Source organism: Argiope bruennichi, chromosome 8 (genome assembly GCF_947563725.1).
Source record: "Argiope bruennichi chromosome 8, qqArgBrue1.1, whole genome shotgun sequence".
Lineage (NCBI taxonomy): Eukaryota > Metazoa > Arthropoda > Arachnida > Araneae > Araneidae > Argiope > Argiope bruennichi.
In genome coordinates, this window is record NC_079158.1 from 47,143,806 (window position 1) to 47,287,984 (window position 144,179).

At 27.8% G+C, this 144,179-nt stretch overlaps 6 protein-coding genes across 8 annotated transcripts; 4 read left to right on the forward strand and 2 right to left on the reverse strand.

Moving 5' to 3' along the window:
* Positions 1-7,677: 7,677 nt before the first annotated feature.
* LOC129981606 (calcyphosin-like protein) lies at positions 7,678-49,437 on the forward strand. Of its 2 annotated transcripts, none has more exons than XM_056092515.1 (5): positions 7,678-7,803; positions 25,598-25,777; positions 29,157-29,334; positions 42,920-43,129; positions 49,173-49,437. In XM_056092515.1, the coding sequence occupies exons 2-5, from the start codon at positions 25,629-25,631 to the stop codon at positions 49,272-49,274; spliced, it is 639 nt and encodes a 212-aa protein (XP_055948490.1). In that variant the 5' UTR covers positions 7,678-7,803; positions 25,598-25,628; the 3' UTR covers positions 49,275-49,437. The 2 variants fall into 2 exon arrangements, with proteins under 2 accessions (XP_055948490.1, XP_055948489.1); XM_056092514.1 differs by lacking the exon at positions 7,678-7,803 and adding an exon at positions 22,664-22,752.
* A 7,697-nt stretch (positions 49,438-57,134) lies between these two features.
* On the forward strand, positions 57,135-81,555 carry LOC129981600 (DNA-binding protein RFX2-like). Of its 2 annotated transcripts, none has more exons than XM_056092507.1 (17): positions 57,135-57,262; positions 60,271-60,414; positions 61,938-62,214; positions 64,483-64,603; positions 64,692-64,797; positions 64,879-64,998; positions 65,641-65,823; positions 67,557-67,738; positions 69,806-69,919; positions 70,368-70,632; positions 70,868-70,950; positions 72,653-72,798; positions 75,169-75,266; positions 76,259-76,408; positions 77,061-77,269; positions 77,723-77,876; positions 78,510-81,555. In XM_056092507.1, the coding sequence occupies exons 1-17, from the start codon at positions 57,203-57,205 to the stop codon at positions 78,816-78,818; spliced, it is 2,721 nt and encodes a 906-aa protein (XP_055948482.1). In that variant the 5' UTR covers positions 57,135-57,202; the 3' UTR covers positions 78,819-81,555. The 2 variants fall into 2 exon arrangements, with proteins under 2 accessions (XP_055948482.1, XP_055948483.1); XM_056092508.1 differs by having other exon boundaries at positions 61,950-62,214.
* Positions 81,556-92,893: 11,338 nt separating this feature from the next.
* Positions 92,894-93,505, reverse strand: LOC129980630 (serine/arginine-rich splicing factor 7-like). The gene has a single exon (XM_056091011.1). It carries the CDS (start codon positions 93,503-93,505, stop codon positions 92,894-92,896), a length of 612 nt encoding a protein of 203 aa, XP_055946986.1.
* Positions 93,506-108,435: 14,930 nt separating this feature from the next.
* On the forward strand, positions 108,436-127,282 carry LOC129981079 (tyrosine-protein phosphatase non-receptor type 9-like). The gene is made up of 11 exons (XM_056091727.1): positions 108,436-108,657; positions 109,827-109,970; positions 111,773-111,862; positions 111,967-112,091; positions 112,240-112,345; positions 114,190-114,300; positions 114,833-115,434; positions 116,544-116,704; positions 117,462-117,691; positions 119,353-119,560; positions 122,164-127,282. Exons 1-11 carry the CDS (start codon positions 108,604-108,606, stop codon positions 122,388-122,390), a joined length of 2,058 nt encoding a protein of 685 aa, XP_055947702.1. The 5' UTR covers positions 108,436-108,603; the 3' UTR covers positions 122,391-127,282.
* A 3,860-nt stretch (positions 127,283-131,142) lies between these two features.
* Positions 131,143-134,032, reverse strand: LOC129981572 (uncharacterized). Its single transcript, XM_056092470.1, has 3 exons — positions 133,780-134,032; positions 131,556-131,727; positions 131,143-131,448 (listed from the first exon to the last, which is right to left on the reverse strand). Exons 1-3 carry the CDS (start codon positions 133,955-133,957, stop codon positions 131,169-131,171), a joined length of 630 nt encoding a protein of 209 aa, XP_055948445.1. The 5' UTR covers positions 133,958-134,032; the 3' UTR covers positions 131,143-131,168.
* A 269-nt stretch (positions 134,033-134,301) lies between these two features.
* LOC129981513 (uncharacterized) lies at positions 134,302-137,209 on the forward strand. Its single transcript, XM_056092371.1, has 2 exons — positions 134,302-134,798; positions 136,438-137,209. Exons 1-2 carry the CDS (start codon positions 134,397-134,399, stop codon positions 137,044-137,046), a joined length of 1,011 nt encoding a protein of 336 aa, XP_055948346.1. The 5' UTR covers positions 134,302-134,396; the 3' UTR covers positions 137,047-137,209.
* The last annotated feature ends 6,970 nt before the right edge of the window (positions 137,210-144,179 follow it).

Consider the following 144,179-nt stretch of genomic DNA (forward strand, 5'->3'; position numbering starts at 1 on the left):
AAAAATATTATTCTTTTAACTCTTTACGTTTTGTAGTTATCGTGTTCGTTTGTACTCTGACAGCTGGAAAGATAGACTTCCTCAAAATAAATATCGTGCAAAATTTGACAGCGATCACCTAGTGGTATTCGGTTAATAATAAACAAGTACATTTATTAAAACGTATGCGAAAAATTTTCAGGTAAATCAGTCTTGCTGGTTTATTAATCTCAATAACTTTCTCAGTCTAAATTTCTCTTGCGAGATTAATAACTTTTTATTTAAATACGATTTTTCACATTTAAATAAATCGCATTGCCCAACCTCCCTTCTCCAATCCGATAACCGAAAAGAAATATATCAATTTGTTAGGAGCAGTCAACTCAATGACATAAAGTAATAAAAGCAATCGGGTGTGTGTTTTTTCCATGTCAAAGTGTGGAGATTGCATTCCCGAGGACCGAAACCGTGACGTTAAAGTCCGTAGCCGCGTAGCATAACCACTGGACAAAAGTGATCACTCTCGTCCGGTGGCTGTTAACTGACTTATGAAGTTACCACCACAATACTCCCCTACCAGTGAGTCAGCGGAGAGACGAACGAGATTATCGCGCCAGGCGTTATGGTGAGCGTGTGTGAGTTGTTGCTGTTAAGTGGTGATGTTGACTGTTGCATCAAGTGAGTGTGATGACTTTTTGATTGTTGCGTCAAGTGAGTTTGTCGACTAGCGTTGGTTGCTTTTTTTTTGTTGCTGGAAAATGGCGCCACGACAGGTGCACGAGCATAACCACTAGACAAAAGAAATCACCCTCGTCTGGAGGCTGTTAACTGGCTTATGAAGCTACCGCCACAAAAGTACAATTCGACTGGACACTAATAGGATAGACGTTCACTATCTTACCAATGAATTAATAGTCTTGTTATTTTAGTGAGGTTAAGTGATTTTGCAATTGCGGCTAGAACAACTACATCAATTTAGACAGCTTTAAAAGGAATATCGATAAAAGGGTTATGTATAAAGGCATATATATTATTATGTGCCTTTTTTGATCACTAAACATTTTTAAAAAATTAAAAGCAGTAAAATAAATTTCAAAAAAACTACTGTTAAATGATGTTTTCTTTTTAAATTGTCCTCAAGCTCATCAAACGGCTTGCATTCTTTGAATGAAACCTATCATTTTTTTTTTAATAATGGCAAATTCAGTTCTACCTGTTATATTAATGAGAAAAATTATCGTCAGTCAGTTTCACTATCTCAAACAATCTTCTGAAGAAACAGTTGCAAATCATCCTTCGCAGAACTGCGATCCCACCAGCTGTTATTTTGAAAATTTGTGTGTGTGTGTGTTTTCCCTTTTTGAATCTTATTTCATAATTTTTTAGCATTGATAACACAATTTAAAAAGCCAAATATGGTAAAGAGGCGAAAAAGTAAAACTATGTTCCGCGTGATATTTGTCTTTGATAGGCCACTGATAATTACTGGAAGCTAGAAGAAAATCTTAATTTAACCCTGATTGCTAGTTACTATTGATACGCCACTGCAAATAAAGACAAAAAAGTTACTTTTTCTCCCCTTGAATTTTGCGTTAACTCCGCAAAAAATTTTGCTGCTTAAATTTGGCTGGCGGCCAAAAGTTCTTATACATCCAAGATTGAATTTTCTTTTAATTTTTCTTTCTTCCACTTTTTATCGTTTGTTATTTTACGATTTTCGGTCAACTTCCATATTTATTCTTTAAAATCACAGTTGATTTAATAAATATTTTTTTTAAAATTAGAATTCGCCCACTGAAAAAAATACACTAGTATTTTTTAGTTGTAATTCAGACGATCTCGATTAAAATGTGTGTGTTATTCCTAGGAATTTTTTTTAATTATGATTTTTCTTGCAGCATTGATTGTTTCTAAATCAACGTGTTGCCATTGCTACAGATGTTAAATACTCAAGGATGAGTCAAAATCATTCTGATAGGGAGGATTTGAAACATTTTTGTCACATGTAATGGAGTAGAGAACACAAGAAATATACACGAATTTTATTAATAAGAATATGTACATTTACGAAAAGCATAGCGGTGCACTCATGTGAGCACTCAAAGGAAAATAAAAAATGGTAGCGATAAGTGCATAACAAAGTTCAATGTATATTGATTCTCAATAATTTGAATACTGGAAGTTCTTTTTGATGTAAGTTTTCTTATTTGTTAGAAAGAAAATAAAGAAAGTTCGAGAATTAAAAGTGAGACAACTTTTAAACCTGTATTTTCTATTAAGAAATTTTAAGTACTACTTTACTGTATAAAAATGGCATCTTTTTCATTTTCATTCAAATTTTCAATTAAATTTTGTATATTTTTTTATTGAAAATTAAATATTTTTTTCATTTATTTTATTATTTGACCACATCTCAAAAATTCCTTATCATCTGATGGTATCGTCATGTTGCAATGAAAAGATTATCATTAAAATAGATTTCACGAAAAAAAATAATTATACGAGAAAATTTAGAAACGTGCGCGCACGCATGCACGCACACACACACAACTGTGAAGCTGACTTTCATGCTTTCATTCATAAAGCATTCAAGTGGAGCCAGTGCTTTAGTAATTACAAAGAAATATACCTGGAAGATTTCCATTGGATTTTCAGGAAAGTTGTTACTTCTTAAGAAATTTCACGCACCATGAAGATTTCTTAAGTAATTTTTGAACCAATTAAAAACACTTTACTGAAATGAAGCGTAAATGGTAAAAATTATAAAAGCCCAATTCTAAATTAAAAGAAATTTGACCCAAATGTTATCTGATCCAGTATCATAATTTTGGATCGAATAAATTTAATAGAGCAACAGAAAATTAAGAGAAAAATTTCGCATTTGGAAATTTTCTGTATCTATAAGTAAGCATAAAAATGCTACAAATTTTTACTTTTTTTAATTATGAAGATATTTTCAATATTTAGAACTTAATAAGCAATTTTTATAGTAAAGCATTTTTTAAAGAAATCCAAATCTTAACGCTAAACATCATAAGCTGATGATATTTTAGATTTGATTCATCTATCCTTATTTCACAACTTTACTCTTAGCTGTATAACAGCGATAATGCACACACAAGCCAAATGAAATATCATCAATACGAGGGTGAGAGTCAGCGACAAAAACAATGAACAAAATTGTTGTAAAATAGGCTTTAAAATTTTTTTAAATGCATTAATATTAGAGAAAAAAATATTTTGTTTATATACTTATAAAATTTGTTTAGTAATCTATTCTGAATTTGTTTTAAATTTAATAATATTAGAGAAAAATATTTTGTTTGTACTTAAATTTGTAAAGCAATCTATTCTGAATTTGTTTCAAATTTAATAATATTAGCGAAAAAATATCTTGTTTGTACTTATAAAATTGGTAAAGTAATCTATTTTGAATTTATTTCAAATTTATTAATATTAGAGAAAAAATATTTTGTTTGTATTTATAAAATTTGTAAAGTAATCTATTTTGAATTTGTTTCAAATTTATTAATATTAGAGAAAAAATATTTTGTATGTACTTACAAAATTTTGTTAAGTAATCTATTTTGAATTTGGAATGCTTTGCACTTAGGAATTTATTCTGTATTTATTATTATTCGTTATCATAAATAAGGATACTATGCCTATTATTTATGATCGAAATGTATTGGTGAAACAATAATAGGAAAAAAACACACTTCTATTTTATCTTAATGACTCTGTTGTTTCATCTTATGTATAAGTTATATCTTCTGCAAATCTTCGACTCCGTGGAACATTTGTAGAACAATTTTAGTTTCGAGAAGAATACTTGATAATATTTTAACTCTTCGAAGAATAGTATTGAGCACTATAAATAGAATCGTCAACACTTTGGCGGAGAGGATATCGGAAATCGGTGCGATAGCATTAAAAATGATGAGCTATCAAAAACAAGCATGTTTCATAAAAGAAAAAATTCCCGAATGATAATAATGCCTCCAAAATAATGTTTTCTTCAAACGAATGCAACTTTTTTTTAGTTTTTCTAACCTAGAAAAGGATATTAAAAAACAAAATCACCTTCACTTTTGCCAAAAATGGAAAGATATTTAACACTCTAACGATATTTTTTCAAAACGAAATAATTTTGGATATAATTAATTTTGTAATGAAAAAAAAATGGAAATAAGTCAAATCTAGTACGTGATTTTGTGATATTAAGTATAGTTTTGTGTTAAATTTTTGTTACAATCGCGTGGGAAGAACGAGTCTAAAACACAAAAACGATTTTCGGATTATATTAACCGGGTGCCAGTGGTTAATAGCCAAAACTCTTGTCAAGGATCTCGCAATAGATTTAGTAAAAATGCTAAATGCAAGCCAAAAGTTAATATTTAATAACTATTGTACTCCAATTCCAAGCAAGGCATTATCTAGGTTTAGTTCAGTTTAATTATATTAACGACCCGTTTTAAAACAAAACTAGGGCTATTTTGAGAATGACCTCATAATTTTGAATTGCGGTCAGAGGGCGAGGACGATGCTTGAGCTGTACCCCTCTTCTTCAAGCTTCCACACCACATCAGCGGGAAAACGTTTGTTCCAGACGGATTTAAAGCTCACCAGACGGTTTTTCGGTGGAGTCAGGTATCAAACCTGAAACCCTCCCTTTACGAAGCCGAGACTTTTCTACTAGGCCCCTGCGGCCGCAGTACCTAAAATAAGTGTTACTAAAGAATGTGCGAAAAAATTTTGGGACGATAATCCCGCTGGTTTCCCAATAAGATGTGCAGTGGATACCAAAATTAAATATTCCCAGTGGCGGATTCCCGACCATGCAATTGCCTAGAGCCATTAGGGTTCATGTCGGGCACATGCAAATCAATTAACTTTGTTATTAGTCTAGTTACCAAATAATTACTAGGGCCGCTAAATTGAGGGATCGCGTAAGCAAGATGATTTTTAAAAAATGTTATTAGTCTAATTATCAAGTTAATAATTTAAAAAATTTATATATTTTATGAAATATAACATATTAAAAGAATATGAGCTCTTCATGTAGTATAACATATCAAATTTCTTTTTATTTAATTTTCTTCATCATCATTTAACTATCATCTAAAATTATGGTACTTATAAATCATTTTTCACAAAATAATAAATTAACATAAAGTAAAAACTTGTTAAATAAAACTAAATTAAAAATGTATTGAAATGTGAATCAAAACTGGCTAGTTTATTAAAAGATCAGAATATTAAAAATCAGAATCAGAAAAGAATCTCATAATATGCACGACACCAAAGCCGAAAAAGGCCTCAATCTATTACTGATCGAATAGAAGCCGCAAACCAACCTACTACTTGGGATATATTGAGGTTTAATATGTCTTGCCCAATTTACCCTGTCATGGGTATACCAAATGCAATAAATGTAGCACTTTGTAAGAGAAAAAATACCAGGTGTGCGAGACTGATTCATCGTTATTTCGAACTGCGCAAGCTTTTAATAATTTCATTGGAATTACTTCGGCTAAGTGCTCACAGTTCTCATTTTATTTCGGTAAGTAATCAACAATGCTGCTTCTACAACTGATTTAATTTGCACGTTGTGCCTCTAGCTATGTGAGTGATTGATATCGTAAATTTCTACGACAAATACTGGTCTCTTTCTGTATATTTCATCTTCTTTTTTATTTTAAGAGTTCATGCCATTGATATGATTATTAATTCCAGAAATGGGACTCTCACTAAATTTTTTTTTCACTTTTTGCTTTTAAAAATAAACTTATATTAGAACTTATATTATTAAACTTATATTAGAATACTCATATCACGTCATTGTCAGAAAGCGTTTCTTGGCATTAATTTTATACTCGCTATTTTTTATTCACCAGGCTAATTCTCCATTAATATTGATTGTGCTTAGTTACATTAAATCTTTTATGCATAATTTGATTTTCATAATTTTCTCCAACAAAATATTTTTAAGCATGAAAGTACGACGCAATAAAACTTCATTATTTTAATAACCTTAGACCTATTCTGTTTATTGTATGCATAAATCTTCTTAATGGAATCAAGACCCATGATAACATGCCACTAAAAACTATAATCTCTGGATTATCTTTTTCAAACTACAGTTGTCTTTTGCGATAGTGCAATTTTATTTAATTATATTCTTTATGGAAAGCACTCAGATAAAATGTTGAATTTTTCTTACAAAGTTCCAACAATGTAAGCAAATTTCGCGATTCAATACTAGCCAAATTTGGCGATCAGCTGGTTCCGCTCACTCTATTTTTATTTTTTTATTTTATCTTATATGAAGAATAGAGAAAATATTGTAGCCATAAAAAAAACTCAACTTCATGATTTTGACGTCGTTTCGGATCTTCTTGAATATTTTTGATATCATGTTTGTCTGTCTGTAAACATAAGAACTAAAAACGCTTTCATTTCGAAGGATGAAATTTGATATATGGAGTTAAAATTAATTTTTTTATATCTATCATATTTTTAACGAAATCCATTCAATTTAATAAATCTGTCTCTATGGCTGTTCAAATACAAGTGAACTTGATAATTTGAAAATGAAGAAGGCTAGATAAATAAAATTTGGCACCGAGTTATAGGATTTAAAATGTAGATCCTTTTCAAACTTTAAAACCAAATCTAATATATATATATATATATATATATATATATATATATATATATATATATATATATATATATATATATATATATATATATATATATATATATATATATATATATATATATATATATATATATATATATATATATATATATATATATATATATATATATATATATATATATATATATATATATATATATATATATATATATATATATATATATATATATATATTCAAATCAAATTTTAAACAAGATTTGTAAAAATATTCTACTTGTCATACTTTTGCTTAACAATAATTCATAAATGTATTGGCTTAACTCAGTGAAATTTGGAATGTGATTTTTTGATTACAACTGCAGTTCCAAGGCAAATTTTGGTCAAAATCGGCCTCAAAAAAGGCATCCAAAATATAAAATCGTGCAATGCATTCAGTAAAAACGTACGATTCATGCCAAAGATTTATATTTCGAAACTGCCATGCACCTTACCCGAGCCTTATCCGAGGTCCACAATTTTTGCGTAGTTTAAGGAACAAGACCTTTATTGGATAGTGTGCGAGAAAGTTTCAGGAAGACCTACTGGTTTTGTCACATATATTTAAAATAATGAAACTATGTTAAATCGTCTTTCTTTTGATTCGATTAATACTCGTATGGTTTATTTTAGATTCAATCACTAATATTTGACTTTTAAATAAACATCTTCAGCCATTTAGTATTCTTTTTTATTGAATTGATTGAATCGACTTTTAATTATTCAATAAGGATTAGACATTCTAAGTTAACATTGTGCATGTTCTAAGTTTCTTAGCGACCGTAGATTAAATTTTTTATATTGAAACGTCATCGAGTAAATTAAATCAAGACGGGGTGCCAAAAAGTTGAGCAAAATCAAATCTTTAATCGATACAAATTGACGCTGGATTCATTTCACGTGAAACGTAATTGCGGAAGTAGTGTTGATATCGGTTACCATGGAAACGTACGAAAGAGCGTTGACTTAAAAAGTTAGCAGACGATTTTTGCGGCCGAATGATATGATGCGCCTCTGGCGGAAAAGTGGTTAGTTGCTTTATTCCCAACGGCATCTTTTCGGAGCGCATTTGAACCATTTGCTCTCAAAACGCAAGAATAAAACGCAAGCTTCTATTTCAACAGGTTTGTTTATTTTTATAATTATTTACAAAATAATTTCTTAGAAAAAAAATATTTTTCTTCTTTTATATAAAAATCTTATTTTTTTATCTGACATTAATTTATCAATTTTTTAAAGAAGCTAGTTAATTCTTTTGCGCATGTTAAAATTTTAATTAATTGGCGATTTTTTGCTTTTATTTAAAACAATGTTTTTGTGTATGGATAAGCTTTGAAAATTTATCACCTAGAAATAAAAAATTAACTTTTTTTTCTGAAAAAGAATTCTTAACAGGAATAACAACAGACATAATTAATCATCATATTCCAATATTTTTCAGATATTGTTCAGAAATGAAGCTCTTTCACACGAAAAGTACAAATCATTGCTTCAAAAAAATTGCAATTAGTTTTGAATGTATCGGTTTCACAACAAAAAGTTTAATGTTGACATCCTATTATTAGATTAATGTTCACATGAAAATCTCTATATAAAAATTAAAAATCTATGAAATTTCATTTTTGATAGTATGTCGTCTCTAAAAATTACTGAAATGTCATAAAAAATTGTATCTATTATTATTACTTTTAAACTTTTTTCGAATATAATTATTAACAAAATGAATTGAAAACTTAAACAGCAAATTTATCAGCGTAGATTATTATTGCTTAAATGTAAAAATAATGAATATTTGATAACAGACAATATTTGATAAAATAATAGGATAAATTAGAGTTAGCTGTTATTTCCAAAATCAGTTCCAAAACAGAAATTCTTCTGATTGAAACATTTCCTTTTATTTCAACTTTTATATTAACATGTGCTTACTTCCAATATTGTCAAATAATTAAATTCATGAAAAAAATAACATTTAAAAAATAACTTTTAACAAAGAATCTTTACTCTACAAATTTGTTGAAATTTTAAAAACTAAAACCTATTATTATACTTAAAATTCTTTTTATTCTGTTTCTACAAAAATGCATTTCAAAATGCTAATTCATTTGCAATTATGGAAGATGGGAAAATTTGTTCCTGAAGAACTTATCAGTTTGTTTTCTAGAATTTTCTGGCCTGCTCTTTAATTTCAGCCGTCGCACAAATTGTCATAATAAACTGTTAAAAGACTTATTAAATAGTAATATGCGTATGAAAGCATGTCACAAAACTTGAAATTTCAGCATCTTTTATTCACTGATCTCTTAAAAAATGGTAAGCATAAGAATATTCGATAGCATGGAAGATAACCATTACTCTTGGGTAGGAAAGAAAGTTCTTAACAAGTGAATGAACTTGGTGTGAGTTCAGATGAAGAATTTAGTACAATATACTCTTTCCATCCTAGCAATGCTGATTATTGTTATTCTCGCTTTATTATTTATTTAAAAATTAAAATCAATGTGTTATGAAATCTCCCAACTATGAATCCTAGAAACTAGTAATTATCTATTTAATATGCAGACATTTAATATATTTTACAATTTTTCTTGCCTGCTAATTTTTTTAGCTGTTAAATTTAACCATTTTCAGATATTTAGTTTTTTACTTAATATTAAAATGTTTTGAACCAAATGCAAATTTAGAAATAGGTATTTTGGCATAAATTTTATTTTACATTCATTTCTTATTTTACAGTCTTATTAACCAACAAAAGGGTGGTTTTAAGTAAATATATTCCATATTAATAGTTTAATAGTCAGGAAATCCAATAATCCGGGCGAATAAGTTGATATCCAAAAGCGTCCAGTTTTTTGATGAAATGGAAAATTTATTCGAGTTAATGTAAATTCGAATAATTTGCTGTTATTATCACATCATATTAGTGATTTTGTAGTAATAATTGTTGCTGTATTTATTGATGAAAAGAGAAGACAAATAACAGTGAAATCAGATTTAAAAATGAAGACATGAAAGTTTTTGCTCCTTTTTTTTTAAAAAAAAAAGTCCATTTAAAATAAAAATATTTTTTTCAGTTTTATTAATTTATTATTTTTATTATAATTGGATTTATCAAGAATTATTAAAATCTTGTTATAATTATGTACAATAATAATTGGGATGCAAATAATAATTTGAAACCTTCATGGAGTGAAAATGGCAGTTGAGCTAGTAACAGGATTTCGAATCTTTCAGACAATAGTGAGTTACCTCTAGATTGAATTAACTGTAGCTTTTCAATAATCAAGCACTGCATATATATTTTACTGATATCATCACGATGCATATAATAGTATTATGAATGATATTTTGTAATATTTGTTGTATATAGTACACTTCTTTTTTATAATTTGATAAATGTGTACAAGCAAAAATATGTTTCGTTCGTTATTAAGATGCTTTTCCCCCTTGAATTTCTATTAGTAAGGTATTTTCGTTCAGTCGATAATCTGATATCTATCGGATTACAGAGAATATGTATTATTTTTAGAATATTTTTGTTCAGAATTTTACAAATGCAACAAAATTAATTGAAAATTAGTTTTGAATCTGAGATTTTGTAAAATAATATGTTTCTCTTAAGGAATAATGAACCACTTTTCTACAATAAAACAAAATATGTATTTTTGCCACATTATAACGTTAAGCTGTGCGAGATTTAACGTTACTGAGTTTTATGTAATTTTAATTGCTGTCTATGTTTTTGGCAGTTAGTTTCAATGGCGAATTTTAAAAAAATAGCCAGTAATACCCGCCATTGTTTAAAACTGCTTTTTTTTTTATCTCAAACAACGAGTTTATACTCTTTTTGCTTTCTTTTTTAATTTTTGATTATGAATTATACGTAGGAAGACAATAATTACTTAAGCAATAATAATAAATGTTGACATTTTATTTTAGTTTTAAAACAATATTATTTTATCAATATCTGTCTTATTTTACAAGTAGGTCTAAAGTAAACATGAATCACTTACTCTAAAGACATGTTCTAAAGTTCTTCCATAAATAAAAGTATTTCAGATTTTTCGTCAACTTTATTGTTATTTATGTTGAACGAAAATATTTCATACCATCAGCTAGCCTTCGATGTAGCTTTAAATATGGCTAACTTTGATTAATTATCTTCCAAATTTCTTTTAGTAATCATCATTTCCCTCTTTATTAATTCATCTGTAATAGCAAAAGTGTCAGTCTTTTATTAATGAATTATGCTAGATATGAGTCGGGTGATTAAACCTCAAGGTCATTCTGTCTTGGTGTGTCTATGACACTATCTGAGCAGGAGGGTGAAAATAATTGCGATACCTTTGAGAATTAGAAGATATAAAGAATAAAGAAGGGGAATAAAAAGATTAGTTTTCGATCATTCAATATTTCAGTTTGAAACAGTAATTGTGCATTTTATTTTGAGTAAATTTTTTATTTATTCGATAAATGCGATACGATACTAGTTATTAAAACTTTGATGTTACATCCAGATAAAAACTATTTGTGGTATCTGAATAATTTTAGGTCCTTATTCTGAAACAAAACCAAGTTTAAAAACTATTAGTTAATATTCTAATTATCTTTTATATAGTTAGTTGATAATCATAATTAAAAAAACAGAGAAGTAGCAGAAGTTAATTTGAATAGAATATTTATTTGAAATCAATCCTAGGAATAAGAATGAAATACTCTATTACATTATTAATGTGCATTTGTGAAACATTTACTTCTTATTTTTTTCTATGCATTTTTACCTAAGTAAATGGTTCTCGTGCTTTGCACTTTTTCACTGTTTATTCTATTATTCATCTAGTCCCTCAATGAATAATAGAATAAACATGAATAATTTAAAAGCGTCATGATACCGTAATTTTATATGAAATCAATCTATGCATTTCTTTTGAATACATTTTTCTTTTTAAATTGTCTGCACAGTAAACCCAGGTCAAAAACTGCTTTGTCTCGAAATGAAAACAGACTATTTTTTATAATTGAAATTAATAAATTAATTGAATTGCCGCAAATTACATTAGCATTGTAAGCTCTTTTGAATTAAAAAGTCTGTTTAAGGAACAATAGGATTCTTTTTTAAAATCAGATTAATTAAAATACTAGAGGAGAAAAAAAATCTTCAGACAGCTTTAAAGTATTAAAATATAAAGTCATTTGTCCTCTTATTATTTAAACAAATCCTTTTAATATTTTTATTGCATTAAAAAATTTCTTGCGTAAAAATAAACATTTGTAAATGTAATAAAAACTGAAAAATTAAATATTAGAACATTTCTCAATGTTAATGTTTATTTTGTGGTAAAATCTCAATACTTTGATTTTAAGCGGAATGTTTTTCTCATCTAAATAAAAAATAAATATGAATAAATATAAAATATTTTCCGTAAAAATAAATACGAATAAATATAATAAAAACTGAAAAAATAAAATATTAAAAAATTTTCTCAATATATATCTTTTACATAGTAATAAAATCAATGTACTGAGAAATAAATAAAATTAATTTTAAAGCGAAATGTTTTTTCCATGTAAATTTTTAAAAAATATTTAAATCTTAAAAGGTTAACAAATACAATAAAGAATAAAATGAAGTAACAAAATCAAGCTGCATAGATTAATGCTGCAGATGAAATTACGATAAACCAAAGTTTATACCTTACATGTCTTTGGAGTTACTTGTACAGCAATATTATTAAAATATTTAGAAATTTAATCCGAAGAGAAATGCCACTTGAAACGGTATAAATTTATTTTAGGATAAGATTAAATAAGAATTTTGCCAAAATTTCAAGAAATTATGTAGAAGTCGTTATTAGATAAATTCCAAAAATACGAATGATGTCAATGCTTTTATTGATTTGTTTAGACTCAAACATTGTTTTTATGTTAAATAACTATTTTTTCAAATAATATGACTAAATAAAGTTTTTTAAAATGCTTGAAGGTGTTGTTTGCAGAACAACCATAATATAAAAGGCCTTTTGTTTTAATATTATATTCATAATACATTATTAATGCTTTCAAATAAAACGTAGAAAATTATTTTATAAAAAATTTATTATTGCTTAAAATATAATAAGTAAATGAATTGCATAAAATTGTGAAAGAATCATATAAACGCGAATTATTTTACTTCTATTATGATCTTCTAATATACATTAAGTGAGAACTCAGAAGCTAAGCAATTAAATTCTATACAATGGCTCCCCATTTTTCAGAAGCCTTTTTAGAATATGACCACAGCATTATTTCTATGCATTCTGAAAAAAATTATTCTGGTAAGCATGGGTTTACACGTAATGAGTGTTTTGGGAATAAATGAATTCCACCCTTTACAAATTTTGGCATTCTCCCAATTTTTCTTTGTTGGACATAACCCGCTAGAGTACGGCAATGACTTAGTAATAGTGCAACGCTCTTTTAGAGAAACACTCGATGAATTTCAATAATGGAGATTTGAAATAAGCATTGGAATAGGATCTTAGGAATCTCTATTATCTAGTAACAGTAATTCAAAACAAAACTATTATTCGAACCCCTTTACACATAAAAACTTACGTTTTTACGATAAATAAGTAAATAAGGCGATTTCCGAGTGGAGATCTACCATGACTCAATTCATTTTCTTTCAAAAAATTATTTGGCAGGAATTTGGCGTATTGATTTCAATTTCTCCAAAAGATTTTAATATTTTATTGACATTTTTAATTCATATTATATGATGGTGTTGGAGAATTTTCTTCATGTAAACGTCCCGCGTCTAATGCAACTCAAAATACTCATAATCAATATTACAACTTATGTTTGATGAAATTGATAAGTTTCAATACAAAAATAGAATTTTAATTCTTAAATTCTTTTAATAACTTTCCGTTGCAATTAAAAATCTCGACTACTTGTAAAAATGAATGTGTCTGTGTGTGTATAAGTGTAGACGCTCTACAGGAAAGACTGTTTGACCTAAAAGTATTCTTTGGAGAGTAGAAATGTGCACATCGCAGCGAGTTTTTAAAAATTTTAATTATTTACAAATTTAGTAAAGTTATTAAAAAATTATTTAAAAATTTAGCAATTTTTCTTTGGTAACTTTAGAAATGTTACTACATAAAATTATTTTTACATCATCTTAAAATTCAAAAACAATATTTTTTCAATGAATCCACTTTTTTGTTATATAGTTTTTCTATTTTTAATAAGTTCTTAAAATATATTTTAAACGCATTTCGCAATAATACATTCCATTGTTGAAGTGAATATCGAGTCGTTTTCGCTGTTCCTAGAAATATTTCGTTTAAGATTTTTCTCCCATTGTTGGTGTTGAAGGTATGAAGATATAACTTATTTTTACATGATTAATAGGTTCCTTTTTCAAAACATGTGTTTAAATATGCCTTATTGAAATTTTGTTAATATTATAATAATGAAATTTTTTAAAAACTCGTCCATTTATAAATAATTTCAGGAAGAAATTTATTGTATTAGTTGAAGTTTAAAACTTTTGTTTCAAATTAAAGTTCAGATTTTAGATGAGTTAATAGAAAGTTAGAGAGATGCAGAGAACAATAAATATGTGTGAGATTTTTATTATAATATGTTTTAAATGCCTATCAAAATTCCAAATTCTAAATAATTTACTGAAGAAGCCATTAAGAGCGAGTTGCATAAAATATTTAATTGAAAATTTTAGCAACTATTAATCCTGACGAATCAGCTAATAACCAAAAACAGCTAGTATAATAAAAAAGATCAATATTTAATTCTTTAAATTATTTGTCAGCTTAGTTACTTTACCATTAGAAATTCAATAGAAAAAGAAGATAGCTAAAGAGGAAGAAATGTTTCATTATTGTTAAACGTGATAGAGCGCGGTTTTTTTTGTTTTTTTTTTGTAGAACTTCTTAAGCGAAATTGATCGCATTTGTGTTTAGGAAATCAAAAACATTAAGAAAATATAACCTGAGCACATTGTTGTAGTTTCGATAAATTACTTTCAATCAAAGAAATGGATTTTAAAATCTTAACTGAAGCACTTTTAATTCTATCAAAATAGGTCTTTTTAATTTTCGATCCGTCCCACTCAAATTATTATGATATATGTTCAGTTTTTGCAAAATTTATAATTTTTCAAGAATACTCCTGCAAATGCTGTTTCCTTTCGAGAATTCTCTCCTACATGTGAAGAAAGCCAATGAATGGTCATTACACTAATGTAGGCGTATTCTTATCAGGTAATGACTTTGTTATCACATGAAGGTACTGAATTATGTATTGTAGCTTCTAATATGACACATATATTTCCATGCCGAAAATATATTGATAAAACTAGAAATAAATAAAAAAAAAATCAATCTGAAGTTACTTAACTACATTTTTACACAAAATAGAAATAAATTAGAGACATTTCTTAACTACGTTTACTTCCTAGTATTCAGAAATTATCACAATTTTGAAATGAAATCTGAATTAGAGGTATTATTACTTTGTGTGTTGAAAATTTGCATTTATGATGTAACAAGGCTTAAGAATGAAGATTTTATTTTAAAATAGATTGGTTTTATTTCTTATGAAAATTGCGCATCAGTTCATTTAATTAAAACAATTGTTATTATTTAAGTTTTAAACTATCTTATCATATACAGTTTGACAGTGATGTTGCGGCAGTTCTTGAAGTTTGCATTAAAAATTAAAACTATTCACCTTGATAATTGGAAAATATAGAATCAGAAAAAGTAGTTTTTCGTCAACCCATTTATTTCAAATTTATACAAACTACATTAGAAAGATAAAAGATATGTTAGAAAAATAAAGATTTATTACGAAATTGAATAAACGGACCAACGTATTTTTCTTTTGTCTGTTTTTACATAGAGCTGATATATATCTCAGCTTTATGGTTTTTATAAGCAAAAGTGATTTATTCCGCTTGGAAATTTAATATCCTCTTTCTTGCTCTAAAAAAAGGAAAAGAAATTCTGTTAGACTGCATTTCTACCTTTTCAAACATGAAGTATAGGAGAAATATTGCAATTGTCAAAAAATTCAAACTCGAGATTTTAAAGAATCTTTATATTTCAAACGTTCCTGAGTCCGCTGAATAGATTTTTGGAATTACATCCGTTTGTATGGCTATGAGCATAATAACTTATAAATGCTTTGAATTAGAATGAATGAAATTGAGTCTATGATCTTTGCTTCAAATTCGTAAATTTCTGACAAAGGGAATTTACTAACAGAAAATCCGGCTGGCTGGCTATCCTAGTATAAGAGAACTCAATAACAATAAAACGTATAAATCTAGATAAATGAAAATCTGCATATGGATTTCCTATCTTAAGTGCAGATCTGAATGATATTTTCAATTAAATCCGTCGAGACATTGGCCGTCTTTCTCTACTTTTTGCATGCATATAAACCCGATAACGAATGCAGCAGTTTAGACAGGGGAAATTTGGTATGTGATCTTAATATTGCTGAAACAAAATTCTGTGTCAAATTTGAGTTTCAATCGGTAAAAAAAGGAAGTTCAAAATATGTACAAAGTAGTACAAAATGCTGATGACTGAGGTTTTGAAAATGAAAATCTGAGCCCTCGAATAGTTCACGCCTTTATACAAACTGTACGATTTTTTAGACGGAAGGGGGGAAGATGAAGAGAAAAAAACTTTTGTTAGGTAGCATGCGATAAAATTTCAAGGAGACCATTTGTTTTGGGTACATCCTAAAAGCCGATGATTTCATTCCATAATTTATGGACCATTGAAATATGATAATTGTTTTAAAATGTAATTTTTTTAATATGAAAAAAATATACAACAATTTTTACAAAATTTAATGGCAAATTTAATTTTTACCATACCGTTGGAATTTTGCATATTTGATTTTATTATTTTAATAATAATATGGCTGAAAAAAATTAGCTTCTACGGACGCCTATCAGTTATACACTTGAACTGCCTTAACAGGAGAAAATATTTTTCAAGTAAATCTCCTTTAGAAAATTATTCGCCATATTTATGTTGAAATTTTCCAAAGCTCTATTCCTCAATTATAATTTTTAGATAATCATTTGAATATTTAATTTTTGACTTATTAAATAAATATAATAACGATTTTAATGATTATTAAATTATATAGTTATATTATTTAAGAGTAAAATTGACATAATGCTAATTTTCTCAAATTACTAATTTTTATTTAATTTTTTACTGTGATATCTTTGCGACAATTACAAAATTTTCAAAATATTTTTTTAGAATATTTATTATTTATATTTGGGATAAATTGAGAGGACAATCAAGAAGTTTTTTATTAAGTGCTGTCTTAAATATCGCTTGGAATCTTTAGATATCTCCAAAAGAAAACCACAGGAGTGTTCTCCTCTCAACATTTCGTAACTTACATAATGTGTCAAATTTTGTGTTTAGCTTCGAAATATATCGATGAGAATCGGTATGTTTCGTAACAACTTCCAGTAACTTGCTTAGTCAAGAATCTATATATAGTATAAAATGAAGTCTCCTGAAAGCGTCTATATGTTTGAAAGAGACAAATGCGAGAAATACTTAACTGATATTGGAAATATTTGTACCATTTTATATGGCATTTATTGAGGAAGGTTTTAGTATATTGGAGCCATATCAAAATAAAAAAAAGAAGTTTTATAATTGCGATTTTAATTATTTTCCTACAACGATTCGCGCATACATAAAACAGTAGTATCTGTGTTTTACACTTATCCACGCATGTGGAAAACCTCTAACTGTGTATGCGCAAATAGCATGTGCTGTGGTATGCGTATGTGACACATTTCTTTGTTTACGTCTGATTTTAAATAGCATTATGCCAGAAAAAAAAAAAAAAGGAAATCTAACTTTAAGTTTAAAACTAATTTTTCCTCTTGGATGTTGTTACGCCACGGGCAACGCTATGCGGGTACTGCTAGCTCAAAATAAATTTACGATTTCTTTTATCTAATTTGTTGCGTATTCGATTTATCTTGTTCAAATATACATTAATAGATGCGTCGACATAACAGTCAACATGTTGGCAGATTTGTTCTAAAATTTGATACGCTTCTAATAGTCTGATAAACACTAGTGTACACTAAATTTCTGGAATACACTATAATTCTAGTATAGACTAAATTTTATCCTTCTAACTTATAGTATTTTGTGAGTTATCACGCTCAAATGGACAAAGCCGGATGGAGGATTGATACAAACTGGTGGAATTTGATACAAACCTAAAATTTCATTCCTTATTCTGTATTTGAGTTTTCATTTTTCCTGACGGACAGACAGGCAAAAATGTCAAAAAACAGTTTGTGTTTTTTTCAATCATCGTGGAAAATGGAAATTCATTAACCATCACACCATCACCTGTATTTAAAAAACGTTTGACACTGTAATCAGTTTCTTTAAAGAAAAACATTTACAGTTAAAAATAAAATATATACCTTGACACTGAGTTTTAGATTTGAGCTTTTCTGAAAGAAATGCCACTGAGATCTAGCATTATGTTAATTATTAATTTACGATTTTGTATTTCTGTCAAACTTGGTAGCATAATGTTTAATTTAGTTAATATCATTAACAAAAACTTTTGAATATCAAAAGAATGTTACAATCATACCCTGCTAGAAGAAACTAGAATGGCAATTAAGATTTTCTTCTGAATAAGCTTAAAGAAGTTATATTCCAAGAAATAAACGATCGATGTAAGTTCATCTGCTTATAGTAGCTCTCTTTTGAATCATCTAGTGCGGTCTTCCCGAATATTTATCAGATATTCTAATAAAGGTATAATCTCCTCCTCTCCCGTGCATAAAATTGTGAACTTTGAGCAAAGTGGTAAATACCACGAATGCTCAGATTTTTTTTAGAATTCGGCACACGAGAATTTTGTGCTCAGTAACGAAAACTGAATATACATTTTGGTGATCCTTTTATTTGACCTAAATGTGACACATAACTACAAGATCACATTAAAAATTTCATTTATTTAAAGCACTACTCTTTTGAATACCGTTTACATGCATAAGAAAGTACAGAAAATAGACTTAGTTCATAATTTGACACCAACCTACAGTTTAAATGCTATATCTGTATGTCAAATTTTCGTCATCTAGATCTTTCCATTTTCTATTTATCATGTTCACCAGTTCTTGGACTGTCAGTTTGCCAAAAGTCCTGCGAATGGATTTAGTATAAAATTTGATTGTAATATACAAATTTAGCCTAACATTCCACAAACCAAATTTCATCCGTCTAGCTCAAAGTATTTTTGAGTCATCGTATAAACAAATATAAGGACACAATTTCTAAGATTCGTTTTTTGAATTAAGGGATGTTTAGACATGAAGATTTGACAAAATCTCGACTTCAAATTCTTTGACGACTACAATATTTTATATATACTTCTTATAAAAGAAAGTAAAAAAAAAAAAGTGCCAAATTAAAATACAGTATTTCCACTTGAACCAGTACAGGTTTCCAATATTTAAACCCTCAATTAAAACCTAAAAAGTGGAGTTTCGATGTTGTATGTGAAGTAGGCATCATTTTCAAATAGAAAGTTGTCAAAATTTAAAGTGCAGCACAGAATGGCAAGCTATTTTGATTAATCAAAATTGTTCGTATAATTCCATAGACAAATGGAGGCAGTCATTTAAAATTGAAATTGTATGAACTGACTGATATTGAAGGTAGTTCAAACAAGTCTTTTCAGTCATTTCTGGTTAGAAAGGAAGACGAATTCAGTAAAAGATTAAAAAATGAAAAATTACTTCATGATAATCTTAAAATTGGTTTTCCAGAAGTTAACTGCGCAAAATAAATAAATAAAAATAAATAAAAGGCATTATTGCCGTTGAAAACACCCCCCCCCCCCCAAATAAATAAATAAAAAAAACATGACACTTTTAAATGAAAAAATCTTGCTCTAATTTTATAAAATAAAGGAATTACTTTTGGATGACGATAAATATTTTTACAATTGGCTAAAATTAATTGAAAGTCATATAAAAAGACAAAAAAATTTACTAGTTTAAAAGTTATAATTAAAGAAACATTAACATTTATTTTCTAATAATATAAGCATAATAATATATTACAGTGATTATGAAATGAAGTTATTAAGATATGTAATTAAATGGTTGTACTTTAAAACTAAAGAAGCTACCTATCGCATTCTTAATCAAGATTTGATAGTGCGTTGTTTGAAAGTGGAGCTTTGAACAAATTACTAAAAAAGTTTTACTAAATTGGGAAAATGTTTAAATTACAAAAAAGTTTATTTTTAGCCTAATAGAATTGATCCACAGTTAAACAACACTTAAGTCTTCTTATTACCGACAAACATTATGATGACGTAGTAAAGTTAGAAACTCTTAACATTGAATTTGCGTTGATTTTTATAAAGTTATTGACTGAGGTAGAAACATTTAATACATATCTTTCAATGTCATCAGCAGACGATCGATGAAATGATCTTATATCGCCGGTATTTATAGAATAATGATATTCAAATTTTCATAAATAAGTTAGTTTTAGTGACTGATTTAGTTGATTGGAGAGTAACTCTATTTATTTATAATATTTGTGTCTCAAGAATATTTTGTTAAATATGATTCATAGGATTGAGGATCGATGTAAAAAGTTAAAATTCGTAATTCATCAGAGTATTTATTGACTCAAGTTACTTAAAATATAATTATTTATTTCATTTAGACTATTTTGTTTATAAATGTATGTCTGTTTGTTAAAAAAAATTTGCAAATTATTACTGAGAGTGGGCCCTGATTAGAGTCGATATCCTTGTTTGCCTTAAATAAAACTGATTTATCGAATAAATAATATAAATGTTGTAAAAGGACACATAAAACTTTTTCTTGCATTTTTTTTAAAGAAAATATCATATTTTATTTTTTATAGACACTTTCTGAAAATTACACTTTTCTGAATTTAACTTTTTTTTTAAATTTGAGTTTTTCTTAATGTGATGGCAACACGTTGATAAACACTAATTTTGTCTCATGCATGCGTAACGTGATCGTGCAAGTTACATTTTATTTTTAATGGATGCGAAACAAATAGCTGCAAAATATGGTTAAAATATTTTTTTAATTCATAAAAAAATATAAATTTAATTTATCAGAAATTTAATTATGATTAAAATATTGATATCATTGAGTAGATAATTTTTTGAATTTAAAGATGGCGTAAAAACATTTTCGTGCTATAATATTTTGGAAGCTATCGGAAACAGATGTTAAAATTTCGCTTAATTTTTAATTAATTAAATTTTTTTAAATTAGGCCCGGCGTGTATATTTCCAGCCTTTAAAGTATGTATGTACCTAGTTTGATAACTCTAGGTCAATTGGTCTGGTAGTAGAATACCTACACAAGCACACACTTTCATCGTTATTATCAGTAAGGATAAAGTTGAATCAATGTTGGTGTATTACTAATTATAATCATGGAACCAAAAAACTTGGTTCTATTTGTTTTAATAGAACCAAGCCATGTAACTTGCCATTCTGTTCAAATGCTATGGGGTTCTTAATTTTCTGTTATCTCGGATAAAATTTGCACTCAAATTTGAAAAACGAAATTCAGTACCATGCTCTTTGAATCGAATGCGTTTTTTTTTAATTGAAAAAAAAAAAGAAGAAGAATCTATTTCTGATGTTTTACATGTTCTGTAAAATATACTTAAAGATTTAAGTTACATATATCAGAACATAATAAAAACGATTAGAATTTCATTACAAAAATGAAATATATTATTAAAAAATACTCCTAAAAATATTTTTAGAAACTGATTAAAAATAGAAAGAATTGTAAGATAAAAAAAATTAGTATAATTAAAAAGATAATTTTTTGAAATTTAAGGAGACTTAGAAATAGTTTTTTGAATGCAAGGAAGTGAAAAATTTTGAGATTCATCGAAATCTGGAGGTCAAATTCTTTAACGGTTATAATACTTCCTCACATACTTCGTGTCCGAGGAAGTAAAAAAAAAAAAAAAGCCTGAAAATATGATTCGGAACCAGGAATTAATTATCTATCTCGAAAATAGTTCTTAAAACTTTCTGGATTACCAAGAAATATTTCTAGTAAATTATTTGAGCAGGGATAAGAGATACTTAATTGAGAATGTTTTGTTGAAGAAATGAATTATCTGGTAAAAAAGCTAAAATCGAAGCCAAGAAAAGAAAAATTCCATAAAACAAGAATTCCATAAATTGACTACGTATTTTAAAATATCATTTCAACTTTTTTTTAGATCGATATCTCAGCAGCGTTTATCTCTTGGTTTATTTCTTGCTGAAATTTCCATTGCGAAGAAGAAAATTCTTGTGGAATTCGAACATTATCACTCACTTATGTGAATACTTTTCATTCTTGGGCTATAGCTGCTTTTTTAATAAAATATAAACTCTAAAAAAAAATAGAAAGAAAAGAAAAGAAAGGAGATCAGCTTATAACCATAATGTATGTTAGATTATATCATTTGGGTTGTGACGTGTGTGTAGCTAAGTCGTTCTCTTGGCCCTAGTTGGCGCTACTTTAGAAACAAGAGGCGCTCCCCCCTCAGGCTTTAATCGGCTGTCTTCGAACAGCGGCCTTGTCCATGGCAAGTGCCATAAGAAACAACAACAACAACAGATTATATCAATAATGCATAACTGTGTTCAGATATGAGTTAGAAATATTTCCAGAAAAATATTATAAAAGCACAATTTTATCATTTATCAAACTTTCGATAAAGTAGTCGATTCAACTTCGATAAAAATGTTTTTTTTTTCGTTTATTAAATGGGTCAGTCAGACTGTTGTGTTAAAATTTAGCAATAATTTACTAAGAAATGCGTTTATGAAGCAAGAAGCAGTCAACCGTAATCTTTCACGATTTCAGTTTTCACTCAAGATTGTTTTTACATTGGTTGAATTACCTTCACCCAATGAGTTAACGAAAGAGAGAGAGACACATTTAAAGATCAATAGAAGGATATTGTGCATAGGGAATATAGGTAAGGCTGAATTTTTTTAAAAAAAATTATATATTGAAAGTTTGAAGTTGAAGAGACATATAACTAATTATTGAATTTAAATAAAAAAGCCCTGCAGGCATTTCTCACGCTTCATTTAAATTACAAAAGTGTCTGTCAGTCAAGAACTCAATAATTATGAAATTATAAACTACTGACAGAATTTCAGAATTTTGAATCATTTTAAATACTCTTATTCTTGGGAAAAGATTTTTTCTTACATTCTATGTTATTTTTATATGGTATAAATGAAGCCAAACAAATATTAAGTACTTTCTTCCCAAAAGCAAAAATTATATTATTTGTTTTCACAGTGGTAGTAAGTTTTAGAGATAAAAATCAATTTTTAAGGAAAAGTAAAGTTTGAAAATATAAGGTTTTTATTTATAATTTAATTTAAAATAATTATTTCGTCTTCTGAAGAAAATTATCGGCTAATAGTCCAGATAATTTCCATTTCTCTTATAACCATTAAAATAAACAATGTTTGCGGTGGGATTTGCTTATGATTATACTACATTTCTTTCACAAAATTCTTTAAATGCAGAAATTTGAAAAAAAAAAAAAAAAGATAGAAAAATGCTTTAATTTTTGTTATTGTTTTTGAGTTAATTTTAAGATTTTTGCCATACAAATAATGTTTCGAAAAAAATTCATTTAAGTGACTATTTATAACGAGAAAAATAAATAGGATGTTACAAACTCATATTTACTGAATAAAATAATTCTGGTGTTGTTCGAAATTTCGCATAACAGCAATAATACTTGTTACATTTTATGTTTTGACCACCAGTCTATTTTCTTAACGTTTGTATTGTCCAACTTCATATTAATAACTTTTCGGAAAGCACCTCCATTTTGATAATGGATGAAAATGTAAGTGGGTCGAAAAATACGCTTTCAATCGATTCGAATGAAGCAAGAATAATTTATTCTCTTATTCCGTAAGAAGATCCCGCATTTGCCATAAAATTCGTTTCTATGTACTTATTGAGCGAAGCGGTGTCAGCGTTCTTCAGGATCAATGCCACGGTCTGCGATTTACAATGACTGATCGAAAATTACTATCGCAATCACGCAAACTTGTAAAATCGATCGTGGAAAAACCGAAAGGAAATAGATTTCTGATTCAGATGTACCTGCACGTATGCAAAGATAATAACCTGCTGTGTTTTATTGTTTTTGATTCCGTAAATTATTTAAAAAGAAAGTAAAATGCTATTGTAAAAAAATTCAAGCTTATATCAACTTTATATTGTCTCTACATCAAATATATCATTAGTAATTGATTTTTATCAGATAAACTTTTTTGGATTTTCTAAAAAAAATATCCTGATGGAAAGTATATAATAAAAGATCGATTTGTATAGTTCTTTTCTAAAGCTGTGTCAATTATGTCTTTATGATTTTATTTCCATTGAATGTAATTACAATAAAAATAAAACCAAACAAAAGGCTTGGTTAAAGGTTATCTGATCACTTTTCTCGTGAATTAATTAACATAATTTGGTAATATGTTAACTAATTAAAAGACTTTTAGAAGTCTTCTTCCACCTCTGATGTCCATTGACTTAAAAAAAAGACCCTAAAATGAGTAAATTAAAGCCCCATATAAAGTGCATCTAAATATTTATAAATCATCTCTAAAACTTCTAGAAATCCTCTTCCATTTATGATAATAGTTTATTTTAACTACGTTTGGAGTAGTGCACTCTAACCCGAGACTTTTACCATCACTCCTTTTATGATGATAAAAAGGAATATGAATAAAATAAATAAATTAAGAAATTAAGAAATAAATAATTAAGAATTGCATTTAAATGTATAAAGCTTTACTCTCGGAGAATCACAGTGACCTTGAGATAGAATTGCAGATTCGAGTCCCAAACATACTACGACCGTTGTTCACCTTAAATTGTCGAAGGTCAAATGTCTTTTGGTTTGTTGTGGGAATTTGGAAAGGAGAGTACCGACTCGGGTATCGCTCTCGTCATCTAAACATTTCGTTGGTACTTACGGGGGCAATCTTAAAATAATTTAACTAACAAACTCGCGTAAAATGCTGTAATATCTAAATGTATTTGTTTAATGATTTAACAATATATATATATATATATATATATATATATATATATATATATATATATATATATACCTCCCCCTTTCAGTTGTTGATGGAATAATTTTTAAAGCATAATATTTTAAATAATTTAAAATATCAAAATCATTTGTATATACTCATTTCAACATATACCTCTTTAGTGACGAATTTCTCACTAGGCATTGGAAATATGTCATATGCATACTAGGTAGCTCCCTAAGGCCATAAAATTGAAAGGAGCTGGTGTAAGTCAAATAGAAAGATGTTATTAAATTTCCAAATAAATATAATGAAAAAATATAAGCTCTCTGAATTATAAAATGTTACGTTAATATAAGCACTTTATCAACTAATTTGTCAAATTTCTATATTTTTTTTACAACATTTACTTATAAATACCAACCGTCTGTTTAAATAAAATTGTTTAGAAACTTGAATCTATGCAATCGCGATTCACAAGTAAATAAAACATATATAGTTTCAAAAAAAGTTAAGGAACTAAAAACTTGATCTTAAATAAATCATTAACACATTGATTAAAGGTTTGTTATATGAGAATGTCCACAGAATGTTTTAAATTTGCCGTGTCATTTCTTCTGTTAACATCCCCTCATTAAAAGTTAAATCTTTATCCCCACAATCAGATTTGTTCTACTCGGTTTCTCCCACCCCACTCCCCACCCCTGCAATTGATAGAGGTTTGAAATCACACTTTGTCTGTTACAGGTGTTGACGAGTGGTGATTCATCCAAGCCAAATGCCTCGCCCGTTATCAGCCCAAACGAGGAATGAGCAGGTGATGAAAGAGAGGGCGTCCAAAAAGCTTATGGTGACGGATGACCCAATAGAAAAATTACGCCTCTTGTGTCTACAGAGGGGCGCTAAGGGAATTTTAGGTCTGGGAAGGTAAGAGACGTGAACGAAGGAAAATATTATTCTGATTGCCGTCAATGTAATGAATCTTTATTTATTCATTCAGTGGTTTTAGGTGAATAAATATAGTGTAATCTAAGATGATTTTTTGAAATTTAATATATAATATCAACACACTTTTTTTTTTTTTTTTTGCTGGTATCTATTAGAGGTAAAATTAGCCACGAAACTTTTCTTGATTTTTTTTTAAATGTGTGAACAGAAGATCAACTTGAAACCGGAATAAATTGTAAATTTTTAGTTGTAACCCTCTCAAATATAGCCAGTGCGCCAACCTCCTCGCCAAGCAAAAGTACGAACTGCAGTACGAGGCTGACCGCAAGACTGTAAGCAGGGTAAAACCTACCGACCACGAGATATACTTATGTTAAGCTTGTAAAAATAAATATTGACTAAATGTGTGTAATTGTAAGTGTAGTGTTTTGTGTAAGTGGTTGTGTATTAAATTCTTTTTAAATTGTTAGAGCCCGTTTTATTGCATTGCTCTTACATAGTTATTTTCTTTTCTTTTTGAAAATACCCAGTATTTTGATGATAGAGGATTGCAGATTCGAGGGCCCATTGCCAATTTCAACGAAAATCCGTCATGTCAGCTGTTTAATGTAAATTATATGTCCATCGAGAGTCGTTTTCAAGTTGGTATGGCTTCGAATTTGCAAGGGGATATTGTTTTAAGTGTCGTACTCTTCATCTGATCTCAATTAAAAAAAAAAAAAAAAAAGAACGCGTTCGTAAATACTTTTCTTGTAGTTTCTAAAAAAAGATTTCATCTAATTAAATAAGACCATTAATTTTAAATCGTAAATGAAAAAAGTTTTTGTGATACTGCTCAGTGAGGTGCGAAAAGTTGTTTGTAATCAATAAAGAGTACAGGAAATAATATATTTTATCGAATAAATTTATTACAGAAATCTAGGCTACGACGAATAATATAATATAAATTAATTCCGAATTTAGGAAACCAAATAATTTATGAATAAATAAAGTGACAGTTTATTTCAACACGCAGACTTTTGCAATCTTTTAACGACATAATTTTTGGAGACTGACTAACTTCATTATCTTCCCAGTTTTTTCTGAAATCTGACACTAAATAAATATATCCAACATTTCTTGTCAAAATTAAATACGTTTTTTATGTACTTGAACTTGAATATAAATAGTGAGGGATATAGCGACAAAGGCTGTTATCCCATAGGAGTGAAAAAATAACAGTTAATGGATATCAAAATACTTGAGGGCTTGAATAAAGATGCTTAGATGATGTTTGCTTGCGAGAGCTTGAAACAAAAGAAAGGCATAAGAAATGTTCGGCTGTTCGATGTTAAGTTTTTTCCAGAGCGTCTAGACTGTATACAGACTCATCTAGACTGTATATTTTGAACATTCATTTATTCATTTGAACTTGAACTTAAATATAAACAGTAAGGGATATAGCGACAAAGCGTTTTTTATGTTATATCGTATAAAATACCACCGCCAAATTACACAGAACGATCGTCCAACAATGCGTGCTTAACATCAGTAAAAATAAAAAAATGAATATAGTAAACAACGTGTTTTTTGTCACGCATGCCTCATAAAACGTTCACAAGAAACATAGTTGTCCATAAAGCATATTTGTTTACATTGTTGTTTGTTTTTCGAAACAAATGCTGAGGAAACAAATGCGATGCCACCGGAATCTCGTTTTGATGAATAATGTGATGTTAATACATTGAAACTAATTAAAACATTCTTTTTCAATGGTGACAATCTACGCGTGGTAGATCGATTCCACTGCTGAAATTTTATTTTAGAAGCCAATTCACATTTTATGGGAAGAAAAGAAGGTGATATCAAGATATAGGATAACACGGCGTGCAGTTAAATATTATGACCTACAGAGCTTCATTTTCCATGCAGCTGTTAAACCACGTGAATATAATTGATGACTCCATGAGTTGAATTGGACGCATTTTGAGATGCTGCAAAAACTATTACGGAGTATTTTACAGTACGATTGTTTTATATTTCGAATTGGTTAATTTTGATAGAATAATGAAATGTCCCTCATTCTTCTTTTATGGATGCCGCATACGATAATTTCTTATCAAAATTTTCGCTTTTAATTGGTGATTTATAATTTAAATTAATTAATTTTATTTGTGTGCTCATCTGTGTGTTAAAATGTGAATGGTGGTGGTTAGTGTTTATTTTTTCCTTTATCATGGTGTCGTCATCAAGTATGCACTTTATTAGTTGGAATTACACCTGAATTGAAAAATTTTCGAATTGTTGTAATTTGAGAATAAATAAAACAACTGATTAAAACCATAAAAGATTAATGTACACTTTTTATTTCGTATGTATGGAGAAAGAGATAATATTTATTTTTATTCATTTCATTATATTAAAAAAATTGTATGCGCTTTCAAAATTAATTAAAGTAAAAATTTTAAATAAAAAAGATCCTAAAAATAAATTTAAGTTTTTATGCAACTTTAAAAAAGTAACATATTCTATTCTATTATTGATAAACTTTTTATTTTATGAAATAATTCATCAATTTTAACAGAGGTAACAAAAACTGAACTTTAATAAATTTATGACGCATGGAGTTTTTCCTTCTAGTACTTTCGTCATGTACCACCAATTATGCCCAAATCTCAGTGAGGTATTGTCTCTGTGTTGATAAGAAGTTGTTTCTCTCCTGTATTTTTTATTTCAAGAATAAAAAAAGCATATTTGATACGGTCTTGGAAATGATGTCCTTGTAAAGGAATGTATCAGAATTTAAGAGGATATATTCTAAAAAAGAAAAAAAAATTCAAAATCATTAGAAATAGCAAGCTGGTATCGAAATTTTGTTTACAGGTTATGAATATGGCGGGTTTGAAACAGGTTTTGACTAAATATTCCGTATATTCTTTATTTATGCATATCTGAAGCTTATTAACCCTTTAAATGATTTATTTTATCTGCAATTTAATTAAATTATATCTTCTATTTCAGAAAATTTTGTCGTTTTGATTCAAATGAAAACCCATGAAATACTTGAAACATTTATGAGTCCCGTGTAATTTTTGTGTTGGATCACAGCATTTATGAGTAGCTTGATTGCTGTTTAAAAGTGTAAAAATGCTGTAAATCGATGCACGCATGGCATGCAGCCAAATAGGTTAAGGGGTTAAGTAGCCGTCGTCATCAACCATGCATACATTGGTGCTCGGAAATGGGATGCTCACCATATTTCTTTACACTTTGTACATAAGTCATTAAAATTAAAATCTTGTGTGCTATATTTTTTTTATTAATCTTTCACGTATACCGCAAATTGCATATTATCTGATTTTTCTCGTTCCCTAATCAGGATTTTCCGACGAATGGACGACAACCACAGCGGGGACTTGAATTTCGAAGAGTTCGTGAAAGGAATCCGAGACACGGGTCTCAACGTGACGGACGAGGAGGCGGAGCAAATTTTCAAACACTTCGACAAGGACGACTCCGGGACTCTCAAATACGACGAATTCTTGCGGGCAGTTAGAGTAAGTTTGGAAGGAACAGAATAAAAATTTCATCCATACTCTGCTTGATGTGAATAGCAACTGATACCTTTATATTATATTATAACTACTATTATCATTTTCAATTTTCTTTATTTCTACGAATGTAAACTTTCCCACATCTATTCAGATCGAATTTCCGATTAGACAAATTAGATAGCTACCTAGAGCCGTTAGGGCCCTTACAGTTCTCTTAAAGTGTATATATATACACACATATATATATGTATATATACACATTTATATATATGTGTGTGTGTGTGTGTGTGTGTGTGTATTAACAGTTGCGTGGCCGAATAGAAGTTTTGAACTTCGAGTGGTCAGAAATACGTCAGTTGTTTACATCACGACACAAGTACAGAAGAGCAAAAGAGAGGGAAATTTTCCCTATTGTTGTTGCTGCTGCTGCTTATTCCCCTTGGTCTGAGGGTAAGGGCCCCTGAGCACCCGAAGGCAGAAGTCAGACTTTAGATCATATGAAGATGACACTCACACACTCTCTTACACAACCCCTTTTTACATGGGGGCTCTTTCACACACCTCACAGATAGAATACAGGGGAGAACAACCATGCCCGAACCAGGACTCGAATCTGGGACGCCCAGATCAAGGGAAAACAGCGCTCGCTATCCCTGGACCAGGGCACCAGCAAAAACTTACCCTTAGATGGTTTTTACATTGAGATTTTTATAGGGATTTCTTTGACAGGTGTAGATTTAAGATAGGGAAATTTAGGTATCTTTAAATGTTGAATTAAATTGCTAACATTAAAGATTTTTTTCCCTTCACTCAGAGCGTGAGATTTTGTTGAATTTACAGTTTTCTAGAGCGAGTGTTAAAAGTAATTAAATAAAGGGTGGAATTAGGTCAGGAAATAAGAGAACATTTTAGAATGAAGTTAATATGGGCTAAATTAAGATAAAAATTAAGAAGTTAATTAGGATTTAATTTAGATTAAGAGACATCATTACACATATTAGCGGAATGTACGATTCGCAAAGCAGCATAGTTTTTTAAACAACATATATAACAACATAAAAAAATTTGCTGCACAGGGGATGAAATCAATGCAGATCGCAAAAGGAATTTTTCTATAGACAGTATTGGACAATTAAGTGAAATGATAGGTCTTCACCTCGAATACTATAACACAGCAAAGCTATAGAAACTGAAAGAGACATAGACCAAAATTATACAGAGATAAATCTGAGATACAAAAATGTAATGCAAAAATAAATTATAATAAAATAATATAAATACAAACATAAGTTCACATTATAATAAGGTTTAAAAGGATAGTAAAGAAAGTAGATAATAAAAAGGACTTATTGAATTTTTTGCATTGGCGGAAGTCGGTTAACATATTTTCGCTCTTTATGTTTAAAAATTCACTTTTTTATTGAAATACAGCGAATTTTTTTATTGAGGCATTAAGAAAACACCTTTAAGACAGATAAATTATGAAAAATATTTGGTAGTACTCACACATTTCTGATATTGAATGATTCTACTTATTTTATTTACATTTTAATTAAACACTTTCTCATCTCGTTCAGCATTGTAATGAATTCTATCATTTCCATTTTTATATAAATCTGAAGTAATCGGTAATCTCGCAATACTGTAAACTGTCTATTATAACCAACTGTAAAGGAGAATCTGCCGAGCTTGTTATAGGACGAAAGACTGCATGAAATTACAAATCATTATAAAACCAAGTGCAATTAGATATTATAAGACGTACACAGTTTCCGTTTTCATGCGTCAGTAGCGCCACTTGAATTGCGTTAGTAAAATGAGTGGAATAAGAGAAAAGCTCCAAGAACAAAGAAAATTAAATGCCTCTCACTTTACTCAGAGAATCACGTAGATCAAACTATGAATAAAATATTTAAGTAAAATTGCATGCATCCAGTATTTCCGGTAAATCAGATGGTTACAAAAGACAGCTAATCTGTCGTATAAAAGCATGTCTTTCTGTGTGTGTCTGCGGTGTCCAGACTAATCTAGCACTTACAGCCATCTCTTTGGCAATTTAATGCACCTCGAAGCTCCAGTTTCAATATATTTGTATAAATATATATAATATAATATATACAATTTATATTATATTTTCCGTTGCTTTGGTTGATTTGTCGCACATATTCGTCAGCAACATCGTTTCTCATGATTGTACAAAAAAAGAAAAATAATGCACCGTCCAAGAAAACAATAATTTAAACTTGCTTTGTATCTTTTACTTAGTTTACTAAATTTTTTAGAAATTTTAAAAGTTAGAAAATAATTATTTTCTCCGCAAAATTTCAAGAAATGAATGTTGACACCTAACACTGTACTCTTGTCAACTTTGAAGTTATTGTTTAAACATTTCACTTCGAACATTACAAGACCGGTCAAAATACCTTTTTTCCTGGGTGATTCATTCCTGCAGAGATTTTCTGATCCATGGTAGGAAATGTAGATAAACGGGGGGGGGGGCGAGTCTCACTTCCTACTGATTTATCAAGAATCCATATATAAAAATCAAAAATCGTCAAAATTAATTTTATGCAATTTATTTTCCTACAGCATCGTTTATAACAGATATTTCCAGTTATTTGTTTCTATTTTTACACTCTATAATTCATCTGATTACATTTTCATTATGAAGAAATATTCGCAAATTCGTTTTATTTCATTTTCATAATGTATTTCATATTATTGTGGTTTTTATATCGCTGGCATTCATCATGTCATTTGTTAGCTGGTTCTACTACTTTTCAGTAAATGAAATATTAGGTGAATATTTGCTTCATTTTCAGATAATCACATTATAAAATATGAAAATTGTATACAATGAAAGAATATAATTTACAATAGATTTGTAAAAGTTTTGCTCAATGTATTTCATACTTCTAGTTATTTATGAGTTTCATAAAAGCTTCAAATTGTGAAACTATAGGTATTATTATTAAACCGTCAACAATTATGATTAAATCTAATCTTTAGAGTAGATATGTTCAAGGAATGAGATTACAGAAAGTCTGATGCAATTAAAATAACTACTTTTTTTTTCAGTTTATATTCAATAAACACAATCACTTGTTGCTACAATACAGTTAATACTTTGGAATGCTACAAAGCAAATGGGATGTAAATATTTAAAAGGAATCATCAGAATTTTTATTTTTAATTACAATAGCTCAAAACTATGCAAATTTTATTAATTTTAAATTAATTAGATTTAAACTTATTTTTTATGTTTACTTATCTATGCATTAATTAGAACTTATCCCTTGCAACATGATTACAAATCCCTGAAGATTCGATGAAGACAAGATGATTAACATTGAATAGACGATGTAGTTTTCAGTTTCATAGAACGGTTATGTTATTTCTGTTTTTTTGAAAACTGGAAACAATTTTTCAAGCATGTATTTTCTACTCAAAAAAGATGTTTATACATATTTCTAATGCGGGAAATTTTTCAACCATGGTGTATAAACCAAAATTTATAAATCTATTTGAAAACATTCATTTTCATAACATGACTTGCTTACATAAAAATTCCAGTAATTTCAAAAAATGTCAACTTTTAAACTATTTTCTGTAGACAGAAAACCCTGCTAATAAAGAAAGAAAAAAATACCTGTTATAATTCACTGTAATGCATGAATAATTATACCGGTAAGGGTAAAAAAGGGGATACTTGGGGTGGGAAGTTGATTTTGCATAGTTGGTTGACGTGCTCCCTTGCTATATTTTTAGTAAACACTCAAGCATACGACAGAAACTGTCTGGCCAGTTTCGGAGCTTCACATTGAAATCGGTTCGTGGCACGGAATATTTCATTTTCTATTATTATTTCTACGTATATAAATAACCGAAGAATTTTTTTAAGCCTGCTCAAATGGGCTTCAAATCAAAGGATTGGTGGAGGTTAAAATCCTCTAAATTAAGGTTTGTTCCCGTGAAGCCGGTTTTACCTATTGGTGAGTTTAGAAATTCTTACTAATAACAAAGGAGACGCGTGTATAAGTGTTGGGAGAATCATCTGGCGTAGAAGTATCGGGTATCTGTACAAATATACTTTGGAGAGTAAGAATATGCATTTGAGGACGAGTTTTTTTAAAATTTTAATTAATTCAAAAATTAAGTGAGATTTTAAAGTTTTTTGGGGATTACTTCCAAAAATAATATTACTCAAAGAATTTTTACATGTGTTAAAATTCAAAAAATTATGTTTTTAATTATATCAATATAATCGTGTAACTTTTTTTTAAAACTTCGAGAATTTTTCGAGCACAATTTTTAGCATAAATTTCATTAATACATTTCATTGTTGCTATAGAATTCAAACGTTTTCCATCGGTTAACCAAATATTTCATTGCTGCACCAAATACTTCATTTTTCATAGTTGAAAGATAAAAAGAAAAAAAAAGGCAAAATTCTTATTTTCTTAGCAGTTAACAAGAAAAAATAAAAAAATGAAATTATAGTATTGCGAAAGGCAATATAAATTTAGAATATATATATGCATTATGATGCTAAGTATGATGATTTCATTTGAAAGGTTGGTTTCCAGAAAAAATCAACGTTAGACTTATAAAATAATTTAATTTTAATATCTATCAGAATATTCTGTGAAGGAAATCATAAGCCAACCATCATCTGAACCATCTGGTCGCCAAAGGTGATTAGCGAAGTAATAAAGTAAAGTGAAATTTTTTTAACAATTTTTTTGTATTTTTATTATAATACCATAAGTTAAAAATTTCATTTTAATATTTAGAGTTGGTTTTATATAATTTTCTAAAAAAATATTATTTAATTTAGAAAACTGTTACTTAAATATTGAAAACTAATATGAATATTTCTGAATGTAATAAAAATATTTCTCTAGGAATAATTCACTTTAAAGTTATAATCTTTCTGATTTCATAATAACTAATATTTAGAAGAATATATATGGAAAAGGGTTATGTGGTTTTTTTAAGGATTAATGAAATAAAATTTAGATGGGGAAAAAAACTACATTTCTGATTTTTTTTTTTTATACAATTGAGCTACAATAAATTATTTAGTATTAAATTTTCCTTCAATGTAACTTCTCTGTGTTTATAGTGATTTTCTCTTTAAATATTTTTATTTATTCATTCTGGAAATTTTTCGATGTGTTGTGTCTTAGTTTCTGGCTTAGAGGATAGTGGGTGAAAGACCTGAATATTATCTGATACATTAAGTATGTTGCATATAAAAACTGTCAAAGTAAGGAATTAATTTAATGTTTACATTGTTCTTCTGATAAAAAGTGAAAATTATTGTCCTATTTGCTTTCGTAACTTTTCCAAATTGTATATAAATCTAACGAATTTTAAAGATAATTAGTACTTTAAAGAAATAAAATGGCCACGCAGACAGTATATTCAGAATGCATATATATACATGTGTGTATGCGTGTGTCTCTGATAACAGGATTATTAAACGAGTTTCCTTCTTTTGCTTCTTCTTTTTTTTTTTTTTAAATCATATTTTAAAATAATTTTGTAAGCATAAAAAAACTTGACCGTGTGAAAAATGTTTAACAAACTTTATGAGACCATAATTCACCGTAATAATCTGACTATGTGTCTTGAATGTTCTTTACTGTGAAATAGTGAAGACATCATTTGAGATTATTTTTTTCATTTTCCTCATAATAACTGCCAATTAAAATGCTATAAATGCAAAAAAAAAAATTCCGCGAGGCGGTTACACAACCATTGTTTATTAAAAACATACAGCTATAACATAAATTTAAATCACTTTCACATGGAGGGACACTGCGAATAAATGAATAAAACGTTGCTATATAAGTAATATTAGTCTCGATTTTTATTTTATATAGAAATGGCGTGGGTGCGAGTAGCCTCCATTCCAATGATGGGAATTATTTCCTGCTAGGGCGGTTAGACCATGGCCGATGAAGTTTGCCTGCATTTTTACTGTGATCATTATGTCTTCACCTTCATTTTTCGCCTATGATATAACGACTATCATTCAATTAAACCCAGGATTCTTTGGTAGGGCAATGACAACTCTTTCATGGTTAAAATTTCAGTTAATAATATAGCATGCAGCCAAGGTACAAACGCGTGATCACAAAATTTTATAGTTTGTATAAATGAATAATATTTTATTAGTTTAGATTTGTTGTAAACGAAAATATAATAGGGCGAAAATCTAAATTTTTTCGATACCCAAAAGGCATTGCAAATTTTATAAACCCAAAGAAACAAGCTTAAAACGTCTTCACTGGTGAATAGTCTCAAACATGAAAATGAACGTTTAGCATAAAATGTCACTAAAGATGGAAAATACAATTTTGCATATCAGACCGAACTAATTTAGATAGAAAATACTGAGCAGCAATTTTAACTGAACATTAATCAAATGAAAATCAATGTAATAAAATTTATGCGTCTTATACTGACTAGCGCCCTTTATGAACGAACTCGAAAAAGATCAGAACGAAGAACGGCATGATGGAGTGATGTGAAAATGGTGTTGTGTGGTAAACAGTGTCTGTGATGTGTTTCAAGGAATATGGCCTCCTGTTAACAAATTTAAATGCTGAAACCACTTTGTATCTTTATATATGTGTATGTGATGTGTGCAATTAATTACCTATTAAAAGTATTGCACTAAAAGGTTGTTGACCATCATTGCTCTTAAGAGACGTCACAACCTAATAAATGGTGCCAGCCGTCGGATTCCATAAATTATAAAAAAAATTGAAGACCCACGTATGGATTATCTTCAAAGTTGTGTTTCGGCTAAATGGTTGAGTACCAAAAATTTTCGTACTGAGGCAAAACCAAAACGAAATAACATCGTTTGCTTCATATTCTTGTTCTAAAAAAAAAAAGAATTGGGATATGTCAATTCCTAACAAAAATTAATTTTCAAACTATGCAAAAGAAATAATTTTGAAGTACTAGTTGTTATTTCGAATTGAATAAAATATTATTAATTTATGTAAAAGTGATATGAATTGTAAATTGATTGTATTTTGTTTTGTGAAAAATTTCGAAGTACTTATTTTCTGTTTGTACGCCAGTACACATTTTGGAAGGTCACTTTCAAGTTATTTTATAAACTAACACGTCAGTGTTGTTAGAAATTTAGTACTTCTGAAATAGAATTGTACGTCAGTGCAAAGTACAATAACAAAATAAATCATAATATATATTATATAAATCATAATATATATTATTTTTTAAGTAGTCAGTTCTTTGGTAAAGTTAGTTTGTATTTCAATTAATATAAATTAGTGTTAATTGAAAGATCACTTTCAGAATTATATATATATGTACGCCAGTGCTTTGTAAATGTTACTATAGTATTGAATTGTCAATTTAGAAATATATATATTGAGTACGCCAATACCATTGAAAAATTAAAATAATATTAAAACAAAAGTAGATGTACGCCAGTGCTTTGTGAAACGAAAGTATTTTGTAAAGACTAAAAGCTTATCAAGGTGTTGAAACTTTCAATTTTGCTTAGGCTTTATTTTCTTTGTACATATGTAAAAGAAGCAGTAATTTTTTATTGCTGATGGAAAAAAAAATGTGTTTTTACATATATGTTTAGTGAAAAGAGCTTTGCTTTTTTTTTTTTTTTTTTTGTAATTGTTGTTTGCGTAAATTTATTGCAATTCTAAAGAGATCATTGGACATCAGTCAAATGAATAATCCCTTCCATCACCGGAAATTGATGTTCTGAGTTTTTTTTTTTTTTTTGCTGTGAAGATACATTTAGAAATTTTTGATTTATTTCTAATAGGATGTTTTTTTTTAATATTTTGCTGCATTGTGTAATATACTGATTAAAGAGACCGTATATATTATTTTATTTTCGTATTAGTGTAAAGGGAGAAACTTTTTGTTTATATCAGTTATTGATCGAGTGAAGAAAAATATTCATACTAGAAATTGGATTGTTTTAAATAAAAGTGCTTAATTTCTCAAAACAGATAAAAAAACAATTGTGTGCAATTAATTACCTATTAAAAAATATTTCACTAAAAGGTTGTTGACCATTATTGCTTTTAAGAGACGTCACAGTCCATCAAATTTGCACGATAATTTAAAAAAAGTATGTACCTTATTTAGGTAGCTCATTTAGTATCTATTTTCAGAAGCAAAAAACTGACTATTAATATCAATATAGTCGACATTATAAGTGCTTTTAAATTGTTTGCATCAAAATAAATATGTATATTTATATCATATGTTGCTACAGATATTTTTAGACATCATTATATGTTTGTATTAATATATCGAAGTAGCAGATATCTTAGTTTTCTGTCTCTCCCCTCCCTCCTTCTGGGGAAATTTGAAGCGCTTGTCCAATTAAACTGAGCATCTACGATAATTTCAAGCAATTTCTTCGGTATTAGAAAATAAATACAATAAAATAATATTTTTAATATCTAATTAGATTTTATTTCAGTACGTGCTCCCCAAGTATCAGTGTCGTTTGATTCTAGTTATTTTATTCTTTAAGTAGAAAACTCTTTGGGAGAGCACGATCAACAAAAAAGAAAAGAAAAGATATCTTCCGATTTTTTTAACAGCAAGAATAGTTGCTAGGCAACGTTCCTTGGTATTTTATTTTACATTTTTTTTTTATTTTCATTAGAGTGAAAGACAAATATTTCAAGCCCGGCAACTATGCCTAGGCAACGACTTATCCATTATATCCGGAATTCAGTCTCATAAAGTATTTGATTTTATTTGTGAAGTTTGGCTGTGATTTTGAACTTTTATGTTTGGGCATGGAATTTTCTTTTGTTGCAGGAAAACATTTTTTGCATGATTTTCTCCAATCTCCTCTCTTTTGTATTGCGATCCAAAACCGTTTTCAGATTGCATTATGAGATATTGCAGTTTTAAATAGTCATTAAAGAAAATAAGATGGAAAAATCGATTCAATGAATATCGTTAATACCATACCATAATGCCTGCAGATGTAGATTTCACATCAGGAATTTATAATTATCTACAAGTAAAGTGCGTTAAAGTATGATACACTGAACAATTAAGAAATAAGATTGTTGCGACGCCAACGCCACCTTGTGAGTTTATTGAAACTCTCTCTGCCGATAGCTACAAAAAACTCACAAGGTGGCGTTGGCGTCGCAACATACCGCCCGCCTTGAAATATTACATTTCAAAATAATAACACTGAACATCAATACAAAATATATCACACCAAAAAAAATAATTATAATCTAATACAAATTACATTACAATATTACACAATCACTATACAATATTACACTTATTAATTTCTATTATCCATAGGTCGCTGGTTCGACTCCGGCTCGACGGACCATGTTTTCTCTCACTCAACGCTCACAACACACTGTTTATTGAAACTCTCTCTGCCGATAGCTACAAAAAACTCACAAGGTGGCGTTGGCGTCGCAACAAAGATCGTATCTTTTGAATTATAGGAATAAATTTTACTTGACAATGATTATATGATAATAACCGATCGTCTTCCTCGTTTATTTCAACCGAAAATTAGGAACTTTTAAGTATATGTAAAATAATCTTTTACATTTTAGTTTGATTGTAAATGAAAGCAAACAAGCAGTCTACTAGAAAAGGAAACAACAATTTACGGAAGATTCTCTTCATCATTTTTAATGTACAGAAGAGAAACCTGCCCTATCTTGTAACTTTTGATTTACTTCTGTCACTTAATTTATTAAAATAAACTCGTCTGAAAAATCACACCCGGCACTTCGTCATAGCCAAGCTATATTCATAGCTGTATCATTTGTTTTTATTATTTAGTAATTTTTTTTTAAAGTTTTCGCAGGATGTTGTGATTTTTCTCCTTTTCCAAATGGCGCAATGGATTGTCTTTTTATTAAAATGGAAAATGCGGTAGTTGTTTTATGTAGCAGCCTATGGAAACAAAGGTGGACAGACACTGGTGTAGTCTCTCAATTTACACCCATAATAGTCTTTTTATTATAAATTAGCCGCATTTAGTGACCAACTTATTCACATGAGTATTGATTATTTCATTCAATTAAATCTTTTCCGCATAACTTGATGTTCACGATTCCCTAAACAATCTGTTTTTAAGTTTTATGATGAAGTATTTGTGATAGACATAAAATCTGAGTTATTTAAATATATTTGCACTTATCCAATTTATTGTACAAAGTGTATTAAAGAGGCACCCCATGACGTAATAGTACCATTAAGAACTTGAGTATTTGGATAATCATTTCAAACTGCTCGTTGTCATTTGCGGTAATGTATTTTCACTTTTTGATTCCTAATGTAAACTGATCGCACTATAAAATAGTACCCTCCTTCTTTAGCTTTCAACAGTGAAAGAAAATCTCGGGATTAATTATTTTCTGTAATGCTGAAATCAAGTTTGAATTGCAGTGCAACAATGCAATCTATTTCTGGATATTAAATATGAAACAATGCATTGCATTATTATTCAATTTAAAAAGAACTTTTAAATTCTGTAATTTTGTATAAATAAATTTTGTTTAATTATATTTTAGGGAGTTATTACGGTAAAATGACAATTGATCTAGTTTACTTTTTGATTAGTTAAAATTTGAAAAAAAATCATTCTGAGATGCATATTCCCACCCTCCGAAGTACATTTGTACCAGATTTGATAACTCGAAGTCAAATGGTTTGTTTTATACACTGCCAAATGTCAACGCATGCACACATATTCTCCTTTATTATCAGTAAAAATATGTCTTTAGTCGTATGTTATATGAAAGAGCGAAATGCAATTAAATCTGACAAGCTTTGATTCAAGCCTGTCTTTTAATTTGTCAGATTCATCTGATACCTCGTGATTTTTAGTAACATCGCCAACTCGTTAGAGTCATAGTGTATTCGTATTCGTGTTGTTTATTTTTAGTAGATTTTAAATGTTTTAGCGAGGAGGAAATCTAAAACCTCTCTTCTACACCTTTAAATATATAGCCTCTTTATTCTAATTAAATATATACTCTTTATTCTTTTTATTCTAAATTCTTGAAAATTCCTTAATATGAAATAGAAAGATAAGAGGCATCCTAATTATTGACTTACTTAGAACTCCATTTAAAACCACGTTTGTTAGCGTAACGTAACGATATCTTGTTTTCGAAAAAAGTATTCTTAAAGAAATGTATTTTTAACTCAGCAGTAAAACTAAGTATTACTTTATCAAATGTACTTAACTATGAATGAAATGGAATGGATAACAAACTCGAAGTAAGTCGATCGATAGAAATCTTCTTTTTTTCATTATTGTATCTATCTGAAAGAAATGACAACAGCGACTGTCGTGTCGTTATTTAAACGAAAAGTGATGTGTCAGATATCGTGTAAGTACTCTGCGAATTTATGTTTTTGTATCACGAACAATGAACTAAAAAAAAAAAAGAAAATAAAAAGGGTTTTTTCCACGGTCAGTCAAAGAAGGTCACTATCATTTGTAATGAGAATATTTTAGAGTATGAGTGTGTATGCATGTTCAAGACAATGCTTTTTTTAAATCTATAATGAATGCCAAGATACGTCCACAATTTAATGTTTAATACGAAAAACATTTAATTTTAATAGAATAATTGGATTAAAATTCTTACATTCATGCCTTTTCTTTTCTTTTCAATGGAGCTGTGAAAATGAAAAGAATGCAATAGAAGTATTTGTTCCTATGTTCAATTAGTTTCATGCATTTGAAAAGAGACTTGTTAAATAGCATTTTGATGTGTTTCAAAACATTTCTTTTGAAATCGTGATTAAAAAATTTATTACTACTTATCGATACGTTTTATCATTTTCCAATGAAATTTCATCATAGTGAAATCACTGATTAGAGATTGCGAATAAATCGGAAAGTAAAAAAAGAAAAACATAATACATAATCCCAAACCGTTTGACCAACAGCTACCAAATTTGGCACATATGTATATACCTTGAAATGTGCTTATCGAAGCGATTTTTCTTGGAAATTTTAATTAGAATTTTAATTAACAAAAAATCAACTAGAATTTTGTCGTTTTTCCGTAATAACTTCTGAAAATGCTATTACACAATAATAAATTTTATGCCATTTTTAAATTTTAAAACGATTCTTTTTAATGATGCCAATTTAAATGCCATGTAAATTTTTCCTAACTTTTGGTATTTTTAAAAATGTGTATACATTTTTCGCCCAATTTCCAATAAAAAAAAGAAGAGAAAAAGGGGAAGGGAGAAGATTACATTGTTTCTTTAAATTCAAACCGTTTTCATCGTCAAATACTTTATTGCGTGATTTTCTTCCTTAGTTAAAAGCTAAAGAAGGATTCTGTTAAATAACTGTGTAGTTTACAATTCACAAGATAGGTGAACTGGTTATATTTTTGATAGCGATATACTGTAATGAGACAAATCTCCATTAGAAAGATATTCAAGTATACAATGAACAGGGCATATATAAGATAATTAATGTAGCACATTTTAATACTTGGCAATTTCATAGTATCATAGATATATCCAAACGATTTAACTAAAATAAAATACAATTAATATCTTCGACGAAACAGCTGGTCGTCAAAGGTAATTAATTCAGTAAATAAAAATAGTGAAGTAAATTATGTATGATAGATAATTCGAACGAAAGAGAAGAAGGAAACATCCGATTAAACGATTATAAAACAGAACTTTTATTTTAAATTTGATTCAATTCACACTCTAATATTGTTATTTTTGATAAAGTAATGTAATTCGAGCCATCAGCTCGTCGAATGAAAAGTAAGTTTGTAGCAGGTGTTGTAAACTTATCAATGATTATTTCATCAAAAAGAAATTTTAAATTTGTGTTGTATATTTAAATTCATCAATTTTATTTTAAAGTATTAATCTTTTTTTAATTCTAAATTTTTATGGCTTTTCCGTTTGGAAAAAAAAAAATAGCCACATTTTTTAAAAATATCTTATTTCTACAAACAACTATAATCTATGATTCCTTCATTTTTTCATTTTCAGTATTATTATGAGCTTATTTCAAGAAATGATAACTGAAATCGACAGCTTTGATGCAAAGCCGAAATATTGAATTTCGTCCGTAGGATTTGATACATTTCTGAATCATCCCGATAATACATCGACAGACAAACATAATTCAAAGAAATGGTTTTGGGCAATCCCTCCTCCCTCTTTTTTTGGAGGTCTTAAATGTGGAGATTCATCAAAATTTCAAGGTTAAATTTTTTTTAAGATTGCAGAAGATAAAAATTTTACATGGGGAATGCGTCTAATAGATTCTTTTACATTTTGTAAAGCCAACTTTAATGAATATTACATTATGCTTGTATGCCCAATACGTTTATACATTGAATATTAAAGTTCTGTTTCTCAATTTTTTTCTGTTTGCCCTCTATTTTTCATTGCTAAAACAGAGGGACATTGTAGTTTGTTTGACTTCTACATTCTTAAAAATTATTGTTCAAGTAATTTTTTTTTTTATAGATACACTTATTATTCTTTTTTTCTTTTATATTTGCTTATTTTCTTACAGCCCAAACTATCCCCGGCCCGATTATCTCTAATAGAAAAAGCCTTCGAAAAGGTGGATAAGTCAGGTGACGGCAAGATCACTTATGAGGATTTGAAAGGAATCTATTCTGTTCAACACCATCCAGAATACTTGAATGGGCAGGCAACTGAAAAGCAACTTCTCAGCAGGTTTCTGAAAAATTTCGAAGAGAATGGAGTCGTCGACGGTGTTGTAAGTATTAGAACTATAATTTAACATTACATTTTTAAATCTTTTATTTTTAAGTATTACTATAAGAAAAATTATTGATAATGACACATCAGTTCACTTTCCAGAAGAATGAAATATTGTGGAACATGAATAATTCGAATTCGTCAGTATTTAAATTTTTCTTTGGTCCCTTGAATTTCCTACTAATAAAAATGCTAAAAATATAGTTTGCAACTCGATTTCATTTATTCGAAATCAAAATTGATAATCTTGAAAAATTGCTTTTTCTTCCCGAATCGTGTTCATTTGTTAAATATTCTTTTCCTTTGTATCCTCGGTGATCGTAATAATTTTTAAAGAACTGTTGTAAAAAATATTTAATATTGTTATAAACTTGTTATATAATATATTTAATAAAAATAAGAAGTAAAAATATTTCACTCTTCTTTAAAAAAAAAAACTTAAAAACTTAGAAATGAATTATATTACTTTTTAAAGTTTATTGTATGAATGTTTTTGCTCTATTGAAATTTATGTATGCTGTTTTTTAAAATTAACTACTCAGTTTTATAAATTATTACATCTAATGGTAAACATTTTAACTATAATTACTATTATTTTATTTAATGTACAGACAGTAAGTAATTTTGACAATTATTATTTGTTGAAGCTGTTAAATGATTAGAATTTATCTTATTGCTATTTTCATTTCAAAAATTGTCTTTTATTATTGCCGAATTACCAACTCCCACTGTAATTCGAAAATTAATCTCAAGATATATATTGAACAGTATTATACGTTTAAACGATTTTTAAAATTAATTTTTTAGTGATTACATATAAAAGTTCGTAATTCTATTGCGGATATTTATCTTAACTTTCTTTTATTTTGTATTTATTACACATTTAAAAAAAAAAATTTCAATTTTAACATTTTTAATTATTTTTTAAAACCTTAATCAGTGCTCAAAGATATAGTATAGTGTTGTATTTTTGACAGAAGAGTGTCATACTTTTGACCTGCAATTATTATAGCACAAATATAAATGAGAAAGGGGATTTTATTCATATAAAATGTTAAGATAATTATTGTTGATAAAGTTTCAAATTTTTGATCATAAAAAAATTATTTAAAAGAGTTCGTAGTTTTTAAAAGGTTTGTTCCTTTAAAATATATTTATTATGTTACTATTTAATGAATGAGAAATTTTTAACTGAACTTTATAATGTAAAAAAAATTATCATTATATCCAAAATTCATCTTTATCTTAATCTTTTATTTTTTCTTTTTTTAAGCATCAGAGTTTCTTTTGAATTCCTTTCTATTGTTTTTTTTTTTAATTTTGGGCGCATCATCTAATTTAAAAACCTGTAGGGCTGGTTTTTTTAATTATTGTGGATAACCTTTGATTTAACTTTTGTAATTCCTTATTTGTTCTATTCTTCGCTGAATCTTGGGGAAAGGCCATATAATCAGAAAGATATCAGATGCTATACACCGAGTTTATGTCAAGCTCTGTGTTAATAGTTGAATCATACAAGAAACATAGATGAATCATCGATTTATCAATTACAGATGAAGGCAGTAACTCGCCCTTAATAAAAACATTCTTATTAAAGAATACAAAATTTATAAACTATAATTCTTCCAGTTATTATTAGAGACCAATTTAATTATATAATATATGTTAACACATTTATGTGTATTAATTAGGGTTAACATTCAACTGATCATTGCCTGGTTGTAATAGTTTTAAAAGGGCCAAATACATCCCAGTCCGATGGTTGCCTTCGATTATTGCTCTGAAGATGAAAAATCATGATAATCAAACCATTTTTTTTTTTTTTTGTCCTTTCAACAATAGTAATAATTGATGAGTTTCGTAGTTGTCAAGCAGTAACAGTGCAGCTGTTTCAGAACTTGGTAGAATATTACTGATAATGCACTTAAAAAAATCGAATAAAAGTATTTTTTTTTTGAAGTAGTCAGGAAATTGAAAAACAATCTAAAAGTCGGAAAGTTATCTCGTAAGAAAAGAGCCTTAGATAAAAAGAAATCTAAAGGCTTAACTCCTTAGAATTAAGATGTTACTTAATATCATGTATCAAATAATAGAATGAAAGATACTTAGAACTGCTTTCATTAATCTTTCTTTCAAAAACAAAACTTCTAATCTATAAAGAAATCAAAAGAGAAAATGTACTTAGAGTTTCCAAAATATAATTACTTTCCTAACATGACAATGGGTTTTTTTAAGAAAAGAAAGGAAATATGTTACTATAGGTTATAAAACCAAATGGCAAATGAAGATGGCACGAATTAATTATCATTTTCCTTACAGTGTGAGGAAATGATCTTGGTTGAAGTATCCCTAATTTCCTTTTAACAAGAAATAGTGTATCTCTTACCAGGTCAAATTTAAGTCTCTATACCTCACTTTTGTTATGGAATAGAAAATTCAGAGTTTGCAAAAATCGAAATTGAATTGAATTTAAAATTCTATCTGTCTATAATACACATATCTTAATGTCATTTCTTAATTGTATCAAAATATACTATGAGACAAAATGCTATATTTGCAATACTTATTTTTTAATAATGAATTCTGATAAATATTTTTATAAATAAATATTCTTTTCTTTAAAATATCAACTAATTAAATCAAGTAATTTGTTGTTAATAATTGTACTAAACACTAAAACTTTCTTATTTTATTGCCCATTGAGATCACAGATAGAAGTGGTCTAAAGTACAACATTCTCCCCTATATTTATTCTTCTATGTTAACGTTGTTCATAGGATATAAGTTTTTAAATTCATATGCTTTTAAAATAGAGTCAGTTATACCTTCAGTCATTTGCAAGAAGTTTCCTTGGTTATTAAATGCATTTAATGGTTTCTGTTACATTTAGACTTGTTGTGTTAATGCGTCAACAAAAATAAAATGCAGACAAGCTTACTATAAAACTAAATCTTATTACATTATAGATAATATTATCAAATTTACATCAACTTATTTTTATTCAAAATTCTAGCATCGTTTTTAATACAACAAATTAAAAGTTCCAAAAGTATCACTGTTGCCAATCTGAATTTCACAACTATTTACAAAATAAAATTTATAATTATTAAAATAATCGTTAGCTACTTTTAAATAAAATATTTACGATTTATGTCGCAACAGACTTATAGGTACTATATTTATTAGATCTTTAATAACTAAGTAGCTTTTATCGACATTAAATAATAAACACCTCATCTTCCAAAATTACCCAAACCATCGTTATGTGGTTAAATAGATAACCAATAGATAGTAATTGAGTTTCCTTTAATTTTGTATTAATTATCAATAAAATTAATACTTTATTTGTAAATTTTGGCTACATTTTATACTTCATTAAAACAATCGTTATAATGGAAATAAATATGATAACTAATATAACTTGCTACAAAGCAAAATAATAATAATAATGTTTGGTAGGAAGATAAACTTTCGAATGAATAAGAGAAATAAAATAATTATACTGTAAGTTGCTATTCAATACTGCTTCTATATTTTTCATGCTATTCGAAGTCATTCTTGTTATAACGTGATACGGGACTCACTATTTCATTGGATTTTATTTTTATTATAATGTTATTTGTTACTGCAAAATTTGTGCTGCTAAAATGTTTCCAATTTTAGCTATTAAATTAAATACAAGAAATACAAGAAATAATAATACTTTCATCAAATTTTAGTTGTTATCAAAAAATTTAAAAATGCATCTTTGATTGGTGACATATAAATTGTTTAGTACAATACTTTTATAAATGAATTTCAAACAATGTTTGTCATGTTTGTACTTCAATTCTAGGCTTGATCTTTCAGTAAGGAATGAATATCCTTGGAAAAAAAATCAATTTTATGAGTTTTATTTAAAATTAGTTGTAAGTACTGTAATCAATAATATTAGTTTTGTAATTATTTCAAAACAAAATGTTTTAAATTAGTGTCAATCAACTAATTGTAAGTATTGTCTTTAAGATGTGCTCTAATCTTCACTTTTGAAAATTCGCAAATTATAATATGTATGTTAATTTTTCCAAAAAAAAAATAAATAAACTGCGAATATCTTTCAATATTTTTAGAGTAATTTTAAGCGTTCTTTATGCTTTATGTTTAAATGTTAGGATACTATTTTGCATCTCAAAAACAATCTTTTATTAAGTAATGTTATATGAAAGTCTATTGTCATTTGCAAAATTTATACAATTTTTTTACGTATTAATAAAGATATTTCATATTGAAATTTACAATACAGTAAACTCTCAATAATCATTGGATGGATTATCTACGGTCTTTTCTTACCCCATCCCCTCTTTTGGGTTCTATATTGAGGCTCAAGACTATATATCATTCATTCAATGAGAAAATATTTTTTTTTAAATTGTCATTATGAATTTAAAAAAGGAAAAGGAAATTAACAGCTGTTTTTTTCTTCTTTCTTTTTTTCAAAAAAATAAACCAACAAATTTTACAAAGTTATAATTACATGTGTAAAACACTTTTTGTAAAGAAAAATTATTTAAACGCATTTTCTTTTTAATTTGTGTGTGTGTGTGTTTTAAGGGAGTAGGAGAGAATGAGGGGCATTTTGTGAATTACCAATATTGCCGCATCGCTAACTTCCGCGGATAATCGAGAATGTTTTGCATATAAGTGGTCTGAAAAAAGGAACAATTAATATTTTACAATTAATGCCCTCTTCACCAATTTTAGTTTCAACAAAAACAGAAAGCTCATATGAAATTAATAGTTTTTAAAAGATCTTATTTTTTTATACCAAAAATAACTCTTGAAATGAAAAGTTTACTTGATTAATCATCTTTTACAAACATAAATGGGATTTTTAAAACATTGTTGTGAGAAAATTCATTGAAGTAATCGTTTACTTATTACTTCATTTTATTTTCAAAATGAACTTATTCATTGTAGTTGCAATTTCGGCATTTCATTGCGCTCGTAGTTTCGGATATTTGATTGAATTAAAATTTTCATTTTGCTTAAACGTTTCTAGTATTTTAATTAGTTCATTTTAACGAGGTTTCGAGACTGGAAGAGAATTATTATTCCAGAAGTTACTAAAATTTCATTTTAATACGTATTTCAAATGCCAGAGAAATTAAATCGATTAAATATCGTCTCCTGTTTATATAAAGCTTGAATATTTCCATAATTTGTGATTTATAAATGTATTTTTGAAAAGCTGTTTTAATTTTTTTTATTGATAAAATTCTGAACAAAGAAAGTGTATAAATTTGGGAAGTACTGAAGATATTTCAAATGAAATTTAGTAGTTAAACTTTAAAAATTTCTAAAGGTATTTTGAATTGAAATCGGAGTTATGTTTAAATCTGATAATTTTCAAAACTTTGACATGAAATATAGCTTTAAAATGGGTATTTTCTCATCAATTTTCATATTTCAATGCAATCAGTAGATATGATACTGCGATTTATATGAAGAATTAGTAAATGTATATCATTCTCTTAACACACTGAATGCAAACATATATAAATACTCACTATATTTATATTCATTTGGATACAAAAAATACCCGATTAATATGATAATTTAAAAATTAAAATAAGCAATGCAGCCTCCTAAATGACGATGCTAATTCGTGTCTAAAATTCGCATATCTGCACAAAATCATAATATATATATATATATATATATATATATATATATATATATATATATATATATATATATATATATATATATATATATATATATATATATATATATATATATTGACATTTTTGTATTATTATGAAGCATTTTTTAAAGTTTTATTTTTTATAATTCTAAATATATATTTATTTTATGATTTTTGGTCGTATATTAAGTAAAAACATTCATTCTCAAATTTTTGGTTGTATATTAAGTGGAGGTCGTTCTTTTAATGTAAAGCGGATGTATTGCTAATCCTTCCGTTCTGCAAATCATTTTCATTTTTTCTCATTGTTCTTTCATAGCAACTTTAAAAAAATTATATATATTATTTATTTTTGCAGGTAACGAAAGAAGAGTTTATCGATTACTACACTGGAGTGAGTGCATCTATTGATGAAGATGGTTACTTCGATCTTATGATGCGAACGTCTTGGAAATTATAATCACCCTTTTTTGGACTTTTCGAACAAAAACTGCTGAGGCTTTCTTTCATTTAAGTTCATTGTTTTTCACTTTTTTGCAGGTACTTTTGTGCTGCTCTAATCGCATCCTTTTTACAATGAAAAAGTATTTGAAATGTGAATAAATAAATATTTATTAACTGAAGATTCTGAATTTTTATTTGTGTTTTCACTATTCATAGATTTGCCATTACTTGTTAGGAACTAACAAGTAAGGACAATGGTTTTAAATTTTTTGCCAGGAGCCTTGAATATATCAATAATAAATCAAATGCTGTTTTGTACAGTGTCCATTTCCTGTTGCACTTGAGATATATAATATATCATACCTATCTTTTATATTATTATGAACCGTTTTTTTCTCTCTGATGTATCTATAAACAAAAGTTCAGTAAGAATGCTAACTAAATGAAATACGTATACACACTTGGAGCATGAATAACTATAAAATGGAGTTCCCATACAACGAAGTTCTAGTTTGCGAAAATTTCTATTTAATTAAATATTTGATAGAACTTTGATTTAAAGCAATTTTAATTATTATTTATTTTCGCTATTGCAACCGATAATTTCTGTATAGTCTAATTTTTACAACTAGTTCTTTTTTTTTTTTTTTTTTTTTTTTGAAAATTTTCGAAAAGTTTTTTTTTCCTTATTTTTTTCGAAATTGTTAACAAATCTGTCAAATTGATTGCAGTGAAAATAATAGCATCTGAAAAACAAAAGAATACTGAATAAGGTAAAAGTCGTTTAATTTTCTTCACTTTTATGAACACATTATAATTATTGAATATGCTAGGATATATGCCATTTTGAAAAGTCTTTTGAACTATAGTAAAGACATTAACAATAAGTGATGAAAATGAGAAGAATATTAAAAAAACCTTTACAAAAAGAAATTCTAACGGTATTTGCTATAATGGACCAACATTTGATGCAATATATGGATATTATAATTAAAAATAATAATAATAAATTATGTGTCTTTACAAAGCATAATAACAGGAGTTTTTTTTTTCTTTGGTTTTGATTTTTGGGTGGTTTAGGATATGTGTTAAATTCATTAAAGAGAATAAGTAAACTTTTTTTTTCTTTATTTTCTTAACTTAATTTTAAATTCCTATTTAACAATTTTTCTTTATCACAAAGTTTTTGAGGAACCATGAGACTTCATTAAATGAAGTATTTGATATTTTTACTTGCATGTTTCAATTCAGAAAAAATTTTGCAGGTCAGTTGAAGTATTTATTCATTAAACATCTGACAACAAAGTATATTCTTTATCTTTCCAGTTAGGTCCTTTAAAGAATTTTATAATTAAGATTTGATTAAGAAATTAAGAAAAAATTTGATGATTAAGAAGAATTGATTAATTAATTTAAAGAATTTTAGGAATTAATACAAAATTTAATTGCTCTTTTTTGAAATAATGGGGCACATTTTCACAGTCGTTGGTTTAAACAATATATCATCAACAATAACAAATGTATCCAAATAATTGGATAAATTGGCTGGACATTTTAAGTACAATACTGGGTAGAAAAAAAATTACTTAAAATTGGTAGCAAAAATAACTTGATCATCTGCATAAAGATGGATAAAAAAAAAGACTAAAGAAACTAAATGAGTATCAGTGAACCCGAGAGAAAAGGTTTATGTTTCGGTCAATTATCTGTAAAATTATGCTGTATTTATCTAGCTATCTATACATAGAGAGAGAGAGAGAAACGTTAAAACAATATAATGATGTATATTCCTATTAGCACAAGATATTGTACAATATTTGAACACACACGCACTATATTTATGTCGATTGCTCTCACATTATTAAAAAATCACCACACAAGAATAATTTTGGACTCTTTTTCCTTTTATTCTGGTCATCATTGCTTAGCAGCACGCTGTCTTGCTGCCGCACACTCACTCGCTCACGATACACTGAAGTGTTTTTTCCTTTGCCGCAAGAGGGCAGCACAAGTGACAGGTCGGAACAATATTTATACAATGTTATTCGATATTCTGAATGCCAACCAATATCGAGAATACATCGTAACAGTGTTATTGGACATTTTGTTCCAATAGAATATATATATCTCCCCAGGGGATATAGGAATATACATCCCAATAGGATATATATCATCTCGAAATGAGGATGAGAAGCTTCCGGTATGGCAGTTGGTTCTCGCCACCCTGGAAGATACACGAAAAGGTGAGGGTGTGCCTCCTCCCATCTATGATGGGACGTACTTCCTTAGGGAAGGGTTGTACCGTGACCAGTGATGGTCCTTAGGACTCAACCACAGTTCCCGCTAGTGTTGCTATAGCAGCGGTTCGGTCATTCAGTTTTTTATTAGTGTACCTTTGGGCGGGTCGGAGAGCAGTGATATGACTAATAAGATATATATATATATATATATATATATATATATATATATAATCTCGAAGAATCTACTAGACAGCAGATCCTGTATATATAAAGCTAAAGTACGCAGTACGGACATATCGCTCTTAGTACCTACTGTTGAATGGCAACAGTCAAGTGTAAATAAATCACAATACGAATGCTTCTTGAAGGTATTTATAGAGGTACTTAACTGAACGCTTCGCTAATTAATGAAGTTGCAAAATATTATTTGAAATGCGCTGGATAGGGTGCATCAAGAAAAAGAAATTAAGATGTAAAAGAAATTAAGAAAGAGGCATCAAATATCATTTAATCGAATGCGTTAATAAGCTTAACCATTGTCAGATGGGTTAATGATATGACTTACCTACAGAAATTGATGACCTAGCTTCCAAAACTATTATTTCACAAAAAAATTTCTTATATTATCTAAAAGCTCAAAAAAAAAAAATTTTTTTTTTTTTCCCTTTTTAATAATATCAATCAGTACAATGATTTTTTTTATTTTTAATAAATTTTTTAGATGTAATACATTATGTGTAACGATAAATTTTTAATGTTTTGATAAAATTCAAACTCGTCCATCAAAATATTCAATCACATGCTATTGCCAAAGTTAAAATTAAATTTTAAAAGTGCTTTCTTTGAACATTTTATTCGCACTACATAAATTCTTTTAATTTGTTTTGATTTATTCATTTGAATTCGTGTTTTTGCGTCTTATCAGTTTATTGAAATTTTGAATTATTTATTTAAAATTATTATAAAATTTATTATTGAAATTTTAAAAACCTAAAAAGTCTATTTTTTTTAACAAATAACTAGTCTCCGAAAGCAACTAGTATTTTAGTAAATTTTAAAAAATAATAACCGTATAAAACCTTTTACAAATCTTCTAGTTTGTAAACGGTTCACTTACTTAATGTAGCAACATCAATTTAATATTACATTGCAGCATTTACAAGTTTTGTGGTTTGGAAATTCAAGTACTTCAATATACAAACACTAAATAATCACATTCAGTTCATTTACTTTGCGATATAACTTTATGACCATATTACGTGGTAGCATTCGAGAATTTATAGTATGAACATTTATCAATAAATATCAATTTTATATCAATAAATAGAACCTGACACTTCCTCGTCACAGCTATTGTTTGTAAATCAAAATGAAATTTTATAATTTTGTCCAGCTACTAGCATTAGGTTTCTCAGGTGAGGGGTTTAATATCGTGTCAATTTTCGATAAAAAAGATGAATGATAAAAATAGAATGTGGGCTAGAGTAATCATTCTTTTCAGACATCTGATTAATTTTTACCATCGCAGGAAGTTGGTTTTCGCTGCGTTTTTCTCACGTGGAACTGCTGGTCTAAGTGGTCAGAATTTTTTTCATAGGGTAATCCGACGAGGGAAGGTCAATTCAGATTTAGACCGTCCTGCAGAGCATATGCATGTAGATTTATTCTCACTAGGACGAATCACAGATCAAGATTCCTTATCACTCGGGCCGCGATAGTCAGGTTTCGACTTCGTGACCAGAGTGCGTTAGGCTCGAGACCTGATTCCACGGAAGAGCCGTCGTGTAAGCGGGTCTGGTGCACGTTAAATCCAGTCGGGACCAAACTGGTTCCTCTTAATGGCGTGGTGCAGAAATTTGGAGAGGGGGATGACAGCTCAAGTGTCTGATGGATGGCAGGTCGCTTCATTCTTACCATTCCTTCTTAATCAAAGTCCTTCACTTTTCCAAAATATCAATCAAATCAGGGCAAGTTGTAAAAACGTATCCATTTCCATTTTTTTATTCGAGTTTTCTGTTTTACTCTAGCCACCTTTGGCGACCAATTGATTCGCTGAGATTAATGCTCGCTAAAATTTTCAATTAAAAATATTTTCTGAGACTTAATATCTTAATAACTTCTTCACAAAATTCTCTTAACTTTCAAATGTTGATAATCATGCAATATATTTAGATTAAAAATAATTTTTAATCATCTAATGAATGTAATGGGCATAATAATCATTTGAAGCTTATGTTCGTTTAATAAATTAAATACGTTTTTTTTACCAAAAATTCAACAATTTTAATTTGTTTTACATCTTAGGGAAGTTAGTTTTTTTCATGGACGCTTTATTATGAGTGTATAATCATTTACATTTCAGAATTATATTCAGTAATCTAATATCATTAAATTTCAGAATCATATATAATGTATTTTTTTATATAAATGAGTGATTAAAATTGTTAGTACAATTTTTTTTCTAGATATACATAGTTTTTTGCATTTCGTAAGACGATAATTTTGTTCCGTTTCAGAGTAATAGTATCTGAAACTATAAATTAGTTATTCAGTTCTGTATTTGTAATCAATTAATGCATGTATTTGTAAATAATTAATGCATTAATGCATTTTGTAATTAATTAAATAATGGGCAAGTATTGTAATTTGAATTTAACCACGCTGGAGCAAAATGGAGACAATCTTCATTGATTCTCATTTTTTTTCGAAAGTCATTCTGCTTAATTATTTTTATAACTAAACGACATAATTTTTATAATAAATTTGTTATTTAATTTTGTGTTGTGCTAGAAAATGTATTTTGTAATTAGCTAAATAATGGGCAAGTGTTGTAATCTTATAACTTTAAACGAGCAATTCTTGTATATATAAAATTTTATATATACAAAATATTTTATAAAATTTATTTCATGTATCTCGGAAACGGCTCAAACGATTTGGATCAAATTTTATATTTAGATATGTTTTTTCTTTTTAAGTTTTTTTTTATATATATAGGTGTCTTTTATAAAAAGACGCGATTTTGCACACAATTTTTTTTATAGCTGACTATTAGAATAAATACATTCAATTTCAGCTTCGATATGTGAAACAGTGCAGTAAAGTGATCAGAGCAACATGAATGACGCATGTTTTGTGGGTCCTCATTTCGAGTAGTGTTTTGTGCTTTATTTTTTTTCTTATGTACATATATTTAATATTTTTGCTTTTTAAGTTTATATATATAGGTGTCTCTTCTGTAAATATGCTATTTTACACACAATTAAAAAAAAAACTAATACAGCTTTTTTCTATCTGCTGTAATGCTGACAGTGTCATATAGCGCCATTTCAGACTCGATTTCACCATGATAAAACTGAATTCAAAAATATTAGTAATGACAGATAAGAAGGAAATGAATACTGTAATATAGCAGAATGTTTCGAAATAACATGTTAAACAAAGTACATTTATGATTTTTTTTTATTTAAATGGCCAGTTCATATGTAGGTAAAATTGAAAAATATTCATATGTAATCTATGAGTGTAATTCATATGTAATCTGTACACAATTTTACAGAAGAAAAAAATGAGCGAAGCTTGGTTTTTCAGATATTTCGAATTTAATCATGCTTGACAAAAATTCAGGCAGTCTTCATTTTTTAGTTTTCATTTTTTCAAAAGTCATTCTGATTAATTATTTTTATGGTTAAATGACAATTTTTATAATAAATTTGCTATTTAATTCTGTATTTTGCTAGAATATGTATTTCGTAATTAGCTAAATAATGGACAAATATTTGTAATTTAAATTTAAATCCAGCTTAGCCAAACTGGCAAATAATCTCCATTGATTTTCATTTTTTCGAAAGTCATTCTGCTTAATGATTTTTATAATTAAATATAAGTACGTAATCATTTTTTACATATTAGCTGCAAAATATAAAGTATATTTTTATTTTGTTCATAGATTAAATTTTTGTTCAAATAGTAATTATTTGTTGGCCTTTATTACTTTTTTTTAGCAATTAATGTTAGTAGCATAATAATTAAATTCAAATTTGTTGAATTTATGAAATTAAGACTAGTCTATAAAATATTAATCATATAAGTCCAAAAATGCGTTTATATTAATATTTGAGTTTCATTAAAATTTTAACAGCAGCACCCCTGGGTATAAATTTTAGAAGAAAGGTGGGCGAATATGAATATTACAATTTTAAAAGAAGTAGGCGTTTTTTTTATATTTGCGTAGGGCGCTGTCTTATGTAAGTGCGCTACTGCCCGAAACCGCGGGGGGGGGGGGGGGGGGGGAAAGGCCTCCCCTAACTCTCACTCATATGTCTAGGGTTGCTTTTCTTTTATTTCACTATTGACACAATACAGTTTTCCCTGAACTAGTGAGGGAGTCAAAAAGAGCAACATATGGCCAAATAAGCATCTTTTAATGAATACTAAATAGTATATGCATGGTGAGAAAACGGTAAGTAGCAGCTATTCACCCATACACCAAATGCATGTAGATTGACAGAAAAATAATAATTTCATTTGTCAAAATTCGATATGCTTGTCAAATATTTGAATACTAAGAATTATTTAAACATTTTAATTAATACGCTTTCATAATGGCTTGGAAGAGAGAGAGAAAAGAGAAATAACATCAGTTTCAAAATCTATCTATATCAAAATCCTGTTTTATAAATGAAAACAATCATTTTTTCTTTTCAAATATCTCCACTTAGTATTACAGACTATCATGTTCTTGTTCATTAAAAGAATATTTTTTAGCGTACGTTATTAAAATTGTAAAAAATAAATTTAATTTTTAGAAGCAATTTTCATTTTAAACTAATAGAGAAATTATGAAAGATGCAAATGGACGCTTTGCTCTGTTTCAAATTTTCGATAAATCAAAAGAATAAATTTGTTTACATTTTTTTGGGTGTTTCTGTATATTCATGTGCAAATTTAAGCAGAAATAAAAACTTAAAAAATTTTGATAAGTAAACATTGCAAAGATCTAATTATATTTAGGTAAGGGAAGTCATTCAAAAGTAAATTACGAGAGTGGCACTGTATAAAGTATGCCAAATGATGTTCTCGTGACACACGTCAATTACACACATTAATTTAATTTTCTAATTCAATGTATTTCTTGCAGAAGAAAAAAAAAAAGAAGAATTATGCATTGGAACATTGCTTAAGAGTATGTGCAATTTCGAAACGTTTATGGTATGAAAGTGACTTATTCACTTAAACTTATTCCAGTATCTGAAGCTTAAACTGAAGGGTGCAAAGTGAAAAAAAAAAATCTCTCTCCAGAAATCTCTAATTCGCAATATTTAAAGTCATTGAGACGAATCTTAAAACTAAACTTACTAAACTTTCTTAGAAAATAATTATAACGGCATTTAATGCCTGAAACTGGTTATTGACAGCGTTGATTGGTTCTCACACTTGGATTCTGTTCTCTTCATTGTAATGTGTGAGGGGAATTGAGTTAAATAACAAAAAGGCATCTAAAAGATACCACGGCATGGTGTTATGCATGTTCGGAACCATTTACTTAGTTTCAGAGAAAGAAAAGCTATAACAAAACTTTCAAATCTCTCAAATAATTATACCGGCATTAACCATCAAAATCTGGCAACACTTCTGCGACTAAAACGCCATAATTTGTGTTTTTGAGGTTTTCTGGATTTGTTTGTGTATATGTTTATAAGGTATGCTGAAATGTTTAGTTGCGGTTGAAGATTTGGCATTGAATTCAAAACTTTTGAAAGAGGTTGGTCAATCAAGAACTTTTTTTAAATTTAGATTAACTTTTCGTTATTTTGCAGATCTTCTAGCAGATGTGCTGCATTCTATAGATATATTCTGTGTTCTTACGGGGGAAAGTGTCTCTCTTAGCATTTTTTTTGCTGTATTAGCCGAAATCTTAAATTTGCGGAATGCATTATTTATATTTTGAATTTAGTGCAATTAATCTTAAATATTTTTGTTAGTTTTTCTTAAACTCTCTTTTAAAATCGTTGTTGCAAAGCTAATAATTTTCCTGTGAATAAGCACTGACAGCCCCAAATATTTTCAATACATTTTATTATAAGTTTCATGGGCTTATGTTCTATGAGAAATATTTGCAAACGTTTGTAAGGATTGTAATAGTGTATTTTTAATTTTTTAAATATGTAACTTGCAATACATATTTTTAAAAATTCTATCAGTTTAGAAATAATGTTATAAAAATTTTAAGCAAAGCCTAAAGTTTAGATAAATGAATAAAAAAAATGTTGCGAATCTTTTTTCAGTAATTCATGACAAATTTCATCATGTCACAGCACTTTCTTAATTTAATTCAATACTGATTATTCTTATTTTCTTACAATATTTTACTCCTATAGAGAAATATGGTAACTTATCCAAACATAAACTTCAAATTTTGTTATTGTTTATTATTTTTAAAAAATGTTATATTTTTGTTATTAATATGTTAAGTTTTGGTTTGGATTAATATTTCATTATTTTTTTCTAAATACGAGATTATATATAAATTTAATCCTACTGCACATTTGGATTTTTTTATGCCATTACATTTATCTGAAATTTCATAAACTTTCACTATTAATGTGAGCATTGACAGTTACTTTGTTCCTAACTTTTAATATTATCCAAAACATTTATCAAAATATAACACACAATTTTCCGTGGATTATTTCATAGATAAATTTTCAAAATTAATTCCAGAAACGTTTTTGCTTTAGAAGGTATTCTTGTTGGTGTATAAAAAAATTGTAGTTGTAGTAAATGCTAATTTTAAAGAATGTAGCTGTTTCTTGCGATTATTTCTAGTCTTCAATCGAGACTCTGGATATATTGTGTTTAATTTCTTATTTTGTCCATTTGATGAATAACGGAATTTTTTTTAGTTATTTAGTGATGTTTCCATCATTATGTTTCTAAATTAATATGCTTTAGTTTGGTTTATAAGGAATGTTTTCTCTTAATTTGATTTAAAGCCTAAACAATTTCTTAATTTTTGTCTTAAGTTAGCTCATGTTATTTTATTCTAAAATTTTCTCTCTAAAAAAATTGCTGACTCTTTGGTTATCAGGCTCCAATTGAAGAGATAAAAATCCCTAACACCTATGCATTCCTTTCAAAGTTATCTATGCCTAAGTTGATTTATGTCAAAAAGAAGTCACTATTAGAATATCTTATTAAAATCATTAAAGGGAAAAATTTCTATCACTTGGCTCTTGTGCTTTGGTGCGAATATACATTTTCTGCCTTTCGTTTCCATTTGCAAAGTATTTCCCTCCCATGGTGAAATAAATTGAATTTTATTCCAAAGTTATTATCCTTTCGAACCATGCATTTATGCTACTCTCACACACACATATACAAATATTGATATGAAAAGGCAACAGATATATCTTTTTGGAATTCTTTGATTATAAGATACTTTAATTTACCTTTGCAATTATTGCACTAACTTTGTTTAATTATTACATTTGTTTGGATCTTAGGTATATGTTGCATCTTCAGAATTTTTATGCTATAAATTAAATGCATTTAATCAGATTTACTTTTATTGATTAGTACAATAGATACTTTTTTAAAGGAGGTTTGGTATTTTTTTTTAAATAATTGACGAGTATTATTATGAATGTTAAACTAGAAGATATATTTATTTATGCATTATGAATGCTGATAAATTAAATCTGTATTTTGTAATGTATTTTTCTATTTCAGATTATTATAACATCTGCTTTACTTCAGCATTCACATTTATATAAAGTGTTAATATATATATAATAGATATAAAATGTATTGAAATGTACTAAAAAATTTATTCAAACTGTTCTGTAGCAAAGGTTAAAGTGCAAAATCAATCCTTTTTAAATGTGAAATTTGTTGATATTTAAAGCAAGTTTCTCTTTTTATAATATATAAATGTCTCATTAATGAAATTAATTATTTATTTTATATGTTGTGTTTATATATATTGTAGGGTGTGTTATTGTGTTAATATGTCTGTATAAATTTATTTTAATATTTAATTTAAAATTTTGAAGATGTAAAAGTTGTAATATTATAACAGATTAAAATGAAAACGCATGCATAAATTAATATTCCCTTGAAATTTTTAACTATCTGTTTAAGAGTTTAAAACTATTTGTCAATATTTATAATTTTATTCATTATTTCCTAAACATTCATTTTTTTATTGATACTTTTATTTTCTCCTAGTGAAACAATTCATTTTGAAAGTAATAGAAATATACTTAAAGCAAATAAATTTACCTTCAGTTAAATTTAGTACCTTATTTATGTGTGTCATTCACTTTTCATGAAATGATTCAAGTACTAGAAACTTTTTTGGCCCCCTTAAAAAAAACTTAAAACGATGTCTTTAAAAAAATTTATAAATTCTTAATTATATAAACTTTGAATGCAAGAAAGGTTTTATTTTTGCTGCTTAATTTTACAATTTGCCATAAAATAATAAAATGCTATATTTAATTGATATGTTTATCACAAATTGGGTTTTTTTCTTTTTTTCCAATTTTCTAAATATATTGAAATAAATCTTTTTTAAATGTTAAATAAATTTTTACTGCAGAAAGCCAATATGACTTAAAAATTTAAAGTCACATAAAAAAAAAGTTAAAATATTTATTCAAAGAGAAATTTCACTTGTTTAACATGATTGTTCAATGTATAAAAAAAGATCAATTTATTTTTTTACTCTTAATCTATTTGCAATTGCATTTCTTGTTGTGTTCATTGCAGAGTTTTGCTGTGGTTGCCATGGCAACTCAGAGTTTCATGTCAGACATGCAGGCTCTGAGTATTCAGCAAAATTCTCCTGTCCCACCACCACAACAATCCCCTCAAACCAGTATCAGTCAATCTAATCAAACTCAGTCAAGTCAGGTAAGTTATTTTTTCTTGTGAATAAAATCTTATAAATATAATCTTAATTTTGAGTCTGTTGAACTTATTTTGTTACTTAGTTTCATTATTTAGATAAAGATGTAAATATATTTCCTTTTTAATTATATATTAAATCTTTAGAAAATAAAGTGGAGTTTTTTTTTTTATTTGAAATGAAAGTACTATAATTTTATTCAATTTAATCTCAAAATGAAACATGAAATGTCATTATATATATAAGGATACACAAGTGTTTTTAGGCGAGTTTTTTTATGTTTCCAAGATTCTCTAATTATTAATAAATATATTGTAGATTAAAACATAATTAAATATATTGCATATAATTCAGAATCTTTATTTATGTAAGTAAATTTCTCACAAATTTTAGGAATTTTGTATTGTCTGATACCTGTTTTATTTTTCTCTAAGATCTTTAATCTTCAGTAAAGATCTGTATATTTTCAGATTTATACATTTTGAAATCACAATAACTGTCATATATCAGTTTTTTTTTTAAAATTCTCAATTATTATGCTTTAATTTTTTTTTTTTTTTTTTTTGCTTTACATATCTTTATTTACTATTTGTTGCTTTATTTTTAAAGAAAGCATGAGATTTACATAAGTATGCAAAATCTCTAAATAAATGCACAAGACTAAATTAGAATATTTTGTATTAATTAGTCTAAAGAATATTATTGTTTTATTGACATTTCTTTCTGTTTGATTATTTTACTATAATATTAAATCTTGCATTTATAAACAAGTTATCTTTCATAGCTTAATATATAATAACTTATTTTTTATGTAATACTTAAAAATATTTCCTATATGCTTTTAAATCCTAATGTCCTTTTCTTAAAGTTACTATTTAAAAAAATACTAGAATCATATCTATATATACAAATTATAGCATATTGGTGGTAAATCAGGGTTTAATATATAATTTATTAGAATGAAAAAGAAATTTGGGGTTATTTCTGGAACATTTTTATTCTGAAATTCCACTCAGTGTTTAGTTTTGTTATTTAGTTTAATTATTTGCAATATTTTTCCTTAATTGGTATCAAAAATAAAAACTTTAAGCCACAAAGATTTAAAAAAAAAAAAGAAATTTTTTATAATTTCACAATTCTTTCATTATGTATCAATTTATTTCTATTCATAAATTTCATACTGACATTTGTACTTGGTAAGGTATTGACAATATAAATTTTTTTTAATTTTGGAATTTTCCGTTTTACTTTAGTTATGAAAGAAATGAATTTGGGTTAAATTGTCAAGAGCTAGACTATTGTAGTAATTTCAAATTAACAGAATTTTTTGTTGAAATATATTAAACAAAGAAACATAATGAGTATATATTTTTTAATTTCAAACTTAAAGATTTCATAGACAAATATCTGAACTCTTTCAGTAATGAGTCTGATTGTAAAAACATTGTTATTTTTGTTATATGTATAATATTACTTGCTTTTCCTTTCATGTATAATTTTATTAAAGTTTAAACGATAATAAATTCAGTTTATATTTCAGGCTACGCACAGCCAAACTCAGACTTTAGATGTACGAACACAAACTGTGGTAAGTACATCCCTTCCAGGATCTGTCACCCAAGGAAGTCAAACTTCTCAAAAACAACAGCAAACCATCCAAGGAGTATCAGTGTCATCCGCTTTAGCTACTCAAGTTGTTGTTGCCACTCATTCTCCACCTATTTCTCAAGGTCAGCAACAAGGAGCTGAGGCTGTTGTTCAAGCAACTCAGTCCTCTGCAGCTTCTCAATTCATAGCAGTGACAGGTAAGATAAGATTTTTGATGCATTTAAAGCCATCTTGTGTTTCTTTATCCACTTAAAAACCAATTAGTTGCTGTAGTTTTTTTAGAAATTGAAATGTTAAATATTGTATTCAAAGAATAGTAAATTCTATATGTTAGATTGGAGTTGTCATTGTTAGTAACCTGTATCAGTATGCTATATTACCCTGTTTTTATCTTCCCATTATATTAACCTTTTGTTTACGGGTAGTAAAATTGTTGTACCTGTAATGATTTGAGATTTCATCCCCTTGAGTATCTTTTCTTCATTACTCTAATTAACTGATTAAATCAGCAGATGTTAAAATCAGTAATGGCACTAATAAGTTTAGGAGGCCTTTTGCTCATTCTTATTTCTAACCATTTTAATTTCAATATCAGGTAAAGAAAGCAGAAAGCAGTTTTGAATTAATTTCAGTTCTTAGCATAATTCATTCATAAATTGTGCTGAACTAAATCAAATTGTTTTCTACCCATTCCTTATTTTTGACTTTTCTCAGTTTTCCCGTATTAATTATGCTAATCTTTAATAGCAAATGCTGACTTATATTGAAAACTTCATATGGAGAATTGCTGAATGATAAAATTTTAGAAAAAAAGCTGAACTTGAAAAATCAGTTAAATATTCACTGTAATGTAAGTTGAAAAATGGTAGTTATAAACAAGTTACTGATTATACCAGCATGAATTAACATATAAATGGTAATGAATGCCTCCATATCAAATTCTAAATAAACCATATCCAATTTTACTTTATTGAATTACGTTTTTAAATCTGATAATTATTCACATTTTAGAAAAATTTTTGATTGCAGCATTTATGTATATTTAAATCGGACACAGATTATATATTTAAAAATTTTGACAAATATAATGAATAATTGAAATTCTCAGTAAAAAAGTTAGATTATCAATGTGCATTCTAACCAATAATTATATAGTGTGAAACATTATTACTGTTTATATTATAAAAGTTTTGATCTACATTTAGTAAAGAACTGTATTTTATAAGTAGTAAAACAGTATTAAAACATTCTATTATACTTCTAGTAGAATAAACAAATAATGTAACTTTTGTAATACACAAGGGAAGAAGTGAACATTTTTAAATAATACTGCTATCGTTTATATAAAAAAATTAATTTGCCAAATAAAATGATATTCACATTGGTTCAGGCTTTAAAGGGACTAAATTAACTAAGGAAATTTCAGCTATGCTTTAAAAGTGTATGAAATTTCAGTTAATTTCCACGTTCTAAAATATGCAGTGTGTGTTTTTTTTATTTGTAGCATCTATATAAATGATTATAACATTGATAAAGCTCTGTTTAATATGCCAAATAACTGTAAAGCAAAAGATTTCATATAATTCATTCAATATTTCAATATTTAATCAGAATTGTTGAATTACCATAATAGAAGAGAAAATCAAATAAAAATGTAAAACTACTTCTAGGGTTCAAATTAGGACAAAATCATAGAAGAACAACCCACTAATGCTATAATTGGTAGAAATCAAAGGGTATTTTTAATGAATCAATTAAAGATGGAGAAAGTGTCTTTGAGTTTTTCTCATAGGAGGCCAGTATTTAGAGGAATTTTTGGACTTTGATTTCCAATAACCTAAAGTTCAGTTTTTATATTAAATAAAATGTAACTCAACAGTATTAATTTTGCTGATTGGGGAGAGCAAATGCAGTTTATTCAAGATATTTTTGCAAAAATGTTTTCAATATAATAATAAATTTTTATGGCAATGTTTTTGCATGATGTGAAATAAAATTTCATTTTTGTAATATTTACTAGTCATCTTTAGATGCATATTTCATTTGAACTAAAAGATACAAATATGACAACGATGACAGATATTAATTTCCTAAATTAATACCTGTTATCTTTGTTTTTGTCTGATATTTTTTTCTTTGTTTGTAATAAATTTTGCAAGAATTTTTGATATGTTACTCCACTTTATTAATTCTGAATTACAAAGACAGATTTAATATTTTTATGCTTTTTATTGATATATTGCCTAAAATGTTTCTTAATGAATATTAATTAATTCAGATTACCATGTGCATATGTATTGAATCTTGAGGATCTATTTAAGTGATTGAATTTTTAAAAAAATATTTTTACTGTGTCTATAATATATGTGTATCTTTGATGTCAATAAAAAGAAAATTGAAGAAATAATAAAAGTGAATTATGGTGAATGAAAAATGAACTAATATACTGAAATGCTGTGCTTTAGTTTCAGAGCATGATAATCAAGAAGGTGGAGTCAATTTGCAAAATCAGGCAGTTCATCCTACTTATGTTCAATATGTTGATAGTGCAGAGCCAAATATTTATGCTGGAAATAATGGCCAAATGTAAGTATCTATGATAGTGCCAGTATGTAATGAGTCTTTTACAAATGCCAGCCATATTTAATATAAAAATCTTTTATTATTGCTTCAGGGCTGGCTATTCTGTGTATAGTGTGACTGATGCATCTGCTATGTATACTCCAGCAACAGCTGGGTATTATACTGGTGGCAATGGTACTCCTGTGACATATTCTCAGGTGAAAATTCATTTGTAATATTTTCTTCTTTAAGAATTCAGTAAGCTTATTATATAGTAACATCATTTTCCTTCTGTTTAGTTGATAGATGACAATAATTATAAAGTACAAGGCCAGGTTATTGAGGCAGCTGATGCTCATCATAACCTAGCTCCTGTTTCAGCTGCTGTTACTTTAACCAATAGGATATCTCCTGTATCTGTAAGCAAATATCATTTTCTTTGGATACTTTCTTCTAGAATGATATTCATGTAATTAATTTGATTTCAAGATTGGATTATTATAATTTCACATACATTTTTAAAAACATATAAAGTTAGTTAAATCTCTTTTATTAATATAAAAAATTAAATATGTCTTCTATAAACAAACATTCTTTTAAGAAATTATTTTAAACTTGGTGGATTAATATTATTTTTACTTTTATGAAAGTTAATTATCTACAAATAATAAAATTGGAAACTTGAAGGATTACTATGCAATATACGTCCTTTGTTTCCATAATCATGTATAGATGTTACTAGTTAATTTGGTTTATTTTATAATTGATCTTGCAATCTTTATTTAAATTTGAAAAGAATTTGATAACATATATTAAACATTTAATATATATCAATTTTTGGAAAGTTACTGTTTGAATTATTTCTGAGAAATGTTTTCCATCTTCTATTAAGCATTCAAATAATTTTTTAAAAATTTCTGAAATGTTATATCAATTATTTATTTTCATACATTTTAGCTTTGTTATCTTCTCATGTTTGTCTTCTGTAATTTTCCAATTTCTTTCCAAAAATAATAATGATTATGCATCAGTACTTAATTGGATTCTGTGAAATATTATAGGAAGACCAGCGGAAAGTTGCAGAAATCATATCTCCTTTCACCAATGATCAGTGTGTGATACAAACTCTTCACAGCCCCCACGATACTTCTCAATTGCAGCTAACATCTCAGCAAAACCAGACTCAATCCCAGCCAACCCACCATTCTCAACATCAAAATGTGCGTGACATGGACATCATTCATGTAAGTTGTGCATCTATCTCTCTTAGTTAGTTGAGTTATTCTTTTGAAAAATTAATGATTTATGATTTGAGAGCATTCAAGAAATGAAATTTTTGTAATAAAATTATATTATATTAATAAATTTAAGTTGGCTTCTAAAAATTTAGAATTTTTAGTTCTGTGAAGTATGTTTAATATTCTTTAGGTTATTATGTATATATGTAATAATGTATAGTAGACTTCTCAACACTATGAAATCTTTGATACATTATTACTTTAGTGGGGTTTTTGTACCTAATGTGTATGCTACTGAGCCTTAGTTATTTTTCTTTATATTGACTGTATATTATTTTCTTTATATTACTTTTTAAATCATATTTGTTCTTCTGAAACTTAAAAAAAAAAGTCTTCAGTTTTGTCCTATTGCCTATTAATTTGTTTTTCTAAACTTCATAGATTTGTAATGAATGATGCAATAAAGAATATATATTTCCATTTTTGACAAAAAGACAAATTTTTGTTTGAAAATAAATAAATAACTTCAGTTTGCCCATTTTGTATCTTTTTTTATTACAGATGACCATATTATCAAATAATAGAATTTTCAACTGGTATTAGAGTTGCAATAAAGTATTTGAAAATTATTGCGCTGTACAATACCAACAAAAAATAAAATTTATAAGTTTCCTTATCTGATAAGAGGGCATTTTATTGTTTACACAGGATTGTTTTGTCTGTTTGTTAATAAACTCTGTGTATTTGTTTGCTTAATAATCCAAAGGAGGAGCTGTTTTCTATATTTGTTTTTGTTTTGTGATTAAAAAAAACACTTCATCTCTTAAATGGGCTTATTTTGGTTGAATCAAAACCCCATTAACCAGAAAATTCATAAAGTACAGTATTTTTCTTGTAACCTTCAGAAAATAGACAGTTGGAAAGAGAATGAAATTAATTTCTGTTTTAAGGAATTTTAGCTTGAACGAAATCTTCTTTAGAATAGATTTTTATAGGCATAAATATAAACTTTTTCTTGATTCAAGATTGAAACATTCAAAAGTGTCATCTTATTTTTGCTATTCTACTCATCTTTAAAAAATACAAAAATATTAAGTGGAAGCAAAAAAAAAAAAAAAAAAAATCCTGATGAAAGCAAAAAGATTTTTTTTTGGTATTGGGAATGAAAAAGTTTGAGATAAGAATTGCTATTCAAGTGTCAATGGTTGTTAAAAGTGATAAAGGTATATTGATATTCATAAACAGAAGCAGAAGTTCTCCTTTGAAATATTGAAATAATTCTGTATAAATTAAAATGATTTTTTATATAAATTCTTTTTTTTTTTTTTTTAATAAAGGACAAGGTAATATTCATTCCATTTCAAGGCAGTTTAAAATCATGATAAAGCTATAATTTTTTTAAAAAATCTAAATTGATGCAGAAAAAATTATTTCCTATTTGTATTCCACATAATTAGCTTTTAAACAAATAAAGCCCTCAAAAAAATTTGTAAACCCATGTTTTCTGTAAAAATTCTCTTTGCTTTGTCTTTTGGAAATTCTTAGAATTGCATTTTGAAACTGCTTAGGATACTATGAAAGCATTTTGAAAATTGTTTCACTTTTATTTATTGATTTATTATTATAACATCCCTGAATTAATTAGATGTGAACAATGGAAATTTTCTGTAACTAAATAGTAAATTAAACAACATAATCATTTATTTTTGAAAAAGTATGTTTTTCTTTCTCGTCCATAGGTGCAATGGTTAATTGACAATTATGAAACGGCTGAAGGTGTCAGTCTTCCGAGAAGCACTTTATATAATCATTATTTAAGACATTGTTCTGAGCATAAGCTAGACCCAGTCAATGCCGCCTCTTTTGGAAAGTTAATTCGTTCAGTTTTCCTTGGATTACGCACTAGGCGACTAGGGACAAGGTAATTATATCATTTAAGCTGAACTGTAACTAATAGTTAAACGTTTAAAAAAAACATAAAACATTTAAAAAACATTTATTAAGTTTTCAAAAAATTATGAAAATTTAATATTGAATATAAATAATTTAGATTCTTTTAAGCAATAATTGTGAGAGTATGCGTTTCATAATGAATTTTTATATCGTTAAGTATTCACCATTTCATTAACTTGTATCCATTATTTAATTATTAATGTTATATTTTGTTTGAAACAGAAAAGGGGAAAAATTGATTTCTTGCCATCTCCTTGATCTTTCTAATCTGATTACTGATTATTGAATTTATATTTTATCATTTCTTGAAACTGATTATTGATCAATCAGTTTCTTAAACTGTGTTTTCTATTAATCTGTGCATTTTATGTTGGAATTTTTTAATTGATTTTGAATGTAGGAGCCATTATATATGAATTGTAGATATATGCATATATACATTTTGGTTATAATTAAGGTTCCACATTGAAAGGGTCACAAAAGGAAAACTACTGGACCAAATGTTATCAAATTTAGTAATATTTTAAAGAACTTTATGGGAATTTCTTTTTCACCAAAAAGAAAAAGTTCTAAAATTTACCACCAGGAGGGAAAATGGCACTGTATGCAATATTGTTAGACAAAATAAGACATGAAGAAATTGGTTTAAAATGTGTTTCATCATTTCTGAAATGAAACTGACTATGGGATTATGCAAAACTTCAATGTCTTGTAATTAATTGGCTTACAGCAATAAGAAGCAAATAATTAATGCAGATGATCTTTACATGTCATTTGGTTTTCCAGATAAAAGTAAGCCTGTTTATCAGAATTATCATTGTTAAGAATTGACAATGTCTCTAACCATGCAAGACTATTCTTTTCTCATTATATGTAATTATGAATGCAATAGAATTAAATGGGATGCTTTGCAAAGATATCTTTCAGTAAGAGGAATATGCCAAGGGATATTCTAAGAGCTGTAGTTGAGAATACAGTAATGTGATTTAGTTTGCTTTCAGAAAATGATGGATGCCACATTGAACATGCTTTGTAACACATTTCAGAAACGATTAAACACAATTTAAAACTATATCTTCATGTCCTATTTTGTTTAACAATATTGCATAAAATGCCTTTTCCCCCCTGGTGATGAGTTTTTAAACTTTCTTTTTTTTTTTTTTTTCTGCACAAAAGAAATTTTTATGGTTTACTTTAAACTATTACCAAGTTTGATAACATTTGGTCCAGTAGTTTTCAATTGATGACCATTTCAAACTGGAACTTTAATTATAACCACCCAGTATATATATATATATATTGTTAGATTATTTTCATAATATTTATATTTCAGTTCTTCATCTTTCCAGTAATTTGTACCTCTTTATTTTATTTTTTATGCTATATTCTAAGTATAACAAAAATGGTGAGAAACAAGATTTTTGGCTCTGCCCTTGATCTTTGTAATCTGGCTTTTGATAATTCAGTTTAGAAACAGTTTCTTAAATTGTGTCTATTTTGTGCTGGAATCATTAGTGGATTTTGTGAATGTAAGAATCATTAAGTATCATTTTAAAAGAATTCATTTTGAAACTGGTTTTAACTTATATCTACAATTTATTAAAATGAATAAAATGCATATTGAAATTATGCATTTGTATGGGATGTATTTCTTTGCCACTTCCTATAATATATCTGTGCATTTAGAAGAGATGTCAAATGTATTTTTGTTTATTATTATTTTAATTCAATATTGAAACCATGCTTGATATTTGTTTCTCTGTAACTGGAAATCAAGAGGTGAAAAGGATAAACAGTTTTCAATTTTTTTAATCCTTTTTTTATGTATTTATACCATATAGTTTTTTTTTTTAAGGGAGGGGGATCTGAATCTTCACAAACAAATTATAACTCCATAAAACAAATTATATCTTAATATGCAATGTTATTATTAATGCTCTTTAATTTTTAATATTAAAATATCAATAAATGTTAACATTAAATGATAAAAATAAGGGTTTCCTAAAATGTTAACTTAAACTTTTTTCTGTTTTAGAGGAAATTCTAAATACCATTATTATGGCATTCGAGTAAAACCCAATTCACCTTTGAACCAAATATCTGAAGAAAATTCAGGGATACGATCACAAACCCTAAGTCAAATCAAAAAGTAAGTATATGTTTTCAAAATAATTATTTTTTATAAGCATGTAATTAATGTTTCCTAAATTGTATTATATTAACTTTAGTAATTTACAAGACTAGTGCATATTTACTAAAATAGTTATGTTAATCGCAAATTTTTCTCTTAATATTTTTAATTTATTATCTTATTTCCTTGCTTGTTTCATTATTTTTAATTTGTAAACACTTTTAACATAAATCAAAGATCTTTTGAGAACTCTATTAAAATAATTGAAAAGCCAATGTTACCAAAAAATGTTTCTTGCAATGTCAATGTTTCTTGTCTTCTAAAAATTTTAGGGTATTGTAAAATCTACAACATATACATTTCATCTAAATAAGTATGTCTCTTAACTATATCTAGGAAAGAATTTTAAGTACACTATCATGCCTTGACAGTTGAGAGTGTAATGCATTTTTCTGCACTTTTACAGTCGCTTTAAATCAAGTCTGCCTGCAAAATCCGAAAGTAATGATGGTAGCAGCACTTCTAGTACTGGAGGTGTGGCCAGTCAGACAGAAAGTGTTCCATCTCAACCTGCACCGGTACCAACACATCAACATCAACAGTATTTAGGAGATGCATCTGCTGCTATTCCAAACTTCATTGAAATTGACACATGCAATTACCCTTTACCTGATGGAATTACTTTGGAGCACTTAGAAACATTCAAGATGCTTTATAGAGAGCATTGCGAAGTAATATTAATTTTTATTTTTTTATAATTCAAAATTGAAGAAATCTTTAAAGTATTGACATTTTATTTTTAAACAAAAGCATTTTTTAAATAATTTTTCTTATTGTGGAATTAAACTGAAATTTGATGTTTAACATAAAATTTATTACTACTACTACTTTTTTTTATTTTATTTCTTTTACAATGTTTTTTTTTTTTTTTTTTTTTTCATGAATTGTTGATTTTGTTCTTTACAGGCCTTTTTAGATGCTGTTGTTAATTTGCAGTTTGCTATGGTTGAAACTCTTTGGCAGACTTTCTGGCGAACTTATAATAGAAGGTAGTTATTGATTTTTTTTTGTACTGATTGTTATAATGGGAAAAATAAATGTTCAAGTGTGCCATCTTTTCAATATTTAAAAAATATGTTGAATATAGATAAGTACTTCTATTGATAGGCAATTATAAGTATTTTTTCTAAGAGCATTAATATCTGAAAGGTTTAAATAATCACTTAACAGCAAAGCATTGGCTTAGTAATGTTTGGTTCAATCCATATTAACATTTTTAAAGATTTGAACGCAAATCACATGAAAAAAATATTTCTCATTCGTCTATGATAAAATTTTACCATCATTTATATACTGGGTACGCTATAAATTCATGCGAACTTAAAAAAAAATCATAATTAAAAAAGTAATGTCCAAAAAAAAATTACAGTTTGTGAGAATATATTAAAAAAATCTGGATTTTTTCCCCCATTAAAAAAATGACCAATTGACAGCACTCACACATATAGTCAAGATGGTTTATGCAAATTAGGATATGTATGAAACACAAGGTTGGAAATGGTTTTGTTATCTGATGCCATCAGCATATAATCATTACTTGATCAAACAATAAAGGTGAAGCTACAATTAAAACATTGCGAAAGTTCTGCACAGTGAAAGAAATCAAGGAGTATGTTTGGTATGGTTTCACCACATCCTTCATTCTGGGCCTTTTCTTTTAAAGAGCATTGTTTTGTATTCTGTTGAAAACCGGTTCTGTCAATGGAGAATGGTATCTTATACTTTTGTAGACCATGTAGTACCTACTTTTGCAGCAAAAACGTGTGTTACCTGCCATCACCTTCATGCATGATGGGGAACCGTAATCAATCATGAAGATATTCTTCCCACACACATTCATTGAGGATCGAGTGATAAACCAAGAATGTAAGATTATGTTGCCTTCAGGATTGCCAGACCTTACTCCAGCGTAATTTTGGTTGTGAAGATATCTAAACTCTTGTGCCTATCGGGGCTGTCCAGCCACTTTGATGGAACTAACAGATACCAATTCATGGGTCATTAGTGACATGCTACATTCAGCTGTAATAGGCACAGTTACATGACTTACTTGTTTAATACCTTGTGGTAGCAGTCATTTTGAACATGTTTTGCTTGTGCTGGAATGTATTGAATATGGATTGAATAAAATGTGCTGTATTAAATTACTGGGTTCTGTTTTTCTTATTTGCATAAATCATCTCAGTTTGATATGTGAATGCCATCTATCAGTCCTTTTTTGAATAATTTTTAATTTGGGAAAAAATATCCAAAAGCTCTCTGAACATATTCCTGCAAACCACAATTTTTTTTGCAAGCATTACTTTTTTTTTAATGATTTTTTTGAAGTTTGACCAATTTATGGCACATTCTTATTTATTAAAATTTTTCTATTGTATATATTTTCAATATATTTTTATATATAATTACAATACACTTTTGCATACAAATTCATAGTTGTAAAAAATAATAAAAAAATAGACAAATGAATTTAACTTTTTTTGACATTCTGAGAAAATCTTCTGTAATAAATCTGTCAACCAAAAAGTTATTTATTGCAATTATTTTAACTCATTCCATAATTTAATAAATTGTGGTAAAAATATTTGTTTAAATTAGTTAGTTTAAAATATTTGTTAAACACATTTGAGATTTTTTATCACTGGAAATTTATGTGTATATCTGTTTTAATTAATATGATACTTATTTCAGGGATCAGGAGAAAATAATGAGTAAAACCAAGTTTTTCCAACTATGTAAATTTGAACCTGTTTTGCATTTCATGCGTAAATCTGATTATCAGTTCTATCAAAATTTAGTAGATGTACTTATTCCTGATGTTTTACGTCCAATACCTAGTAAGTAATTAATTTTTATACAAATGAAAGCTCATTCAATCTATTTAATTCTCAAAAGAATATTACCTGCCTGCTGTTCATACAATTAAAAACAATAGATTTTATATCATTCCAAATTATTCCATATTTTTTTGTTATACTGAAATAAAGCATCTGCAACATTTTGTAATAATATTTGCTGAGAATTTTGACTAATTTACATGTCAGTTTTTGTATTTTTGAAATTTTGAACTATTTTTATTTGTTTTTCAAGAAGTTTGAATAAAGGGATGTTTAAAAGTAATAGTTTTAAAAATTTTAAAGGTAACAGTAGTATATTATTGTTTAGTGTTTGAAGAATAATAGTAGTATGTTATTGTTTAGTGTATTAATACAATATTTAAATTTTATCATTAAAAATCTATATAAAACTCAAATCAAATTTTTATTGTATATCTTACTGCAAATTATAATTTTTTATTTTATATACTTTTATACTTTTTGTACCTGCAAATAATCATTAAAAAATGTAATTGTTTTCTCATGTGCTGATTGTTTGCAAATATCTAATATAATGTAATGAATCAAGTGAAGTTCTTTGAATGTTTTCCCCCTGTGTTTTGGTAAATAAATTAGGTTTGAAGTTGTTCAGTGCATTTTAAAAGAAAAATTGAATAAATATTTCTTATTCTTCTTCATCATCACTTAAATTGATTTTTGATTATTGTTATCTGTTAATTCATAATTGTGAATAATTCCAAGGCCATGATACTGTTACCACAGCTCATATTTTTTCACTTAAATGATTACTATTCTCAGGAGATTCCATTGATCTTCAATATTAAGAACAATATAACTTAAACTTTGCTTCCTTAGTGTTATATAAATGTACTTTATCTATTCTCTGATTGGAAATCTGAGTAGCATCTTTAAATGTAAAGACATATATAAAATCACTTGGATATTACCTGATGAGGGAACAAAGATCAGATTGACTAACTTGTTTTTAGAAATTTGTTCAGATTATCACTTTGTGGTGTCACAAGATGTAACACTTTGTGATGGAGATGTTGCCTCTAATCAATTTCTTCTGTTAAAACTGGCTGGAAATTATAAGTGCAAGAGAGTATAAAGACTGCAGTATAATATTGGTAAGCTTAGAGAGATGAAATAAAAAATTTATAATAGCAATAAAGAATTGTTTTGCGGCTCTTAAGATTATATATATTGCCACATTGAAAAGAGGCAGTCGACTCCCCATGGCCGAATGGTCATAGCACTGGTCCCTTAATCAAGAGATCATAAGTTCGAATCCCGCTAGAGACAATGCGATTCACAGTCTGTGTAAATATTAAATTCCTTAGTTTTATGTTTTCCTTTATTTCATGTTCCAGAAGATTCTGGACATTTCTTTAGTTTACCAGACAAGTGTTCTGGACTTTCCTTACTGTCTCCAGAAAAGTATTCTGGAACTTTCCCTGCTAGTATAAAAGCAGAAGATCTGTCAGTCACTATGTTCTGAGTTCAGAGTTGAGTTAATAAATTGGTTTAACTCTACTTCTTGTGTGTGTCATTGAGTTCCACACTAAAGTACCTACGTGACATTCTTTAATGCTGCATTGAAAAGAGGAGTCGACTCTCCATGGCCGAATGGTCATAGCACTGGTTTCTTAATCAAGAGATCGTAAGTTCGAATCCCGCTAGATACAATGCGATTCACAGTCTGTGTAAATATTTAATTCCTGGATGAATGAGTTATGGTAAATGGATGAGTTATAAAGAAGGAATGATTCAAACTGCTAAGGAAATGTTGGGAAAAATCAGTAGAAAAAGAAATAAGCAAGTGGCTATCTGATATATCTGTACAGGTGCTACACTGCTATCTATCTATACAGGATTGTGTTCATACATTTAAAAAAAAAATTATAAATATATATCTTGCATTCATTTTAAGCTGAAGTGAAAAACTACTGAAATAATTACTCACTTCCCCCCGCCCTAAAAAACTTTCTAAATTATTCATTTGGGGGGTGGGAGTGATGAAAATGTAAAATTAATTGTTTTCTAAAAATTTTCATTAATTTGCTGGATAACAATTCAGATGCATTTCATAAACTTAAAGAATGAATAATAGATTTGTAATGGAATATTGGATTTAATAATGGGATAATGGATTTCTCATTTTTTGCTCTTCCATTCTTGGTTTCATAATATAAAAATATGACATTTATGGAAATTTAGTAAATTGTGTAATTTTTCTAAATAAACTCTTTGTTTTGAATGAAAAAAAGTGTACATTGAATCTGTTTTTAAATATATAAAAGTATGGCTAATTTTTGTTAATTTTATTTATCGTTTTATTTTGTTGACAAAATTAAAAATATGTTACAGGTTCATTAACACAAGCAATTAGAAATTTTGCAAAGTGTTTGGAAACATGGCTTTCAACAGCAATGACTGCCTGTCCAGAAGAAGTAACTAAAGTTAAAGTATGTAATAATATGGATTTTTTTTTTGTTTTGTTTTGTTTTACAATGTTGGAGTTAGTTTTATAATGAGTAGATGTTGTGAGAAGAAAAATAATAGTTTTAGAAATAAAGTCTTTTAATTATTTGATTATCTACTTTAATTGCTTATTGTTGCTTAAAAGCATGGAATCTCTGATAGTTTAAATTTCTTATTTATTGCTTTATAATTGTTGATGCTTGTACTGAAACTATTTTTTTTTTAAATTAGTGTAGCATCTTAACTTATTTTGACAACTTTTCTTATTCATGTATTTTTATTGGTTAGAAGAATTTGTTATATATAACTGTGTCAGTTCAAATGTCTTCATTTCTGCACAGTTGAATCCATTATACTTGTTATTAAAAGAATAGCAGCTTATTTATTTTGGGTAAAAAATAAGCTTATATAAGAAAATTCTTAAATTAAAATTAAATACAATCCATTAATTAATCAAGACTTTAATCAATAATTATTTTATTTTCAATAACAATATGGATAGGATTGATGGTACACATTGTCTTTTATGTCGCATTTCTGATATTAAAGGGCTGAATAAATTCTATTTCAGTTTCTGTTGATAATAGTTCATTAAATGGAAATTAGCTGTCTCCATACTGATATGAGCCTAATAATTTTTATTACAATTTTCACTTAATATACATATTTATTCTAATCCTAGAAAATTTCCAACTGCATTCCAAAGATTAATTTTTTACTTTTCTTTCTTTCATGTAATACGATTTTCTGTTAAACTTATCAATTTATGAAAATCAAATTGCAATTTGATCATAACTATTATTGAACTCATTATCATGGTTGGAGTAAGTAGTTACGTTTGGTTAAACTTTTATTATTTTTTTTAAGATATGCAAATTCCATATTGTATGATGTGCAAAAATATTAAAGTGCTTTTTTTAATTCCATTAATAAAATTCACCTGGTTTCTTTGTTTACTTTTTGATTTAATGTATAGGTCAGTGCAGTAAGTGCCTTTGCTCAGACTCTGAGACGTTACACATCTCTAAACCATCTTGCCCAAGCTGCCAGAGCCGTCCTACAAAACTCTTCACAAATTAATCAGATGATGGCAGATTTAAACAGAGTAGATTTTCATAATGTTCAGGTTGGTAAATATTTATGATTTTATTGCTCTGTTAAAAGATTTATAACTTGATTTTTTTTTTTTGGAAGTGTTATCTGTTTATTTTACAATTTAGCAGTTTGAAAACTATATTTCTGATATTATAAATATTTTTTACATTATTTTCTTCTGTTAGTTTGTGTATTTCAGATTTATAATCAATTAACAGTTTTTAAACTGTATTTCATTAAATTGAACAGCTTTTTTTTAAATTTAATAATTTTTTAAGTAAAAATTACTTAATATTCATCTGAGAAATTAAAATGATCAAATGAGCTTTTAATAAATATGAATGAAATTTTGAGTAATGAAAATTGAACATAATTATGTTATTAGAAATTAATGTCTTAGTAAATAATAGCTTTTTCACATTCCAAATAATAACAAAGTTCATGGAAATGACATATGCCAGATTTTCTTTTGGAGAAGAAAAATAGAACTTTTATTTTCATATTGGGGAAGGGGGTAAAAACACTTTCCCCTCTTGAGTGGGAGTGTAAGTATATAATTAAAAAAAGATATTCTTTCGAGTAAGCTAAATGTTGATTTAATGTTATGCAGATTGCATTACATGTATTTTCATTCTATTGAAATGCCATTTTTATGTCTCTTAGATGTTTTTTAATTGTTCTAGGAACAAGCATCATGGGTTTGTCAATGCGATGAAAATACTGTTCAGCGTCTTGAACAAGATTTTAAATTGATTTTGCAGCAACAAAATTCTCTTGAGCAGTGGGCTCAGTGGCTAGAAGGAGTGGTAGATTTAGTTTTGCAGCCATATGAAGGAAAAAATGATTTTCCTAAAGCAGCTCGCCAATTTCTTTTGAAATGGTCATTTTACAGGTACTTTCTTTAGCGTCCTTTCTGGTTTTTACTGTTCCCTTTTTAAAATACTTATTTATTTATTTTTTACAATATATATATATATAACTTACTTTCCAAGAAGTTCAGAAGAAGTTTTCAGTTCGTCCAACTTTCATATCAGTGTTGTTGAAATTCTTATTTCATTCTTTTGTCTTAAAAAAATTAGTTTGTTCTAGAAAACTTGAGCATGCAATTAAGGATTTAAATTTCCATTGTAAAATAAATATGTAGTGTGCTCTTTCTGCATGTTTTATAATATTTTTTATCAGTATTTGAGAAAGCTCTTAAGGAAATACTTATAAACCATGTCTTCAAGCTGAATGATTATTTCTGTAAATAAACTATCTTTATTTGTATCAATATTGTTTTATATCTATACTTTAAACTGTTACCTTATTCTAATGTTTTTAATATAACCTTTTTTTTTACTAGCTCTATGGTCATTAGAGACTTAACACTACGAAGTGCTGCCAGTTTTGGTTCTTTTCACTTAATTCGCCTTTTATATGATGAATATATGTTTTACCTGATTGAGCATAGAGTGGCAAAGGCTATAAATGAAACACCTATTGCTGTAATGGGAGAAGTAAGATAATTTTTAGTTTTAAAAGATATTGCAAAAAGAAAAAAAAAATGTTTCTAAAACTTGTATTTTATTTATGTTCTTTTTCTTGGTTAAAATTTTCTGGTAAAACATATATAAGTCTAGGATCATTAAATTATCCCTAATACTTTCTCATGTTTCAATTCTATGTTCTAATGTTCAAGTATTGTTCAGCTTTTACATTTCTCTATTTAATATTATCCTGTCATTTATAACACTCTTTATTAATCCTTTTAGATTAGTGATAGTTACTATAGTTGCCTTCCCCCTCCATTTTCATTTTTCCTTAACTAATACCACTGTTCCCCTGGTCTTTTGAATATAATCAAATAATTTTAGAAGGAAAAAAAAGTATATTTTAAAATTATCACCATTGTATTTGTATTGTATGTTTTGTATGTGATAATGATTTAATTTTCGTAATTATGCATTTATGAAATTGAAGAAGTTTCAGTAATTATATATTATATGACTAAGATTTCGTGTTAATAGGCCTTTTCGTAATGACTCTTTACTATTGGCTTGCTATTAATACACAAGTTTTAATATTTCTTGCAATTATTTTATCAAATAAAATGAACATTATTGACAGGATTTTGCATTTCTTCTATTTAGTTCATTGGCTTAGGTGGAAAAGTGAATTCGCTGAACAATGAGTTTGTCCTCAGTTCTGTTAAGAACATGTCTCTTTGTGACTCCAGCAACAAGACCATTGTAGAAAATGGTACTCTCAATGAATCTAACTGCAGTATATCTCAGGATATTTACAGCAGCAATGCTGCCATGACTAATGGACTTAAGGAGGCAGCTGCTTTGCAAGCAAGCCTTATTGGACAACCACAAGTGCGATTCATGACCTCTGTTTCTGAGGCAGGAAATGGTGAAAATATCACTCACATCAATAAGAAACTGAAAACAGTTTGACGATGTTTCATGGAAATGATATTCAATTTTCTTTCAGACATCATTTCTGCATCAGACCTCTAGGTAATGTGGAAATTGTTGACAGCATCCCAGTACATCTGTGTATGATCACTTTTGTTAAAAAAAGAAAATGAGCTATGCATTTATTGTTACTTGCATGGATGCTACTATGAAAGAAAGTATAAAAGCATACGTTTAAATATATACTAAAGCATTTCCTTTTTGCTTTACTAAAAAGAAAAGAAAAAAAATCTTTTTTTTAATCCGTTTATCTGCAATGTAAGGTTTAAGCTGATCCAATTTCCATAAATTGCTTCCAGCACCAGAAATTTTTTCCAGATTTTCTAAGGCATACTATTTCTTCTTTCACAGAATATCATCTGAAAAGAAAGAAAATTATTGTTAATTTTTAAAAAGAAATTTGTGTATTTTTAATGTACAGTTATAAGCAAAATGCTAGCTAGAGTTGAAATTATTGATATTTTTCTTACTCGGCTATTATCTGTTGTTCAGACTGAAACCTGTGATTCTCAGATATTTATATTACACAAGTCATTATTTATTCGTAAAAAAGAAACTTGCCAGATTTATTTTTTCTTATATTTTGTTTAAAATTTTAAAAAAGTTTATGTTCCTAAAATATTATTTATTGATTACAGTGTATTTAAATTGTTTCTGATTACATTTTCATTTCCAGTATAACAAATTTCTTGTTACATGTTATTGAGTTTATCATAACCAAAATGTAGAGATCATTCAGAAGTACTACTCTAGAATTTATGGATAAATTACTGAGTTATTTTGAATGCTAAATGTTAATCTTAAGTATTGCTATTATTATAGGTGCATATATATGTGTATGTACTATATATTAATTGATTAATAGTATTATATTGCACTCATAAATAATATTTAAAATGATCAAATCCCAATAATTATCAGTGGTTTGAATTATGACCATTATATGTTAAATATTTATAGTTGAAAATTCCCATCAATTGAAATTAGCATAATAATATAAGCTTAATTTTAATGGCATTAATTTCTGCTACCTGTGATAATTATAATTGTCTTTACCTATTATTAGAAATTTAATTATGTTCACATTTATAAAATCAAAATATCTTTTGCCTTATCTGTACCCATTCATATTTTCTTAAAAGAGATATTCCTACATTGATCTTGATTCACTGAATGCTATGTGACTGATGTAAATTTATATATTTAGTTATGAAGCATATCGTAGGAAATAAGTGCTTCATGTATATGACAGTTAGATTATATGCCCATATTAATTTCATTTTAAAAATCTATAAATTCTAGAGTATAGCTTGGTGTAAATGTTAGGTATTACTGGCTTCACTGTTATTTTCATTGTTAAAATGTGATATCATTTCTTTTTGTTCCATTTTTTTATATACATTTATATACAACTGTCCTCCTTATTGTCTTCAATGTAATTATTGTTCCTGATTGATAGAATGAAATGAAACTTATCTAAGTCATTATTTTTCATTACTTGTATACATATCATAAAAAGTGCCATTTCCATGAAGCAAAGCACTGTTTTTATTAATGATATATATTGAAACAGACTAAAACTCTTCGGTTTCATTTTGTCTTTTTGAGTAAGCATTCCATTGTGAGTTATATTTAATTTTTTTAGTCAGGCATACCAGAACATACAAGTTATATTGTATGTCTATTATATGTATGAAAATGTAATTATTATGTTAAAAAGATTTTCTTGTCATATTTACTGTTTTAATGTCATCGTGGTTGTGTAGCATTCATAAAAAATCTGACAGAAATGCATTATATCATACCTGTAAGGATACGAAATACTGCAGCAGTGGTATTATGATATGTATGTTTTTGTGTTCTAGTATGTATAAAATCATATATACATATACACACACTTACAAATGTATACAAGTTTATATATTGTAATGTGCTTTTTCTGGTGTAATATTTTTGTTCCAGGATATGTTTGTGATTTACTTGTACATAAAAAAAATCACTTATTGCATACTGTAAAAGAATAATAATCAGACATTGCTTCAATGTCACACAAGTACAATACTTTCAGAAGATTTCAAAGTGAAACATTATTATAATTTTCTATCCCATGTCCCTTGTGTAGATTTTTAAGGCTTTGTAATGCATTGTGCATGAAGTGTACCTTAAATGACAAACTATGTGCATTAGATATTATATGTACATAGTTTGAAGCCATATATTCACATGACTGTGTCATTACATAAATACACAGTCATGTAGTTAGGTTTCTGGTGTTGAAAAATTGTACATGAGAAATATCCTGCTCTGTGTAATTAGAACAGTTGTTTCTGTGACTATTTCAAGAAATTCTAAGAATGTTAAATTTATTGTAAACTTTTTGAATCTACTTCAAAAATGATATTTAAAATACACTTTATTATCTAAAACGTGAGTACATTAAATATCTCTAAAATCTTTTTCATGCTTGGTCCCCCCCCCCCCTTCTCTGAGACAAACATTTCTGTTGTATATAAATATGGTTTTTCTAAAAAATATAAATTCAAATATAAGGTCTTTTTGTGTGAGAATACCTTTTTTATTTTGACTTTGTAAAAGTCAATTTTTTCCCATTATTATAATGGTTTTTAATTATTTTTGAAGTTTGCTTTTCTTCATTTTTACATCCTTATAATTTTCTATATACTTCATTTTTTTCAGATAATTATTGTATTTGAATGCTGACATATTTTTATAATAGTAATTTTTTATATAATGTTTATACCTGTAAATCTGTTAGCATTTTGTAGATTTTTATTTTTTGTTATAAATTCTTTTATATGATCAGAATGTGTGTAAAACTTATCTGTTAATGATTTTTTTTCACTCAATTCAGCATCTGGGCTAGTACTTTGTAAACTGTTCTAACTTTTTTAAGTTAAACAAATTTATCTTAAAAATCTTTAAAAACGTTTTTTTTAAATATGCTAAAAAAGCTTCTAAATTAATTTAATGTCATATTTTGAAATCATTACTTTCTGTCCCAATAAAAAGAATTAGTTAAGTATAGGAACTTGATTTTGTTTAGTTCTAATACACTGTGAAGTATTAAGATATCCATGATCTTTTCAATTTATTATAATTTTCTTTTTTAATAAAAAGAAATGGTTTAAATAAGAAGCATTTAAGGATTAAATAAGAAAATTATTCATTTGTTATTACATATTCCTTTTCATTTGCCTGCTGTAATAAATTAATTCTCTCATGAATTCATTAATTTTACCATCTTAGTACTTAATTATTGATGATGAATTGTTCTATTTATTCTTATTGTATCTTTATAAACCTTGATTATTTAATTTTTACATCAGTATTTGAGTGCTATTTGAAGATCTTTCTAAATTTGGAACATTCTATTCACCTATAAAGATCAAATATTATGAAAGTACTAATATAAAACCTTTTAGTCATATTTAAATTTTGGCTTGATTAAAAATGATTTAGTATTTTATATAAATTTCTGTCACTGTTTATATGTATGGAAAAATAGATTCTTGAATTTTATAATGTTCTAATGTGTACTCAGAATTATCGAACAAAATTTATTTATTTTGAATATAGCAGAAAGTGTGTTTTTAAACCAAACTTTGCTTGCCACCTAAGTTTGGTGTCTAGTAATTAGTAGATTGCCTTTAATATTTTCTGTGATTAACTTCTAATCAAATGGTATTTAATTAATTTTATGTTTGTGTGTTAGTATATGCTTTTACTTTTTATGAACCTTAGGACAGGTAATGACTTTATTGATCTAGTCTTAGAAGCCTATTTTAAAATAGGTTTTTGTACAGTTTCTTCAAGAAATATCTCTTATTTTAATGTTGAGATTTATGCAGTATTTGTTTGTGTAAATAATTGTACTTTATAAAAGTATGAATGATTTATATGTTTAATGCCAAAGATCACTATGAAATTTCACTTCTATTTATATTTTGCTTAGTCATTAAAATTACTGGATACATTTGTTGAATATTACTAAGCATTTTTTTATTATTTGTGCCATTTTGATTTAAGTATATGAAAGTGTGTGTGCATTAGTATGTATGTCCTTGTTCATAATTGTATGCATCATTGGAGTATTGTTATGGTATTTATAATATTAAATATTTTCTGGTTTTTATTTTTGTGTAAAAGATTGCTTTTGGAAGGGGTGAGAAGCAGTGATATTGATATTTTATTTACAACATAAAGGAAAATAGATTGAATCTTAATGCAATAAGTGCTTAAAAAAACCCTACTACTACTCCTTTTGTACAAAAAGATGAAAACTACGTACTTAAATGCCTTAGTGAGCCTTTCAATGTTATAAGTATTTGGGACAATATTGTTTTCCAAGCAATAAATTTCCATATACATATATATATATATATATATAAATTTGTGAAGACGAGATTTAGATGTTTTGTGTGAGGATTCTTCACTTGTGTGTCTTGAACTCTTAATTTATTTATCTATTCAACATTCCAGACTAATTTTAAAAGAATAAATTTGGTTTGCAAGAAGACTTATATATTTACTGTGAACTTTCCCTGTGTTTTTTTATTAATGTTTCTAGTACATTTCTTTGATTTTATTTTTCTCATTTATGTAGAATACATTATTTTAATGAAGATTTTGTTGAAAATTTTATTGTAATGTGAGTGAAGTGATAAATTTTATGCTAGCGTAGCAATTTGTGTTGAAAATAATTCTAGTCTTCTCAATGAACTGGTCAAGAGGATCTTTTTTTCCTCATTTCTTTTGTTGTTAAATAGCATCTATATTATTGCAAATGTTTTAAATTGCTTTTTCTGATATTATTCCATTTGAATAAAGGCAGCACCTTTTGCTTTCTAATTTACGATTCATATGAGAAATAACAAAGTATTGCTTTATACAGTGAAATGGCTGGAATTAGATTTGTAAAGATACATTTAAGGAAAAAAAAATCTATTTTAATAAAAAAAAATATTTGTTTACACCATAAAATTATTCAGATTGTACTATGTAGGAATATGTCATAATTTATATACTTAAAATAACAATTATAAAAAAAACGAATAGCAGTCTAATGTTTGTATTTCCCAGGGTTATTGACAACATACAGTGGCCTATTTTCCATTTAATGTTTCACTTTTGAAAATGCCAGACTGCTGGAAGAGTGGGATTGATTAAGCGTTAAATTATAAAGAGACCACTGTATTTTGAGGTATGTGAAGATATAGTAGTTGCTAATTATAAAGATATTTAATAATGCACCAAGTTCCAATAATATCTTATCCTCTGCTGAACATTTTGAAAAATCTTATTACTTACATAGAAATAATTCTCATGTGGTTATGTTTATTATTGACATTTCCTATATATCTATGATCTGTCTTGCAATCCAAATCCCCGTTAAATAGTATTTCTTAAGTTTTTGATTTTCTATGTCAGTCAGTGCATGTCACTACAATGAAATTATATGTTGCAGTGGGTCATTTTAGTTAAATCAAAATTTATCTAGTCAGTTGTTTAGTATTTAAAAAAAAATCAAAATCCTGTCAATTAACTTCACCTTGCTTATCTTAATACTATTATTTTATGCTAATTTAGCTTTTAAAATATATGTAAAGTCCTTAATTTTACAAAACCATCTGTTTCCCCCTCCCCCGAACCTAACACTCCTTAGCAGCTACTGAATATTGCATTGTTTCATGTATAAAATTTGTAATTATTTTTTTAAAAATCATTCCATGGTGTAACTTATTATGTCAAAGGCAATCTTTTTTTCCTCCCACTTCAGAATAAGATTATCATTCATTTTAATTCATTTCATAAATAGTATTTGAATAGCAGCTATTTTTGTGATAAATTTCTTTTCCAAATGTTATCATTGTTTTATTCAGTCAGCATCTTGAATTGTGTGATATTTTAGAATGATTTTTCATAGTTTTATTCTGTATTTTAAATTACACAATTATTTAAAATCATTGATGTTGGCATATTAGAAAATATTATTTTATGTTGCTGAATATATATTTGCTTGCACTTCAAAATTAAATAGTGTGCTTTTGTCTGTTTTGTTTTGAATAATTACTTATTGTGAAGCATTTATTGAAAATATCCATGAAAGATTTTTTTTTTCCCCCTCTTAGATATGTTCAAAGGTCTTATTGTTTTTATTAAATGCTGTGTCTTTAAAATCTTTGTTGGATATTGAAAATTATGTTCATAATTTTTTTAGTATTTTTCATTTAAAAATATATGTTTTAAAATAAAGAATTGAAAAAAAAATCTGTAATAAAGAAAAACTAGATGCTAGTTGTTTTTTTTTATGATTATATTTCATTATTTTAGGATGCCATTTAATGAAGTACAGTTTGTTCCAATTCAGTATATGTATTTAGAAACTGAAATCTTAAAATAAAATTTTTACTTCCAGTTCTAATTGAATGATTTAAATGCAAAAAAAAAAAAAAAAAAAAAGTTATTTCCATTATTTTTGTTAAAAACCTATTACATGTGCTGCAAACTTTTTAAAGTAGTGCTTATTTTATCTGGTTAGTATGTTTTGTTAAAATTTCAATTAAGAATTTAATACTTATAGATTATCGACATAAGTATGTTTAAAAGTTCTATGGTAAATTATCTTTTTGTTTTTCCACTTATTAAAGAGATAGATATTTGAGTGTATATTATATTTCTATTTTATATCTAAATGTAACATATCTACTTATACATTTGATCGAAATTCGTCTGTGATTATAGAAAAACTTTTAAGGTTTTGTACACAATTAAGAACTATGCAATGTATAATAATGAACTCATAAGTGCATGTATTATCAAGTATTTATGAAATGCATAGTTTTAGTAAATCTACTTCATGCAGATTGCAGTTTCAGATGTTTTAGTGTAAATGAATATTATTATTTTTTTTCTTAACTTTAAATCTTACTTAATTATAACAGTTTATTCATTTTTGCAAATGTATATTGGAAAGCAGTGTTTACATATCAATCTTTCATCATTTTACGGAATGACATGTTTAAATTAACGGTGCTTTCTATATTAAAATTTTATCTAAAATCTTTCTGAAAACTGCATAATTTTGAAATGCTTCTGATAGTTACAATGATAAATGAATTGAAAATCCAATTCATGTAAGCTAAAGTATTTTTGCTATATTAGTGCTTGAAGGAAAATAACCTCACAGTGTTCATGTGGTGACTGTCAAAATTACAAAGAATTAAAAACAGCACTGGACCAAATTTTGGGAGAGTTTGCTTTGTTGAATGCACGAGCTTTTAGTTTAGAATTCTTCATTCCACTCAAAATGTTCCATCTTTACACTTTCAAATTTTTCAATGAATATGATGCCACTTCAGAAAACTATATTTTCAAGTGAGCAAAACTAACTGTATTTTAATAAATAGCTTGCATTGCATTGTAACGAATCTATAGTTTATTACCACTTTGAATATGAAAGGTTTTTGTACATTTCACATTTATGCTCATGAAGTTTTACTTTTACTCATTACTGTCAAAATTCTATTGGGTTTTTTTTATCGCTGTGCAATATGTAGCTGATGTATGTAAACATAATATACATTAAAATTGTGGTGTTTAAAATGACTCATTTGTGTCTGTGTGTCGGCATTCTTTTACAGTTTTCAATTTTATTTGTAAGAAGAAATATATACAGGATGTTGCCGAATTCGATCGACGAATTCAAGAGGATAAAGAATCACCATACAACATGGGGTCCCACATGACGTTTAGTAGGTGAAAATCGCAAAAATATATGGAGTCAGAGAACTGTTGGAAACTTTAAAAAAATAACAAACGCTGTTTCAACTATGAATTTCTTTTAGATGAAAGCGCATTCTTAAAAGTTTTTTTTCATGCTGGTTATTTGAGGATTTAAGGATCTAGGGGATCATAATTACTGAAAACGAAAAAGTAGTTTAGAACTCATATTTGCAAAAATATTAAAACTTGAAGAAAAATAAAAGCTTGAAAATGTAAAGAATTTTATATTCTATAATTTGATATAAGCGTGTAGCGTGAGAACTGGGGAGGTTTAAAGATATTCAAGAATAACTAAAATAGGGACCAGAAAACATCGCTGCAACATTAGTACCGATGTTAGCTGAGAGCGTTATCGAATGCGAAATTTAAATTCAGAGCAAGGTTAATAGGCATTAAGTAGATGAAAAATTACCAGAAAACATAAGGTCGCAAGTAACGTTTTTCAATGAAAATCGCAAATCGGGTGGAGTTCGGATGCTTGATGCCACAGAGGAAGATGTACACTTTTCTGCTAGAGTTTTATTCTCAGCTGAATGTGGCTTTACGAGAGAAGGAGTCTTCAACACGCACAATGCGAACATTTGGTCATTCGAAAATCCCTTCATCACTATCTCGTCAAATGTACAACACAAGTTTGATATTAACATCTGGGCAGAGTCATCTATTTGGACCGTATCTTCTGCCCGAACTCCTCTGCGGCACAAAGTACCTTGTTTTCTTCCAGCACTTTCCTCCGGAATTACTTCAGGGAACACCGACAATTGTACGAGAGAACATTTGGTGAATGCATGATGGAGCATCAGCACATTTTAGTTGCATGCGTGAAATCTGACTTTTTGTTTGCAAATGAAATATAACGACTATTAATTCTGCAATGCTCATTAATGAATACTTGCTCTCTGCTTTTACTTGTCTTGATCGCATGAAAACTTTACATACGAGAAGGCTTCATCTCGATTACCTTGTTCCTAATTCTCGCATTCATAGGGCCATTCTCTTCGCCAGACTCATTTTCTTTTCGACATCTATTTTTGCGATTTTCTCTAAATAAACGTTACCTGCGACCCTATGTTTTCTGGTAATTTTTCATCTACATAATGCCTATTACCCTTGCTCTGAATTTGTCTTTTGAATTTGACAACGCTCTCTGCGAACATCGGTACTGATGTTGAAGCGATGTTTTCTGGTTCCCATTTTAGTTTTTCTTGAATATCTTTAAAACGCCACTCCCACACTACAGGCTTATATCAAATTATAGAATAAAAAATTCCTTACATTTTCAAGCTTGTATTTTTCTTCAACTGTCACTATTTTTACAAATATGAGCTCTAAGCTACTTTTTCGTTTTCAGTAATTTACGAACTCTAGATCATCATATCCGCATGTTACCAGCATGGAAAAAAAAATACTTTTAAGAATGTATTTTCCTTTTTAAAAAATTCATAGTTGAAACAGCTTTTGTTATTTTTTATAAATTTTTTACAGTTTCTAACAATTTTCGGACTTCCTATATTTTTTCGATTTTCACCTACTAAGCGTCGTTTGGGACCCCATGTATGGTGATTCTTTATCCTCCTGATGCCTACTATCACCCCCTCTGAATTTGCTGGTCGAATTCGGCAACACGCTGTATAGAATTATATCTCTTAATCTAATTTAAATCCTAATTAATTTCTTAGTTTTTATCTTAATTTACCCCTATTAACTTTATTCTAAAATGTTCTGTTATTTCTTGATTCTTAGGATCCATTTTTTTAATTATTATTTTTTATTTAAGTAATTCTACACATGCTCTATAAAATTGCTTGTGTCTGCATTTTCTCACGCTCCGAGTAAAGGGATAAAAATCCTTAATACTTACAACATTTTTTTTTAAAGATATCTAAGAATCCCTTTCCTAAATCAACATGTGTCAAAGAATTTCCTATCAAAATCTCATAGCAAAATCACTGAAGGGATAAATTTTACTCTCTTTTGTTCTAGTATCCCAATGTGGATTGACGTAATTTTTGCCATTTACTCTTTGTATGTAAATTGTACCTTCCATGGTGAAATAAATCAAAGTTTTAAAATTTCAAAATTTCTTCTATTTGGCCATTTAATTGCTAAAATATGTTTACACACATATGTTTATATATACATAGAGAGAGAGGGAATTTTTTAACTTATATGACAGCGAAACTTGAAGGAGAAATCTTTCATTTGTCATCTAACTTTGTTTTAAATTTGCAATTCTACTTCTAACAATTTATGATGCAAGTTCATTTTAAGTCATTAATGTAATAAAACAAATATTTTATGGAAATGACATTTTTTTTTTTTTTTTTTTTTTACATTTGGTTCTTAGCTCCTAACATGGACCAAAATTTGTTTTTATTTTATTTTTTAGTTATAATGAATTACATTTTTAAGTTATTCTAATATTGCTAATTTTAATTTATCTCTGTAGGATTTTTTTTAAAGATAATATTGGTGAACTGTAAACCATTATTTAAAACCAGCCGGAGACACCTTCCAAAAACTTTCTCACGTACTCTTTTATAAAGGTGTAATCTTCCTCTTCCAACATAATGGTCTCGGCTTGTGAGCCGTAGGGTTTCAGGTTCGAGACCCGATTCCACCGAAGAACCGTCGTGTAAGGGGGTCTGTTGCACGTTAAATCCATCATGCCAAGCGTCCTCCCGCTGGTGTGGTGTGGAGTGGAGAGGGGGGTGCTAGCTCAGGTGTCGTCCTCGTCATCTGACCGCGTTCAAAATTACCAGGTCCGTCCCAAGATAGCCCTAGTGTTGCTTTATAACGGGAAGTTAATATAACTAAACCAAACTAAATCCTCTTCCAACATAAAATTATGGACTTTTGATAAGGCTATAAATACTTTGCATGCCAATGTCGAAATATAGTTGATAAATATTGATTTTTGGCAGAACTTCAGCATTTTTACCGAATATATCGTGTGATCCTTCACGATATCTTTTTGCGCTTAATCACCAGTATGCAATTAATAATACCCGAAAGTCGAATTTTCGTTTTAGATGAGTTATTTCCAAGGGATTGAAACGAGAATTTGACATAAAACTAACCACATACCAAATTCCATATATTTAATTGCATTATCGCTTTTACATGCTTGTGAAAATAAAGACCAGCAGACGATTAACTTCTTGAAGGATTTGGTTCCTAATTTAATAGGTATTTATAATTCGGATGATAAATCTGAGTACCAAATTTTATCCATCTAGCTCTCTTCATTTTGTTGTTATGTTAAGTTATATTTGGACAGACTTTATCTGTATAGATTTCGCTCGAAATTTAATAGAATCTACAAATTTGGTGTAAAGATTATATATCAAATCTCATCCATCTGATTCAAGGCGATTATGAGATCATATTCACTGACAGACAGGTATAATCAGAGCTGCCATGGTACTGTAAAAATACAAAGAACTTAAAAAATCATCTAAAAAGCGGAAAATGCAGAGAAATTTGAAAATTTCCTTAAAAATAGGGGGAACTTTAATTTTCTTAGTGCTGTTAATATTATTTTTTAAAAAAATAATAGATCGTAGTCACGGCTCCAAAAACGAAACAACACCATTCGCGACTATGTAATCACGGAAATTCTTTTCTACAAGCTCCTGCTTTTTTACGTTTTTGTATACGAAGTCTAAAGGATGTATAGTAATCTTCAAAAAATTTCAGATTTTGAGAAATCTCCACGTTTTACATTCGTCAAAAAAAAAATGTAAAATGTCCTTCTGGTTATCTGTAACAAAGATACTCCAAAACGTTTTGAGCTAGACGATTGAAATTTGATATACGGTCTTTACACCAATGTTGAAGATTTCTCTGAAATTTTGAGTAAAATCTGTTTAGAAGGAGTTCGGCTGTTCGAATATAAGTTATCAGACTAATTTCAAAACGAAGAAAGCTAGATAGATGAAATTTGACACACAAAAATTAACATCCTTAGTCTAGACTCCCGTCAAATTTTTAGCCAAATCCAATCAGGCTCTGTACTTCAGGAATATGTAAACGCAATGACTTAATTACATTAAATTTGGTATGGGAATTTTGTGATTACAAGTGCAGTTTTGTTTCATTCGGTTGAGAAAAAAGTGTCTAAAGCACAAATTTAGTTTTTAGATACTATTACCGCTTGCTAGGAATCAAGCGGTAATAGTATCGCCAAAGATATCACGATCAATCGCCAAAGATAGCACGATCGATTCCGTAAAGATGCTAAATTCATGCCAAAAATTAATATTTCGTAACTATTGTACACCAATGCCATATAAGGAGCTCTCTGGTATGATAAATTTATTAGAGAGTATGGGAGAAAGTTTTAGGGAGACCTGCCACTGGTTTTCGGTATAGATCAGTTGGATTTCGATTTTAGAGACAGTTCTTTTTCCATGAGACACCCAGATTACCGATAATGAGCATACACAAAGCTGCTATAACTGCGTGAGAGGATAGAATAAATTTCTCTATCTTGTAGACTGACATTCAGTCTGCGAAAGCATTGCTTTAGCATTTAGTTACTCACATGTGAGTTCATTGAATAATTTGTTTATTATTCGAGAAACTGAGTTTATTCCATAGAGTTGAGATACTAATCAGCTCTATGGTTTATTCAGAGGAATTATTGGGTTTAGAATTCAACAAAAAAGAATTCGCTTCTGTATTGATTTATTGCATTTAACAACAAAATTTTTGCGATTTATCTCTGTTCTTGTTTTCATATATGTTCTTTTATTCGACTGAGTTAAGAACAGTCACCTTGAAAATGAATATTTGGACATTTGCAAGAACGAATTTATATTATTTTCTTATTAATTATTATGATCAGCATATCATAAATAGTAATAAAAACTATAAGCCTTGTTATTAAATATGTCACTTTTTTTCGAATTTATTAAATGCGAGAGAAAATTATAATTTTCCCTTTAAACATGTAAATTATTTCATAAGAAATTTTGAAAAATGTCCAAAATTCTTTTAAAATTTTTATTTCGAAATTTTTTTTATATCGTTAATCTTCACCATATTCAGTTTTAAAACTAAAAATATTTTCAAAAAGGATATTCTTGATTTGTTTTAAAAAATAAAAATTTTTAAATAGTACGGTTTTTATTTCTATCTCAATTTGATTCGTAAAAATACTTTGTTTGGGAATTCGTGAGCATCATATTTTGCATCAGTGATTTAATTTAAACTAAACACAACTAATACTGTGAATTACCTAATCGCTAAAGGCGGATAGTTTATAATAAAATGGTCATGAGCTATCACTTGAAACTTATTGCAGAGCTTCTAGATTCGAGTCAGGAAAAGCACGATTTTTATAACTTGCTTTCCGTTCTTTTTGCTCGGTATGAATTTGGCAATCAATTTTAAACTACTCGATATGCCAGCGACTAGAAATTTTGAGCTTAGTTCAGAAATGGATGGCAGTACAATTAATGGACAGCTAGCCCATTCTTTTGTTTGTTTATCTGTTTTGCACAAATAATTCAATCGATTAACAACTTTCATTATGGACGGATGGCACCACGCTATGTCGTTAGCTCATCGGGAAGTTAGTTTAAAATTGATTGTAATTTCACAATCTTAAGACTAAAAAGTAGACAATAATATTTTTTTTTTTTACTATAATGTGTTTAAAAAAAACAAAAAATGGAAACGCGTCTCTTGTTTTTATAGTAGCGCCATCTAGGGCCAAGAGAACGACTTAGCTACATACACGTCATAACCCTTTTTACGGGGTGCACTTCATTCACGCATTTCATTCACTCATCCACAGATCGTAATTTAGACCTGAATCAGAGAACGATCAACCCCTGATCCAGTACCCCCAGTGGTATTACTCTCGACATGGAGGACTTTGTGACCTCGACAGATTTATACGCGCGTCAGCCACCGAAAACACGCGGGGAATCTTCGGTCGGTGGGGTTCGAACTCGCAACCTCAGGGACGCGAATCCAACGCTCTACCAACCAGGCTATCCCGGCCAATAGTATGATTATATCCACTCTAATATATACTTTTAATTGATTATATTCACTTTAAAGTTTAATAACAAAAAAATCTCACTTTTTTTTAGCTTTATTACAAAGAGCTTTCTGGCTGAATTAAGATATCTGAATACCAAATCGTCTGATATGATTTAATATTGTCTTTTTTCTTGACTTAAGTAGCTAATTCTAAATCTTGCATTCAAAAAAAGCCTGCTCTTCAAATTCTGCTGATTCTATTCTTCTTTGTCTTCAGGTAATGCGTTTGCTGGAGATGGATGTGTATCAGATGAGAAATCAGATTTAGAAGTTGTCTGAGCACCGCTATGCCCTCTGCCAGAACTTTTTCTTGGTTGACCGTTTCCCTTTTTAGATTGCTTACTTGCTGTAGACGGAATGGGATCTTGAGAAGGATCAGGCATAGGGGTTGTCTTACCCCCACGACGACTTCTGCCAGAACCGTTTCTCGGTTGACTGCCTTGTTTTCTTGATCGTCTTCTACTTCTTCTGGAATTCGATCGTTTTCTGGAATTGCTTCTCGATCTTTGTTGTCTTCTCCCAGAGGCTCCCCGACGGGTTTGCGAGTTTGTTCTGGATTTGCGTCTACCAGAAGATCTTCGTCCTGATCCTTGATTACTTCGACTCCGTTGCCTAGAATGCTCCCTTGTTTTAAGGTTATTTGTAGCATTACGCAAAAAGCTATTTTCTGTTTGGTTGGACAGCAGATCGTGAATCGAATATTTTATTGAATCAGCATATTCAGTAGATTCCTGAACAACATTTGGAGAGCAGGTTTCCTCCTTTCGTGAGTCTGGATCCTGGTCAAATGTTTCATTTGATTGTCCCATGTTAGCTCTTGCAAAGGCGATTAGTGATGACTTCAAATAATTCATTTTTTTTGTCTATTTTTTTTTTTTTTTTTTGGAAAATTTAGATATTAATTTGAAAACTGAATGTTATTTTGAAACTAAATTTGAAATCTGAATCTCACAAACCCTAACTATGTAATGGAATTTAAATCATTGATGATATCAAAATATCACGAGTGGCGTGCAACTGATTTTATTTTTAGATGAGACATTTTTGCTTTTACTTTAATCCGATACTTGCTTATACCAGTTTAACGCATAAATATATACAGACTCTCAAAATTTATTCCTCATGCATTATAAAAGCTTTAGTAAAATGTTCGATCAAAACTGCTGAGCCTGACAGCTTGCTTTTATGAATGTGCAAAAATCCATAATATTTTCGTATAAAAGCATCGACTTATTTCACTAAATTCTTTAAAAACTGAAAAAAATTAATCTGAAAAGAAACAATTGCTGAGAAATCAACTTTTCGTTCTATTTTCATCGCCAGTTGTCACATTTTCTATGACAATCAGATTCTTTAACTGTGAAAATAAACTTCTTAGATTTTGAACGATTATCTAAAATTTATTAACTGCTTTTAAGATGAAAAAAAAACTTATTTACAAACTATTTACAAAGCTGCATTAACCATAACCTTTTATTAAAAACACTACAAGATCCCATCTAAACAATTTTGTTTTTCAGTTCATTCTACATCTCAGAGTTCTTTTTCTTCGAGTTTAGGTGTCAGTTCCTACTCCCTCAGTCCTGCTTCCGTTTTACGCAACACCAGTATTACCACTTTCCCCACTTCAACGGAAGTTTATATTGCTTTCAAAATGACTTAAGCTAATTTTCTGTGTGCCCACCAGGAGAACACTTCCAGACAAATGTCTATGTTTACAGAGGGCATTATAGAAACAGGTTTTTGTAGGGAAGATCCATTTCGAATAGGAGGAACCGGAGAAAGTCTGGGTGTTATTTTTTTTTTCTTTTTTTCCTGGCATCATTTTGAAGCGATAAAAGAGCTATTCTTCATTCATCTTCCTGCTTTAGCCGCAGTTGCAAGTATCTTTATATTCGCTTAGCTTACTTCTTTTATATTTTATTAACCTTTTCTTTGGCTAATATTAACTGGATTTCATTATTCAATAATTTTTTTTCTTGTCCCTTAAATTCTGATATCCTTTAAAATGCCTTTTCAATTTAACCTTCCATTCGGGCGCAATGCAAATCCTAACACGATTGGGCGCAATTCATCTAAGAGATTAATGTACTCAATTAAGGCAATTTTTGAATGTATATTAAAAAAACATATTAAACAGAACTTTTCACTTACATTTGAGTATATTTAGTATGAGTATTTGAGTATATATGAGTACTTCATCTCACAGATTAGTTGCGCCCAATGGAAGGTTAAGAAAGGAGAGACTAAAATCCCAAGCACGTTGTGGATAATATTGCAGAGTTTAGCTCCAAAGAAGCTGCAGCAAAATCTTTGAAAGTTCCTCCTTCACAAGAAAAAAAGCTATTTGTTCAGGCTTGTTTTCTCGTCTGCTTGTTATTTTAATAGCTTTCTTTCTGAAATATAATTTCAAAATCTAAACATTTACGCACGTTAATGTGAGCTATAAGAATTAAAATATTTAACGAGATTTCTTCTACTCAGCTGCACTGATAATGATAATAAAAAGGTAAAGGATGAGTATTCTCAAATTACAATGATGGGCTTTGAACAGAAATGTGAAGGAGAAATTGAAGGACATTGGGAGTGAAGAATTTTCAACTCCGAAATGATAAAATGAATGCAGGAAATTATGGATCCTTTATTGTTACGCTGCTCATAATTACTGATATACATTGAAAAGAACAGCTCATTTATCGCTCTACTATTTGATATGACAGCTCGTGAGAAAAAGTTTTCTTTGAAATAATTAGATTTTTTTTTTAAGTCAAAGAAAATGAATAAATGGTCATCTGGAATGATACTTAAAGCAAACTTTTACACCGTATTTCGTAGAATAATGTAAAGCAATGTTGGGATTATTTATATGGGTTTTCTTTGAATGTCCAGGACCACTGGTACGCTGCTGAATGAACACTTGGATTATTTTCAAATTCAGAATATTTTTACATATAAACTTTGCGAAATTATGTTGCAGAAAGCTTGTGCATATTGAAAATAAGTTACAAATCAAAGACTTTTTAAAAAAATATAAAAATTGATAGTATGATAATTGATAATTTTATATTTCGTAAAATAGTATATTGTTCAGAAAAAATAAATAAATGTAATTTTCTAAAAGTTTTAAGCATATTTAATAATGAACATCTTACTTTATATGGGATTACTCTATATTTACATGTATTAGTCTTTTATAAACAACCTTTTATAAAAACGTATAAAATAAGTATGATTAATTATATTATTGTTTTTATCTAAAATTAGACAGATTACCTCACGTTTGCTCCGCAAAATTTGCTATTAATTACTTACATAAATCTAAAATAAATGAAATGAAGACAATGAATTTTTTGCCATACATGATTCTACTTTTGATTTCTCATTTATTTTTTTATCTTCTTGTACAATCGTAAGACATACAAATAATTGTTCAGTTTTTCTTTTTGATTTGCATCGTTCTTTGTATACATACGACAGGAATGTCAAATATTTTCAATATTCCGAGTATTCAAATGATTTTCAGCTTGGTGAATTATTTTTTAAATACGTTTTCAAAAATTAAATGTAGTAATATCAAATATCATCAATTTGTCATTAAACGTGCCAATATAAGAAATTTGAATGAATTTCTACTTCTGCTTTCTTAAATGAATTCTCCTATAGTAACCTATTTCTTTAACGACCTCCGTAAGTATAGAATTTTGTCTGGAAGTGTTCTCGAGTGGACATACATTTGGTATTCCAGGCAAAGTTAGCCAAAGTTAGGGCGTACACTTGAGTAAGAACTTCATACCATGACATCAGGATTATATGAATTTAAGTGTTCTTTAGTTGAGTAAATATTTATGGGGCAATTGATAATACATTGGGCGTTGCTTAATGTGAAGGCAATTAATGTTATTGGTTATCATTCGCTTCATATTATCAAGATTCTGTGATCCTGCAGAGAATATGATCTCCAACTTAAGAAAGAACACCTCTGAAGCTTATCATTGGGGCGAATATGAAGCTTTTTTTTAATGAAATCTATAAAAATATAGCAAATAAATGTTATTCGAAATCCAAATTCTTAACATTATAAGATCTTGAAAAACGCTATAAAATTCAACCGAGAATACTGTAAGAAAATGTTTAAATTCTTATCAATGCAAGATATTTGTTTATGAAAAATTTTACAGAAATCATAGTCTTTTATACATTCGGCTATCGTATCAAATGGACAACCACGACTATGAGTAAAAATGTTAACGAAGTACATAATCCTGTTGTTTAAATTTAAACGAATGGGTAGACTCATCAAACCAGAGGCGGCAACAATATGCGGACTTGTCGTTAATGGCTTGCCACCCTCGTCGGCAAGAAATAATCGGTAAAATATCGTTGTTTTAGAAAGAAGGTCTTAGAGGGCTGAGTATCAAAGACATTGATAATTTAAACCCTAACTTAACTTAGTACATGTGAACAGTCGATATAAGAAAATTTTCGGTTATTTCAGTCCTTAGAACGTGGGACATCTAATTCTGTTGTCGTCCATTCAGCCTATAATTTGCACTACATTTGGCAGAATAACCAACATATTAGTAAAGTGTATCAAATATCTATCTAGTCAGTGGACTGAAAAAACAATACTACGAATTAAAATTTTTATAGATTATTATCGACTATTTTGATCACTTGTCTCGAAATTGTTAGGACAAAATGAGAGCGTCAGATTTATACAAAACCAAGTCTTACCTATAATGCAACAAATACATAGGAGCCTTTCAACTTATTTTCCCCATTTACAATTTTACTGAAATCTTCCAAAATCAGTAACACTACTCCTCCAGGTATTGTAAAACAAATTTGGTAGAACAACTGTTAGAAGGACGTGAACTTTTAAATTCTGTCAAATTGTCCATAAATATTAGAAGTTGTATGTTACTGTTTGAACTGGAAGTATAAGGCCCCTCCCCCCCCCAAAAAAAAAAACATTTGAAGTCGAAAACCCACATGTCATACATTCTTGTATAAGTTTGACGTATTCCGCTGTTCGTGGATACCAGAATTATTGTTTTATCAATAAATTCGCTTTCTCTACTCCGAAATGACCATAAAAGTCATGGAAACATACAACAAAGCATTGTCTTATTGATTTTGCCATAAAGAATTATTTTTGGCTAATACATTGATATTTTGCTTTCGGTAGAATATGCTGCTTGTTCAATTCATATTTACTTTCTAAATTTTTCTTTTTTATTCTTAATTTGGAGTTTTTCAGTGTATTTAGAATTCTTTGTAGTTCATCTGGTACATATATCAAAGCTACTTTATCTTTTTTGAACACATATAGAGCCAAGAGCTCTAATCGGCTGGAATGATAATTTTACTTTATCAGGAGTAGCACAACTATTAACGAAGTAAAAAAAAAAAAAGAACTCCATTTTCATCTCTTTCGAATAACATTCCTGCTAAATCCACGGAACTGGTGTTAGTATGAAGTTCAGTTTCATCTCGAGGGTTAAATAATTTCGAAATTGTTTTTGATGTTAATATAATTCAAATATTTCTTGATGTTTTATCTCTCAAATGAATGGTTGGTTATTTTTCGATAATTATCTAAGTGGAGCAGCAACCGTGGCATATATCTCAATAAAGCGGCGAAAGAATCTAATCAATTTCAGATACCGATGGAGATTGCTTTTGGAAGTTGGAATCGGAATTTCTGAAATGCTAACAAGTTTTCTAGGCTCAGGACTGATGCCTTTCTGACTAAAGATAAATCCTAAGTATTCAATTACTATAACGGCAAAATTCGCATTTGGATAATTTCAATTTAATTATATTGTATAATTTTTCAAGCACTAAACGTAGTTTAATTATTATATCCTTTTAATTTGTAAACCCGAAGAAAATATCATCAACAAAGCCATTCCATAACAATTCGCCTGATAGTAATGTCATATATCACTGAATGGATCATACCTGATGGACCATTAGTTAAATCAGAAAATAAGGATGTCAGTTCAAAATACCCGATTTGGCATTATGAAAACTGTTTTGTACAAAGATTTTTCATTTATCGGAATTTTATTACAACTCTGGAATGCATCGAGTATATAGACAAGATTTTACCCAGTAAGCTAATCTAATAAGTCGTCTCTGCCTGGATGTAGAAATTTGTCATTTACAATTTAGCATTTATTGCCTGTAATTCTGTGTTATCCAGGCTATTTCTTGATTAGTAGCCTTTGGCGTAACCAGAAGGGAGCAGATACTATACTCTGTTTCACCCTAACTTGGCAGTAGTGAATATTCTAGGTATGCCGAATCGCAGTCGTCGTCAGAGAAACAGGGTTACTTTAAAGTACAAAGTTACTAGAAATGCAGATCGCTGGCGAAACTTTATCTCGCAAATTTTTCGCCAAATAGTAAATATTTATTTACTTTATCATATTATCACTTTATCGGAGAATTAATTGTTTCCTTATTTTCATTATTTTTTCAATATTATTGACACATTATTTTAATAAATCATTAAAGTTATTTCATTTCGTTTCACCGTTTCTCAAAAGAAAACAATATATCTTTCAATATTCTGTAAAGCGTAGTTCGGCTAATGTTTTTCGAAAAGATATCTGTATCAGCGTTCACATCTTTTAAAACTTTATCTAATGTTGGGATCTCATTTCTGCGAAAAAAAATGCATGGATTTTTCGTCAAATACAGAATAATGTAAAATCATCATATTTTACAAGACCTGAATGTTTATCTTATTGAGCCTGGTCGCTTCTTTCCAGGGGTACTTAAAGGATTCCTTTATTTCTTTTTTCAAAAGGAAAACTGTTCATTGCGAAACATCTGTAAGATGCGAAACTTTATCAACGATTTGATTGATAGAATCTTAAGGGTTTTCTCGGAGTCGAGAATAAACATTTAATATGTTTTTACATGTTGCACTTTTTGTTGGTTTCACTCGTATTGAATGTATGCACAGCGTAGTCGGTGAAAACACTTTCTCTTTTTTAAACATTTTAGAAGTTAATAGAAATGACGAATCGAATAAATATTCACCAAACAAAACTAATAACTACTAATGCGATTAATAGTATCAAAAATATCAGCTGCTAAAAAAGCGAGAATAAAAAAGTACGAAAGATGATAATGGTTGTGAACTGATTGAAGTTGAGTTGGCGGAGACGTAAAAGAAAAGCGCGCCAAATATTTGACCTTGAAGACCGGTTCTAGCCAAAGTGGAATTCATTATGTCAATCTTTCAGTTTTATTCGTTCGCTTTATTTACAAAATACTTAACAGACAAGCACTTCTAACTTGAGAATAATTTTAAATACATATTGATAAAAAAAGGTTTTCTGTAATTTATGATATTATTTGATAAATTCCTGCTCATTTTAACTATTTTAAAGTCGGAATTGATGGGGAGCTCTTTCCCAACGCGGAGCGTCACATTTTCTACCTTTTACAATACTGCCAAGTTAGGGTGAAACAGAGTATAGCAAATGTCCTGGGTTCATCAGCAGGGGGCGCAAAACTGTGGAATAAATTTTCTGTATTTTTTAAAGAGCCTTTTTATTATTCTTATATCCCAAAATTGAAATAATACCTCTTAAAAATAAAACTAAAGTGTTTTGATGTCTGGATATATTCAGTTATTTAGAAAATTCCCGAATTCAAATCACTAATTAAGTTCCTTGCATTAATTTCGTTTCTGACATCGCAATAAATCCTGAAAGTTTAAAAATAATTTTTATTAATAAACAAAGGCAAATATATCGCTATAATATAAACAAACCATGACAATGATATTTGATTAAAAGTATGAATGTGAAAGAGTGCTTAATGTGTCATCTCAGGAAGTTTTTATTCACTGAAAACCTTTATCAAGTAGCAAAATATCGATTAGTGTTTTTAAATAAATTATTTTAGGTTACAACTAAATTTTTTTTTTGGTTGATCATTGCAAAAAAAAAAAAAAAAAAAAACCATTGTGAAGATGAGCATTGTGAACACAAATATTGAAAGAAAACTTATTCTTGGAAACGATAGTACTATATTCAATGCTTAAATATGTTTACTTTTACTTGCTGGCGTGCGTTGTATTCAAATAAAATTTAAGTAGATTGAAAAAAATATGAAACGCTATCCATCCCTTCCAAAGAGAAAAAGAAGCCTGATCAAACCACCTTAGTCTTACAATGCTTGATAAAGGTAACAGCAATTTTTACCTTCTCGTTGCAAGAAGAGGGCAGCAATTCTTACAAAATTCGATATCGTAAATTTTTAAAATTTGCTTGTTTTATCAACTTCTTTCTCTATTAAAAAAAATAATAGTCTATTTGTGCTACAAAATAAACTGATGAAATTTAGTTTATGGTTTTTAAACCAAAATTTTAATTTCCAGCAAATTCCGGTCAACATTTTTTGAAAAGAACGTTTGTTTATATATATGGATTCACATGTATATGAACACGATAACTCAAAAATACAAGAAACTAAATAGATGAAATTCGGCTTGTGATTTTATTTCTAGAATTCTAGATCTATATCAAATTTTTTCAGTTGAAGGATTGATTGTTCACCTATCTAACTGTTCGTTTATATGTGAATGCGAAGACTCATAATTACAATACATTAAATGAGGGATTTTAGTGTATGATTGTTATTTTAGAATTATACATGGATATGAAGAAACTACCAATATGTATATGAATACGATAATCCTAAAGCACAATAAACATTATACATTAATTTTGATTTGTAATCGATATCGAAACCATAAAGTTTAGATCCAATAGGATTATGGAAAAAAACTCCAAAATACATATTTAATTCTCTTCGCTTAATAAGGTTAAACACAAAAGTGTCAGATTGTGTAAGAATCGGAGAAAATAGAAGACAGAACACTTCCGTTGGTTTGACCAGATATTGTATTGCAGCCCTAAGAAACATGTTTTGCAGCATTGTATTTCGAGTTGATGAGCCGGCACTGCATCGAACTAAAATTTTTGCATAAAAAATTATTAATACCTATTCCAGAAAAGAAGCGGTCGTTGATTTCTTTTACAAGAAGGAATACAAATTCAGTTGAAATAAAACTTTTTCATCAACTTTTAAAGAAACAGAAATTTAAAGTAAATGTAAAAAACCAGATAAATAAAATTTGATATTGAAGCTTAGCATCTAAAATGCAGATTCTGATTAAGTTCCGAACCAAATTTGTCAAAGGGTAGAGAGTCAGTCAATCGATATTTTTGCATTCATGTAAACGCAAAATAATTGAAAACACGCATGTACATGCAATAACTTAAATAAGTGAAACTTTATGTGTTCTTACGACTACAGCTCTATTTTTATGTCAAATTTTGGATTCAATCGGTCAAAAAAATTCCAAAATAGAAATTCGATTTTCAAGTAATTTGTATTAATCGCGTGCCTAGGATTAATTGCCAAAAAAGATCGCCACACGATACATGGAGCGAAAACGCTAAATTTACGCAAAATATCAATAATATATCGTAATTATTCTTAGCCATTGCCATGCAATTAATACTCAAGTGCCTGTTCTTTTTTTACTATACCCGTACACACACAATTCTTATGTGTCATATTCTGAAAATAAAAATCTGAAAATACTCATGGCTCTGCCCAAGGCCTATACTTTTAAGCTGACCGAAAGAGACAATAGAGAGTATGCGAGAAACGTTTGGAGTATTAATACATTATATAATGAAAAGTAGAATGAAGCCAATTATAAATAAAGAGTATCAACTATCCCCCACAGGTCCTTTTGGAAAGTATTGATATGCTTCTAACTTCATGGAACATTATATATTTATTTATTCCTCAAGCATTTTTGTAGAAGACGTATCGAACCAAAGCATTAGTGTGTGTATGTAAACAAAATCAAAATACTTCAAAATCAATAATTATCATATGATATTTGCTTTGGAGCCAAAAGTAGAGAGATAAAGATTGAGAGAAAATAAAAATTATCCACAAAAGTCATTTATCCTCATATTCCACTGAAAGAATGTAATGTATGTGTTCCGACCTGTCACTGTGCTGCCCTCTTGCGGCAAAGGGAAAAACACTTCAGTGTATCGTGTAGCGTTAGCGAGTGTGTGTGCGGTAGCAAGGCTGCGCCTTCTACGCAATGATGGCCAGAATAAAGGAAAAAGAGTCCAAATTTATTCTTGTGTTGTGATTTTTTAATAATGCGAGAGCTATCGACATAAATTTAGTGCTTGTGTAATCATATGGTCCGTCTCGGAGGAGTTGAAATAGCGATCAGCGATGGATTACGGTTTTTTTTTGTGTGTGAAAATATGCGAAGTGGATTAGCGTAGGCTTAGGAAACGAAACTTGTGCTTGAGTGGTGTTTTTTGTTTCTGTTCTCTGTGTTTTCGCGTATTCTCTCGTCCCAATTCTCAAGGATAATTATTGTGGGTAAGTGTTCAATTACTTAAATTTTCATTATGTCTTTGTCTAGTTTGAAGAAAGACGAATTAAAGAGTTTGTGTACGGAATTAAATATTAAATTTGCATCTTCCGCTAAAGTTGTAGATTTGATAAGTATAATTGAGAATAGTGACATTTATAAGCAAAGAATTGAGGTTGTGAAAAATTTAATTATAGAGATTTCAGACGAAAGAAGTAAAAATTCGGATCAAGCCGAAAACGAAAGGCGTTCATTAGAACAAAAATTGGAGATTGAAAGGCTTTCGCTTTTGCGTGTAGAGAAAGAAATAGAGCTTTTAAAACTCAAATCCTCATCGTGTGAGCTTAACGATAATGAACAGAGTTTTAGTTTAGAGAATTTAATTAAGAGTATCAAAGTTTTGACGATTCCTGTTCCCAAAAATGCTGAATGTTTTAATCTCTTTTTCAATTCGCTCGAAAAAGCTTTCAAAACAAAAGCAGTTAGTGATAAATTTAAAGCGGAAATTCTATTAAATCTTTTAGGGGATAGAATTGGCAATTTAATGGTTTATATCAAAGAAGAAGAGTTGAGTGACTATGAAAAAATTAAATCTATTGTCTTAAAACAATTTCAACCAACTTATCAAGAATGTCTAAAACAATTTAAAAGTGCAGTAAAATTGCCAACAGAAAACTATGTGCAATTTGCTTCAAGAGTTAGTTCTGTTTTTGAGTATTACATTCAACTTCGTAATGTGAATGATTTTTCTAAATTGTGTGAGTTAATGGTTTCTGATCAGATTTTTAGCACTCTTCCTCAAGATTTAAAAAGTTATATCAGTATTAAACAAGGAGAATCTGTTTTTAATGTGCAGGAATTAAGTAGAGAATGTGATTTATTTGTCGCTTCTAAAACCGAAACCGGAACCAAAACTGAGTTTTCCCGCGCATTCGTTACGAATAGAAATGAGCAAAGGAATTTCGGTAAAGGAAATTTTGAGAATCGTAATAGAAATGTTTCTAAAGTGTTCTTATCGAATACTAATTCTAAATGCGTTATGTGCCAGAACAACCACTCAATATTTAAATGTCAGGAATTTCAAAAACTTTCTGTTAGTGATAGAGTTGCATTTGTGAAATCCCAAAACTTATGTTTTAAATGCCTCTCACCAATATGCAATGTGAAAAAGTGTTCTGCAAGAAATTGTTTTTGTAATAAACCTCATAATAGGTTACTTCATTATCCCAGAGAGTTTGATCATTTCAGTGGGAGTGGTAAAAACGAAACTAGTACCATAGTTAATAAAGGGGAAAGTTCAACTTTAAACCCGGAAGTTAATTCCTTTTATCCAACTTCTTGCGCAACTAATGAAAATGTGCAATCGACATTTTCAGCTACGAGTACGGTTGAAAATAAACAAATGAGAACTGTATTGTTAAGCACGGCTAAATTTTATATTCGAGATAAATTTGGGAATCTGCAATGTGTTAGAGGGTTACTGGATGTAGGAAGTCAGTCCGATATTATGACTTCGGAGTGTGCAAACAGATTAGGGTTAAAACAAGAAAAAATAAATGTAACAATTTCATGTTTAAATAATTCCTCAATGACTGTTACCAAATTTATTAAAGCTGAAATTTCAATGCTGATAAGAGCTTTAAGCAAAATTTTGAGTTTCTTGTTGTAGATAAAATCACTGAGTTAACCCCAATTAAATATTTAAGTGTTAAAGAACAAATTCCTTCTAATATTAATTTGGCTGATAATTTTATGGTTCCCCAAAAAGTTGATTGTCTCCTAGGTGCTAAATCGTTCTATCATTTGTTGAGGCCAGAAAAGATCTACTCATCAAATGCAGAGTTGTTTTTTCAAAATAGTGTTTTTGGATTTTTGGCTTGCGGTAGTGTAATGGAATTTGATTCCCCAAAAATTCATTGTGGGTTAATTATTGATGAAGATTTAAACAATACCATGAAAAAATTCTGGGAACTAGAAACTGTTGAGTTAGAGACCCCTAAATCCCATGAGGCAAAAATCGCTGAGGAACATTTTGTTAAAACTCATTATAGAGAGCCTAGTGGAAAATATGTAGTCACAATCCCACTTAAAGAGGAACCTAGTTGTTTAGGCGAGTCTAAAAGTATAGCATTAAAAAGATTAAATTCACTTTGGAGTAAACTATCTCGTGATAAAACTTATTTAAAATTGTATGAAGAATTTATTAATGAGTATGAAAAGTTGGGACATATGAGAGACGTGACGCATGAGACAGAACCAGAAACAGTGTATTACATGCCCCATCATGGAGTATATAGACCAGAGAAAATGACCACTAAGCTTCGTGTAGTATTTAATGCCTCTAGTGAAACCACGAATGGAACATCATTCAATAGCTTACAATTTAATGGTGGAATTGTGCAGGAGGACTTAATTTCAATTATGATGCGATTCCGCAAACATCCATATGCATTTATTGCGGACATTGAAAAAATGTATAGGATGATTTACATTCATCCCAGTCAGCGAAACCTACAAAGAATACTTTGGAAGGACAGTGAGTGTGGTCCAGTGAAAACGTTTGAACTGTCGACAATTACTTACGGTACTACTAGTGCCCCATTTTTAGCTACTCGAACGCTAATTCAAATTGCAAGGGATGAGGGACACAATTTTCCCCTTGCAGCACCCGTTGTTGAGAAAGATTTTTATGTGGACGATGTGCTATCTGGTGCTAAGACTTTACCCGTATGCATAGAGATGCAACAGCAGCTCACTTCCATGTTAAAACGAGCTGGCATGAACTTGCATAAATGGCGAGGCAATCATCCTCAGTTGTCTACCACTTCTGGATGCAACTACGACTTTGCAGACTGTGATAACAAAACTTTAGGTGTCACGTGGGACCATACTAATGACTGTTTTTGTTTTAAGGTGTCCATAAGTTCAACGGATGTTCATACTAAACGAACAGTTCTATCCACAATAGCCAAGTTGTTTGACCCTTTGGGCCTCCTTGGTCCTGTGATTTCACTAGCGAAAATCTTTCTACAAAAATTGTGGCTTCTGAATCTTCAATGGGATGATCAGCTTCCTCCTGAAAATCATAGTGAATGGGAGAAGTTTTCAACCGAGTTACAGTGCATTAACAACATCAAGGTGAGCAGATGTATTCTTCCATTTTCCGACGTCGAAGCTATAGAGCTTCATGGTTTCAGCGACGCTTCTGAAGCTGCCTTTGGAGCTGTTGTGTACTGCAAATCCCAAACACCTGCTGGTGAGGTTGTTGTCAAGATGGTGGCCAGTAAATCCAGAGTGGCTCCACTGAAGAAGCTCACGATCCCGAGATTGGAGCTCTGCGCTGCTGTGCTGCTTGTGAAATTGATGCATCGTATCCAGTCGGCTCTTCGACTGAAAGTGTCCAATATCTATTACTGGAGCGATAGTATGATTGTGCTGTCATGGATTAAAAAAGAGACGTCCCAGTTAAAAACCTTCGTGGCAAACCGTGTAGCCACACTTCAAGACCTTTCGTGTCGGGAGCAGTGGAGACATGTTTCATCAGGTGATAATCCAGCTGATCTTATCAGTCGTGGCGTAAATCCGTCCAAAATGCTCGAGAGTCACTTGTGGTGGGAAGGCCCTGCCTTTCTAAAAAACAGTGAATATCCATGCAGAGAAATCTCTGACTCTGTGATAAAGGACGATGTAGACTGTGAACTCAAAAAAGTTGACTGTGAAAGTGTTTTAGTTACTGCATTGAACAATTCATGTGTTACTGATATTCTTAATTGTAGTAATAGTTATACTAAAATATTGCATGTAATAAGTTATGTTTTCAGATTTCTCCACAACTTGAGGAGTCCAACTGAAAGGAGACTGGGTCCCTTGAAAACAGAGGAAATTAGGAAGGCTGAAACCTTCATAATAAAGGAAATCCAGAGTAGGAAATTTTCAGAAGAGTTAAGGTGTTTAAATAAAAATAAACCTGTTCTTGGCAAAAGTATGTCATCGGATGAAAGATTTAATATTATTATGGATTGATGAAAATTGTACAACTTTCGATTCTGTTTCACCATTATGGTAATGTGATATAACTGCTGTTTTATGGAAATTATTCTGTTATAGCAATTTTGTGAAATTTTTATATATTAACTGTTAAACTGCTTCATAGTATTGCATAAGAAATTGTGATTTAAATTAATGTAGCTATTTATATCAAACTCATGTGAAAATTCAATATGAGATTAATATCTGTTAGTAATATATAGAAAAAATATTTTGTTATGCATATTACTTACTTTATTAAATATTTTCTATTCTCTAGCTTTATCCAAGTGGAAGGTAGAAAAAGATAATGTAAAAATCAATGAGTTAGTGCTTCTTAAAGATGAAAACCTACCCCCTCAAAAATGGGCATTAGGTAGAATAATTGAATGTTATCTGGGTGAAGATAAAAGGGTCAGAGTTGTAAAAGTTAAAACTCAATCTGGAGTTTATAAAAGAGCCATTTCAAAAATTTGTATTTTACCTATTGATGTGTAATCTTATATCAGTGTTCTTTATTGTGTGATTAATGTTATTACCTTGTAATGTGTAGTGTTTAAAATCTGAATTTGTGTGTTTTTATTCAGCATTGTGCATTGAATTGTGATATTTCATAGTTTTTCCTTGTGTGTGTGTGTTGACAACATTATGTCAAGGCGGGCGGTATGTTCCGACCTGTCACTGTGCTGCCCTCTTGCGGCAAAGGGAAAAACACTTCAGTGTATCGTGTAGCGTTAGCGAGTGTGTGTGCGGTAGCAAGGCTGCGCCTTCTACGCAATGATGGCCAGAATAAAGGAAAAAGAGTCCAAATTTATTCTTGTGTTGTGATTTTTTAATAATGCGAGAGCTATCGACATAAATTTAGTGCTTGTGTAATCAGTATGTTTATTAGGAATCACTTATTTTTTTCCTATCAGGAGAATCATGGCTGTACATAGGATCCCTAAAATACAAACCAGAATTTTATCCTAAATATCAATGAGTATTTATTTCTTTTGCCTTAGATAATAAAAATTCCTTTATTTAGAAGCATATTTTGGAGGAGTGGAAAGCAGTTTATTTAGCTGTTTCTTTAGTCACACTGTACTTTAGACAGCCTTTCAGTCATCTCAAAATATTCCGATATTTGAATATTAAAGAGATCTATTTATATATCATGGGATGCAAAATTCTTCATTATAGTTAATTTTAATTTATTGCGGATTTTTAATTTGTGCTTTCAATTTTAAATAAATGCGCAACTTACCTATGATTATCGTTTTTGATGACATGAAGTTGTATGAATATGGTATGGCAACGGTAGGGTAGCGCTGGTGATGAACTATGGCTTATTTGTTATGATTTACAATAAATTATTTTCTCATTTGTATTAAATATTTGCTTTTTTTTTCCGTGTCACGAAAGACCCCAAATCTAACTAATGTCATGTCGCCTCTGTGAATTATGATTATTGTTGCACCAGCAATGGCTACCCCATTAACGACCGATGAAGAATTGGTATGTTATTCCTATTTCAGTATTTGCTTACTTTATTGTTTTTGTTGTTACTAGGGCGTTTGTCATGATGTTTTTGCAACTATAGATATCCGATTATTCTCAATTAATAAGGTTATTTCAAATTAAAGTGTTGGATCATTTTACAATCTGTTTGATAGATGAAAGGCCATCTCTGCTAATAAGCAGACAAGTAACAATGTATACAATAAATTACCATTTCGGCGAAAAGTTCTAGAATTTTATTTATTTCATTTAAAAGCACAATTTCTTAGGATTACAAAAAAAGCATAATATAAGGTATTCAGTATTCATAGTTATTCCAACATCTATTTATTACTTGTGACAACATGCAGTGAAATGCAAAAATTCAAATGCATTTCTTGGATTAGCTAATTTTATTTTAATTTTTACTCTTATATTTAATCCCTCTAGTATTTCCAGGTCGATTTCATTTAAGATTTTATCTTTTTATGTCATTAATAAGAATTATATATAAAAAAAACCTGTCAGCATTTTGTGAATTAGAAAAACAATATGGCCAGTGTATTAGGAGATGATCATTTACCGAAAACAATGAATACTTTCTTTTTTATGATTATTTATTTATTAAAGGTTATCTTTAGAAATTCTTTTAATTTAAAATTACCCTCTATCTGTTTATTCTAAAAACAGATATTGACTTGAAATAAAATTTGGCTGTGCTGTAATTGCTGCATTATGGATTTAAAATGAAAAAAAAAAAAAAAAAAAATTTGAACTTAACAGATAAAGATTCTCTTCCTTTCCCATAGTAAAATTATATTTCTTTAAAATTTCTGAAACTTTTATTTAAAATTTTATGTTTGAAATAAAATTACATATACCCCATAAAATTATGTGAATCATTAATTTGTTAGTATAGATTTAGAAATTAATCCATTCCTTATTGAAGAATTTTTAAATTATTTATCTCGATAGAGCTTAAGAAATATCAAATGTTGGGAAAAAGATATATTAAATAAAATATTTTTTTAAAAAAATATTTTGATCTAAATTTCTAGTTATATATTTTATTTTGTTAACATGTGAAATACTTTTTAATAACCTTTTAATAAATATTCTATTTTAAACTACAGTTTTGTTCAAATTACAGGGTAAAAGAATTCACACACATTTTCTTTATGTTTTAGGCTGTTCAGCAATTTATAACTGTTGTAAATGAATTGCGCCGTAGTCAAAATGTAGGACCATTATCATGGAGTACGGCTGTGAAATTTATGATGGCTCGAAAATTTGATACTCATAGAGCTCTGCAGCTTTATGAAGCACATGAGGTATTTGTTGAGAGAAAATTTTTTGTGCTTGTTTTAACTGCAGGCTATTAATGAACATTTTATAAAAGAGTCTGTTAGCATGCAATCTTTGGTAATTAATTGTTGGCATGCAATTAGTATATAATTGTAAAAAAGTTCAAATTATAAATTATCTACTTAAATTTAGCTTGACAAATTTTTTAATAAAATTGTTTTTAGTGTGTGCATATATATATATATATATATATATATATATATTGCATAATTTAATGTAAAATATGTTCTTTAATTTTGAAAGTTTATTTTATGATTTAAAAAAAAACAACTTTGCTCTAAATATTTTCTTAAAATAAAAGCATAATTTATGTTTTTCAACACTAAAAATAGACAAAATTAAAACAATTTTCTTTTAATTTTGATACATTTTTCCTAATTAACTCCCTATTTTCTGCAATTTTAATAATAATTTTTTTTATTTAATTATAGAGCATGTTAGTAATTTTTTATTTTAATTTTTAATCTTTTTCATACGAAAATATATCAATATTGCTTGTAATTTTACTTTAATTTGATGATATTAATTTTGTTAAAATTTAAAAATGAATACACAAATTGTCTATATGTAAGAAAAGTCTTTATAGTACCTTAAGATCCATTGCTGCATTTCTAAGAAGCTCTGCATAATTCTTTTTTCTATATAGTTGATATAAAAGAATAACAGTCTTTTTTTGTTTTTTTTTAGTGCTTATAAGTTTAATTATTTATCCTCATGTAGGCTTTTTAATTTTGTTGAAGTTTCTTTTACTGTTACTTAAATGCCTGACTGATGCACTTTTGTGCTCAGTCTTAAGTTTGAATATGATTTTATATTTAAAAAATATTTTTGACATTACCTGTTGTTTCAGCTTATCAAAGACAAAAAAATGAATTCCATCTCTTTAGTGGATAATTTTGAAGTATATACATTGTAATTGTAATAAATTGGTTATAAATAATTTAGACGACATCCATGCTTACTATAGAATCTCTTATACGACAGTAAAAGAGCAGATATTTTTCCAGATAAATAAGCATATGCTTCTAGAACTTAACCTATTCATATTTGAGATGTCATCTACAAAAATTACATTGTGTCATTTTTGATCAAAATTTTCAATTTATGGCCATTGGTAAATAAATAATATCTAAAATTGTTAAGTCAATTTAAAATTAAAATGCATACACATAGTTTTATACTTCAGAAAGACAAAAATTAACATTTTAAAATCACCAGATATATTGCCATGTGAAAGTTATATATCTCTTAATGTGCTTACATATAAGTTTGAATGCTTGCCTGCATATGAGGCTATTGCTGAAGTTTGTATTCACTGGATATACACTGAACCTTCATAATATCATGTATTAATCTAGTTGATTATTAATTGATCTTTTTTATTTAAGTGTAATCCTTTATTTACTTCCCATATATCTATTTTCATATTCATATTGTCCCCTTTCTGCTCATTATCTGTCTCCATCTCATTCTTTCATATGTTGATTTTTTTGTCGAGAAAACAGAATTATCTGCATCCACTGAAGTCTACCTCTTCTACAATTAATTTATTCTAATTTTTTAATCTCATATGTCTAAATTTGGGATTTAGATTTATAACTTACAAAGCGTTGTTGCATGATATTGCCTTGATATAGGACTCTGGATATAAGAGATTTAATTATATATTTGTAGTTTCAGTATCATTAAATTGAACTGCTTTATATTTTTGAATATCAATTAATATTTAGCTTTTAATACATGGTAAAACAAAACTTTGTATTCTTAGATAATACGAAGAAAAGAAGGCCTGATTAGATTTGATCCAAACTGTGATCCATTGAAATCTGAGCTTGAAACTGGAAAATTCACTATTTTGGTAAGCTGAATTATAAAAACTAGTTTCAATATTTAAAGCCAAAACATTTAAAGATGATATTAAATTTGTTTCCATAATAATAATTCCTTTCATTGCTATTTTAGCCTACCAGAGATTCAGGAGGTGCTGCATTAGCTCTTTTTAGTGCTAGCAAACATAACCCATTTTTAACTTCACATAATGTCACACTTCAAGGTGTTGTTTACCAATTAGATGTGGCATTAGAAAGGTAGTTATAATATTTCTTCTGAAGGTTTAAATTTATTTGATTTCTACTAGAAATTTTCTTTTCCTTGTAATTTTTTATGAATTTAAATATAAAAAGCAGTGTTTATTTATTGTTTTCTTTTAAATTCTTACACTTAATATTTTTCTAGCTTTCAGACTCAGAGATGTGGGATTGTTTTTATTTATAATATGAATGATTCAAAATATTCCAATTTCGACTATGAACTGAGTCAAAAAATGTTGACATTGTTAAAGGTAAGTAAAGTTTCAATGTCATTTTTTTAAAAAAATTGCTTCGTAGTATTAATTAATTAGCAAATATTATGCACTTTTATGAGGAATTTATAATATAGTTTGAAATTATTCACATCTTTGATTATAACTCGGTTTTCTTTTCTATTTATGTGCATTTTTTGTTTTATGTTTCGTTGATTAATGATTCATATTTTCATATTAATGTTTAAATTACAGTAAAATATCATGTATACATTTCTTGTTTTTATATTGTTTATAATTATATATTGTTTCATCATAATTCCTATTCATTTGAAAACAATGTTTTCTGATGTTTCTAAATTTTGAAAATTTTTTGCTTCTATCACTATTTTCTCATTCCTATTAAAGGAGAAAACTTTGTGATATCAATATAATGATTTCAAAATTATTTGCATTTGATGAATTACTAAAAGTTAAATTATTTGATGCTGATTTAAATGAAGATGTAAAGAAATGTTTAAGAGATTGTTCCATCTTTTGTTAAGGACACAACGGATTTGTTTGAAAAACTTTGAACTTATTTTATTTATTAAAACACTAGTGAAAAAACATTCAACAAACTGAATTTTATTCATGATATACTTAATATCCACTAACAATCAAAATGTTAGATGACAGTTAATTTTTGTTTTTATTTAAACACATGCCTGCATGCATATAACTTGTACAGAATAAGAAATATGGAATTAGTTTCGGAAGTATTATTTAAAAATTTTAAAAATTTTTTTGATAAATGTTTCATTTTAAAATTTAATTATGGTTTTCAGTGATATGCTATAATATATTAGCACAATCTTTAAAAGGGGAAAAAATTATTTTAAAATAAATGTACATTAATAGCAGTGCATTTTATTAAACGAAGTTGTTTATTTATATTTTAATTATATATCTTTTTTTGTTTGTTTATATGTTGTTTTACATCATTTCCTTGAAAGATATAACACTGCTTTATTGGAATAGAAAATAATGTATAATTATTTCCATGCTATAAAGATGCTGTGCAAAAATGAAATTCCATTTTTATTTAAATCTTGTATGGGGGGCAGTTCATTGTAGAAGGTATTCTTGCTTTAAAATGATGGAAATATGAAATATATTTTATTTAAAATTAGGACAAAAATATTGGATTCTGAATAATAACCAATTCATTTTTCTTAATGTATAAGCCTAAAAGACGTAAATAATTTGGAGATAAGTGGAAATTTTATGTAATATTTATGAAAATTTGAAAAATTTCATGAATTATTCTACATGAGAGACATTGTAGTTTTAACATTTTAATGACAATTTGTTAAAATATTGATTTGACTAGTATGACAATGTTTTTGTCATTTTCACTTGAAAAATAATCTCGTCTTTCTGCACAATCTGACAAATTTTCTTGACTTTAGCATTTTTTTTTTAAGTTTGCAATACAGATAAATGCTGAACAGAAATTTTAAAAATTACAAATTGTTTCGTGAAAGGTTTGCTGTGCATTTCAAAATAATTGCCTGATAAGTTATGAAAGTATTTCATTTATTCTTAGCATCCTTTCTTTATAAAATTGATTTTTATTTTATTTATTTTTCTTTATTAATTTTTGACTGAGAATTTCTTTTTCCAACATTTAAAAGTATGCTTTAAACTGTACTTTTGTTGTTGTTGTAGGGTTTGGAATATTTAAAAGCATTTAAATTAAAATGAATTTTGTGCTTGACTTTTATTCCTATCTAAATAATTGTCTTTTCTTAGTGTTTCTCATTCTTTTGCAATAAACTATGTAGTTAGTTATATCTGTAAAGTTCTTGCTGTTAATGTATATACTATATCTACTTTTTTAGGGTGGATATCCTGCAAGATTAAAAAAAGTTTTGATTGTAACAGCACCTTTATGGTTTAAAGCTCCATTCAAAATTTTAAGGTTATTTGTGAGAGAAAAGCTAAGGGATAGAGTAAGTTATATTCTTCATTATGTAATTTTAATTGAAACTTATGGTTGTACTTTATGAAATTTTAAATGGTAAATCTTTCACAAATAGAATATAGGAGAATATTTAACTTGTTTCTCACTGTTAGACTTTACCAGTTGTTATTTTAAATTGCAGGAAATAATTTATTTTGTTATTAAGCTATGCATTCACTCTATAAAGGAATGGGTTATTTTTTATTTGCATATAAAATTGTTTTTTGATTTCCTAATTGTGTGGCAGATTACTTTCAAAATTGTGCTTTAGCTTTAACCTATTGCACATTTAAAAGCAGAAAAATTGTTATTTTTAAGCTGAATTGCAGATTAACTACACTAATTTAAATATTGTCAGTAGTAATCATCAAGAATTGATTGGTGAAATAGGAAAAAGAAAGGAGAGGGAATTGTTTTATACTGCTTTGTAGGAATTTTCTATTTTTATCAGGATATGTAAATGCAAAATTTTATACACTGGTATTGGAATAACATAAATTATACAAAGCTTTTCATTTTAGGTATACATGGTAAATGTTCCCCAACTGTCCCTACATGTGCCATTACCTTCTTTGCCTCAAGAATTAGGTGGAAATTTACAAATTGACCATCAAGCTTGGCTGTTGCATTGCTTGAAGTCCATGGCCAACCGTTGTGGAGATTTGTTTGACCTGGTCTCCGCTCCCACTTCTCCAACAGCTGCACTTGGTTCTTTTTCCCCTTTAATGGTATGTAACAATGGCCTTGTCGTAAACCACTTCCAGTTTGCTAGTAGTGAGGGTGAAACAGATGAATCCAGTGAACATCAAAATTCTGTACATGAGAAGCAGAATTCTGAAGACAGAGAAAAAGAAGTAGAGGTGATAAAAGAAATTTCCCTCACTGTTCAAGACAAGCCTGTTCCATCATGCTCACCTTTACAGGAGAGTGTGCCAACTGAGGAAAAGTCATCTAGTACTCCGACTTCTTCATTGTCAGAGGACTCTTTACATAGTGACCTTAATAGTGGTATGACGATTGAGGAGTTCATTGAGCATCTACAGAAGAAAGGAAGGAGAGGTCTACATGAGGAATATGCTGAAATTAAATCTAAGAGCTCTGATGGAACATTTGAATCTTCAAGGTGATTACATATTTTGTATGCTTTAGTTCAATTATTTTATTAAATTAAATATAAAAAAATTCTTTTATAAGTAATATTTAAATAAATTTGTAACTTTTAAAAGTAGTTATATAATGCCTTGGAGATTATTTAATTTTTGATAACAATATTTGTAGATCAGATTATTTAACTATAATCTCATGTATAGGGAAAAATCATATTAGAATGTGCATTTTGCATAACTTACAAATGCACAATTGTTTCAAAATTCTGGAAGCTGTTTTATATCGGTGAAAGCAATGTCTTGTATCCCACCCACCTCTAACATAATGCTTCAGAAGGAATTGACAGTTTAATATTTCTTCAAAAATATTTCTGGAAGGATAATTCTATATAAAATGCTGCAAGTTCCTTTTTTGTGTTAAGCAAATTTTAAAATTAAATTACAAAGTCTTTGTAAACTACAAGAAATTGTTATACCTTTCACTATAAAACATTCTTTGAAAACTTATCTACAAAGCTCAATTTAAATGACTGAATAATGCTAAAAATAAAGCAAAAGTATTGAGTTTTTTTTTTTTAAGTGGCATTTTTTTTTAAAGTCTGCATATAAATATCTTTCATATAAAATTCTTAAGTCCTTTCCCCCTGATTTTTGACTGAACAATAAACTTTTTTGAAAATTAAAATATTAGAAAGATTTTGCAACATAAGGAAAGTATTGGAAAACAATTTGCACATTTTTGTCTTAAAATTTTCCTATTTAAATTTAAAACTGTATTTTTTTTTTTTTGTTGTTGTTGTTGTTGTGTCTATTTTTTCAATTGCTCCATTATTTTTTTCAAGACAAAAATTATACCTGATGAAATAATCTTTTTTATTTTAATAGTACTTTTTATATTTACATTCTTTGCTGGATTTAAAGCTAATGTTTTTTTGGAGAGGAGATCAATCTTTTGCCTATCTTTATTATTCAAAAAAAAAAAATCTAGAATTGATTGTTTACTTAATTTGGGTATGAGTAATTTTTTTAAAAAAATAGACTCCAGTGGTGCATATTCATAAAATAACAATTTTAGCATTTAGGACAAACTTTTTGATATAAATTAATAATGTTCTTTTCCTTACAGGTTAAAATCCAATCAATCTAAAAATAGGTATTCTGATGTGCTGTGTTATGATCATTCACGTGTAAAAATAACATGTGTTGATTCTGATCCCTGCTCAGATTACTTGAATGCTAATTTTGTTGATGGATTTTGCCAAAAAAATGCATTTATTTCTACGCAAGGTAAAATGTTTTTTTTTTTTTAATTTTTTTATGCAGTTTAGATCATTAAGGTGTTTTTGCTCTATTATGATTATATATGCTATAGTTTTTAATTAGTAAGCATTTCTTAATTAGAGAATTGTAAAAAATTTTTTACTAAAGAAAAACTTTATTATGTGTGATCAATACATTTTTTTATTATTCTTAATACTGAGCTCAGTGGCACGAGAGCCCATTTGGACCAAGGCCTACAGTGCCCATATCTGCTTCCTTGATTGAGGGCCTTGGGGTGCAAGGTTAGGTGATTAGCCTAATGCAGAACTCCTAGTGTTTAGTTTCTAAGCATGCTTGGTCCTCATTTTATCGACCCACTGAATGGATGAAAGGCTGAATCGACCTTGTCCAGCACGACCTGTGCGTTGAAAGCCCGAAGCGCTACCACTACACGACTACTTTTTATTATTCTTATTGCATATTATTATCTCGCTTGTATCTTATAATATTATATTTTGTACTTAGATGCTTTTTTTCTTTGATTTAAGTTATATGATTTGATTTAAAAAAATTATTGTTTAGCCATGTAGAGAGAATTGTGAATGTTATTTTTACTTCTACAAAAAAATTTAAGCCAAGAAAATTAAAGAATTTATGAGATTTTTTTTTTTTTTTTTTTTTGTAAATTCACTTCTTTAATTGTGTGGCATTAATGGAATTAATTTTTGATTTATGTTATTAATACAGCTGAATTTTTTATAACAATTTTTTTTTTAATTAATAGGACCTTTGCCTAAGACTTTTCCCGATTTCTGGCGTATGGTATGGGAGTTTCAAGTTGGTGTTATTGTTATGACTACTCGTACTATTGAGAGAAGCCGGGCAAAATGTGGCCAGTATTGGCCAAGAGAAGAAGAAACAAGTGAAGATTATGGATCTTATAGAGTTTATAATGAAGCTGTTGAACATTTCAGTGATTACACTATTACTAATTTGATAATTACTGATACCACGGTAAGCTACTGAGGTTTTAAAATTTATTCTGCTGTGCTGTATTATGTAAAATAAAAGTGAATTATTTTATTTGATAATTCATTGTTATTGGATTTTTCTTAATCATTCAAATGTGTTTATAACCCAACTTATACCCTGACTTATAAACTCAGTTTATCTACTTCAATTTCAGCCAGGCATCTAGATTTTTTTTTTTTTTTTTTTGACATAACCTGCAAAAAAAAAAAAAAAATGAATGAATCAGAAAAATTGTTTTCACTATGAATTTTATTTTACATATATTTCTGATTAATAATATTTAAATTTCTTCTTTTTGCGGTACAACAAGAATATAATTTTTTCCCTTTACCTTTTTATACTTCAAAATGCCTATTTTTGAAAATATTCACATTATTTGGCCTTCATTATCTCTGTTTTAAACAAATTTCAATTGTGTAACTGACTTTAATACTCAGAAATTTTCTTCTTTGCTTGTCTATATATATTTAAGATTCATGTTGAGTGAAGATTCTTATTTGCTGAAACCATGCTTTTAGAAAGAAAAAAAAGACTACTTGCTAGATTTAAATAATTTTGCAAGCCATATGATAAATATTTTTGGTGTATGAATTCATAATATTTGGTCATTTAATTACACTATCTGAATCTCTCAAATATATGTGAAAACTGAATTATTTTAAAAATTCAAATAAGGTTCTTTTCTTTTAATGCAAAATAAATTTATTTTATTAATATGTAATTTTTTTTAAATTAATAAATCATAAGTTAGGTATAAAATTATAAAAATTTATTGCATTAAATGTTGGTAACTTTTTTTTATTATGTCATTTTTATTTCTTTATGACATGTGATATGTATTATATGACATATCACATTTTTAGATTAACATATGAAGAGACAATTTTTAGATTAACATTGTTAATACTATCTGTGTTAGATATTATTTATAACGAACATTTTTATAAGAGGAATGTTTCTTCTCTATAAAAAGCAAACATGGAAGAAAGTGTTTAGAAATATTAATCAGTTTTACTGAGAAAGTAGTAGCAGATTTAAAACTTTCTAGAACAATTGGAGATGTTATTTGAAACTCTTATTCCAAAGACAAGATAAATTTATGTTGGTGGAAAGGATTAAGATATGAGTCCTTTTCTAGCCATGGAATAAAAGCTTACTTTAGCTATTTTTAAAAGTAAATATTATTTTCACATTTGATTCAGAAAATGCCATGAATTTTTGTTAACAAAATAAATTAAAACTTCAATTTACAATGGTATGGAGAAGACAAATATTCCTTATAATTTATCTCACGTATATGTGTTTACACTGAGAATTTTTTAAAAAAGGGAAGAAACTTTTGTTTTGGATTGTAAAGAGACTGTGCAAAATTTTAAATGTTAAGTCATAATTTTTGGCTATCAAACTAATAGCATCAAATTATAAAAACTTCTTTTAAATTATGAATGAAGAATTATGTCTTTATAAAGCTTGCTATTGTGTGGAGCAATTTTTTTTCATTCATGTTTATGTAATTCCATACCGAGTTTAATTTTTAACTGTCATCTTTATTTGAAGTATCATTTTTTTTAGATTGATAATAATTTAAGAGATTCTACTGTGAAAGCATATCCTTTAATTTTATATTTTCCATTTTTTTTCAGTCTAATTTATTTCGTAAAGCTTACCACATGCAGTTTACCAGCTGGCCTGATTATGGTGTTCCTCATTCAGCTCTTGCTATGCTTGGGTTTCGGGAGAAAGTGAGAGACAAACAGAAAGACCATGTGACTAGTATGGGTGATAAATGGAATGGTCATCCAAATGGTCCACCTATTGTAGTACATTGCAGTGCAGGAATTGGTCGTACAGGTAACTTCAATTCTAATGACATAAATTCATTTTCAGAGAACTTAGATTTTTATTCTTTTCTTGCATAGATTAGTTTTTCTCAGAAGGATTAACAATTTCCATATTTATGGGCATTATGCAATTTTCTAATTTAGTATATTTAGTAATTTTTCTTTGCACATCCTTTATGTTTATCTTTTGAAAGTAAAATGATAAACTTTATTCTTCCTATTAAATTTTTTTCTTCCTAACTCAAGAATTTTTTCATCTTTTTAACTTCTATGTAGCAAATTTCTTTTACTATTTTAAATTTATACTAAATTATTCGTATTTTATAGTTTTAAAACAAATCAAAAGTGAATATTTAGAAGTGATATTCTTTTTCTTTTTTTTTTCAAAAATTGATTTTAGATTTCCTAATTAGTATGCAGTGATATATTGTATTTGATATAACTAAAAAAAGTAATATAGAAAAAATTCTAATGACTTTTTTTAACATTGTAAGAAGTTTAAGTAATTAGATGAAGAATGGGGCTTATAATTATGTTTTGCTAAGTGTTATAATTTAATCTTTGTTCCTTTAAGCCCTTCAGGACAAGCATATGAAGAATGAAGCACTCTCACTGTACCAAGGATGTACAATGGAGTATCTTCGCAGGCCCACACAATCAAGCCTTAATTTTATTTTTAAAAAAATAATATAAAAATCAGCATTTTAAGATAAAAGCTTCAATTTTTGCAAGAAATATATATAATGTACTATTACATTTATAGAAATGAATGGAACAAAATACCTAACTTTTAACTATACACATGAAAACAAAGTTATATAATATTTTACTCTCACCACTGCAAAAGTTATTTGAATGCATTTTTCCTTTTCACCTAATGGAAAAACCAAAGCAATCAACTAGAATGTCGGAGTCTCTGAAATCATGTGCACTTTTAGAAAGCTGTTTGCTTATATCAATAAATTTATCAAATCTAGAAATGCAGAACAGAAACTAATGCATGCTTGTGAAGGTCAAATACCATACAATTTGAATATTAATTATTTCACTCTTTTCTTCATGGTGAGTAAATGAAACTGATCCAAAATATATGAAATACTATTTAATGAATCCGAAACTGGAAACAACAAATTTTCCACATAAACCAATGGGCATTCTATCCTTTTCTCACTCTATTAAAATATAAACAAAAGCCTGGAGCACAGTAAATAATGGCCTTTTAAATGCCCAATCCTCTCAAAAGAGCCTAGCAAGTATAGTTGCTTACATGTTTAAATATCCTGGATCAATTAAAAAAAAAAAAAAAAAAAAAAAGGAAACCGAAAGCATGTATTAAAAGTCAGCACTCTGCGAGACATTATTTGAAATTATAATAGACTCTAACTGCCGTCTGTTTTGTTTAAGATTATAAATGAAATGTTCCAAATTAAAATCAAGCCAGTGTGATCAAGGGTTGATGGATGAATGGAACAGTTCATCTCATATATAATACCATGGGTTGTGAAGGGAGAATCACATAATCACGGTCCTGAACGGGTTAACAGAATAAAGAAAGCATGTTGCTATTTGCTTTTGTTTGTTTTGTTATATGTTGCTACCTATGTATTTGCATTACTGTGGAGACGATGAGTAAGACACATTGTTTTATATCTTTTTGCATTTATTATTATGGTCTCATTAAAAAAAAATTTATAAAATCTTACCCTCAGTTTTTGTAACTTGGTTAATAAAGCATTTAACTTTTCATCTGCTTATATATGTTTCAAATCCTGTTTATAGAAATCCTGTTTTATAAATTAAAGTTGCCATTTGATTTAAAATACTATTTAATTTATATATATATATATATATAATTTCTGGTAAGTTTTTATGTAAAATTTGAGAATATTCCTTAATTGATAAATTCTTCCACAAGTTGTGAGCAAGAATTTGCCTGTCCTGTTGTGCTATGAATTGCTTCGACATGGTATATTTTTTGCCAAATTGTGCTTTACAATTTTTGCATCTTTGTGACAATATCATTTAAATGTGATTTTTTTTTCTTTTTCCTATTTGTGCCCAGCTAAATTAAAGCATTGATATCAGCAAATTTCTTTTAATTATATTAATTATTCCAAAATTAAAATAACTGTGTAATAAAATTAAATTCTGAGAAAAAATTGATTTTAATTTTAAAAAATTATCAGATAATCAGTGAAATTTTGTTTTAAAAATCTAATATAAATAAATATTTCTGTCAAATTTCTGACATTAGTTTTAAAAAAATGAAGGGAAAAAAATCAAAATAGTGACTTATTGAATTAAATGTAGTTGTTGTGTAGTATATACCAGATTAAAAATTAGGTATTGTCAAGAATTGGTAACATTTATAGTTCCCTTTAAAAAAAAGGGGGAAAAAATGTTTCTTTATTTTTTAAGAATTGGGAATATTTATTGATTCCTTAAAAAAAAAAAAAATGAAGGAAAAGAAGATGGAATGTCTTCTATTTAGCCATGGAAGTGAAATGTAACTCAGGTTTAAATAAGATGCTGGTATATATGGGCAATGTGGTTTTGTTTTTGAATTACTCTTGTGACATGTCATGAAATTTACATTGTATTATCTCTTTTCAGGTACATTCATTACGTTAGATATCAGTATTTGTCGTTTAGAAGCGACAGGCCTTATCGATGTACGCACAACAGTTGAGAAAATTCGTTCACAGAGAGCACACAGCATACAGATGCCTGATCAATATGTTTTCTGCCATCTAGCTCTACTGGAGTATGCTCTTAGTCGTGGGCTTTTGCAAGATGTTGATTTAACAGGCTTTAATGACAGTGATTCTGAATCAGAATAAAGGAAACTGTGTATGGTGTCAAAACTCATAAATGTTTTTCATAATGCCGTGGCCAGTGATTAAACTGCCAAGTTTCTGTATGAAAGTTATTTATTGCTTACAGTTGCCAAAAATGCTTATATAAATTTGTTTTCATTTTGTATAGTATGTTATAATTGATTTATGGGCTAATTTTTTTTATCATGTTTTTATTATTCATTTGTATTGGAGGCCTTTATATGCTGTGCATAGATTTCTAGTTATGTGAAAAATAATATTGTTAAAATTTATAGAAAGCAAATATGTTTCAAATTTTAATTAAAAATTGGTTTTCAAATTAATATTAACTAGTCAACATTATTACATCATATCAATGAATAATATAATTTGCATATGGTTACTTTAGATATTATTTCTTAAAATATGGCATGTAAGAATAGAGATGACAATTAATAAAGTTCAAAGCTTACATGATTGTAAAGATTTTGGAAATATTAGGCTTGTATCTATTAAAAAGTGTAACAATTTATTTTCATGCATTTGTTTTTCTGTTTTAATACATTTTAGTTTTAAACTTTTTTATAATTTTTACAATTTATATTCAAGAAAATTAATTCTGAATGCAAGCTGCCAGTTCCTTAATCCATTAATGTCCAGCATCCTATTTATAGGGTAGTTACATTTTGCTTTCATAATTTAATCAATCAGATTTTATTGCTTCTTTTTTTTTTATTCATCTAATATGTCGATATATATTCTCAAATCCTTTAATATATTTTAATTAAAGTATACCACCCATTAGTCGAATTTTGGAATTCAGATTGTCAGTATTATTTCTAATGATTTATTTTGTAGGTAATGCAAATTTGAAAGAAATTTTTATTTTTTGATATTTTACTATAATTAAAGTGTTTTTATATATCTATAATAGATTTTTTAAATTAATAGTTAACAAATTTTAGTTTTTTTTTTTTTTTTTAAATTTTATCTGTACTTATTTTGGCGTTTTTTTTTTAAAAATTAATTTGAAAGAAATTTATTATTGGTTTAAAACCTATGCTTAAAATTAATTTGGAATTAATGATGATGATTAATTAATGGGTGAGGAGGGGGGATCCTCCTCCCCTAAAAAAAACCTCCACCAATTATGTAACTTTTGTCAGTTTTCAACTTTGAAAAGAAATGTTAATTTTTTTTTAATGAGTACTTGTTATTATCTTTTAATTTGCCATAAATATTATCTCTATATTTCATTTGTTTTGACTGTGATAGTACAATTGGGACTAAACATAATTTAAATGCCGTAATCTTTTTATTTGGCCCATTTTTGTAAGTCAGAAACCTTTCTTTAATAACTTCTTATTAGATAAATTATTTATAACAGCAAAAATAATTTTAAAAACTAAATGATAAGTAAACTTTTTCATTTCAGTTATTATAGCTACTATAAAATAAGAAATTGCAAAAATATAATGGTAAGCAAATCTCCAACAAAATTTGAACAATTAGAATTGGGAGATTTAATTCTGTTGATTCGAGCAGATCTGTTTCTTTTTGAAACTAGCTGCAATACTCACCATGTATTTAAGTTGGTTATATTCTAATCTTTAATGGCAATGAAATCGATATATATTCTCCAATAAAGAAAAAAAAAAACTAAATTCATATCTTTAATACATTGATTATCAAATGAGATTATCTTTCATATTTATGAGACTAATTGTTTCATACATTGCAGAGTCTTACAATATTTTTCTTTTATATAGCGTATTTTTAGTTACAGAAGTATAATTTTTAAAAAATCAGATTCTTTGGTATCTTTATATTATTAGGGATCAAATTCAGTAATATTAAAAGAATTTCCGAAACGTCTGGTACAGAATGACCAAATCTGGTCCTTGTACCATAAAATCAAACCAAAAGAATTTTTTAATTTTTTTTAGTAAGTAACCATAATTTATTGTTTTTAATCATTATTATGTTTATTGTATTTAACTGTTAACTAATTAATCCATTTAATTAGGTAACAGTTAAATACAATTGCTAACTTATTAATATATATATATATACTAGATTAAATATTAATGTCTATAATTAAATTAAAATTAGCAATTGTTTATTATTTTAATTGTAATCATATCTTGAATTCGGGTAAATTTCTGTGTAGACGATTATAAAGTCTAAATTAATTATTGAAATGCATAAAGTTAGCCATTTATTTAATCAGTAATAAGCAAAAAATCTTGCCATTATATTTGAATAGACCCAGATTTACATTTGTGCAAATTGGATACCTTTTTAATTAAGTTTTTATAAAGTCATATCTCTTTAAATGTTTGGTGAAAGATTACTGAATCTCATTTTTATATTTTTCAATTAAATATGATCATGAACAACTTAATTTTTTTTCTATACGTAGAATTTGCTATTAATTTGAATTTTAAATCTGTTATGTGCACTGTCATTAAAGCTATTTTACATTTCCAATTTCATCAGAGTTTGAATCTCTGTTTGAAGGAGGAAAAAAATGTAATGTGATCGAGTTTTTACCTTTTATTATTGTTGCCTTAGAACTTTTTTTACCTACAGCTAGCTGTTTAATGTTGTCAGAATTTTATTTTTTTAATTTTATGCATATTTGAGATAATATTTGTTGTAAATTAAATGCAAACTTTTTATTGTTTTCAAATGTTTATAAATAATTTTCTTTCTTTTTATATTCTTTTAAATTGATATTTTATATTTCATTTAAATTTCTTTTTCATTTCATTTGAACAGTATCCAGTTTGAATTCTTAAAAACCCTTAGTTAGTGAACTCTATTTTCCTTAATTTAATTTTCAAAAAAAATTATTTTAATCATTAGTTATTGTTTCTGATTTAATAAAAAGTATTATTCAAATTCCTAAAGGAGAATGTAGTTTTTACTTTTGTATATATATGTAATTGATACTTCCATCTGAAGTGTTCTGTGGTAAATGTGTTCTCTAATTCAATGTTATGTGTATTAAACTATATATTGTATTGTAGATTGTACAAATATTTATTCCAAATATAAAAGAATGTATTCAGTAGTATTTTTCTATTGCACACAGTTAAATGTTATTCTCTGTCGTTTCTTGTATAAATAAATATATATATATATATAAATGTATGTGATTTTGTTGTAGTATTTGGCATATTTTGTAGTTAATGTAAGCATATGTATTCTATACATTGCTGTTAAAAATATATTGGTTATTTTAATCTAATTTTTATTGCTGCAGAGGTGTTCATATTAGATAGAACATAATGATGCCCTTTTAGATTGTATTTAAAATGAGTGAATATTTAATTGCTGAGAAATAATATATGTTATGCATATTCAAACTGTTTTTTGTTTTTTTAATTTGTATATTCTATGAAATGTGCTGTTACTAAATCACTATTGACAAAATAATAATAATAGTTAATTGAAAAATGATTTTAAGTTGCCTGTTTTCATAATAAATTACTAAAATTGACTTTATTTTCATATTAAAGGATATTTCTAAAGCTATACTATGATTCAAAAAAGAAGAGTATATGAACTTCAGACTTATTAATATGAAGGAAAAAATCAATAGAGAAAACATATCAACTACACTTTTTGATGTTATTAAATATTGTTAACAGCTTCTGATATTATAAATAAAACATTTATCATAATAATCATTAGATATTATCGAAATTTTTTTTAATTTCTGAAATATCTTTATAAATAACATATTTTTCCTACAAAAATATTCATAGTTGATTAAATTTAAACTAAAAACATTTTAAACAAAAGGCATATCTTGGATTGAAAAGAGACTTTTAAAATCATCTCATGTATTTATATTCATAACAAAACTAAGATATATTTTTATAAGTAAGTAAAAAAATTCACAAATTAAATTCTTATTTTATATTTTAAAATGCATTGTGATGTGTTGTTTCTGTTTGGAAATTAAGTCATAGCAGTCATACTATAAAATGAATTAATAGCACAAAGTTTCATGCAATAAGAATCATTTTATTATTTTTCGGCTGATGATTTAATGCAATTTCTGTCTCTTATCTTTTAAAATGTGTATGTGTACCTTTTGAAATTTCTAAGGTAATACTAATGATTAATTTATTTTAGTTTCCTTATTAAAAAGATTTTATTAAATGATTTGCTTAGTTTAATAGAATATGTGCTCACTGCTAGTAATTTCATGTGACTTTCTGCATCTGAATATGGAAGTGCACCCATGAGTAAGCATGGAGATACTGCCATCTGTGGTCAAAATTTTCACTGATAGTTTTCATGCAGTATTTTTGACATATTTTCTTCCATGAGAGCCTTGTGCCCAGAATATTTGAGCTTTTAATAACCATTTTGCAAATTTAAAATAATAGTCTTTGAGATGTATGTTAATTTAGTAATAGATTTTGTTGTAAATTGAATCCTGATTGAATTGATTTTAAACTATATTTTTTTGTATTTTTAATATGCTTGTATTCATTTTACCCATTCTAGTATCATGAAAGTTATACAATGACTTTTATGTATATGGCGATATTTTATTGGGTAATAACTGATAATAATAGACAGAAAAGTCTGTTTTGGTGATGATTGATTTAAATATATTAAGATCAGTACTATTTAATCATGAATAAGACTTAATTCACTTTTATTCTTATATTCTTGTTTACAAAAAAATGGGTGCACCTTAAATCAAACAGCATTAAAAGATGCTAAGATTATGGTGTCTGCTTTCATATTTTATTGGAATCAGTTTCTCACTAACTTTTAAGTAAAATGTTATGAATTTTTATGCTAAGTGAATTACAGAAATACTGCTATTGCACTTTGGTTGCTTTTGAAAGCAATATCTACCTGAAATAAAGCATATTGTCTATTTGCTTGAATTTGTGTCATAGTTTTTTTTAAGTTTCAAACTTGCATATTTAATTAAATATTAATATATACATCAGTATTCTTTTATGAGGAAAGTCTTGTTTAAAAAAATAAGAGAATTCATTAATAATTTTTATTTTTGTGACTTCATTTTAAAGCAGCAATTAATCTTAAGGTTATGAAGGTTAATTAGTTTTAAATGAAATTTTTTTGTCTAGAATAATTCTTAACTTATTCTAGATATTATAACTTATTGTGTCAGTTTTTTAATCTATCATACTAAATATTCATAAAACAGTTTAATTGTTAGGTACATGAAAATTTGTAGATGTTTTATGTTTAACTTGATATAAACACATTTTACTCATATAATTTAGTTGAGAGGTTTGATATTCTGGTCCTTATTAATACAGTATGTGTAGGATGTCCTCAAAACAACCAAACAAATTTTTACAATGGGCTGGCAAACACACTATGAGGATTACTTAAGGTATTCTTTTTTAAGATTAAGAAGTGAGGCAGCAATTTTTATTTTCTTCCTTACATTTGCACAAATGTCATTACTGAATAACCTTCCAGTTGTAGAAGCTAACAGTAATGGGGAAAACTTTAAAATTGCTTAGTAATTTATTTAAGGTCTAAATAATAATTGTATGGGCAATTATGTCTATTACAGCTATTAATGGGTTTGTAGGGATAATGTGCCCATATGTAAAAATCTTTCGAGTATTAATAGCCATCCTTACTGTATTGAAAAATGTACCTGTAACAGCCTGGTTTATTCCAGAAAATATGAGGCCTGATCAATTTTTTACTTCTTTGGAAAATAATTTAGAAAACTATCATTCAATCAACTGTATTGTAGACTAGCCGCCTTTGGCGACCAGCCGGTTCGCCAATCTTAATGCTTGTTGAAATTTTAATAATTAATTATTTTATGTAATTCCTCTTTAATAGCTTCTTCATTAAAATATTTTAAAGCTTCAAATTTCAATTCACTCATAATATTATAAAGGCCTTCAGTCATAACGTAATTTGTATCTCTCCAATTTTCTGTTAGCTCCCGTAGAATTTATGCTTTAAAATAAAGTGGAAAGGATTAATCTGCAATTAATATAATAATATTTTTTACTGAAACAAAGCATTTTTTTTGTGTAATATGATTACTGAAAACAGAGTCACTGAGCGTTTAAACTTTATGAGCACTAAAGAATATCTTTCTTAATTTATGTAATATCTCAAGAATTTGTCAACCAAATTTTCTCAGATTCATCTTGAGCAGGTCTATTAATTAACAATGTTTAATTTTAAATGCATCAAACACTAAGAAAATAAACAGAATCGTTTAAAATAATCGGTCGAAAACAGGTTAAAAAATACTTAAAAAACGATGAACTTAAACTAACATAAATACAATTTAATTACAAAAGCATACAACTAACCTAAAAATATAAATCGAGTCCGCTTTCGTTGAAATTAAATGTAAGCAATCAGAATACAATACGCAGGCGTGAATTTTCAACGCCAGTTACGGTAACGCAAATGCGTGAATTTTTCTACGCCAGTTGGGGTAACCTATGCAGATTAGACATTTTTAATTTCCTTTATTCGGTGTTATTTTAATTCAAAAATACTTCAGAATGAATCTGAAAGATCGATTAATTAGCAATGTTTAATTTTAAATGCATAAAATATTAAAAAAATAAACAGAATCGTTTGAAATAATCGATCGAGAAATGTTAACCCTAGCCTCATTACTGTTGGAAAAAAAAAAAAAAAAAAACTGAAACCTTATTCATTTGGCGTTTAGGAAAATGAAAAGATTTTTTGGCGGGAGAGTTAGTTTTTAATGAATAATTAAAATTCTAATTAAAAATTCAAAAAAGGGACCCCAGGTGCACATTCCCGACCTGTAAGGTATACATGTACCAAATTTGGTAGCTGTAGGTCCAATGGTCTTTTCTGTAGAGCGCCAACACACACACACACATTGAGCTTTATATTTAAGTATAGAAGATATAGATTATTCTACAGCACTTGAAAAGATACAGATTGACCACTACAATTGCTAAATCTTTATCGATGCAGCTTCCTTGAAAAGATTCAGTGTATCAAGAGAATATCATGACGCTCTCAGAACTGAAACAAGTTAATACACTTAAGCATATCATCATGTTTTATCAAAATGTTATATGTCAGTTCTAGAAAAATATTTTATTAATATGAAACACACATACGGGTTATTTACATTAATTATTAAATTAAATGTCACAAAGTGCAATGATTCTGCTAACGATGTCATTTGTTATATAAATATTTCATGTTTTATTGTATGTGGTTTTTAGCAATATTTGGATACAGCAATGGCAATAGTTATTCTGCTTTTCTTTAGATATTAATACATTTTTTATATGTGATATAAAAATGTATTAATATCTAAATGTATTAATATATTATTATCCTAGCTCCACTTTTAATGAAATGAAACAAGAATAGGTCAGAACCCATGATATAGTACTTTGGCTGCCTTATTGCATAGTAATCATCCCTGCATTTATCACTAAATGCCTGTTTTCTCCCAAAACAGACAAATAAAATGTAAATGTAACTTTCTAATAGAATATCTTTTACCTTGATTGTCATTTAATTTGGACCATCCTTTACGAAGAGTCATATAATCAAATTGTAGAAATGAAAAGATCAATTTTTAACTTCAATCATCATTCCTAAAACAATTGATGGTAAAGCCAATTTAAGTGTTTCATTGAAATTTTTCTCAGTAATTTAAAATGAAAATAATAATAATGTTTATATCTTGTACTGTTAAATTTCTGAGAGATACTTTTGTAGCAGTCAATGTCTATATTAGATTTGCTTTACTTTTTAAATAACTCTTTAGAATCAGATTTTTATTTTCAAGAACTCCTGATAATAATGGTCATTTTGGCAACAATTTAAAAACGGCATTTTACTCATCCTAGAAGTAATCAAAGGAAAATTCCAAATCTGTACAAAACAACAAAATGAAATGTAGGGAGTCTGTTTTGAAGAGTTAAAGATGAATTCAATTAATAGTTAATGTAAAAAGTTAAGAAACATAAAACTTGGAAAAAGAAAGAAGGTGGGGGAAGGGACAGGCATAGACTAATACATACCTAATTTATTAAACAGGATAAATTTGACAATTTTTTATTGCAAATTTTACTAAACAGAATAGTTATAGGATAAATATACTATATATTTATCATTAAATTGTAAAATTATTAAATATCTGCCTTGAATACTTTTCATACTTGTGTATGTTAAGAAATGAGGAAATTAGGTATTATTAATTTTCAAATTGATTCATAACTTTTTAGGGTTATTGTATGGTCTTCTATTATGTGCAATGCCAATTCTGATCTGTATCTTCTGCATTTTAAAATGTTCAAGATGTAATCTTAATGTTTAACCACATAAATTAACTTTATAGAATTTATGGTTTGCTGTAATTTCACAAATTATCCTCATAGATCAAATGATTTTACATTAAATAGCAAAACAAAAATGTATATATACATATAATCTCTGCTATATGTTTATATAAAAATTTTAATAGCAGTACTGGTGTTTCTTTTTTAAATTGCATTTTATAAAATTTAGTTATAACAAACACTGACATAAATTTTAAAACAGGAAAGTATGTAAAAAAGAAATTTATACTTAATTATCATATTAATAAAAATTATTTTCTGGTATATAATTAGATATTTTTTTTTTTTAAACAGGGATATTCAATACCCATCCTTATATTACAAGTTTTACAATTATTCTATGGATTTATGTATTGCAGTACATAAAACAAATCTTAAAAATGCATCTAAAGAGCAAATTGTTGATATATACAATGATTTTATTTCAAAATAATTGTGATATTACATTTATTCCTCTGTCATCTTTGGATTTATTTTCTTCACAAGAATTGTCTATAGCTTTTGCTTGAGGAAGCTTAATATCATTATCTGCTTCACTTATATTTTCATTGTTAGTCTTGTTCATTTTTCTTCGTTTATGTTTATCAGCACCTCGAGAATAGAAGTTGATTTCTCGTTTTGCTTGTGCAATTTCAGCCCTCATTAACTGTCCAGCTTCAGCTTTTTGATAAGCCTCACGTTCATGTAGGTGACTCCACTGGAATCTATACAAAAAGATAAATGCTATTTATAAAACTTGAAATCTTATACCTATAATATTAAATTATAATGAGATAAAAAAAATTGATAAGAAAATTGAATGAAAATATACTTGGGTAAATATCTAATACTCCATAGGGCATCGAAATAAGGTGTATGTCGCTTGCCACCCACTTGGGTGTTATTTAAACACTCTGCCACTCGCTTTGCAACTTTTTTTGATGTAAACTCAACCCAACCTTCAGAGAAAAATTTGCTTGGCTTCCCTTTCTTCTTTGGCCGTTCTGAAAAAAAAAAGTGCTTCAGAATTTTTAGTTTTTAATGAAGGCATTAAAAACATTAGGCATTTAGTTTTTAATGAAGGCATTAAAAACATTAGGCATTTAGTTTTTAATGAAGGCATTAAAAACATTAGGCACTAAGTTTTTAATGAAGGCATCTTTACATTTTTATATATATTTAATTCTCTTAAATCATATTTTCTATGCAATAATAAATTATTTCTTTCATATAATGGCAGTTAAATAATTATAATTAACCTAAATTAAATTAACTAATTTATAATAAATAAAATATTGATATGCAAGTTTACTTATTTAAAGATTTTAATTATATATTTTCAATATCAATACTTATTTTTATGTTGCAATTAAACAATTTTATTCATATAATTCTCTTTAAGAAATGTAAGTGATAAAATATGCAGGAACATGAAAAAAGTTAGTATTGTTTAAATGAAAATCCATATCATTCAATTAAGAATCCATATTGTTTGAAACTATAATTAGAAAATTTTTGTTTAATAACTACCAGAAGAAAATTAATTTTCTAACAACACTAAAATTCTTAAATAATACTTACATAAAATTTAAATTTATACATTTTTCTGATTATTAAAACTTGAAACTACTCTGTAATTCTGAGATTCCATTGCCAGGCATTGTTTTAATAATTTTTAAAATATAAATTAAGATTTATATTTTCCTCAATCAAATAAATAATAATTATTATAAACATTTTGGTTTAAAATTACAGTATGTTAAATTGCATTTGAATATTGAAAACAAGTAACAATAACTGAAAAAAATGCATTAAAAAAAACAAGCATTAAGGAACAAATAACAATGAAGGAAATACCAATTAAATTTCAAAAATAAAGTAAAAACTAGAATAGTAACAGAAATAAAAGATTAATCATCAATAAGAATAATGAGATACAGGAGAACAGTGAAATCATAATAATAAAGGATAATCTTCATTAATTTATTTATCAAATGAAAATTTATAACATGAATATCTCTAGAATTTTAAAATTAACTATTAGATTATTCATAAACTACATTAAGGGATTTATTACGTTAACATAAATTTTAAACAAAATAATTTTAAATAGTGATCCTTTGATAATTTTATATAATTGGAATATTCTAGAAATTCATAAGTTTTAAATTAAGAAAGTCATGATGAATTGTATTTTTTTAATGAGATTTTAGTTAATTTCAGTTTAAATTTTATATATGAGATAAAGACATAATAATATACGAGATAAAGACGTTATATACATATATATGTAAACATAATTTTTTCAGCAGAAGTCAATGAGTGAGAAGACACTTTGAATTATTAAGTTTACTTTTATTCTATCCCAGGTTCATAATTTAAATACATGCAGGAACAACGTGCACATCAACACAGAATGACACAAGATTTAAAAGCTTATGAAATATTTATCCCCGTGATTATATAATGTAAGATTTTGATGGAGATTTTTCTTTACACATGTCAATTTAGGTAAGGGAATCATAGGGTTTTTTTGAAAAGAATTTGCTTAGGTTGACAATTTTTATCCCTTCACTCGGAGTGTGGGAATCACTGAGATAAGCATTTTTACAAATCATCTGTTGAATGAATTAAATCGAAAAAGTCGAACGGGATGAGGAAATAAGAGAATATTCTAGAATGAAGTTAATATGGGCTAAATTAAGATAAAAATTAGGAAATTAATTAAGTTTAAATCAGATTTTAAAATTCCATTATATATATATATATATTAAATGAATACAAACATCATAAGTTACTATTCAGTTGAAAAATATTTTAAGAGATAATTAATTTATTATGTCACTTAAAGCATATGCATTTAAGAATTTGCAACCCATAATTTTATAAATATCATAGAATAATAGATCTCAATGTAAAAATTTGCCGTACAGATTACTCATATGTCAATGCAAGAAGCTCAAACATCTTATATGTACTTCATCACGGTTATAAAGAATTTAGTAAAATATATGGCATATGCCATACAGAAAATCCAAATAAGTTTGTTTTTTTACCAGGTTTTAGAAACAACCGACGAACTTCACCAAATTCTGAGAAGTATTCCTGAACTTTTTTGACAGTCATATATCGAGGAATATAATTTAAATAGATTATTCCTGGCTTTTTCACTTTTCGTTTTTTAAGGAGAGTTTCAACTGAAGGTTGATCTAAAGTTTGTTCTGCATCACTCATTCTAAATAAAGAACAAGTAACAAATACGAACTCACACGTGAAACAGGACCAAACAAAAACCAAATAATAACAACATGACAGATACGGTTAAAGTTTTCTATAACGAATATCTTGAATTTACTGCATTTCAAAGAATCTGTAGTTTTTAAATTCTTTCAGATATTAATTATTTATCAGATCATTCTACTTCTCAGTTGAGATCTTCAGATGAATCGAAAAATATTGCAACTTGAAGCTGGGGAAAGAAAAAAAATAAAATATGATGATGAAAATAAAAATTATTTACATCATTGCACAAACCTGAATAAGTGCGTACGAGAGCACGAATGAAGTGAGTTTGAACTTTGAACATCAACATAAAAAAAAGTAAACATGTGAATGCAAACATATGGTTAACCCAAAGAATTTGACTGATATTAGTTTTTAATTAAATTACAAGATGCGTAGTTATTGTTGTATACCAAACTGTAATTCCAGTAGTGTTGATAAAGAGCCTGGATTATCATTTCATGAATTTCCTACAAAAAACCATTTCAGAAACAGGTGGTTAAAAGCTATTAAAACACGAGTAGCATCTGATTTTCAGTTAGATGAAAAGATCAAAACCAAAATATGTAGTAAACACTTTAAAGAAACAGATTTTTCCCCAATGTGTAGTAAACGAAGGCGTTTGAAAGGATGTGCTGTACCATCGTTATTTCCTGATCCGGAATCTGTCACCAATGTTTTGGAATTAGAAATAGTGGTCAAAAAGGACGTAGATGAATCTCATAATTCTTCTAAAGATGATGAATTACTAAATCATTCCTTCGATACAAATGTAAATCGTTTATTTAGTGAAGTAAGTATAATCAAGAAATTAGAGTCGTTTAAAATATTATGCTTGCCACTTTAACGATTTGCTTAAAATATTTTAGAAAATGTTAGTAATTTTCAATCAGGAATAGATAGAAAATAATAAAGAATTTTTTCTTATAAAATGTGTTTTCAAATAAAATGCTATCGTGGTAAAAAATAAGCAGATCAATGAAAGAACTATATTATAACTGTATTAATAGTACTGTGAAAAGTGATATGTTTTCCCAATAATGGATTAAAATTTATCCTTTCACATTAAAAAATGTAAGTAATGCTCGATTACAAATTCTTCTTTTATTCTCGGAAAGTGTTGAATAATTATAAAAAAGTAAAGGAGAAAGAAACGTATTTTTATTTTTCTAAAATTTCTTTATTTTTATGGAGTTAAAAATAAATAAATAATGAATAAAAAATATAAGAAAATTAAAAATTGTTGAAATTTTTTTAACTACTAACTATTTTTTTTAATTTTATTAAAATACTTTCATTATATTAAGAGAAGAACACACACACAAACACACACATATATATAAAGTAAAATTTACTGCTTAATCAGATAGATTTCTTTTATTTTATTTCTAATAGCTGCATGGCAGAACTTATTGATAATTTTCAATATTAATCAATGCATTCGAAAACAAGCTTTGTTATTGTATCACTATATGTATCTCTTATGTTTAAAAAAAAAGTAAATTTTTTATATGCATATTTTTATCTTAAACTTGTAATATTAAATTTTTGTTTTAATTTTTAAATCTAATAAAATTGCTTGTTATCTTTATTTGAAAAAAATTCTTTGCTTATACTCGAATATTTACTTCATTACTGTTACACTAAAATGAATTTTTATTTTTTAGTTTGTGAGTAATTTTGAAATGTTTCATATTTCTTTTTATTGGGCTGAGACTTTCTAAGATGTTGAGTGTTTAAAAAAATAATTATGATTTTTTATACAATTTTAAACTTCAATGAATTTAATACTGGATCATATGGCACTTATTACTCAACTATAAATTTAAAATTTATATTGTCCTAGCATCCATAGAAACATCAGGATTTCTAAATATTTCATTTTGTATTTATAAAAATGTTAATCAAAGAAGGGAACAATTACTCCTTTGTAAAATATTTGGCTAAGAAATATTCATAATTAAAATAAAATTTCTGTTTTCTTACTTTCATTTTGAAAAAAGGTATTTGAAAAAAATTCTATAATTAACATCATTATTAATTAGCAATTTTTTTTACTAACCTTCATATTTAAGTTTTTTTTTATTAACAATATTAGATTAATTAAACTTAAAATTGAATATTTTTTCATGAAAATAATACAAACTTTATTTTTAATTAAATAAAAAAAAAAAAAAACAGTTCATATTTTTTTATTTAAGCTCACTAAATAAATTATTTTTATGTAAATTAATTATGAAAAATTTATTTAATAATGAATTTCAATGTCTTAAGCAAATTTTTTATAATGCATAACATTGATTTCCTATTTATGATTTGAACACATATTTTTAAAGCTGTTAATAATTTTTTGCTGTCTGCATCCATATTTTCATGTTAATATTTTTTGAGAGTTAAAATAATGTGTCATCATCATTTAAATTTTTTTACAGAATGAAGATATATCTAATATCAGTTTTGAAACGCATGAAGAGCCTGACAATTGTACTTCAGAGTTATATCATTCTGAAAATCTTTCAGATTCTCTAAATCTAGAAATGTCTTCACAACCAAACTGTAAGACATCTGAATTAGATGTAACATCTAAAAACAATAACATATGCCATACAGAAATACAGAAAAAGTACTTGTTATCTAATGATTTTTTGAATACTGTAGATGGCCTTAAAAAAATATCAGCACAGGAATCAAATCTTTGTGAATTTACAATTTTTGGACTTTATGTTGCTTCCCAATTGCAACAAATGCCTTTGGAAGATGCCTATAAATTAAAAGAGAAAATTCAAAATATTTTAACTCAATCTTGTCCACAGTCTCTAAAAGAGCCTTCTTTTTTTTCATATACACCTCAAATCAGTTCAGATAGGAAAAATGAGAATACTTGTTCTGGTTTACAAGCTAAGTCACTCATTATTAAAAACAATGAAAAAGATAAAAATCAATCAATTCAACATCTATCATCTTATCCTGTTATTTTACAATCGTTTGTTTTACCATCAACGGCAATAAATACCAATGTTCCTATAGAGTTTATGCGCTAGAGAGCTGTGTGACCAAGTATGGTTTATTTTTATTATTATATCTTGTTATGTAGATTTTATATAGATAGGTTTATTCTTTATTTTATCTCTATCCTCTGAGAAATGTATAAAGTATGGCTTACTGTAAATTTTTCTGATTAATAATAAATTGCATTTTAATTTCTATGGGGATGTTCTTATTTTTTCATTGGCAGTAATAGTATCAATTTAAATGTTTCCAAACAAATATGCTTCTAATTTGAATATTGTTCAATTTAATTCAAAACAATATTTGAAGTATAATTTTAGCAGTTGCTTTAGAGAGTTTGCAGTTTGAAAAAGAATCAATGAAATATTTGTAAATTTTCTTTTGAATTAAAAAAAAAAAATTAGGTTATCATAAGATTTGTCTCTGAAAATATAATTCTTCATGTGCCTTCTTGTGAAATACATTTTAGCCAAACATACATATATAAAAGAAATTGCAGATTCTAACAGTAGTGATTATTTAACTAATACGTGTTTTAGTTTCCACTTTGCTAAACATTCTGAAACATTAAATTTTGTATCTGTCTATTATTCTGCATTTATGTAGTATGAATTTTCTATTACATTAATTGGTTCTCAAAGATGATTAAAAGTTAAATCAGTAATTTTTTGTCATTAACTTGGTATTATCATATTACCATAGCTCTTTGACCTTTTGAAAAGAAAATAGGTAGTATTATTGCATTTCTTTCTATATATTATTATCTTTTTTAATTAAATTTAATGTAACATCAATCAGAGATGATTTTTTAAAAGTTGTAGCATCTCATTATGTAATAACTTCTTTGTTTGAGTTCAAAATGACAGTAAAAATATGGTTAGAAAAAAGATTGGAGGATGAAAAAAGTTGTCTCAAATAAAAAATATTTTGAAAATGAATTTTTATTTGGTCAGTTGAATTACAGTATCACACTTGAGAATTCTTATCATATTGATATTCAGTTAATGTTTACATTTTCATTTGTTAATTTTGAAATGTTATTAATTGCAAAGCAAATTTTTGTTGTAAAAAAGTGACTTCCAAAATATTACTTTCGGGAAAAGAAATATTAAAACAATTGAATTACATTACTTTTTAAACAACATTTGCTGCAAATTACTTCAATTATAAGGTGCTTTTATTTCTGCTGTATCTCAACATATCTAAACAAACATATCTAAAAAAATAGCACATTATAAAATAGCTTTTTAAAAAAATACATCTACAAAAGTACTAGAATTACTTCTTTTATTATAAATGTTTAGAAGTGAAAAGCTTATTGAATTTAATTTTCATTTATGTATCAAATTTATTTTAATTTTTGAAATAAAATCCTTTGTGATTATAAATATTTTTAAATAAAAGAAAAAGAAGAAGGGAAAAAAAACCCTTGAAGTTTTGGATATTTAGTAATTAAAAATTTAACTGTGTTAGAACTCTAGGTCCAACAATCTTTTCTGTAGAAGTCACATGGTCACTTTATAAACAGTATGTTAGATTAATAACATTATCATATTAAAATCTGACATTTTAATCAATTAAGCATATTAACATGATACATGCATATTGATGTATTTTGTAATATAAATCTGGTTCTAAAAATCAATAATATTTCATTCTGTATATGGCATGCAACTTAACATTGCTCAAAAGTAATTTAACAATCCGTCTTAATATCATCCATTTATTTAATTTTCAAATGATATATTTGTTCTAAATGAACTTGAGGAAGGTAATGAGTTTAAAATTTTCAAATCTGCAAAATTCAAATTTATTGCAGTCGCTTATTAAATTATAAATTCAGTTATTATTAACAGATTTTAAAACTAGTATTTTTCTTATGATTTGTTTAATTTATTTTATATTTTTGAAATTTAAGGGATATTTTTATGGTTTTGTTCTTAAACTAAACATCTCAAATGAATAAATTTTTAGGATTTCTGTTACTATTTTTTTTTATTGGAGAGGATTATTGAATGAAGCATTACTTTATAATATTTTTGGAATTAAAAAAAAATTCTACTAATTCGAATTTTATTTATTTAAAGAAACCTCCTGTGTCTTATTTTTCATTTATCTAAAATTAATTGTACTATAAATGTTTTCATATAGAAATGCTTTATATATTGAACAAAAGTTTAATTTCAAAATATTTTTACTGTCATAACATTTTTAATTTTTAAAGTTTGAATCTTAATTACAAAAAGTAGAAATCCTTTTTATTCTCAGCATTTTGCTCTTTCCTTTTAAATTCTCTATGTGGCATGAGACATATTTTATCTTAAGGCAAAACATCTAATAAATTTTGTCTTGTTTATTTTAAAGTTTGCAAGCATTTTAAAGAAGATTTATATGGAAATTTCAAATTATAATAACTTTCAAGCTAAATGTGCATAGTTAACTTTAACATTTTAATTAGTGTAACGAAGTAATTTACCTACAATTACATTTTTATTCGTATTATAAATACATTATTATTCATATCCAAGAAATGAAGATCTGAAAATGAAGTATGAGATTGAATGAAATTAAATATGCATTTGACAACATTACGATATAAAACGGCGGCATTAAAAACATCGATCTGTAACGATCGATTTTATAACATTAAAAATTATCTATCGATATATGGTACTATTTGAATTGAGGAAATGTTTAGAGATTTTGAAAAGTAAGAAGAAAGTTTTAAATTTAATAGCATCAGATAGGGATTAAAATAAATTACCAATTAGGGTCATTAATAATTCGTTTTTCATTCTGAATAAAATTTTGTTTTCAATATACATTTAATTTACATTTAAATGTGATTGTTTGTGCAATTATTTTTTAATGTTAATACTGGGTATTCATTAAAAATCCTTTGGACGATTTGGGTTGGACCTTTAGCCTATTTTATTAAAATAATAATGAAGTGAAAAAAAAAACCCCAAAAAATCTTCTAATTCTGCTGACATTTTATTGGTTGAATATATTTTTTATTTGACCAGATTTACAATTCAAGGTAACACAGAACAATAAATATAAGCAAAGGGAACATGATAAATCCATTTTCCAAGTAAAAAGTTACATTTGTATAAGAAAAAAGAAATTATTTAAAATTTCTTGATATATTTCTGCATAAGTGAATGGATTAATATATATATATATATATATATATATATATATAATAAAATATAACTCTCTGTCTATAGATTTCAAATTTTAATTCTGTTCTATTTAAGGATGGCTTAAGGTGATTAAAAGTATCTACAAAATAAGCGTATTTTTCTAAGCGATCATTTTATACGATTGATTTTTTTTTTCTCTGAATATGCATCAAAATCGTAACGATCGATAAAATATAGGCCTGTCAGTGAAAGCATTTCGACTTGCAAATCTTATTGTGGTCATGTATGAGATTTTAATCTATCTGAAAGGAAAAGTGCAATGTCAGCTAATCTTTAATTACATCATATGCTTTGAAGTCACTGTTCATCCTTTTCTCATATATTCTTATGGGATTGTAAACAAAATGGGATTGTATATATCCTTTTCACGTGTGACAATGATATTCGTATTTTCTTCATATCTCTCAATGGATGACGTTGGCGCAGACAATCGAGGTGTTGTTATTTTCTGGTATATTATCACACATCTTAAAATCGAAAAGAAATAATATAATATCATTTTATGTAAATATGTATATACAAAGCATTTTTGATATGTGTTTCTTTTGCACATAAGGAATATGATTTTTGATAATGCATCATTTTACCATTCAGAATCACAAAGGGATATCAATTCATCTTCTTCGCCTTTCACTATTAGGTTGGGGTGTGATCGATACCTTCCATTTTTTCGAAGAGCATCCTGCGAACGTCCGATGACGCACCAGTCTTGGAGAAGATTATCTTCTGAAGCTGCTCTATCATGTTTGCACAGTCCTAGCCCACTCGTTACTTCCAAAGCTTCAGAATCCACATTTTCCGTCGTGTTCGAATCAGCAAACAATCGGGTACATCCTCGAATTTCATTTTTTATCAAAGTCAAAACGATGTTTAAACGCACTTCGGAACCGTCGAATCGCAAACCAACAAGTTTTGGCCACAGACTGATGGTTTTTTCCACCAATTCAAGATTCAATTTCATTTTTGATTCTGCCAATTTGTTGTTGATGAAAAATACAATCAGTTTAAGTTTTTCCTCGTTGGAAAATTTTTTGTTGTCGCAAAATTTTTGAATTTCATTTAGAACTGGTGATACATTGTTATCTAGTTGATTCAAAAAATTATATACAATGGAAACAATGATGTTATCATCGATTTCTTTTCCGGCATTGTATCGAAGAACTTCTCTTCTTGCTTTAAAGCATCTTAGAAGAAAATCGAAATCGTTTCTATATAATGATTGTTTACCACTTACTGCCCTCAACACTTCACTTATTTTAAAAATAGATTTTCCGTTTATACCTATAAACAATGACGTAAAATCAAAAGTTATGTTTTTAAGTTTATTGCTGCTAATTTCATTTTTGATGTCTTCTTCTCTTTTTGCCTCAAATTCTTTCAAGGATTCGTCCCATTTGATTAACTTTTCGTTGTAATTTGCAAGCAAAGCGTAAATCTCTTTTTTAGTTTTTCCTGTAACATCAGTGAGTCTGTAAGTTTCTTGATTTGTTGTACAGAAAAGAAAACAACCATACCATATAACTTTAGTCACCACAAAGTATACATTTCTTGCTGCTGATGGATAAACCTCAACAGGATTTAAAGCCGGGTTATTAGCTTGAAATTGTCCTATTATTTCATCATGAGTTATAACTTGAAAATAATCTTTAGTAAACTTTGATAGATGTATAAACAACTCCAAAGCATGTTTCAAACCTAAGTTCAAAGATCGAAAAAATGCTAAATGGGCGGCTGCGTCACCTAGACATATGAAATTGGATTGACTTCTCTGTTTGGCGTATCCACAACTAATAATTATTTTTTTCATTTTAACGCTGTTCAAATCAACACAGCATTCATCTACTAAAAGATTTCCAATTATGGAAGATATCGGATAAAAGATGCTATCTGATACTGGTTCTAGTGAGTTGAATGGATTCAAAGGATTTCGGTTTATATCCGGATGGTCTCTATCAAAATAACTGGCCAATCCACTGGTAATGAAAACCGGTATTGTCACATTCGTGAAACCATCACTGTCTTTGTTTTTGCTGACTACTACTTCGGTGAGCTTTACCCCTCGGACGTTTTTCATCACTTGGTATAAAGATGTAGCATTTTTGATAATTGCTCTGAAATTAATGTACATAGCATTTTGGAGTGGTGTAGTCACAACATTGTTTTCGTCATTACCAAACATTATTTTTCTTAAGCTACTGTTCCGTCCTGTACAGTCCAGTATCAAAGGATCAGAAGTTCTGTGTTCTCTTATCAATTCGCTGAAGCTTTTCACTTCTTTCAGGATGTAGTTAGCACCCAAGGATTTGGCTTCTGTGGTGAATCGTTCTTCCAATTCTTTTATAAGAATCCTATTCTTCTGCGCCTGCAGGTGATCGTAGAAGTTTTCGAAGAAATCACTTTTAATTCCTAAACGAGAAATCACATGTTGCGTCTCTTTGAATAAGTTGCTGTCCATTTTCAGATTGATATTTCGCGTGAATTCTTTTCGTTTTTCATACACTGTCACTGGAAAGTTTAACTGTCTGCATAATACTGCCATGAAGGATCCGACTGGACCAGAACCTACAATGACGATATGCTTCATTTCATCTGTCTTCAAGACTATTAATGTATTTAGTATAAGCTTATTCTATTCGAAGTACTAAGTTTTCGAGACTAACGTGAATTCAGTGAAAGCTTCACACTACGGCTATGTCTAGTTTGCTATTCAAAAATATTTGTAATAACGTTTTTATCATTTAAGATAGGGATGGATAGGTTTCGTTTATAACAAAGAAAACTAAGATAAGCGATCCATGCGGAACCTTTATCTTAAATTTTTGATAACAGAAGGCTCAATCCTTTTTGACTTTAAACCTAAGACATCTGTTCTCTCTCGCGCGCGCTTTCTCTTTTCAACCCCCCCCCCCCTTCTAAATTCAATTTTCTTGGCAAAACGATTTTTTTAAAAAAATTAATTCCATTCCTATTTCAAAGCTTAATATAATTTAAAAAATTTACTTTGGATATTATTCGGATTGAAAGAAACTAGAATTTTGACTCATTTTACTTTTTAAATGAAAAGATAAAATTTTTAATTAGTTATTGATTTTTTTTAGACATCTGTCAAAAGTTTTTGATCATCTGTAAATGAGATATATAGTTTTTTTTTATTGTTTGATATTCAATTTTACTTTTATTGAAATTCCGTTATAATAACTGTCCAAGAGTATATATTATAACATTTGCATAATTTAATAATTTACTTGCATGTATATAATAAAATTATATTTTGTGCTTGCATGCTCGAGACCATTATTCTCTAAAATTTTTTATAGAGTATAACAATTGCACATATTATATAAATTGCTTGCATATATTACAATTATTATTTTTTTTTGTATTAAAATCAGTGTTTTCAAACAATTGTAAACTACTCTATAAACTGTAGCATGTTTTAATAACTAGCCATGATAAGCTTAAAATTTAAAATTTATGATATTAATTCTACTACGAATTGGATTTTTTTTTTAAATTCTCGATTAAATTCTCGATTTGATTCTAGATTAATTTTGGAAAAATTGAACTCTTTTTTTATGAGAATTCTTCATTATAGATTGCTTGTGAGATAAAATATTTGCTTCAAAGATTAAAAAAAAAAAAAAAAAAAAAAACTGAAATGATTTAATGCAATGTAATTTTTATTTACATTGCCATGATTCCTCCTTTAAATATAACAATAATGCTTTGCATCCAGAGCATAATATGATTTTTTTCGCCTGTACTGGCAGCCATAATCCCAAAAATGCGTTTTTCAAAACTGAAACATGGAACATCAATAAAATCTTGTGATCGAATTTTCGAAGAATATAATTCTTTCACTTTGTGTACATCGTATACGAGGAAGTAAAAAAAAAATTGCATAAATGCACTAACGTTTTGATTCCATGGTGCACCTTAAGACTGATGCTCGCGCTCGG

Excerpts from the sequence above, each read along its gene's own strand:
- LOC129980630 (XM_056091011.1), bottom strand. The coding sequence starts at position 93,505 with ATGGGACAATCAAATGAAACATTTGACCAGGATCCAGACTCACGAAAG.
- LOC129981079 (XM_056091727.1), top strand. The coding sequence starts at position 108,604 with ATGATTATTGTTGCACCAGCAATGGCTACCCCATTAACGACCGATGAA. Across the intron at positions 108,658-109,826 it reads TAACGACCGATGAAGAATTG|GCTGTTCAGCAATTTATAAC; the intron begins GTATGTTATTCC and ends TTTATGTTTTAG. Across the intron at positions 117,692-119,352 it reads TGATAATTACTGATACCACG|TCTAATTTATTTCGTAAAGC; the intron begins GTAAGCTACTGA and ends ATTTTTTTTCAG.
- LOC129981513 (XM_056092371.1), top strand. The coding sequence starts at position 134,397 with ATGCGTAGTTATTGTTGTATACCAAACTGTAATTCCAGTAGTGTTGAT. Across the intron at positions 134,799-136,437 it reads TAAATCGTTTATTTAGTGAA|AATGAAGATATATCTAATAT; the intron begins GTAAGTATAATC and ends ATTTTTTTACAG.
- LOC129981600 (XM_056092507.1), top strand. The coding sequence starts at position 57,203 with ATGCTGAAATGTTTAGTTGCGGTTGAAGATTTGGCATTGAATTCAAAA. Across the intron at positions 64,604-64,691 it reads GCTGGAAATAATGGCCAAAT|GGCTGGCTATTCTGTGTATA; the intron begins GTAAGTATCTAT and ends TTATTGCTTCAG. Across the intron at positions 64,999-65,640 it reads ATAGGATATCTCCTGTATCT|GAAGACCAGCGGAAAGTTGC; the intron begins GTAAGCAAATAT and ends GAAATATTATAG.
- LOC129981606 (XM_056092515.1), top strand. The coding sequence starts at position 25,629 with ATGCCTCGCCCGTTATCAGCCCAAACGAGGAATGAGCAGGTGATGAAA. Across the intron at positions 25,778-29,156 it reads GGAATTTTAGGTCTGGGAAG|GATTTTCCGACGAATGGACG; the intron begins GTAAGAGACGTG and ends TTCCCTAATCAG. Across the intron at positions 43,130-49,172 it reads ATGGAGTCGTCGACGGTGTT|GTAACGAAAGAAGAGTTTAT; the intron begins GTAAGTATTAGA and ends TTATTTTTGCAG.
- LOC129981572 (XM_056092470.1), bottom strand. The coding sequence starts at position 133,957 with ATGAGTGATGCAGAACAAACTTTAGATCAACCTTCAGTTGAAACTCTC. Across the intron at positions 131,728-133,779 it reads TCGGTTGTTTCTAAAACCTG|AACGGCCAAAGAAGAAAGGG; the intron begins GTAAAAAAACAA and ends TTTTTTTTTCAG. Across the intron at positions 131,449-131,555 it reads AGTATTAGATATTTACCCAA|ATTCCAGTGGAGTCACCTAC; the intron begins GTATATTTTCAT and ends CTTTTTGTATAG.